Below are 142185 nucleotides of genomic sequence, written 5' to 3'. Positions count from 1 at the left end.
TTTGCGCACTCATAAACAAGAACATTTTCATGTATAATATCCCATATTCATACGTACATTCAAAAACGTTAATATTTCTATTTTTACATTTTAATGGAGCTCGTGTCTCCTTTCATTTGAACAACAAACCACAGTTTTGTTTAAATGCATCACGTAGCAGCTGGTAAAATTAGGCAGAATTGGCCCAAAACTGCTGCTGAAAGGGTCCAAATCCTGCAGACACACGAGGGGAAAGAGTGGTGGGAGACATGACCTACATTATTGCACCTGTATGTAATGAACCTGTGATTCTGTTGCCTTTGAAATGGTTTCTTCAAAGATGTGGATCATGTCTGCGACAATTTAATTTCTAACTTACACATGTGGCAACAATCCTGGCTTTTATACAGAAATATAACCAGAATACAACCACGTGAAACACGTCAGGAGCTCATCAGCTCAGACTGATTGCAACATGTTGGCAATCTGTTTGGAAATTAGTCGGCAATTGTTTATCTAAAAGTCACTGCCAGCAGTCAGAGTTCACTGATTGTTTGGAGACAGGTTGCCTCCCACCAGACGGCCTGTGCAATCGCCTTTCAATCGAACGTGGTTGCCTATTGGTTACGTTTATTGCTCAACTTTTGGATGACCAGTTGGTCACTGCAACTGCTTCCAATCAGCAAATAAATTCAGTCCATCCACCGGGCAACTATTGATATTTCCCAGATGGAAAAAGGTTGCTGATGTTGTCATTCATCAGCAAGAATATTTTACAGTTCTGTCATTAAAGTATCAGAAGATCTGAAGGTCTTATGCTGAATGCTGCTTAACAGTTAAACAAAAGGAAATTAATGAGAATATTCCTTTAATTTGTCCGCCTGACGCATGAAAACCAGATTTATTTCATCCTGTGATGTTCATCAGATATTTTAAAGACTTAACGGTCCATATAAAATCAAATCCAGGTCGGTTTGAGGGTTTTGGCAGCATGAATTATCCAAATGATGTCTTCAGCAGGATACGCAGTCAACCTTCTTCCTCCTCCCCCTTCCTCTTCCTCCTGAACCTCTTTGTCTCAGTCAATATAAACTGAGAGCTGAGACATGTGGCAGCTCAGGGACTCTCCTTCATTAATAATGAAAAGACTCCAAACCCAGCTCCATCATCTCAAACTCAGCAAACCAGATTAAAACCACAGCACACAATCATTTTCAAACAGTTGTCGTTTTATTTAATACTCTTCATCATTTTAGCAATCTTTTATTTATTTATTCATCTTTTAATATCTCAGTAGGCCTATAATCTGTAAAGTCTGGGATAGATTATCTATAATAGAGTTTTTATTTTCTTAAAATCCTTTTTCATATACATTTTCTCTTCTTAGATGATTTTCGTAAGATTTTTTTTAAACTCTTTTTGCAACATCCCCATAAACAAACAAAGAGACAAACCAACAAACAAACAAACAGAAGTACACATCTTTTCATCAGAAGGCAGTGGAAACATTGTCGGTGCCTCGGCAAAGAAATAAACTCCCTCCTCAAATTCATTTACTGTATTTATGTAGTTCATGATGCTACTATACTGTTGGGACTCTGCTTTTAATCTAACATACAGACCTAAAATATATCACCGCTAAGGTCATCTAGTATGGATCACTGGTATGAAAAGGGGGGATGTGCTTAATGGCAACAGTCATATCACTCTTCAGCCACGGTTTGATTTTTTTAATCATCATTTTTTCGTGATTTCTTTTTTTTTTTCAGCTACACTGGCCATGAAGTCGCGTCTTCGTATTGCTCTCAGCTTCTCCTCGCAGTAACCGTTTAGCTCTCAAAGTCATTCATTTCTAACACGTGGTTGTGCTGATATGAAAGATGGCGGATGTCACCCACCAACAGGAACTAAAGTTAATTTCAATGTGTTGCTACTTTCACATCCAAAACAAGTTTCCATCAGTCGGAGTCCTTGGTCTCGTGGGATTTCAGGAAATGAGCACGTCGTAACAACTTTCTCAAGCTATAAACCAGAAAGGTTTTGGCTACAGTGATTTAAGACATTCATCATCATCTCTGTGAGGAAATGTTCTACCTGAAGGGTAATTCATGAAGGAGAAGCTAAAGCTAAACAGTGTTTGGTTTAGCTGCAAATACAAACTGTTAGCTAACCTGATGTAATATGTTTTAGTCACTAACCCATGGCAATCCAATTTACTTGCTAACACAAATACTATCTGCTTTAGCCTCCAACCTGCTAGCTACTCTAATCTCTTTAAATGTCATGTCTTAGCTGAACTACTGCCATACTGCTAAGTTATTACACGTTGATCGACTTTGGGCATAGCCTGCTTCACTGAGTCATGCTAGATTTGGAGGTGTGGACACAATATGGTTACAGCTAGCTTATATTCTCAAACAGAATTTTGGAGTTTTTAATTAAACGGTAGCTCTCTGATCATCGCAGGAAGCACAGTTGATATAAATAAATAAAGTCTGTCTCCAAATACAACCTGGGAAAACAAATGTAAGACATAAGCTATGCATGTCTCTTACATATGACGTACATTTCTGCTGTTATAATATAATTACTTAGTTTAACTGGGCATATCCTAAATCATGTCATTCTTCTAACTGTTAACTGCGGTAAAGTACCTTTACATGATTACAAACAAGTTAGCAAACATTAGCGAGAATAAAGCCCGTTTAATCTAGTGGGGCCAAAACAGTGAGTTAGATTCAGTTTAGGAAATTTCTTTAGTTGTGGGAATCCAAATAGTCCCTTCAAGCTAGCTTACCGCTTGCTAATGTTAGCTAAAGCTGGCTTGTTAGCTAACCAACATAGTAAAGTACTCTAGCGGTCACATCAAAACTCGTAGGGTTGATCTGGATTACAAAGTTTGTTAGCTTATCATGTGTTCATTATTTTATACGTTTACGTTACGAAAACTTTAAACAGAGGTGCCAAGTTACAGCTAGCTGGCTAACATTAGCTTGCTTCTTGACTATTGTTTTCTGACCATGGACAGATTTTAAGTGGTTGCACAATAAATTCCACCATATAAATAAACAAATGCTTAAATAATGGCAATTAATCTTTTATTTCTTTTTTAAAAAGCTAAAATTAAAACATCTAGTATGTTGCATAGTAACTACCTGGCACTATGTGCTGGTGCCCAGGAGGGCTTATTACTTTGAATTTAAGCTTTTTGAGTGCTTTATGCACTTGTAAATAAAAGAGTTTAAAATTAATGCTGTCCATAATATTTATAATGCAATGCTTGGTTAAAAGTCAGCTGTATGTCCTTATTATTCACAATATATAGTCACCTGTCATCAGCTGTTGCTTAAATGTAACTGTGCCATTTTCACTTTTTGTTGTTCTTTGTTGTGATTGTTTCTTAAGGGCTTTTAATTTGAAACTCTTACAGGAAGTGTTGAGTTTATATTACCACCAAAAAGCAGTAACAAAATGAACAATTCTAATAATACAGAAATGAAACATCGAGATAATACAAGTGTCCTTCCAACAGAAGCAAAAACTAACTTGAACCTGACAACGTCTTATAAAACATTTAATGTTTTTGTGCCCATTTCCTGAAATGTTTTGAGAGTCTCTGAACTGATATCATGCACGTTAACAACAGTATAAACTGTTCTTTAAGGGCAAGCAGGCTTGATACTCCACCACATCTCTGCACCTCAGAGTTTGGTCAAGAAAAACAAGCCTATGGTCACACCAGAAACGTGGCATGGCAGCAACCCGGCCAGCTCCACAACCAAATACAACACTATGAATGTAAGAATACTGTTGATTGAGAGCCATGCTGTAGGGGTCAAAGGTCAGTAGTGTCATTGCAGTTTTTCTGCCTGTAAAATGTGTAATTTTGGTAAGCTGTCTTTGCTGCCAGTTATTACGACTGCATTTAGCGCTGGTGTGACCGTGGCCTGAAAACAACAAACAGCCAATACGAGTACAAATATTACACGAAGCATTCAGTCCATCAAATATACCACAGAGTCTACTTGGCGTAATAAAAAAAGAAAAAGGAGAATCTGTCCGTGGTGAAAATGAGGCGTCAGGTCTGAATCGGCTCGAGGCCTTGGCTCGTCTTATTGATTTTGTGGCCTCGCGTTACACATGAATATGTACCATGGGCTACATGGGGACTCTAATATATAGCCTGATACAGTGTCAGCGCCCTGCAGTCACACAGCGCTGTCTAGGCCGAGCCTACTAAACATCAATAATTCATGGTTGACTTTAATACTGTGTAATTCCACGGTTGTAAGCGGACGGGAATCCATCAGATTTTCATCATTGTCATCGTTTCAAAGGCGTGTTGAATATTTCATGTTATCGGCCTCTGGGTCGCGTCTGCGTGTGATTGGATGAACGCTCCGGGAGGACGGCGGCCTGCAGATGTCCCAGGAAGGCGACCTGGGCCGCCGTACGGTGACCTAGCAGTAAAAATCCATTCGGGGAGTATTTTCTTGTGATGAGTTCAAACTTTGAAGTATTTTGGAAGAGCAGCTATCACTCTTGTCCTATTTTCTTTTTTCAGTTGGATTTTTCCTTTTTTTTTCTTTTTTTACTTCTTTTCGCTTTGTGCTTCCATGTTTTTCCTCATTTCTGTTAAAACGCCAGCCAAGTCAGTATGGTGGGCAGTGTGGTTAGGACCAAGGCGAGGCCCCTGGCGTTGGCAGATCTGGGGGCTCCGTTGCCGCCGCCACAGAGTTCAAACAAACTCCCGCGGAAATTCAGGTTTCGGGACTCCTTTTTCAGTTTATCCCAGAGGTCCGTCGCTCCCTCCTGGCAGTCCGCCAGCGCCGTCGTGGCACAGGAGTGGAAGTTATCCCAGTAACTGGCAGGAGAAAACACAGCAAGCATTAACGCCACAAGCTTTTGACTGCAGTGGGAGGCTGGTTTTTAAACTGACTGCATCAGCTACACTGAGGAGCAGAGCCAAGAGTGGAAACCATCCCAGAATCTGGCAGCACTGAACTCACAGAGAGGAAAAAGCTTATGAAGATCCAGCCGGTGAACTTCATCTAGTTTTTATATTCCAGTAAAACAAAGCTGGAGCTCGAGAGCTGCAGCCTGCGCCCATTACAGCGCCGCCGTCTCCATCATTACCCAGCAAAACACTTCAATATTGAAGGCAAAACACTGGCTGCCTTTAGCGGCTTCCACACAGGAGCACGCCTACAATAGAAGCTGCTTTACTGATTCTAATGTTTTTACTCCACATACAACTAAAGCTTTGTTTCTTCCAACTGGTCGCAATTTATTTTTTGTTTTTAATGTTCCCAAATCTGCAGCCGCATATTTTTATTCTCCACGAATCCATAATTATCTGTTTGAAAGAGGCGTGGCCACAGCGACATGGGTGGAAACTGCCTGCACACCGCGTCCTCACAGAGTCAGCTGGTCATGCCTCCTGCAAACTAAATTCAAATTCAGGAACTACATGTTTACTTAAAGTGTTAAAGTCCTGCTTGAGTTTGTAGGTTTTCTGCTCCTGCTGCACAAACACACGTGTTCCACACGTGATGCTGTTAGACTGGGCGCCTCCTCGTCCACCTGTAGCAACGATACTGAGTAATACTGATAATGATGCAGTAAACATTGAGACACGTTCAGCATCAAAAGCTGAAAAAGTCCTTTTTATTGTATGTATCTGTTTCTGGATCCAGTCCAAAGAAATCTTTTTAAGATTATAAAGACTTGCATCTCATCCTGAAACCTTATCATGTAAGTTTAGAAGCTGTTTTTAAATGATAAGAATTTATGATCACACATGTTGTGATCCAGCTGAAGGCCCCACTGTGGGAATCTACAGGCCTTTATTTCATGTTATGAGTGTAGAACTTTTACAGTCTAACACTTGGAGACTACAGTCATGCATTAAAGCTTCACAGAATAAAATGTGTGGAGGGCGTCGCAGGTAATGACTCGTCAGCTGTCTCCTTCCTTTACTACAGCCCCCCCTCTGCTCGTCTTCCCCTCTTCACTCTCTTGGTTTGATAAAATATTAATACTCATGCTTTTCCCTCCTGTGCTCACTTGGCCTGATTTCTCCTCCTCTTCCTCTCTGCTTGTTTTCTTCTTTATTTCTTTGTCCTTCTCTCTCATCTGTCCCATCAGTTTTTTTCCATCCCCCTCCAAGTTAATGTGGCGACACATGCTTCAGCACACACACACACACACACACACACACACACACACACACACACACACACACACACACAGCATATCTAATCCAATCTTCCAATCTGCTATTATTGATGTTGACCTCTTGAACTGAGCCGTGTCGATGCTACATCTCTGAGCAATTAACGCCTCTGTGTGTGTGTGTGTGTGTGTGTGTGTGTGTGTGTGTGTGTGTGTGTGTGTGTGTGTGTGTGTGTGTGTGAGGAGGCGTATTAACGCGCACCTCCTGCCACGCCTCAACACCGCTGTGATGGAGCTGTCACTGAATTAAAAAGTCATGTGTGTGCGGGGAGGGGTGGGGGCTCCTTGCTGCAGCGTGCCATCTGGTGCCCACCCGGTTTGGGTGGTGGGATGGATTAAAGGGAAGATGGTGGGTGGTGGGGGTCATCTGGGCTGCACATATGCGCACTCCCCCACTGACTACACCCGTTTCCCCCTCAGGGTTAGCGGTTAAATCACTCTTACTGGTTTCTGTGAGATCAGAGTGGCAGACTCTTCACGACGTCACAGATGGGGCTCGGCATTAGAGATAGACCAGTTCACACGGCCCCGTAAAACCAAACCACTGCAGCTAAGCTCCAGTTTGTCGGCACACGAGAGCAGATCTCTGTCCTCTGACTCATTACTGTCACATGTAGTTTTGAAAAGGACGGAAACTATAAAATCAATAACTGCAGCGAGGATCGCTCTAACAGCATTTCCTGTGTTATGTGAATGCAGTGTTTTCTCTGCGAGTCTGATCGCAGACTATGAAACGACCTCTCGTCTCATTGTGACCTCTTATGGACTCATTGCTGTTTATACACACTGATTTGACTTTTACATCAGCTTAATATTTTTCACTTTATTGATTAACGGGGTGAAATAATTTGGACCAGAGAGGTTTGTTAGACGTGGATTGATGTCCTTTAGTAGCCTAGCTTAGCACTATAATTATTGTTGCTATGTGATTGCGCATTATTGGACTTTAAATGACATATTTGAACATATTTAATTAAACAAACTCGTTTATTGGAACAAAGATCCAGAGGGAAAAAACAAATACCTTCAACCGTTGTAAAACTGCTTAGAATTTTTTACTTTTTTAAATAAATTGCATCAATGCTATAAGCCCCGCCCCCGCTGATGCGATGTTGTGTTTGTGTGTGTTTGTGTGTGTTTGTGGTAAACGTACGTGCAGATCTGGTGCAGGTTCTGCCTGTCGTCCAGGTCCTGGGGATAGTTGGCCATGTTGTCTCCCAGCTGAATGAGGCAGTCTGAGAAACCCTTGAACACCGAGTCACATTGATCAGCACTGACCAGCACCGTCTGCAACACGGAGACTGCAGGGGAGGAAGAGGAGGACGAAGAGTGGTGAGAAACAATGGAGACGTTTACATCAAAGCAAACTGTGGGAGCTTACAGCACAAAGGTTTTAGATCTGTTGCATCTTGTTCTAAACCTTAAATATCTTTTTTGTCCCAGTTTAAACCTTTTTTCAGCTTTCACAGTGAAACTCCACATTTGTACTGATTTAATTTGGTTCACGGTTAGTTTGAGACTTCGCCTGCTCATGATGGTGGACAAAAATACCTGAAAGACTTTTCTGTTCAGTCTATATGTAGTCTTAAATACACTGGGTCAACTCTGTGTACCAGAAACTAAAAACATTCACATAGAAACTGTTCTTTTATCAAAGGAACGAGTCCAGATGTTAACAGTCTCCCTCCCAGCTTCGTTCTGCAGCCGACTGAGCAGAAATCAAATCACGTATAAAACACGGAGTCATCAGCAAACGGAGCGAGCCGAACATCCTTTCAGACGAACTCGTTGGTCTTAAGCATGTTTGTCAAAGAGCAGCGTGTTTTCAAAGAGGAGATCATAGAAGACAAACAGATGAAAACATGGCCGCACAGTGCACGAGTGATCAGATCAGCTGAGAGTGAAATCTGAGAATAAAAGAGCAAAATTTCTAATATTATTTTACAGAAGTGGAATCTACAAATGTTCTCACAGGTGTATCAGGGAGCGCTAACAGACTTAAAGCTGTTATAATGTGGAGCTGGAGTCTTAGTTCAGTGCTACGATCACGCAGCTCCAGTTTGTGTTGGTTTTATTCCTTCTGCTCATTAGAAACACATCAGAGCAAACTAACATACATGACAGGGAAACGCCTCTATGAAGCTGCCAAATGTGACACGCCTCCTACACCCATGCAGTCACACACACACCCCTTTACACGACCTCTGTGACTGCGTGCGTGTGGTTCGTTAAGCAGGGGATCGGGCTGATTGATTGGTTTGGGTGCTGCTGTCCAGTTCCGCTCCATCAAACCGTGGGCTAACACGGCGTGACGTGTAGGACGAGACGCGGCTGTTAGAGGACGAGGGGGAGACTGATCACCCACGTAGGATCTACCTGTTTCCACACATGTCCACGATGAGCTAGGGTCACTACAGGATCCTCTTTATGGAGGATCAACAACAGGAAAGAACTTTTTAGTGGCCTGGTTCACTCTGCGCTCTCTCCCAGCAGTTTTCTATCATTATTTTCAGAGTAAAAGCCTTTAAAAGCCCTCTGTTCCCTTCCTGTTAGCATAATAGTGCTTCAATAATGCAGCTTTCAGAGGCAGATGACCAAAACCTGGAGATAAAAGCTTGTTTCCTGTTACCAACACGGAGAAAATGTACCAGCAGTCTGTATTTATGTTATTGCATAATTAAAATCCTTTCATTTGTTTTATATTTACAATCAGGTGGATAAGCATGTGGTTAAACAGGCGGTTTTTCAAAATAAAAGAACAATTTAACAAAGATCTTCATTTAAAGGTTTTTGGCCTTTAAATGGTTTCTGTTTAAATAACAACATTTGTGTTCCTGACGCCTCCTTGTGGTCACAAACACAAACTGCACGTCCTCCTTTTGTGAATTTTCTGTAATCTGAATAAAAGCCAGACAGCGAGCACATTTCACTCGACTAAATTTTACTTTGTGCAACCAGAGAGAAGATTTGGAGGTGCGAACTGGAAGATGCATTTCTGGAGTTTGGTCAAAGCCAGGCTCGCTGATCCTCCAGGCTTCATGCTAAGCTACACTAACTACAGCCTGACCTCAGATCTCTGCTCAACCATCGATCAAACTTTGTCTTTGTGCTCATTTCAGTCTCTGTCGGCCTTCAGTTGTCTCCAGCTGATTACTTCATAATTAGAGAGCGTGGGTGCTAGCTCGAGTGATAAGATCATAAGATCAAACGTTTTCGTTGCACTAGTCTGAAACAATAAATCCAGTGACGTGTGTCGCAGTGAAGGCGTGCTAGGACAGAAACCACACCTGCCTCTGAAAAATGAAACTCGTGATTGTTTCCATGTTTCTGCGTCTTCGTATTTCTGATTCATTAAATCTGCACAGAGCTACGTTTAACGAGCTGGGTTTGAACGCCGCACATCAGCTGATAGTGAACCTGTGATTTTATTATGTCTTTTATTCTAATCGATGTATAAATATACTCTGATGACACTGACACAGATTAGCATTAATGATGAGCCTTATTTAAATTACTGTTATTGTAACGTACTGACGGTTTGACCTGAAATATTTAAAAATCATTTTTATTTAAAAGGTTTTAAATGTTTTCAGAATAAAAATGTATTAATTTGTTTTATTCATTCATTAAACAACATTTTGTGTTTAGTTTTAAAATAACCCCAAAATATTAAGATGATCTTTTTTTAATCCAACAGATTAATTCAGCAAACTATTTGTATCCAGTGTGATTCATCTCGTCTCTGTTCATCTGGAATTTTTATTGATTTCTTTTTTTTTTATCTGGGATTTATTTCAGAATCTTTTTGAATTTTTGACTTTTTGTAATCAGCTTTAGGAGGATTTATTTTAAGGTTTTTATCTTTTTAATATTATAACATGTTTATTTATTTAATATTCCCATGTGTCCCCATAATATCTCTTCATTTCTTTTTATTTGTTTAAATTAAATGAAATTATTGTCACAGAAATCTCCATAAAATAATGTTTTCATTTAAAATAATACGAAATGTTATTTATTTATCCTCCTCGGACACATTTTCTTATAAAAATGTAATATTATACAGCTGTGTTTAATGAGTGAACAGCATTAAATCATTACTTATGACCAGCAGAGGCACCACAGACCACGTGATCCAGTAGAAAAAGCAGCCGAGCAGCTGTTTGTCAGATGAAGGAAAAAATGTTTTTTATTTTTCAACAATAAAACAAAAAGATCTTTTTTTTAAAGCTGAATTTTCTTTATTGGAGGTCGCAGATTCTGTCCCACTTCCTGTCAGGATGCAGCACGTGACAGCATTTCTTTGATGACCCTGATTCTGGTTTTTCTGCATTTTTTAGATCGAATTCCTGTTTTTTCTTTTTTGAATCTTTGATTTGAGTAAAATCTAAATCGCGTTTTTAAATTCTGCCTCATGTTTAATCTTCAGCGACTTTCTGGAAACATTTTGAACTTAACGTGATTTTTGTCACTGCGGGTTTCACGTTTCTGCTTCCTGTTGCTCCCGAAATTTAATCTGAATAAATAAATGAATGAAAGCGCACCTCCTCCCCTCCTCCCCCTCACTCTCCATTGTCTCTCTCCCGCTGTATGTTGGAGCATTACATCATCTCTAATAGGCTGCATGATATGGCTGCAACAACTAAGTGTATAAAAAAGAAAAACGCGCCCTCCCCAGTCTCGGCTTCACAAAAGCTCAAATTTGAGTTTTTTAACGTTTTTATCGGGAATTTATTTTTAATAAAGAATCAAAGAAATCCAAACGGAGCTTTGCGACAGTTTGGGGGTAAATTTGGGGCTTTTTGCAGCATTTTTCTTGCGCAAAAGTTGCGTTTTTATTTCTGGTTTGCGCCTTAAAAAACCCGCTGCGCGCGTTTGTTTTATTCTTTATATTTTCCCCGTTTTCTTTCTCTTTCTTACACATTTCAGTCGCTTCGACTCGTTTTTGTCGCGTGAAATTTCTGTTTTCTCATCTCCAAAGATGCTTTTATTTCTGATCCATTAAAAAAAGAATGCACCCCCCCCCCCCCCCCCACGCACACACATGATCTTTATTTATTTATTATTTTATTTTATTATAATTATCTGCTATTTTTTATTACTCCTGTTTGATGGAACCCGCTGTCGTGCACATTAATTAATTTCCCTCTTTTTCGTTCACGCCTCCCATCAAGCACGCGTGCACTCATTCACCCCACGTCCACACACACACACACACACACACACACACACTGTTGCCTGCAGTGTGTCATGCCAAAAGCAGCGTGCTGTAGCTTCACGCTGCGGACACACCCACCTCCTTTACACACGAGGCCATTTTCGTGCGTAAAAATGCGCCAAAAACGGAAATTTTACCCCTAAAAATCCACAAAATCTCCACAGTTTCGATTCTGATCTTTACTCTGAATTTGATGCCCACGTGTGAGTTTCACAAACAGCCAAACACGTGAACATGAGCCGTGTTTTCGATGTGCATGTCATAAATTTATTGTTCAACTGATTTTGAGGATTGTGCTGCAGCGGCGCGCCAAACCTCGGACCAATCAGACTGCAGCATTTCGGAGACGCCGAAAGATTCACGGCGGAAACATGAAAACGGGACGAAGATCAGATTCTCTGTGAGTGAAAGAAGAAGGAGGAGGAGACGTTTCCCTGCAGGGAAAAATCACCTGCGTGGAATCATTCCACGCATTTTGGCCTCGCTCGGTTCTGATGGTCACCGCTGTGCGTGAAGGACGTGAAAGCGCGCGCGTGGATTTTCTCTTGATTCCTCATCTTCCTTCACCTCCTGCTCGGAGCTCTGACTAACATCAGCACCGAGGACTCTGCGTCCTGAATAATTCAGCATCCCTCTGCACACACACACACACACACACACACACACACGCACACACACACACACACACACTGAGCCATCCTCCACAGCGTCGTTATGCAACAGCAGAAAAACAGAAATCATCTCCGCGTCTCTGCTCGTGGAAATTTTTAATTTCCTTCCTTCCAGTTATTAGACGGATCCCGCGGAAACACCTGATTTATTTTTACGTGAAAGCTGAAATCAAACGTGCTGTTCCTGCGTGCACGAGCCCGGCTGCCCACAAGAAACGTATCGGCTCATTTTATTGTATTATATTATATTTTATTCAATTTAATTTATTTTTATTTCATTTCATTTTTTGCAGCTGCAGGGGTTAAACGCGGGCTCGTGCCGTCTCCATCCTCCGGGTTTCACGCGCACTGCGGATCCGCTCCGACATTTCTGTGATTTTTTTTTTCAGGCCTTTTTCTCTTTTGTGAAGCTTCAACACTCGAAACTAAAAATCACGAAGGGCCGTAAAAATCAGAGCGAAATAAAACAAAACGTGTTTTTATTTTTCTCACATTTTGAATTAAAAATGATTCAAATCAAATAAAAACGCGTCCAGCGTGGGACACCGAGGAGGGGAGGGGGAGGAGGCGGAGGGAGGGGGGCATTCCCCTTGTTAGCGCACACATGCACGCACACGCGCACGCGCCGAATGTGAAGTGGAGCCCACCGCCGCTCACATGTCTGCGCGGCTTCATCGGGACAAGAAAAGTCCGGACAGCAGCACCGACACGATTCAGAAAAAACACTCCATCTGCCCCACGGACGGCCTCGGCTCTGCGCAGACTCAGAACAACTCAAAGGAGCAGAACATTTCACCCGAAACTCGCGTTTTTCTTTTATTTCTGCAGGCGATGAAATAAAAATGAGAAGTGACTGAAAAGCGGCGACAGAGACACTTTAAAGGTCACAAAAGAAGAAGAAAAATTCTTTCATGATAACAAACGTGAAACAAGCTCCTCATCATCTGCAAACACGTCTAAAAGCGCAGCTTTCATCCTGGAATTTGGTGCAATTACAGAGAAAAACCCGCAAAGCGTGACTTTCTGCGCTCACCTATGTGCAGAGCCAGGAAGAGCGCGAGGCATCTGGAGGACCAGGTAACTCCCATCCTCTGCGTCCGCCTCTCGGCATGAGAGCAGAGACTCGCAAAGTTGGAGAGCAGCTGCGGAGGAGCCGCACATTCCCCGCAAAACAGCCGCAAACAGCTACATCCAGCAGAGTCCTCCGCCTGCTCCCCCGCTTCTTCTCCTCCTCTTTTCTCTTCTTCTTCTTCTGCTCTTTTAGTGTGAAGCTGCTCCCTCCGCGCGGCTCTCCGTCCTCTGTGCGCGCGGCGCTTCCTGCTCGTTTTTACGCGTCCGGAGAGAAAAAAGAAAAGAGAGAGAGAAAGCCCCTCCTCCTCTCCTCCTCCTCTCCTCCCTCATTAATATTATTTATCCTTCTTTTATGATTCTGTGACAAGATTTTTTTTATGCCTTTGAAACGTCTGAAAGGCCTTTTTCCTCCCAATAAAGCGAAAATTATTCACGGGCTCTTTATCCACCGAGATGAACAAGAGCTAAATAAACCATTTTTAATATTTCAGAATAAAAATAAAAATAAATTGTACAGCTTCCCAAAGGCCTTGCACTGTCATGCGCACTGGGTTTAAACCTGAGCAGACTTTAAGCTTCAGCATTAATTCACATAAACACATTAAAACATTTAAATATCGAAATAGGTCCAGTTTATAGCACAAAAATGCTGCATTTAAAAATCATAATATTAAAAAAATAAAAATATAAAATACCTACACCGGCCTTTATAGGAAAATAGTTCCCCTACTGTGTTTGGGTTATTATGGGACATGCGCTCTGATTGGCTGGACACGCCCCCTTCTCTTATTAATAAACTGGATTTATTTTTATTTCTTTAGTTGGACCTTTTGTGTTTGAAGTTAAGCTCCTCCCCTCAAACGCCTGAGGCCGAATCTTCACAGGTGTGTTTCTGTTCAGTTTCCTCCTGGTGGTCATTTCTGGTACTGCACTGAGAATTATTTAATTTGTTATGAAAATAATGTGAATTCTTCTATTAACTATTAATTAATTATTAATTAACTTTTATTTTATTTTATATTTATATTATTTTATTATTATTAAACATATATTTAAAGGCCTCAGATAAGAATTTACACTCCAGGTCAAAGTGTGAGCGTCAAAGAGGCCAAAAGGAGCTGAAGTCGTTCACACTGATATCACACATTCATTCATTCTGCCGTCACTTTGATGTTGCAGACGATGAGAATAACACAGCATCATACTCAACATCATAACATTACTGTTGATCACTGATGTTGGGTGGGCCGGTCATATTTACGGAGGGGGCGGGGCATCTTTACAAACGTAATATCTGACCAAAAAAAATACACAACGACCAAAAACAGAGACATGATCACAAAGACACAAAACAATAACAACAGACACAAAATAACAACAAATAGAACAACAGAACATCACCACACGCAGAAACCAGCATCACAAAGACACAAACGATGATTAAACAAACAGCCACAAAATAAAAACTGACGGCCATAAAAGGACCACAAAATCACAGGAAAAGCACCAAAAACAGCCAGAAAACAGCAAACAAATATAAAACTGCACAAAAAAAACACAAATAACCAAAAAGAGCCAAAAAGCATCATCGAGGATCAAAAGACGAACGATCACGAAACAGCCGCCAAAAGGCCCGAACAGAGGCCGGCGTCCTGAGCGTGGAGCCCTCAGGGGGCGGTCTCAGGAAGCTCAGGTGAACACGTTCGGTCCCACATCACATGTGACCGACCTGCCGACTGGCTCCGCCCACATCCACATGACACTGAGCAGTTGCAGACGAGCAGTTTTGCTTCTCTTCCTGATCTTTTGGCTCTTTTGCATCTTTTTACTGCATTTCTGGCTGTTTTGTGCCTGTTTTCCACCATTCTGGCTGTTTTTTGGTGTTTTTGGCATGTTCTTGTTTTTTTGTAGGATTAAGTTTCTTTGTGTCATTTTGTGCCTCTTTGTGTTCTTGGTGTCTCTTTCTGTCTCTTGTTGGTCATTTCCTGCACTTATTTCAGTCTCTTCATCCTCTTCTTGCTCAGTTTGTGTCTCTTTGTGACAGTTTAAGCTGTGAGTCTCTTGTTTGTTGGTCTTTGTTGTTTCTGCTTGTTTTTCTTTTGGATCTATTTGGTCACTTGTGGCTATTCTTTCCTCTTTAGAGTCGGAGTCATTTTTACGATCATTGTTTTTCTGTTTAAAGCTTTCTCATTGGGGTCTTCAGCTCATGACAGACCTGATCACTGGTCCTCCATAAACACTGATGATCGCTGTCTTATGTCTACGAGGAAGCTGTAAACAGCCTGTTTCAGGCAGAGGATGAACTGACAGGCTGGACCAGATAAAGAAGGATTATTCTGAGCTGCGACTCAAGCAAAGCTGAGTCCAGGAATGAAACTGATGGATACCAGCAGTAGACGTCCCCTGGCTGACTGTGTGTGTGTGTGTGTGTGTGTGTGTGTGTGTGTGTGTGTGTGTGTGTGTGTGTGTGTGTGTGTGTGTGTGTGTGTGTGAATGAAACACACATGGTGGGGATCATATCTCCTCCTCCTGCTGACGTCAGCTGGATGTGAAACCAACTTCGTTGCTGCATTTTAACACAGATGTTTCCCCGAGGCTCTGCAGCACACACACACACACACACACACACACACACACACACACACACACACACACACACACACACACACACACACATCAATTTTTTAAATCAATGTGATCTCCTTTGAGGGATGTCAAATTTGTGTGTGTGTGTGTTTGACCTTGTTCCTTGACTTTGACTTTGACCTTCAAATGCTGCCGTCCAATCAGCAGCGGGCACAGAGCTGGACTCTGCTTCCTCACCTCCTGCCCCACTTCTGACTCTGTAAGAGTCATCAGCGCCCCCTGCTGGTGACCACAGGAAACCGCATCATGCCTCCCAGAACGAACACGTAGTGTTGATTCTTCTTCTTCTCTCTGAACCAGCAGGGGGAGGGGCCTCACCTCCACAGGTAAGCATGATGAGATGTGTTTCAGGTGTTCTGCTGTCTGCGTGTGCTCAGCAGGTGAATCTGGCCCTGTAAGAAAAGGCTGTGGCATCATCGTCATCACCCCCTCTGCCTCCGTTTGTTTTCTCAGTGAGCTGCGCCATCTGCTGGCAGAAACACATAACTGCAAGTCAGAGTTCCAATAAAACGATGCTTTCAGGTGGGCTCGCATATTTATTCAGCTTCGTGATGTAACCCCGCAGAGGAGGTTTTGTCTCTGGCTGGAACTGAACCAGCAACCTTTGTGCTCTTTAAGTAAGTGAAGCCGCTCCCCAGTTCAAAGTAACCAACTCACATGTTCTTCATGTATTTCTGCTTTTATATTTGATGTTTTTTCCTTTTCTTTCACATTTCTTACTTTATATCACACGTTTCTGTTTTTATTTGACACGTTTTAACTTTTCATGTTTTTATCCTGCTGCACAGTCTTTCTTTTTTTTAAATCCTCTCATTTCCTTTTCCTGGACTCTTATGTAACAAGTTTATTCCACATGTGTACAAATACTTCAATATTTTAAATATTGAAGTATTTGTACTTTAATTTATTTTAAATATAAATATTTAAAATAACTTCTTCTATTTGAAATTATTATAAAATATGTATTTATTACTGACGCTGAGGCCTGCGTCGTTCATCACGTCTGCATGTAAAGAGCAGCTTGTTTAGACAGTGAGACACAAAGTGAGAAACCTGACGAGTCATCTCTGACTGCAGCAGATCAGTGATGGTTCCTACTTTTGTTTCATAGTTTTGTTTTTGGCTTTCAGGCCACATATTTGTCACTGCGTCGCTCGTCCAGAGTTACTGTCACCTTTTCATTAATCAGCATTTTTTATTTTACTGTCTCATATTTTTTAGAGCTTATTTCCTGTAATGTTTCAATATTTTTATGTAATAATTTTAATAATAATTTTATCCTTTTTGTCCTTTTTTTCTGCCTGCTGATCTGCCTGATGTCAGCAGCCATAAACTGATTAAAGGTTCACCTGAAGAGTTCAGCTCTAAGTTTTTCACGCTGTTTGTTATTAAGTGGTGCGAGTTCTTCTTCTTTTGTCTGCATCATGTTTGCTTACAGCTGTGAGGTGACCTTTGACCCTTGACGGCCTGCTGCTCGTTAACGGTTTTCTCGGTCATTCTGAGATCCTGTTTCTGATTTTTACTCCTCTAAAGTTAAAATGTTGAAGTCACCCATTAAAATGATGGAATATTAAAAACGACAAATCTGATTGTTAATCTCAAAAACTTGATTGGTTGGTTCTTTGTTAGTTTATTAGTTAGTTTTGTGTTTGTTTGATTGGTTGTCTGGTCCTTTTTATAATATTCAAATCTGTATAATAATCATTTGCCAAATCTTGTAACTTTTACAACCTTTTCTAAATTTTACTTTTGTCTGTTTGTTTTCTCACACACACACACACACACACACACACACACACACACACACACACACACACATATATATATATATACTAAAGCTAGGTATCTGTGGAAGTTTCTGTGGTGAACATCTGCTGACTGGTGAGTTTCAGCTTGTATCTGTTGACTTTATTGATAATGTAGTCGACATGTCAGAGGAGCTGTGTGACCTCCTGCTCTCACTTCCTCTTTTCCTCCTTCTTCCTCTCTTTCAGACACCAGTCGACCTCAAACAGCTCCTCTAAACAGCATTTATCTTCTTGACAGTTCATTGTCGTCTTCTGTCCTTGTTTTTATCTGCCTTTGTTCTGCTTTCTGCCTGTTTGTCCTTCTGTTTGTCTCTTTTTTCCCTCAGATTTCAGATCTGCTGACAGACAATAAAACCCTGAGCTAGTCGTGATGACTCAGACGGAGGTGAGAGACGGTGACTGTCCTCTGGGAGACAAACGGGCCTCCAATCAAAAATCATGTGTCATCATTTCATCTGGTGACTGATTACACATCACATAAAACGATTATATCTGTAAAGTAATAAATAAAATACTTCAGGTTTATCTGGTGGCCGTAGTTTGTGAGCTACAAGCTACATGACAACAATAAAATGCACTTTTGTTTGCAGTGTATTTGATCCTTTGATGTCCAGTTTTTAATGTTCTTGATTTTTTTGTCTCTTCATCAAAGAATATTTCTTTATTTCTGTTCTTTTCATCCTGTTTCATAGCTTTGTGTCAAACATTTCTGCACCTATTACCTCATAATATTTACAACATTACAAGTTCTGCCGACCCTAAAATATCACAACTGGACTTAGTTTGGAAAGCTTTTTTCTCAGATCAGTGTCACGTTTACGTCTTAAAGTAAATTCGTTCTGGTCCATATAACCAGCACATCATGTCCAGCTTATTGAAGATCATGTTATCGTCCCATTTTCCAGCAAATCTGCAGGAACTTAGTGATGCTGTCACATCAGTGTGGACCAAAACAAAATCTCTGCTCAGCAACTTTGTGAATCTCAGAGACAACAAACTAAACCAGAGAAGGAGCAGAGGGTCCGAGCCGGTGCTAGCAGGGTGTAGCTGGTGGAGCGAGTGAGGACGATGCCACCACGCTGCTCCACCTACATGCTGTGACATCTTCCACAGCATGTCCTGGTTCTGCAGGAGGTTTCTTCCTGTTAAAAGGGAGTTTTTCCTTCCCACTGTGGCCAAAGTGCTCACAGAGGGTCATATGATTGTTGGGTTTTTCTCTGTGTGTTATTGTACGACCTACTGTACAATATGTTGTTGTTATTTGGTGCTGTATAAACAAAAAGCTTGGTCACATTCGACGGCGGCCTGCTGTAAGGTTTCATCCTGTATCATAACATAAAGATTTTCCTGATTTTCATCGGCCTCCACAAAATCTGAGCTTCTGTGTTTATGAACATCTGCAGACATCCGAACTGAATCTGCCTGACAGGTTTTAAAAATGATGTTTTTGGGAGCTTATTTTATTTTAAACAGGAGGTTTAAACTCAGAGTTAATCATATCTGAGCTTTTCTGCTTATTCTAGTGTCAGGCACCAAACAGGAAGTGGCTGATTAGACCAATCAGGAGCAGCGTGTCATGTCAGGGCGACCTGATCAGAGTCAGAGGAAACAGATTTATGGAAGCTGCATGACTTTCTGTTTTTAACATTAGAGCATAAATGTCTGCAGCACGGTGGGAACGGCTGCAACATGAGTGCAGAGCAGGGTTTGTTGGTTAAGGTGCTGAAACCAGCTGATGGCTGGTCAGCAGTGTTCAGCAGCATCACACTGACTGTTGCACATTACACACAACAAATTTTAAAACAGGCGGATTTTTTAAAACAAACATTTAAAACAGCAAGAAATAAAGACACAAACTCAAAGCCGGCACAGTTCACGTCTGAGCCACACAGCGACCAACAAAAGTCACCAATGTGAACATAAACCTCTGTCCTCATGGTGCAGTGTATTACATTATGTTGAGGGTCACTCCCTGCAGACAGTAACTCGCTACATTACGTTTGTCACATAATTAACAGTTAACAGTATAAACCTGAGGCACACGCGATCTTTGTGTTAGTGTTTGTACAACTACACAGAGAAAAGATGAAAACCTGCCCGAAGAGACTTTAAAGCGAGTCTACTTCAGAAATGGAGGCTGCTCGTCACTGCGTTTGAAGCTCAGTCTGGGCTAGCTTTGCCTTAGCATGCTAGCCCAGACTGTAGCCCAGGGGCCGACGTGAAAGTGCAGATGACCGAAGAACCTCCAGAACCCAAGTACTGACATCATTGTACCTGTACTATGGTCACTGCAGCAGATCTTACTTTCACATAAATACAGCCTCAGATTATTGCACCGTGTGTTTATCATTTAACAAACACTGCAGCCTGTGAAAACCATCCTTACTGCTTCAACAGGAATGAAGTATCACCCAAGTGCTGGTGTTCGAATGCACTTGATCATCATCAGTGTGAGCATCTCAGTAAAAGCAGATGTTTTCACAGTGTGTATGTGTGGAGCTTTCAGGTCTGTCATCCTAACCTGAGAAAGATCTTTTATTTGGAAAACATTAAAGACGGCGTCAGTCCTCCCAGGAGCGAACATCAGACTGTGGAACGCTCAGAGAAGCCCCAAACAACCCAAACGGTCCCAGTCAGCATGTTAAAGGTTAAAGTTCATGACAGCACAATTAGAAGCTTCTTCTCTCTAACAAGAACATGGCAGCATGGCTTAGGTTTGCAAAGCTGCATCTGAACGAAATAAGAACAACGTCCTTCAAACGAGACCAAACGCGGCACAAACACCTCAAACAGCTTCAGCACGCTGGAGGGAGGATGATCTGAGCGCACACCAGCTCGTCTGTGTCCCACAGCTGAAGCTCGGACCAGTCAGCAGCACGAAGGTCCGAGCGCAGCAGCACGAACGCTGCAAACCTCAACGAGGTGAAGCAACGCCGTGAAGACTCGACCAGAAAACAAAGAAAAAATTGAACTAGAATTTTATTGATTTCATATACTTTAACCATAGGATTCAATCACGTTAGCAGTTTTGTTTCTGTTGGGTTTAAGATGGTTAATTCAGTTTGTGCTGCAACTAAAATCTGAGAATTTCTAATGGAAGTTTTGAATGGAGCCAGAGGTCAGCGTGACCTCCGCCCACTGTGGGTGCTACGACATGATCGGGTGGGTCAAGGCCACCTACTGGGTCATGAGCTGTTCAGTGCGAGTCCTCAGAAGTGACGGGAAACCCAGTGTGTGTGAGTGAAAAGAGGAAGTGTGTGTGGCTATAAAGTGGTGCTGAAGTCGACTCGATCAGCACCTGATCAGAGACGCAGCAGGACGAGCTCCTCTTCATCAGAGTGGTGAGTGAAGCTCGAGCAGAGGTTGTACCTGCTCCCGCTGCACTGACTTATTTACTTACAGTGTAAATAATAATTATTCATATTTTACATTGGAAATCATTCTTACATTATATTGTTATTATTAGTTTTTCTATTTACATTGTAAATAATTGTTGTCTTTCATTTTAAGTAACAGAAAGATACATAAGAATATATTAAACAATACGATGCTATAAACTCCGTGTTTATTTCTTTCCTGGACTTTTGCTCTCTTTTTCTTTGACCAATCACCCCAGTGTAACCTTTGACCTTTGACAACCATGACTGGTCCAACCGCTGAAACCCAGAAGGGGCGCTACGCCAAGCCGGTAGCCTCACAACAAAATTAACAGTTCATTTTGAATTTAACCGAAAACGAGTGATTGCCTGACTTTTTTTCCTCCAGCTGCCGACCTCCAACCTGTCATATTCAGATGTTGTTCCAGAATTTGAACCTTTTGAAGGCGTTGCTGAATCTGAGGTCACGCCCAGAGCGTTTGCACCTGGTGGAGGTGAGACCCGCTTGCGTCACCTGTCTCTGGGGACCGTTTACAGCGCACCTGCTCATTTCCAGCCCTGTTGTTTTATGTTAGCACCTCCTTTATCGTGTGGCGGGCCTTGCATTGTCTTGTTGTTGAGTACTCTGCAACACTCTGAAGCGAGGAGCTGTCATGGCTGCCAGTCGATGACCAGCGTCCTCTGCTTTGTCCCCGCCCCCTCAGTGTTGCTGGAGGCACTGAAAATCAACATGTGTCAGGACATCAACAAGCCGAAGCACTACACCACCGACTACTACATGCAGAACCTGGTGGTGCGCCGTGGTCAGGAGTTCGTCATGCAGGTGACCTTCAACCGCCCGCTGGCTCCGGAGGACGACTTCCACATTGAGTTTACGATTGGTGAGTTTGAACTCTGGGCTTCGATACTCTTCATGTGCCGTAGAGCTTTTAAGGCCTCAAACTTCGTCTGTCCAGTGCTCTCAGATGTTTTTAAGGACACGCTGCACACCACGCTGAGATATGCAATGTTTTCACTGGAAGTCACCTCGTTGGTGCAAAAATACTATTTAACATCAAACTCTGTTATCGTTGGTATTTTTCATAGAGTAAAATAACGAAATTGAAACAAATGTTTGCAAGAGGCTACTGATGCAGTTTAAAATTCCCTTAATTTTTAAACATTTGGTGTCTTTTTACGCTTGCATGATTCGTATGCTTGTTGTGAGAGCCCCCTGCCATATTTCAGAGAATCCTCAAAGACCAGTGTGGCTTTGGTTTTGGTATTGTTGGGATTATAGTTTGCCTTAAACTGTATGATGGCAGCTTATCCGTCCTTTTCCAGTTTGGTGAACAGTGAACTGTTTAAGGTTTCCTCCCCACCTGCTCTACCTACCTGAGCATTAACAGCGATCAGGAACTTGTAACCCGGACACCTGCAGATCAGTCCAATCGAGGGATTTTGTTCACACACAGTTTTTAGTATCTCAGGTCATTTTTTCTCATTTTGTTCCTCTGCCTGGTCTGAGTGTTGCTAATTAACATTTTCCTCTAAACTGACACATGTGTGTGTGTGTCGGGGGGGGGGGGGGGGTGCTCCCTCATTAAGCAATTAGCTGATGAAGAGACGCTCGTTAACAGTCGCCCACTGAGCAATCAGACGGCCGTCAGTTCATTAAGCAGCTTCACATTCGTTTGGCTGCTTAATTAGTACACAGCTCTCCCCACGGCCCGGCCATTAGGAAACACTCCATGTTAAACACACAACTGCAGAGCTGACAGATGTTCACACACATCTGGCCTCAAATACACGAACTGAAGTCTTTAAAATATAAAAATGTAACCTGTTTGACCAGGATTTTATGTATTTTTATGTGTTTATTTTTATTGATGTAAGGTAGAAATAACCAACTCCTAAAAATGTGTTTTTAATAATGGATTGCATTTATATAGTGCTTTTCGGGACGCCTCAAAGCGCTTTACAATGCCACTATTCATTCACTCTCACATTCACACACTGGTGGAGGCAGCTACGGTTGTAGCCACAGCTGCCCTGGGGCAGACTGACAGAAGCCAGGCTGCCATATCGCGCCATCGGCCCCTCTGGCCAACACCAGTAGGCGGTAGGTGAAGTGTCTTGCCCAAGGACACAACGACCGAGACTGTCTGAGCCGGGACTCGAACCGGCAACCTTCCGATTACAAGACGAACTCCCAACTCTTGAGCCACGATCGCCCCAACGTTGTAACATAAAAACATCCCATTGCATTTTTCTTATTACAATGAGAAATGATGCCACGCCTCTCTTTGGAAATGATTTTTTCACCTGGATAAATAAAGAATTAAAAAATAACTCTTCCATCAGGCTCCGATCCTTCGCCCAATAAGGGCTCCCTGGTGATGGTGACCTTCGGTAACCGTGGCAGCAGTTCGTGGTCAGGCCGGATTCTGCAATCTCAGGGTACATCTGTGATGTTCGGCATCACACCAGATGCCGCCGCCATTGTGGGGAAGTTTCAGGTGTACGTGGCCATCTCCACTGGCATGGGCATGCAGCGCTCAAAGAGGGACCCCACCACTGACCTGTACCTGCTCTTCAACGCCTGGTGTCCAGGTACCATTTCCTCTGCGCTTACTGCCCCCTGCTGGTAGAGTAAAAGTAAAATCATGATCAGAATCAGTGCAGCTTCATCTGCACCTCAGTCTGCCAAAGATAAATGACATACATTTTTCATTGCATAATTTTTCATACATCTCATAGTTACACAAAAGTGACCCTTTATAATAATATCAAAGGTGTGAAATATCTGTCATAGCTCTTCCAGAGTTTGTCAGACGTCCATCATACCTCTGACAAATGTGTCAACGTTTTCAACCAATTGATTCACCTCATCAGACAAAAACATATCTCAGATCCCACTGTTCGCACTGATGACCTTGTTTACATTTATAATTTATCGTCAAGCCTGTCACGATGATCACTGATCCATTATTTGAGAAAGCAAACTCTCCCTCTGCTTTAAAATGCCCTTTAGTTAAACCACAAATATACTGATTACAGACAAATATCCAACCTCCCGTAATATTTGTACAAATGTAGTGGTTTCTTAAAGAAAGATGGAAACAGTGGTAAGTACAGTCTGGTTATAGAACATTTTAGAGACTGAATGAGGCCTTCAATACGACAGATCATAAAATCCACATTCACCAGCAGGAACAGTGGGTTGTTGATCATCTGTGGAGATTGGGGATCAGTGAGGTTTCTGTGGAGTTCCACAAAGCAGGCGTCTTGATCTGGTACATTTCTTCTTATCCATGCCGCTGCTCAGAAACCTTATAAGACAGCTCAGCATTTGTTACCATAGTTATGCAGATGACACACCGTTGTATTTTTCTGTGGATCTAGATGATAATGAACTCTAGGTCTCTGTGTTTGACTGACATTTACAAATGGATATCACGATGCCTTTGTAGCCAAATGAAAGTTCTTACAGCAAAGCGTTTCTGTTTGCAGACGATCACGTGTTTCTTCCTAATGAAGCAGAAAGACAGGAGTACGTCCTGAATGATGAAGGGGTGATCTACCAGGGTTCATCTAGCTCTGTGGTAGACCGTCCATGGACATTTGGGCAGGTAAGTACAAATACTTGATCACATAAAAACAATAAAGTAATTTATTGATTAATTTATCAGCTTATAATTAATTAAAATGCACTCTTTGCAGTTTGAGCGCGGCATTTTGGACGCCTGTATCTTCGTCCTGGATGCGTCTCAGATGCCAATCTACGACCGGGGCAACGTTGTCAAGCTGGTCAGGGTGGGATCTGCCATGGTGAGAATACAGAGCCTGAGTACTGATTAACTGTGTCACCACAGTCATAGCAATGGGAAAACGACCTCAAGTTAGCTATTTGCACTTTTTCAAAGATCAAAATGCAGTTTCACCCTATCTTCTAGATTTAAGGTGCACTTACAGGACAAATAAGTCAATGTTTGACCAAACACTAAAAGAAATAGGGTGAAATATTCAATCTAATGTCTTGATTTTAAGACTTTGTCGTTGCCTTGATGCAAGCAGGTTCTGGGTTTCAACGGGGTTTTGTTTTCCCCTTGCCTGGTGGGTTTTCTCTGGGTCCCCTGCTCCAGTCTCATACCAGTACATTAAGCTCTTAAACTGCACAAGGTCAAGAAGAACAAATGGGTTTAGGCAGGTCAGGTGGGATTTTCACCACATGCTAAACAAGCATATTGTTACCTTTCAAATCAGGTCGGTTCCTTTTGTTTTGGCCCAACATAAACAGAACTGAACCTAAAGAAGTCACTGGTGAACGTGATAGATTGTACAAGACCGGCTGCTGTAGGGTACAACCGCTCAATGAAAGGTGCAGCAGCAGGACCTTGTGGGGTACCACACCAGAGATGAGAGGTTGAATTCCTTAAAAAAGAGAAGTCAGTTATTTTTTGCTGACCTTTGACCTGCCCGCTCCTGCAGATGAACTCTCAGGATGATAACGGTGTGATGGTTGGGAACTGGAGCAATGACTATTCCATGGGCAAACCCCCGACGTCTTGGACTGGCAGCACCAAAATCCTGCTGCAGTACGCCAACACCGGAGTCCCGGTCTGTTTCGCTCAGTGCTGGGTGTACGCTGGAGTCTTCAACACCTGTAAGCATGTGCTCTGTTTACTTCATCCCGCCTCACCTCCTCAGAATCAGCTGACTTTTAACTGCAGTAACTTCAGCATAAAATGTTACCTTCATTCTGTGAGTACTTTCAGACTTACAGGCCCTCAAACTACATAGGGTTAGGAACATATTGGGTACTTTTTACTTACTTTTCCAGTAATTTTATAAGCTTCATAACTTCATAGGTTCAGGAGCTTTCAAACGTTACATTTCAGGGCTGAAAAACACATTTAAATACTATTAAAAAATGCAAGCAAATCAATTTTACAATTGCTCCAAGAAAACGATTTTTAAAAGAAAGACAATAAACATTAGAGGAACACTCAGTAATTTTTTAATGTAATTTAATAAGAAAATGATTCTTAGAGGAAGCTAAATATGCATTCTTATGAACTGATAAGCAATATTTTAAAAATATATAGGAACAAGTTACTCCATCATATTTAAATAGAGGAGCCGAGGAGAACATCTCCCTTCTGACTTTACATATATATAGTGTGCCAAAGGCAGAGGAGAGGTGAAGTTGTTCACATCATCTGAGAGTCCCGTTTATCAAAGAAGCAAAATTGCAAATGACGAGAACAACGCCACCGACATCGCAATGAAATTTCATTCATTTCTTCGACTGAAGTCAGGGCTCTAAAAACAAAAACATGCATAAACATGCTCATTTATTCCTGATATTATCACAATTATCACAAAATTGAACATGTGACCCTCCCGTCTCCAGATAGCTGACAAGTGCCGGCTAAACAACTACAGCTAGCTATAAGCTAAAATTATGCTAGCTAGCGTTAGGCTCAAGCATCCTAACAATCACACTTTCCTTCGATAAACAGTTTGATAACATTAACAGTTTTTATGAGAGTTTATTCACTAAGTATTGGAGTCCAACAAATTTGCATCCACTTCAAACGAAGTTTAATTAAAGTTTGACTAACAGGAGCTAACAGAGGCTAACAGAGGCTAACAGTGCCAAAAATGGTGGCGCTTACCAACAACTCACCTCACTATTCTTGTCATCTGTCAGTGAGATTCAGTGACTGAGGTTAATACTGGACCTACAGCCTTCCACAGATTGGGAAAAACTCCAGGGCGGATCCAGTTCAAACAATAGTAGAAACACTCTGGGGAACAGTCTAATTGTGATGTTTTTGGTTGCTCCTGGCTGACTAAAACATGTTTGTCCTATAGCAGCAACTGTTGCTTGGATTACACACTTCTTTTGTGAGGAGTAAGAAAACCAAACTCAGCGTACCGATATGCAGCAGTGAAAATTTTTACACGCTCTACCTTTTAAATGTTTTCATCATATGAGATGGGCAGCTGTTTGCCCATCTCAGAAAAGTTATTTGGAAGGTTTTCTTTAAACCTAAATATTGACAGAAGGCTCCTCCTCTTGCTATGATTCCTCCCCGAAATTTCACCTGGATCTCTCCTGTACTTGAAGTTGTGAGGAATCAGAAATGTTGGACAAAAGTAAGAATTTCAACCAACCCCTGTGTGTAACTCAGAAAATATTCATAGAATGAAGGTTAAACTGTATGGCTTTATTAAAAAATTACAAAAGTATTGGTACGAAAAAGAAAAAAAAACATCTGTTGATATGAGGGGTCGGTCTGCAACTTTTTCACATTCACATTTAATATCCCTGCTGTTTAGCCATCCATCAAAAAGATCTAAAACAATGACAACAGCAACAAAAACTCTCAGAGAGACCCAACATGACTACAGTGACCACATAACACCTTCATAAAAAGACTCAAACTAAGTGAACTGTCATGCATGTGTAATTACACATGCTGATGATGATTTATTTTCATAAGTGTTTGGCTCATTACATTTTAGAGTTTACTTGTACTGATCTACTGTACAAAGATATTGATTATGCAACCATTTTATTAGTCTGCACCACAGATCAAATTAGGCTGTGGCTCATTCAAGGCACTGATTGAAATTCTGCAGGAACAAAAACCTGAATAAACAATGTAGCTTTTATATATTTCACATCCTTGCAGTCCTCAGATGCCTTGGCATCCCAGCAAGGGTCATCACCAACTACAATTCAGCTCATGACAACACGGGCAACCTGAAGACTGACCTCATCTTCAATGCTGATGGCACCCCAGACAGACGCAACACCAGGGACTCCATCTGGTACTGTATCATAATTACAATGTTCCTGTGAGCTTGGTTTGGGAAAGACTTCAGTGCTGGACACCTTTTCCCATGTGTTTGAACTCGAGACCAGCGTTGGGAGTGCACTAGCTACACTGCCTCTCTCTGCAGGAACTACCACTGCTGGAACGAGGTGATGATTAAGCGTCCTGATTTGCCGCCCGGGCTGGAAGGATGGCAGGTGGTTGACTCCACGCCTCAGGAGACCAGTGACGGTGAGACAAACAGATGAGCGCACAGATTAAGAAACAACAGTTAAACAGAGAGCTAACAGGTCTGTGCTTGTTCGTAGGCTTTTTCCGCTGTGGTCCAGCACCGGTCATTGCCATTAAGGAGGGTCACGTGTGTTACCCGTTTGACTGCGGCTTTGTGTTCGCTGAGGTTAGCGAAGCATAAAAACCAATGGGACAATATCTGATCAGCACAGAGTTTCACAATATCTTGAAATCGTTTCCTCCAGGTGAACAGTGACGTGGTCTTCCTGAAGAGAGATAAGTACGGGAATCTGACTCCCTTCAGAGTGGACAAGACGTACGTTGGAGAGAAAATTTTAACCAAAGCTGTGGGCTCACAACAACAGAACAACATCACAAACACCTACAAGTACCCTGAAGGTAACAATCACAGGGCATCAAACCCAACAAGCAAACACAATTATAAATAAACTTTTCAGTTTATTAATAAACTGAATCAGCTTTGATGTTTGTGCTTTTTTATTACAGGAAGTGCAGAAGATGAGGCGACCATGGCCCGGGCGGAGGGGTTCGGCTGTGAGAGGGATCACAGTGATGTGCCTGAGGATGACCTGTCTGTCACCCTCATCGTGGAGCCGGTAACACACCTGTCTGCTACCTTCACATTCAAATTGTGCACTTGTAGAGCACAGTTCACTTTATTAGGAACACCCCGCTAATATTGGGTGGGACCCTGTTTGCCCTCAGAGCCTCTAATTATTCATGCAAGGTGCTGGAAAGGTGGCCCATCACACAGTTGCAGCACGTCTGATACATCCCAAAATTGCTCCGTTACACATCTGTTTACTGTGGAGACCATTTAAGTACGATGACAGTGCATGCCACGTGAACGAGGAGCCTTTCTACCAAGGAAGGATCTCCACATTCTGCTTTACTTTGTCTTGTTTAGTCTTAAATAAATCCTTTCAGCCTGAGCCAAAATTGAGGCATTTAAAAGCATAGAAGTCCTGAGGAGACCCAGAACGCATGTGGCTCACTTGGCTCTCTCTTCATCTGCAGTGTGTTATAGGTCAGGATGTGCAGCTGGTAGCGACCTTCAAGAACCAGGGTAAAGTCCTCAGAAACGTGACGGCTCACCTGGACTGTGACATCATCTTCTACACTGGAGTTGTGGCCAGTCACTTCAAAGACATCACCTTCGATGTGACTGTGCTGCCCTACCAGAGTGAGCTCCACCAGAATCTTGTTGTTTTAAAGTCTGAAGATTTGGTGATGAAGGTTTTAGCATTTCTCTCTGTTTTACAGGTTATAGTGTGCCGTTTAAGATCCCAGCTTATGAGTACCAGACCCAGCTGAGCTCTCAGACCTGCCTGCGCTTCATTGTGAGCGGACAGTCTGATAACCTGCATGTGCTTGACTTAAAGGTGCTGGAGCTGCAGACCCCGGACCTCAAAGTGACGGTAAGGCTCACAAAGGCCTAATACATGGCGAGGTTTCTTTCATCAGCCAATTATTTAGAACTGTTAAATATCTCCAACAAAGCGACCAGAAAGTTGGCTTTAAAAGGGGGAGGAGCTAAAAGGATGTACTGAAGGGCTGCAGCGAGGCCCGTGATAAGACAAAGAAGCATTATTTTGAACTGTGATGCATGTAAAGCTGCTCTAGTAGAGTCCAGGAATGAGAATGTGGATCTGGAAATTAGCAGAAGGGGTCCGCTTATATTTGTATGTTTTTCTGTGACAGACTGTGCTGGACACACTTTGTACAGTGACTGTAACTTTGGACTCTTCCTCTAGTTGAACGGGGAGCCTCTGCTGAACCAGGAGATGGGTGTCAAAGTTGAGTTCACCAACAACTTCGGCTTTCCTCTGCGTGGCGTCAATCTATCCCTCGAGGGAGCTGGGCTCATAGGTCCAAAGTCTAAATACTACAGGTAAACACGCCTCGGATGCTGTGTGCACTGACGGCGGGATGTTCTGTGTGTTGAACACTTTACTCTGTGTGATTTTCAGAGAGATTCCTCCTCAGGCTACCATCACCTGGCAGGAGACATTCATCCCTTGGCTGCCTGGACTGCGTCGGATCACGGCGTTGATGGACTGCCAGGAAGTCCGTCAGGTAACCAGCACAACCTGACCTGTAGATTCTCGCCATTAAAACCAGAACGGCTCCAGTTTCCTCCACCCGCCCTCTTACTTCCTTGAAATTGTTAAGTGTGGTTACAGGTTGGTGTCCTCAGAATATCCTCTCAGAGCCTCCAGAGGGCGCCGAGACGCAGTGTTTTATTTTGGTTCAACACATAAAAGACTGATTTGGACCATCAAACACAAGCACTCTGCTACTGCGTGCTGATTGGTCGGATAAGCACTTGAGACGACAGATGTTAGTTAAACCATGCCACTGGGATTTTATTTACCATTTTTTATTTAGCAATTAATCTTATTAGGCATCTGAACGCAGTTTATTTGTTTTTTATTTAAAATATTATCAACAAACTATAATTATAAGCAGGATTCAAACAGCTACAGTAAAACTACAGACTACAAACTTATAAACAGCCGCTCAAAGTAAAACAATGCAAAAAACTCAATCTTAGATGTTAGAATCATAGTGAACTCATATTATTTAGCATTTTGTTAGGTTTTGATTATATTTAAGATAAGATAAGATAGAACTTTATTAATCCCTCGGGTGGGTTCCTCTGGGACATTCGGTTTCCAAAAAAGCACAGCACCGACAGAAGTTACAGTTACAGAATGTTATATATACACACACACACACACACACACATAAATACAGAGACAATATAAATAAAATATACGAAGGGGATAAATAGAATAAATAGGAATAAAAATAAAAATACAAGTGAATTGCACATTTCAAGTATTGAGTCTATTTCATTATTTTTTGGATATCCTGCCTCGTGGTGTTTGATATCATGGAAGTGTGAAAGTTTGTAACGACTGTTTTCATGACGAGCTGATCTGTTTGTCTTTACTCAGGTGTCTGGATTTGTTGAGGTCAACATCCCTTACCCTGCAAAGTAATCACCATTTCCACCAATCAGCACCACTTCTGGATGAGTGGGCGGAGCCAAGAAAGAGCACAAGTTACCGCTTTAATGATCGCGTTTACAAATCAGTTTTGAAGTACAAATGTAACTTTTTTTAATTCCACAGATTTCACAGAGGTTTATGCAACTTTTTAAGATCAGAGTTTTTCCACTTCTCTGATATTGAAGCAGCTTTATTTCTTACCATCTATAACTCCGCCTCCTCTGGATGGCTAGAATAAACTACACTTTATGAAAATAACATAACAAATAAGAATCGGAGTTTTCAGTCGCACTTCATTTGGCATATTTGAGAACAGATTTTACAAATCAATGAAACGTAAAATATCTAAAAATATTTTAGATTCAGAAAATATCCATTAAAAGAGATTTATTACATAAAACCTACAAAATGGAGTTCAATATGAGCTTCATGGTTAAACGAGATGTTTGGACCTCATTTCATTACCTTCATAATGTGTTTGAAGTTTGTGTCATTTTCTGTCAGTGGACATTTAAACTTCATCAGAAAAATCCCCGAGTTTGTAAAATTAGTCGCCGATTGTTCACAAATGATTTTCTGTCTTGTTATGAACTTTTTGAACAAACAAAACAAGTTTGAAGCTTCAATAATATTTAAAGGAAGAATAAGGTTTTGAGCTTTATCATTAATGACACAAATGAAAAACCAAACTCACTGCAGTGCCCAGTCACCACTAAAATGATCGTTTTCAGGTGATGAATTTCTCCCAAACTTTGACAAACTGAGCTGGACCTGCACTCTGACACAGGGAAACTCTGTAACCTCGTCTGTTTTTTTACCCTCCTGATTGAAAACCAGTGATTTGACTCTTTGCTTTGTGCTTTGAATGCCTTTTAACAATGCGGATGCTGAATACTAACAATAAAAGCGCATTCAAACCCATTCAAGTTGTCCATTAAGATCTTTGTTCACTGGAAATAAACTGAAATGAGACCACAGGAAAGGAACCGCTCGTTTAACTTTAGCAGCTTTTTCTGGTTTCATGACTTCGCTCACGTGTGTGTCCTCTCACACAGCAAACACTTAATCATTGTCATATCTGTGCTGTGAAAATATAATCCAGTTTCTTTACAGACTCTGCTGTTTATTCTTAGCAAAAGCAGCAAGTTTTAGGTAGAAGATGTTAGATAAAGATCTGCGTGGCCTCTGAGAAACCATCGTCAGGTCATGTCTCCAGATAAACATTAAACACTTAACACAGACAGGAAATCTGCCCTTTGGACAAACACTGGCCTCATTATAGCTGCTGCTCTTGTTTGTTATGTAACTACAGGTGTGTAGTACAGCAGACACACCACTAGAAGGAGCTGTTGGCTCTTCGTTTGGCCCCCTGGTCCACAAACCAGCACATGCCGTTCACCTGTATCATTCAGTGGCCTCTTTCTGTAAGAAAAAAAGGAAACAATATTTCTTCATCCTTGCATCCGTGTTGTTGTTATAAGGACGTTTTCTAGCAGCTGCTTTGAGCTTTGTTATACTGACAAAATGAGAAGTGGGTCGATGGCGTGTTATTGATCTGCGTGGGTTTATAAAGAACTTCTGCTGAACTTCCAGAAACCCGCTGCAAATGAAGACGTCCACTGCTGCTGTGTCAGCTCACATCAGCCTCATCAGTGATAAGACATACAGACTGTCCCTGTGATGTTCTGCTGTATTTTCTGTATGTCATGTGTGTAACAGCTCAGAGAGCAGTGTATACGCTGCATATCAGCATGATGATAACAAAGCTCACGTGAAGTGTCAGCAAAATACTGACAGTGCAAATCATCCCTGTGTCCTGTGCAGAAGTGCTTAAACCTGCATTTGCCACCAGATGGCAAAAGCTGTGGTTATAGAAGCACTTCTGACCTGGAAGAAGCCTACATCTTCACCTCTGTGAACGGTTTCCTGCTCAGTGTGTGCACTCACTAACTCATTTTGGGTCACACTAAATAAAAACTTAAATCTAGTTTATACATTTTGGGTATGCCACGTGTCAAAAAGAGGATTACCTGTGGTATAAACCACCAGGTATCGTCGCAGCAGTTATGTCCTTCTTTCCTAACCTCTGTGGGTCTTACAGCTAGCTGGGGATGATATAGGCACCTTCGCTGGTGTGATTAGGCAAAGGATCAATACGGGGTCCACGACCCTCGTAGGGACACTCCCAGTAGAGCTTAAAAGTGTGGGACTCTCCACCAATCGCTCTTAAAACTAAAGAGAAGCTTCTTGGATGAGAGGCGAAACGTCTTCAAGAAAAGTAAAGAAATCCAGACACGTTTCTTTCCAAACTTCTGAGACAGCCATCAGTTGCTAAAGAAAAGAACTGTGTCCCAAATGGTTGGCAGTGGTCCCTGAAGCATGCAGAAAAGCTTTGGTTGGTACCAGATTAACAAAGCTGCCTGTAGTTTTTCATGTTTGTCTGCAAATACTCGCTAACTTTTAGCTGAGCAGTATTAGAAGTGGAAAACGTGTGAAACAAAGGGAAAATAAAGGAGGTTTGCCTTCAAATTAAAATCGGAATCATTTTGGATGCAGCCCTCAGGCATAACTTTCACTTCCCTTACTGTCAGAGGGTGACGGGACAGTGTTTGTAGAAAGGTCTGGCAATTCCATTCAAGCAGGGACTGCAGCAGTAGGCTAGCTACTAAAGTAAAAACAAGGAAGTTTTTGTCAGCCACTCGAGGAATACTCTTCTTTTCCCAGTGCAACCAGCAGTAGTCTGATTGTTTCACACCAGTCTTCAGGCCTGTGTGGAGGTTATCAGGTGATCCTACTTTGACACCATGATTTTCACGTATCCAAAATTGTGAATGCGTTAACATCTGGCGATTAGTGGCAGTGTGTCTGAAAACACTTCAATACAATTAGTTTTGTATCATTACCTTATTTACTAATGGATAAATCAATATATTTGGACATTAAATTAAAGTTAGCGTCCTTAAAATCACCACGGCTGGTGAGGAAATTATGCTAGCCAACTAGCATTTTGAATAGCAATTAAAGTAGCAACCAAAATACAGTTAACCAGGTAGCTGTAAATTAGCTATGCTGCATGAATCTGTTACTCGTTTAATTTCGTTCTGCTTGGTGCACTTCATAAAACGAACCTTTACCTTTGGCTAATTTTAGCTAAAGGCAACTTTAGTTGGTGAAACATTACTTGGCATCTAACATAACAGCTAGCTGGCTAACAGATGGGCTTTGTGAAACAAATGTAACCTTCTTCTGACAAACATTACCTAATGTTAGCCTAGTTACAAATTGCTTGACACCAAACGTAGCAGCTAGACAGTAAATTTTAGCTTGCTTGCTAAGTTAATGTTCTAATGTCATATAAACATGACTGTGTGTATATAGAGTTTCACTCTGCGGCCACATAACAGAAATCACTAATCAAGATGAAGATGGTGGCACGGTGGTTAGCACTGTTGCCGCACAGCAAGAAGGTCCTGAGTTCAATTCCACCACCAGGCCGGGGTCTTTCTGTGTGGAGTTTGCATGTTCTCCCCGTGTTTGCGTGGGTTCCCTCCGGGTACTCCGGCTTCCTCCCACCGTCCAAAGACATGCAGCTTGTGGGGATAGGTTAATTGGATAATCCAAATTGCCACTAGGTGTGAATGAATGTGAGTGTGAATGGTTGTCTGTCCCTGTGTGTTGGCCCTGCGACAGACTGGCGACCTGTCCAGGGTGTACCCCGCCCCTCGCCCTATGACAGCTGGGATAGGCTCCAGTGCCCCCCGCGACCCTGAAAAGGATAAGTGGAAGTGGATGGATGGATGGAAGATGAAGACATGTTCATGGCTATAAGAAGTTTGCAGAAAATCTTTATCAGCTATAAATGAATTGTGTAACCATGATGTGTGTGTGTGAGAAGACTTTTCATCACTAGTTAAGTTCAAGACATCATTTAAGTTTAGAGAGCTACAAATGAATGCGTGTGTCCTCTGATTATTGATCTGAGATGGTTTTTTAATCTAACATGACGACATGCGATATGCTGTATCTCATGTAGTGATATAAACACAAGTGAGTTCTGGTGTTTGTGGAGGACCTGAAAATCTTTACACATCACACAATACTCCTGAAAACGTTTGTTTGTTTGTTTTAGCTTCAGTGCTAGTGATGAATGTAGGCCATTGTACTTTTAAGTCATGTAAACACAGGTCGTGACACACCCTACCCCCAACTCTGACAGCAACAGGTGAGCAGTCGTCATAGTAACTGTATCTAAAGTATCAGCATCACAAAACTGGTTGGTCCAGATCAGGCTGACACACAAACACACACGTTGGTTCATCTATACTTTAGAGGACTTGACACTGTCACAGTTACATTTCCCAACCTGAAGCCAAAACTGACTTTGAAATTTAACCCTTTAGCTTCTCTCTAGTGTTCTTCTCTCTTTTACCGAATTTCCCGGAGGAACCCACCCGAGGGATTAATAAAGTTTTATCTAATCTCTCTAATCTAGTGTGCAGGCCAGTGTAAAGTTTTTACACTGTCGTACAATGAATGATTTTATCTAAAATGAGAGGTTAAAGGAGACTGAAGAAAGTATTATTAATACAGAAGAACCAAGTATTATAGTCCCTCTTGTGCCCACGCAAGGCTTCAAAAGCGAATCAATCTGTATAGACTCTCCTGTTTAAATGTCTACATTTAATGCAGAAATGATCATATTTACACCCTTTAATAGTCATTTATGCTAACTAAGTAATCACCTCATGCTAACTATCACTGCAAGCTATCACCTCATGCTAAACTGAATTTCCCAGAGGAACCCAAGTTTCATCTAATCTAATCTCTAATCTATCACTGCAAACTATCACCTCATGCTAACTAACTTAGCATGAGGTGTTGTCCAGGTTTCAAACGTGCATGCTGACATTGCTGAAAATGCCAGGCTAATGCTAACACAAAATGGTGTTTGAGCAGTCAGTTGGTGTTTACAGCTAGTTTTCCCATTCACAGCAACAGTTAGTACAGACTTTAACTTTCCTTTCATGGTCTAGTAAGTTTAACATTAAAAGTGCTTCCAGTGTTGGTCCACTAAGTAATTCTCTGGGATGGTTGGCTTTGTCCATCCCAGTTTTGGTGTAATTAATCTGTTTCCCTGCAGTTCTTAGCACCTATCTATGTTGCTAACCAAGCTAGTTGTCATTAGCTGTGGTGCTCTTGCTTCTCTAACTGTAAAGTACAAAACAGTGATGGCTAATTGCTAAACTTGAAGTTTAAAATGGATTTGTTGAGCTAACAGTAGCCACCAATGTTCCCTCTAAGCTGCGCAATTGCGCACTATTGGCATGGTCTCTGCGCAGAGAAAATCTGCGTTGCGCACACAAAAAAAATTCTAACCTGAATTGAGATTAAAGTAAATATGTGCCGACACCGCTGTTTTAGCGAGCAAAGCAGCGTGGCCGATGTGGAGTGAAGCCACGTTAATGACAACGTGTACAACCATTGGAGATGTGAGCAGGACAGACGGAAGAATTAATGGAAATAGTGTGGACTTTATATCAGTTTTTAAATTGTGTTGATCGGCCACGTAAAACCAGAGTTATGATAAAAAAATATGCAATATTTGGTTTTCTTCCTGAATACTGTCGTTGTTTATATTTACTGCGGGAAGAAACGGTAAAAACTGTGTTTTATAAGGAAAACGCTCGAAAGCCTGTGAGCAGAGACGAAGCCAAAACACTCCCCACCCTTTCCCATTGGTCGAAAATGTACCATGTCAACCAATCAAAACATGGCATTTAGTTGTTAAGTAACGGATTTTGGAGTTCAAGTTATTTTTACTTCCAATAGTGTTAACATACTACACAGGTCATGAACAAGATTTTTTTAAAGATTTTCATTGTAAGTGGGCTAAAGCAGCTCATTAAACTTAGTCTAACAGAAATGTAAATGCTGTAATTTGATTATTTTAATAAACATGTAACTTGGATGATTCAACGCTGGCGTGACCACAGTGCACACGTCTAATGTCGCTCACAGTGTCCAAGGGTTCGCTCAGGGAGTTTGTGTGTTCGCTCAGACACATGAAACATTAGAGGTAACATTGGTAGCCACATCCTTGTTTTACATACTGTTGCTAGCTTAGATCCAAATGTGATCACTTCAGGATTAAATAATCATCATGGTGAAATCAGCCTCTCAGGCTTACATAGACTGATTGCACAGAGGCCCAAACAGGCCACAGTGGTGAGTTAAGAGTTATAGAGCAACAGCAGCTTGTAATCCTGGGTTTGCAGCTTTTAAGGTGCTAATAGCTACATTTGCATGACACAGACTGTAGATTGGGTCATTGAGCCGCTTGTTTCACATGTAAACAAACTGTTGGTGCCGGCATCCTGCAGAAAACTCAGGTAACATGAGAGCTCAGGACAAAAGCAGAATCAATGGGTGAATATTTATATGTATTTCCATATTTATAAAGTATATTTGGGTGTGTTTTGTGTTTGTGTGGGTGGCTGCTGTGCTTTCACAGGTGATGTGATGCTTTTAAGAGAAATGAGTTTGTCAGTCTGCCGGAGATGCACGCAGTAGACTCTCTGCGGCAGAGCAGGGCAGGCCTCGAGCTGCAAGGCAAACAACTGTTACCTACAAATCATCCGTCACTATTGGAAACCGGTTTTTCACCCCCTCCTCCCTCCTCGCTCCCTGCTTTCTCCCCTCCACACCTCCTCCCTCTCTCCCTCTCCGACTGCAGACCACATGTCTGAGCTTCATGTTGTTGGAGTTTCTTTGCGTCTGCAGTCGTTTCTCTGCTGCGAAGTGAGCGTGTGCGACATGTGTTTGTTGCGCAGCCGGTTGGGAAACAGTGTGAGACGGAGCAGCATGTGCTTGTCATCCCCCCACACTGCCAACAGGTGTTGGCTTCATGTGACTGCCAGCCTGCCTGTCCGGACAACGCTCCAATGAAGAAAGAGGAGGAGGAGGAGGAAGAGGAGTGTGTAAAGTTTCATCAACAACAACTGTGTCAGCTCGCAGTGGCTGTGCAGCTCAGATCTCCTCTCTCCGGCTGCTCGGTCGAGCAGGGATGCCTCTCCTCCTCCTCCTCTCGCGCTCCGCTGGATGAATGGATGAATCCAGCCTTTTGTTGGCGATGGTTCGTTCCTTGGCAACAGCTCCATGGTTACAGTCCAATAAATAACATCACAGTCCTCGTCTGCGTCCCTGCATTTCAGGCCGGGATGCAGAAGCAGAGTTCAACTTTGTTCTTCTTTTATTTTCATCCTACAAAAAACAGTTAAAGAACAAAAGTGATTCAATGTTTCTCTTATTTGATGAAACCTGAGGGGAAATTTAACTCATTCAGAAGCTTTGATATTTTTACAAAGTTGGCAGCAAATCTGGACAAACATGATGCAAATTAAAGCAGAGATGAAGACAGCGAGCCGAAGCACCGTAGGATCCTGACCGGGTTCATCAGCAGCTACGCAGTTAAAGTTTAACTTCCAGGGGAACAAAAGCTCTTTACAATCAATTTTTGGCCCAAAATGTTTTCACTGGTGGTTCTTCACATACCGTTTTTATTCAATAGACAGTGTGCTTAAAGTTAAAATGACAACTACAAGATAATGTTGGTCTTCCACTGAAGGGAAGCAATGGTTCCCCTGTTCAGTATCCCACTTTAACATGTTAGCTTACAAACATCTGTTAATCAGCACTAAATGCATAACAACAGAGGCAGTCGGCGGTTCAGGTTCTTCTGTTAATACAGTTTGTTAAATGTCTGATATTAATGTTAAATGTAGTCAAATTAGCTTTAAATAAAAGCTTTGTTTTTGCTAGCGTAATCAAAGTGTGGCTCCTTTGGGTGGGTCCAGTTTCATCTGGTTCAGTATCTGCTTGTGCTAAAAAAAAAAAACCCACTAAACTATCTCGTAACTATCACATGAATAATGGCTGCATCTATCTAACCAGGCTAGCTTAATGTGCTGTATCTTTAACATGTGCAGAGATACAACTCTCAAACACAAAATTAAATAAAATCATTTAACAGCTAGCCCATGTTAACTTCCTTTACAAGATAAACTGCCCCAGCTGTATCAGTTAGCATGCTCACTTGGTATTTGACTTTAGCATGTTAGCTAGCAAACGTTTAATCAACAATACTAAAAACAGTAGAAAGGAGACATTGACTGACTGATAAATAAAAACAAGGTGACTCTGAGGCTCACCCAGCTGTTTTTTCACTTGACAAAGTTGCATCCCGACTATCAAATGATCGCACCCTGCTAACTAAGCTAGCTAGTTGTTGCTTACATTAGCTTAGTCTGCTGAATCTGTTTTTGTTCATCTACCGATAATAAAAACTTCTGTGTTTAGAAATAACCCTGCGATCACACTTTAAACTAAGTGAAAATACAATTATGAAAAAACCAGTTTGTCTGCCAGTAAATCTGGTAAAATGGCCCCAGGTGTAATTATTATCCTGCTAACAATCTCTCTCTCTTTGATAATCAGGCCCAGGGCTAAACACTCAGAAAGTTGAAGGCATGTGGGAAGCTCATTTTAAACCAAAATGATAAAGTTTATTATGGAAATCTGTGCATAGTTCAATGTGTGTGTGTGTGTGTGTGTGTGTGTGTGTGTGTGTGTGTGTGTGTGTGTGTGTGCATGAGAGGAATGGGTTTGTGTATGTCAGCAGATTAATTTGAATTGAAAAGTGCCCAGTTGAGGTGAAAAGCAGTGATTGGATTAGTGATGTAATGTCATTATCTGCTTTCAAGGCTCTGTGTGTGTGTGGGGGGGGGGCATACAGCTGTACACACAGTCACATCACATGGACTCGACTTCCTCTCTGTCCTGATAAGGTAAACTTGTCATTTGTCTTCAGGGAGTAATGTGAGTGAACGTGTCCTGTGAAGTGATGCGAGTGCTGTGAGCCCTTAATGAAATGAAGCAGAGGCTCCTGCTGCTCCTGTGCTTGTTTCAGCTGTCAACACAGCACTGACCTCTTTCTGCTTCTCTATCAGACACATCGCACTCGAGCACCGTCAGTCACATAACAACAGAACCACATGCAGGATTACATGAGGCACTGACGGTGGTGCATGTACCGGTGGCAGCTCCTGCTCAGGAGGTAGAGCAGGTCACCTGCTAACTGGAAGGTCAGTAGTTCGATCCCCTGACGTATCCTTAGGCGAAATACTGAATCCCGAGTTGCCCCCATTCTGTGAGTGTGTGAAGGACCCTTGCAGTAAGAGAGCTCAGTCTGCTTTGAAAGTCTTGGTTGCAGCAGAAAACCAAGCTTTTCAAGTTTGGCGACCACTCGCTGAGCAGTTTGCAGACACGTGGATGTGTGTCTCCCTACAGTCAGACATTTCTTCCACCTTTAAGATGATCTAAACAGCTGATTTCATTAAAAACCATACAGCTGCCATTCCTCTGTCTCAGTGACGGATGAAAACGTGTTGATTTCCTCGTGTTTCCTCTTCACACGAGTAAAGCTGATGCACTTCCTGCGCATTCCCTCTGAACAAACTAGCACTTGTTGATAATTGTGTGCAGAGATGAGGCTGTGCTCTCTCTTTGTGTCTGTGTGATAAATAGAAAACAGCAGCAGCAGTGGACCGAACTCGGACTAAATTTAAACCCTCATGGTTAAATTTAGTGCGAGCAGCTCGACTTCTTGCTCGCTCTCTCGCTGCATTCCTGCCAGCCCTCCATCTCTAGATACAGACAGACCCCTCCTCCTCCTCCTCCCATCATCCCCTGCAGGAGAGAGGAGCACACAGCCATCTCTCCTCCCATCACACCCCTCCTCCTTTTTCTCCCCTGCAGCCGAGCAAGAAGAGCCTCTCTGACGGTATCGGGCTAGTTCAGCCTGCTACCGATGATGATGACAGACAAGACTTTGGGTGTTTCCCTACTCTCGTTTCTGGGTGAATCACTTTATCAGGAATAAGTGATTCATGTGAAAATGTGAGTTCAAAAAGAAGTTCGAGGACTTTTTCCTGTGTGCACTCTCCTGTGGACGAGCGAGTGGACCTGGAGCCCAGAAGGGGGAAGGGTGGGCAGCTCTGTGCAGTGAGGAGAAAAACTCCTGCTGAAAGGAAAAGCCATGCTCGTTTCCTCTGGGAATCTGGTTCAGGTGATGAATCAGCATCTGCTGAGGTCCAGGAGATTCTGTCCAACTTAAACCTGTTGGTGTTGATGTTTGAGAGGAGGCTCTAAAACTGCCCCCTGATGTCCTGAGAGGGAAACTAAATGAGCCCAGCCTACCAGCAAAACCAGAAATATCAAAAAGCTTTTCAATTTCTACTTTTCTCTGATGACCTTTATTCTAACGCAGCATTTATGGGGTTTTCTTTTAAAACAAAAGAAGGTTCTTGGATCCATTCTTAGTGTTCGGTCTTCTATTAATTACTGTAAATAAAAAAATGGGACAAGCTGGATGTTAGCAAAATAAGAGCTAGCCCCATAGCACAGGTAAACTCTTGTTTGCTTTCCTTAGAAAATGATACTCATTACACTTATTGTCCTGCTGCCCCACCTCCAGTGCCATCATGTCACAACAGTTTAAGGGCCACTGCTTTAATCCATCAGCCCCACCCAACATACCCCAGAGGAGGTACATTGTTTTCTGAGGTCCTTAACAGTGGAGTGATTTGCACAAGGGTCAGTGCCGCCTTGAAAATGCGGAGCAAGTTTCTGTAGTGGAGAGTTTCAGCCTCGTAAAGTTCAGGCTCTGTGATGGTTTGACTCTGAGTGTCGGAGATCGCTCGTGTTTTATGACCTTTAGCTTGCCATGAAGCGCGATGCTCCACACATTGTATGTATCGAACATAATGTCAACCACTGATTTTGGAGGCTACGTTTTGAAGCCTCAGAGTTTGTGACGGTGCCATAGACGGTGTAAATCGTGGACATAACCAATGTGGAAGTGCCTAAAAACCCGCATTCTGTCAGAGAGCCTCCAGATAGCCATAGCTGTAGTTTCAAGAAGCTTTCCAGTCCTTTACAAGTTTATGGAAATACACTGTTTTTTTGCTGAGCCACTCACTTTGTGTTATATTGAATAAATCACTAAGCCTGTTTCATAAATCTAAATCATACCATGTTTTCAAATGGATGATTGTCTTTTTCCACGAAACTGCAAGCTCATTGGCTGATGAATTGTCAATCATAAGTCATTAACCTAATCTTCCTCATCACATCTGGAATTTTCCTACCAAGATGGCTCAAGCCTTCAAAATGGGACTTTATGAAGTCAGTGGGTGACACTATAACTATTTTTATATTTTACAATGGCTCTAGTTGGTATATTGTTTTCTTGGAGCCGGAATGAGCATATTTGGAAAAATAATGGACTGTGAGTCATTAGCTAATGCTAGCTAGCTTTGTTAGCTAGCTTTAGCCATAAAGTGCATGTTTATATTACGCTGACACAGATACCCGCAAATAACATTTCCATTCATGTGCATTACTTTTATTAGGAAGCAAAGAAGCTATGGTTCATTAGCTACATTTGTTAAGTTATATTACATAAATCTCTCACTAATGGTCCATTAGCTCGAAAATCTCAAGCTAACCTACTAGCCGCATCAGCCCCAGTAGTTTGGATTAATTAAGGTAAGATATGTTGCCATAAGATAAGTTTTATTTATTCCATCTTCAAAAAATAAGTTTGTTTACATGGTTAGATTTAAAGCTAAAGACTACAAAAATCCTTATGGCATGTAGCTCATAAGGTAGAACGCATATAACAGAACTATCGTAATAGTCAAAGTAAACACAAATTTAAAGAATTTGGTTTCAGGTGTATAGTTTTGCTGTTCTGCATAGCTTGTTATTGGTCCATGTTAGCAGACAAGCTAGTGTTAGCTAGCAGTAATAAGAAACTTTGGCCCTTTTTCAGCATTTGTATAAAACTAGCTTTATTCTGGCTAATGTTAGCATATCTGTTACACCGGACAGCTTGCTAACCCATGTAGCAGCTAGCAAGCTTAAGTTAAGTTAAGTTTGAGTCCTCACGAAACAGTAAGCTTCTAGGATTAAAAAGTGCTACTATGATATTCTCTACAGGGATTTTGATTATGAGCCATGAAGTTGTAACTATCCAAAGTAGATTCAAGATGAGCTACGACACTCTGAACTTCACATCTGTATGAAATTGAGCTTATTTGAACAAAACATGTTTTACTGTGAAAAACAAGTACTCTACCCATAATCCTAAATCACTCTTGCCATGAAAACTTTTAAACCCCTGAACTTCTGTTTGCTTTGTGACCGTGAAACTTTAGAAGCAGCCCAGGCAATGATTACAGCCAAGAATAAAGCACCGTGCTATAATGATAGCTAGCAGTGCTATCACTAGCTGTGTCCCCAAACGTAGGCCACATCCTTCGGAGGACCCGGACTTCGTGGTCTAGGTGGGCCGGGTCCTTCGAAGACCTAGAAAGCTGGAAGTAAACGGCTGTGAAATGTGACGGTCTAGCCTTCAGATTAGCGTCACCGCTGTCTTAGTAGAGTTTAATAAACTCAGCCGTCTGCTCCTTGCTATCTAAATTATAACAGGACCTGCCGTAAACTCTCGACCGTCTCACACTTCTGTTTAATCAGTTTTCTATTTGACATTTATTCAGCTGTGTGAAAGCCCCGGAGGAACCCACCCGATGGATTAATAAAGTTTTATTTAATCTAATCTAATCTAATAACTTTGATCTCAGCCAAATCGATTTACTCTGGAACAAATAAAACACCGAAAAAAGCCAAACAATTACATTTTTAAGTTATCCGAGTGACCTATATATCATGTTTAACCTGAGTAACAAAAGACAGCGGGGGTCTGAAAACGATGAAGCCGGGAGTCCGCTGCTCTCGCTGGCTCGAGTGACCATTGAACCCCCCGGCTAGCTATTGAGCGGGTGGGTAACAGACGTCTCCGAAAACGTCGAAGCACTTTTGCAAATATGTGATGTCTTGATAAACTGAGCAGATATTTGAAGTTTACACAGCTACTTTCTCGCCTGAAAATATGTTAAAAGTTTATTTTGTGACCCAGAAAGATTAATAAGAGTAATAATAAAAATAAGCATCTGCCGCCATTGTTGGAAACCAGAATTGGCTGGGCCGCGCTATGAATTCTGGGATATGGTGGGCCACGAAGGACACACCCGACCCATCCTTTGAATTCGGGGAAATGAAGGACGCATTTGAAGGAATCGACGAATTGGGACAGCCTTCGTCACCTGGCTGTGACGTAATCAGCCTTCAAATGCGGCCTCCGAAGGATGCAGCCGACGTTTTGGGACACAGCTAATATGACACATTACTGAAGTTACATGACATTTTTTCAGTAACAGTAATGTAACATGTAACTGTACTACATTCAGGTCTCCTCATTTTCTTAAATCACCATGGTGATGGCTTTAAAGTATCTTTGGGCTGGTTTACATCTTTTTTCTTTATGTTGTGAGTGTTGTGTTGACAGTTACACGTCTTATGTGTGTCCTCATTAGGACAGGGGTCTGTGTGAGCGAGCCTCAGGTTTATAAGGTAGCTGTAGCAATGCATTTCAGGCCATGTTACAGAGTCACACCAAAGTAACGAGTAGTGGAAAGGGTTACTTTCTCCAGGAAGTCATTAAGTAACATTATGCACTACTTTTAAAAAGTAATATGTCAGCCCAATACTGGTAACTAGCCTACAAACAACATACACAACAAATAATGAAGAGGATTAAAAGTGCCAAGGTGAACGTGAGAGTTGCACTGCATTGTGGGGGGAGTAGTTCATGTACACAGACTTGTAACTTTGCCTCTTTTTGTTACTCTTTTTTGATCCAAATCTAATTTTTTGTGTTCATGATTCACCTTGTGGCTAGTTGGCTTCATTTTAGGGTTACACTTCGGATGTCAGGACTTTTTTGAAGGATTTCACTTCCAGAGCCTCCCTGTTGAGCTCTGTACCCTCAGCGTTTATTCCTGTTTTGGGCTGCCTGATGCTTATTTCGCTCCAGGTTATTCGTGTGTGAGGATGTAGTGGGGTCTCGAGGCACTTGGGAGCTCACATAAACGTCACATGCTTTAGATTTTCATGGAAAGTTGACACACAGCATCCACAGAGAAATCAGATTTAAGTTTACAATCCTTAAAAAATAGAAAAAAGAAGCATTGAACTCATAATCAGTACGACTCAGTAGATTGGAGTTCTTTGAAATGAACTTTAATGTGAAGTGAAAATGTTTTAGTTTGTAATTTCACATAATCCTGTCCAGGTTTGTCCAAACTAAAACATGTACATGTTAAACTTTACCCAATGGTGAAAATAAAACATGGGATTATTTGAGCTTGAGCTAATCACCCACTATCGCGGGTCACATGACTGCTGCTGCATGGCCCTGGATGGAGCACAGAGGTACCTGCACGTGATTTAGTACGACTTTGACGTCTTTATGTGAACTTTTGAGTTTCTCCCCCACGCGCTTTTCTTCGCTTCATCCCCGAAAACAAAGTGACTACTTCAGCAAGACCTCCCTGGAAACGGTAGCACAGTCTTCCACAGCCACCTCCCCAGCTTCTGGCTGACCCTATGCATCCTCCCTCTTTGAAATCGCGTGCAGAGCTCTCGCGATAGATGAAGCAGCTGCGCGTGTAGCGTGTGTGGGTTTAAGTGGACGGTTTCTTATCTTTTTAGCCCCCGAAACTCCGCGCAAACGATAAAGGAGCGGCGTGAAAGCGGGTTTCTTTGAGAGAATCTGAAGCGAGGCAGGAAACGCAGGGACTTTCTGACTGTGAGAGGACACGCTGGGTGAAAATGTCAATACTTTGGGAACGAAAGTTGCCTAAAAGTGAATATTTTTGCGCATTAAAGCAGAAATCTGCGGCGCACGCGAGTTAAATTGCGCGCCGCGAGGCCTCTGCGGACTTTTGAAGTTTATATTTTTGGTTTCGGAGCTCTCAGGTGGGATCGTTTCCTGCTCCATCACGGCTGGAATAAGTAATCCAGTAACGGCTGTCCGTGTGTCTGTGCGTACTGACTGAGATGCTTGGTGGCCACGTCCCCTTGGAAACTGGAGACAACACGTGATGAGCTTTACTTATCAGGTTTAGCGAGAGAGTGTGCGCGAGAGCTACCGAGAGAGGGAGGAAGAGGAGGAGGGAGCTGGGAGTTAAAGGAGTTTAAAGTATAAAACATCTCCAGAGCGACATTTTCCTCAACACCAGTCGACTTTTTTCTTTCCTCCTCGGGAGGGAAGAGAGGAAGACAAGCAGCAGCAGCACGGGAGGAGGAGGAGGAGGTGGAGGAGGGGAGGGGAGAAAAGGAGGAGGAGGAGAAGCTAGCCGGAGTAAAGTTTGTCCAAGTTTGCTCATCCATTCGGAATACGCCATTTTGAGTTCTCTCCTCTGCGGAGCAACTTTGCTGCCTCTCGCACCCTTTCTTTTTTTTCATCACCTTCATCATCCCCGATCACCGCCGTTCATCTACCATCATCATCATCAGCCCCCCCATCCATCACCACCACCACCATCATCCTCGCCACGATGTCTCGGCGCAAGCAGCCCAACCCCAACAAAGTGAAGCGTAAGTGTCCTTTTCGTCTCCATCGCTGAGTTTTGGTGCTGTGCGAGTGTCTGCGCAGGCTCCCCGCGCTGTTTGCGCCTCTCGGGGAGAACTTTGCGCCTGTTTGTGCTGCCAGGGGTGAAGTTTGAGCGGAGATGTGGAGACGGTAAGGGTGGCGTTACTACTTTTCTCTCCTCTCTGGGCTGCTTCCTAGTTTGATGCGCATCCAAGCGGTGGAATTCAGCCGTGTGTGTGTCTCTTCCTCATTCAGCAACTTGTTGTTTTTCGACTTTTGGTGCAACTTTATCGCCCCGTGTGCACGTTTAGGGCAGTTATTCGGCGGTTTTTGCCTCGCGGGGAGGGTGTTAGGAGGTGGGGGGGAGGTCAAAGTCTGCAGCTCGCAGCCGGAGTCGAGCATCCATATCTCGGATGCACTTTGGTCGAAGCCTCGGGGCTAGTGGCCATGTGTAAAACTAAGCGCTCAAGCGAACGGCAACCGACGGAGTACTTCCTCAGAGAGACTTCTTCAAAGTAAAACAACCTGTTGCACACGGAGAACCGTAGGGGTTACCTCGCGTTTTGTGTTAGAAAGCGCTCTGGCCTGAAAGCGATTCAGACTTCATCTTTGAGGCGAATAGTTTTAACTGAGTTTGCTGATGCTTCTCTTTGTAAATGATGGTTTTCTCACCGTGCCGTGTGGCTCTACGTGCTCTTTACGTGCTTGTGGAGGTCTGATAGGTGCAAATACATCTAAAGCAGGTTAAATGGTAAAGTTGTTCATTTTATTGTGAAAATCCCATCACATTGCTTCTATATTTAACTCTTTTATGTGCGAAAGAAGTCACAAAAGCCTCCTTTATTTAGTATAATGTACACACATCCGCAAACGTGTGGATGTGGGTTTAAATCTGTAGGCTCAATAAAAGAAAATATAGCTTTTATTTTGGTGGCTCGACTTCCGCTAATGGCAGCGAGCTCGACGCCAGCGCGATGACCTTGCCCAGACATATTTAGGCAGAAAGGGACCCCCGTTCATTCACGAACCGGCCCAACACGGCGGCGAGGCGGCCGAACCCGCCGTCCCGCTCCGCCTGCGCCAGTTTTTGCGGTAGTTGGGCGACTTTTCGCCGCGTTCCCGACACTTTTCCACAGTCTGTGGTTACGCGCAGCAGCAGCATCGACGTGACGCCTGTTGCATCCACCTTCTCCTCCTCCTCCTCCCCCGTCCTCGAGCTCCGTCTTTTCTGTCTTTCGACATCGTCCTCGGTTCTAACTTCCATTTTAAACGGTAACCACCGGGCGCCCCCCCCCCCCCGGTTTCAACCGCCCCCAGCCCCAAACCGTCGACTTGGAGAACTTTTTCGCGGCGCTGTTAGCCGTTAGCCTCGTCGTCGTGTTTTTTTTTCCTTTTTTCCGCGTTGGTACACGACGGAGGATGCTGGCCGGGCTGTTAAATAACTCCCATAACGCGGTTTACTGTGTCAAAGAGGCGCTGTTATCGGTGTCCGGGTCAATGATTGATGGCCGCGGAGTTCGAGGAGGGAGAGGAGATGGACCGATGGCGTTTTTCTCGGTCTCAGGCTGGATTGGTTAGATAATGGTTGCTAGGGATTTTCTCTCTCTCTCCATGTTGGCCCAGTGTCTCTCTACCTCTGCACCTCCCTGCTGAGGAACTTTAACCTCACTGTAAGAGCAGTCTGTCATTGTTTAAAGCACGGAGGCCATCGCGGCTCTCAGATACAACACACTTTTATACACAATAAATGGACTTTTACTCTAATTACATTAAGTACAGCGACTCTGTGGTGACTTTATGGCGTTAACTGTAACTTTTACTCCCTTTAAATAGTTTTGGCTTGTATGTTTTGGAGCACAGTCCAACAGTAGTTATTTGTGTCCACAGTTCATTAAAAGTTGAATAAAGTCGCTTTAAAGTGGGTTTATATTCATGTGAGTGGGCTTGTTTTTGGTACTTTAGTTTCTGGAGAATAAATCCTTTTAATTTTCCTTCTGTTTAACGTTTTCTCCAATTACACTGAACAAAATGGACCCATTTTATGGTTCAGTGTTGGGTGTAAATTGTTAAGTTATAGAAGAAAAAGTTGATTTGAGCTCATTTTGTTGTCGTTTGTGTGTATCTGCTAGTGTTTAGCTCAGCCTATGACTGCTGTCGGCACAGTGTGGCTAAGATGGCTAACTTTCAGTGCTTTTTACAAAGTTTCGTAAGAATACAAAACGTGCTTTTACTCTAATTACTTAAACAGTACAGACTTTTTGGCAATGTGTCGTAACTTGTGAGTGATTAATAAGAAATACGTCCTCCTTTAGTTCAGCATCCTCAGGGGAATTTGGGTGGTGTCCCACTTTACTTGAACCTATTTATTGACTTTTGTTAGTATGTTTTGGCTTTAACATAATCCCATCATCGGTAATTAAGGCCATGATTCACTTAAAGTGGGTTTATGGGTGCTCCTGTGGGGTTTTCTGTAAGTTTAGCTATTTTTTTCTTCCATAGTCTTTCTCAGCTGCAGTTTTTTTTTTTTTTTAAACAAATCCATCTTAAGTTGAGGAACAGCGAGTCTTTGGTGACCTTATCACTTCCCGGAGGACTTTCAAGCTAACTTTTAGTCCCCCCTCCCTTCATGTGGTCTGGATTGACCGGTAGCTTGTTTGGCTAATGTTAGTGATCTCCACGCGGGTATCACTGCTTCATTTTGTCACTTTTCTTCAAACATTTTGCTGTCTAACGCACTCCTGTAACGTCTGTTTGTTGCTGCAGCTCAGCTCCGCTTACACAGACACACTTTAAAGTGGATTTATGGGTTTCATTAGTGACTTTGGCTTCTTTCAATGGCAGTTAGCGATGCTCTGTTTCCATATTTGTCAAGCAGTAACTATTACTGAGTTTTGGCAAGATGATTGTGACTTTACTTCTATAATTACAATCTTTAGTGCTCTGGTAGCTCTCTAAAAGGAAATTATGGTGATTTTGTAACACTTTTACCCACAATCAGTTTGTTTTTTTTCAACTTTTTTGCAGAAAGTTAAATTTCTCTTTGTTTTATCTATAGAAATGCATTTGTTCCCCACAGGCTCACACTTCCACAGAGTGTTTGTGGAGTTTTTAAACCCTGTGATGTTCCTGAAATGCTCTTAAACTGTGTTCGATCTGCTGAAGAGTGGAGATTTGGAGCATTATTTTCTGCAGTTTCTCACTGTAGCTTCATTTAAAGTTTTTGTTTTAATTGCTTTTGACTCTTTCATGGAAACATCTGTCAGCCCCGCGCTGCAGGAAGAATCATATTTGTGCGACTCAGACGTGTGTGTTGTACATTTATTGTGTTTTATGGCAGCTTTTGCCCCTGTGGGGTCACTTTAGTGCATCTGTTGGGTTTCTTGCACACATATGTATAATGCATTTGTAGGTGTCAGCAGAGGCTGTTTGGATCTGTGATCGATGCACGAGTTCAAACAGACTTTGACCTAGTTTATGGACATCTTTTATGGTGGATCGTCGGTGCTGAGCTGACGGCAGCTTCGTGGTAGATCATGTGTAACGAGTGGAAGGTTTCCTGCAACGAAGAGCCAAATATTCCCGCTGCGTTTGGTCCTCCTCTCCTCCTCTGCTGTGAGGAGGAGGAAGGATCCGGATGAGCAGTTAGCATTCCATTACGAAATTCAACACTGAGGCCGAGCTGGGCCTCGGCGACAGGCGCTGATCTCTCTCTGTTTCTCTCACGGACTGGCTCTTCTTGCTGAGGGGGAAATGTTACCTCCCAGCTTCACGGAGCAGCGGCAGCAGCAGAGGCGGCGGTGTTTTTCAGATGGAGATGTAACGCTGGGAGGGAGGCGGGGAGGGTCAGTCAAACATGAAAGCGGGAGCTGCGGTGCTGAAAACTTTCCTCTGTGGGTCTGATTCCTGCAGCTGCCCGATGGATCCATCATCTGTTGTTGTGCTGCTGATGTTCGACTGAGTGGCTGAGAGTTCAGCGCTTTACAAATTCTGAGCGCGAGCGGGGACATCAAAGAAGCGCATCTTCTGCTGGTTCGTGTTACTGCGTGCTGTTCACGATGGTCGCCGTGTCACCTGTAGAAATACCTACGCACGCTCATCCTGACGTCATGGCCTGGTCTGTCCCGCCTCAGCCTGTTACCTTGAAGGGTCGCCGGTCTGGTGCTCCAGGCGGGGCAGAAAACCAGCGGCCATGTTGAACAGACGCCCAGGCTTCACGAGGCCGATGATGTCACTCTGTCCTGGGTTAACAGCTCGGTTTCTTTGGCTTTTACTCGGGTGTCTGAGACGACCATATTAGGGACATCCTCTCTCTGTGACATCATCAGCTCCAAGAGGGGAAAAAGTGTCTGCAGCCTGAGTGTAGCTTTAACATGGTTCATGTGGCAGCGCGAGCAGATGTTTGTTTGGTAACGTTGGATCCTGTTATTGGGGCAGAGCGTCCAACAGGCTGAGGTCATCACAGCAGCCCGGCGGCTGCTCCTTCTTTGTGTCCTCGCAACAACAGTAAAAAAGTCACAAATCTTGGTGTTTATTATCTACACAACAATCTCACACGTCTGTATCACAGCAATAATAAATCCACCCTGAGGCTCTTCACTGCACACTCCTCATCCTCCTTTTCTTCTTCTGTGGCAAACGTTTAAAATGCTGACAAGTGATGATGTAGTCGATGATGTATCCCACTCGCACGCACACGCATGCACGCACACGCGCACACACACGCGCACACACACGCACGCACACACACACACACACACACGCACACGCGCACACACACGCACACACACACACGCACACACGCGCACACACACACACACACAAAGAGTTTCTTGTGTTGGTGTGTGACGGTATGCTCCATTGTGAGTGGTTATTGCTACACACACACACTCAGCCTGTGTTCATGTAAAGACATGATGCAGCATGAAGGAGGAGGAGTGAAACCAACTGACTGTGACTCCTCTTTATCTCCTCCTCATCACCTCCCTGTGCTCTGATCTGCAGTTTCACCTCCTCTGGAAGCTCTGTCTGATAAATGACACGAGCAGCAGCATCTCTGAACCCTCGTCAGGATTTATTATTGCAGCAGCTCAGTCACAGCTCAGTCACAGCTCGGTGTGGCTGTGAGCAAACCTCTTTATTCACTTTATAATTATAGAAAGTTTATAATTAAAGCTCAAATCTTTAATTGTTTATTTTGAATAATAAATGTTTGTGTGTTTATCCTGATTGTGTTAAATTGAACTCAAACACAATAATGTCGTTCACTACAAAATACACGTGATTCAGTTTATTTATTTATTTTAGTGAATAAAAATGTTTTTAGATTTAATTTTTAGAAATCTATTAAATAAAAGTGACACAGTGTTTATTACACGTTTGACATTTATTTCAAGAATATGTGTGATGAAGTTTTACATGGAAAAAGGTTTCAAACGTCCTCTGTGCTGCCATCATAAGTGTGTGTGTGTGTGTGTCTGTGTGTGTGTGTGTGTGAGAGAGCTAATGGGGAGTTTCAGAGGGACTTTTGTGTTCACAGGGACAAAAGTGAAGCAGCTAATTAATAGCTGTCGTCCTCCCTCTGAGACGCCATTATCCCCACACACACACACACACAGTCTATTGATTTCCTGTGTTTCTGTCTCGTGATAATTGCGTGGATTTGTCACAATGTTTCCAACTTGTTGATGCTGCGTCTCAGCCAATCAGAGCGCAACTGCTAGATGAGTGAATGCAGCACCTCCACACGCAGCGGGGGGAGGAGGGGGAGGATGTTACTACACCTCTTTTCTTTCCCTCTCCTCGGTGTCTCCGCCTCTATTTATGGACTCGCCTTTTTTAGATAAGATTATGTTTCCTGACCTGCAGCAGCAGGAGGAGGAGGAGGAGGAGCAGTGAGTTTGGGGTCAAAGTTCACTCTGAAACTGGACCTGCTATCTGCTCCTGTTCTACACCTTTACGGTCTCTTTGATTAGTTTAACAGCGAGTCATCAGTTAGTCACATCATCGCCGTTTGAACCAATCAGCCGGTAACGTTTGCTTCTCGGCTCGTTTCCTTTGTTCCCTTTGATTCGTCAGCGAGCCGCTCCGATCGATTGATTGGTTGATCAGCTGACTGACGCAGTTAGTCCCTGTACAGGAAAAGTAGAGGATATCTTCAAGGTTTCATCACCTCGAAACTGCAGCTTTAAACGCCTTCAGTTATCAATCAGCTGCTGATGACCTGATCGATCACTTGTCCCGAGAATACTCAGGAAAACTGCATCTGCAGACTTTTTCTTGGTTATTTGAAACTGATGAAGACGTTGAATCAGTTTAGTCAGAGATTCATCCAGTAAAACTTCTGAGGACCAGACGAAGTCCAGTTTATGTGACTCAGAAAACACTCAGCTGTCGGTGCTTCGCTTTGTTGAGCCTGTGACAACCTGCAGCAGCAGGACGTTTCTGCATGGAGTTGGTGGAAAGTCTGTCAGCAGATGACAGTGAAAGGACTCGTTTCTGTGCGTGAAGCTGATCGTGCTAAAGTTTTAGATCCCACCTCCAAAGATGCTCAGTTTGTCCACATTAAACAGGAAGTGTGGTCAGTCGCAGTGACGACTCTGAGCTTCCTGTGGGCTCTCTCTGAGTCTTCATCGGGGTGACATCAGAGTGGGGGAGGTTTGTGACTGTTTGTATGCAGACAGAGAGGTGTGGAGGGGAGGGAAGGGTGGGGGAGGCAGACTCTTACACCTCTGGGTGGACCAAATGGCTCACCTCCCCCTGCTCCTTCACCCAAACCTGAAACGCCCTCTAAAGTGACCGGCTTCACTGTTAAAATCTTTTTATTTTGATAGGTTCACACTTCCTGTCTTTATGAGTTCAAAGTTGTAAGCTTGGCTGATAAAACCGAGCCGCAGCAGACGGTGAAGACTACACGTGGAGGAAGAGGCGAGGCTGTTTAAAAGTGTTAATGTCTTCTCTTCTTTTCTGCTTTCGAATGAAAAAGGAACAAAAACCTGCTTTTCAGCAGTTTGTTGTTCACAGCACAGAGAGAAGCCGCCTCACGTTTTATTTGATTTCCTTTCTTAATCCGGACGAGAACGATGACATCAGCAGCTGCAGTCCAACAGCCCGAGTCCACCCGAGGGTCTGTGGGCAGCTGATGGTGACATTTACACAGAAGAAACTTTAATGATGTTCACGTGAATACAAACACACCCGTCTGAGCGCCCGAGAACACAAACCAAACCCTTCACGAGAACACAGCCGACGTAGGACATGATGCAAAAAGTCAGATCTGGGTGTCCCTGTAACGTGGCGGTACTTTGGCGTTCCCGTCTCATTGGTGATTTTGCATCAGCTCTATTCCTCTGGCGTCTCACTTCCTGTGTTTGTGTTTATATACGTTGCAGTTCTAGTTGTCTGGAGTGGTTTGGTTTTGCCGTCGTCATAAAATGTGACGTAGATCTCTGCGGGTCACCCAGACTCCGTAAGGAGGTGACGGAGATCTTTGATGCATTAATACCAGCAGATTAAATTGACACCGCTCCCCCACCCCGGCGGGCCTGCGCTCGTTGGCTTTTGGAGGTTTGATTCCTGGGAATGCGGCGCAGGACCAGTTCAATATGCCAGCCTTTTGTTGAAGCTGGCTGCTTTAAAGGCAAAGCTCTTTCATTAGCTTGACCTGAGCCGTCGGCGGGGAGCTTCATGCCTCTGACACATGCTCGGGTCTGAAGGCTCCACTGTCTGATTTCCACCCAGGTCAGGTCGTGGTTCACCCGGGCCACTTTTTACCTGCACTTAACTATGACACATATAAATAATAAATCCACCTCGTGTCATTTATGTGTTACACCTGCTTACCTGCTGCTTTCATACAGCCTTGTTTAAGGTGAACCTGCCAGAGGAGGAGTCATTCATACGCCCGCATCTCGGTTTGGTTTTTCCACAATAATGCAGAATGTCATGAAGAAACCATAAAGAACGCTGACTTGAGTTTGAATCTATTTGAATCTATTTATTTAAAAGGGACAGTGCAGTTAAACATAGTTCAAGTGCAAGACATGAGACTGATGTGCCGCACAGGTTTAGAGCTGCTGCTAATTTTCAACAATTGTCCCTTGTTGGGCTCACAATCTAAATAAATCCATATTACAATAAAACTTTTTCATGAAACCAAATTACATCAAATACAATTACAATTGATAGACAAAATTAAAATCATCAGATAAAATGACTACAACTTTGGTTTCCCTTTAACCTTCAGTGTAAAGGATCTAATGTCTGTGATCAGTTTGATATCGGTTGGAAGTGTGTTGAACGTCCTTCCTTTGGAGTTCGCCACATTTTACCGAGACAAAGGAAACTACACAGCAGGGAACCTTCTGCCTCTAAAACAAGACTTCATGTAAAAAATCATCATAGCTGATGAAGAAGCGCCGTCATTGGACGACAAACTGATGAGCTGCTCTGTGAGGCCTGAACACTGAGACGAGGAGAGGATGGGTGTCATTCGAGATGTGGGATGAATAGCACTAAAGTAGGACACACACACACACACACATGGGAGGAGGCCATCAAATGACACACTAAACTGGGTTTAAATTTAGGTGAGCTGCAGCTACCCTACACACACACATATTTGTACACCTGTCTTTGTGGGGACGTGCAGTTAATGCCTTTGTAATCCAGGACCCCTATTTTAATGTGTTTTTAAACATGGATCTGATTGTAAGATAAAGTCAGGACATCTCGTCTGAACCCTCAAACAGCCTCTGAAGGTGTGTCTCCGCTCACCATGGCCCACTCACACAGACCACCGTCTTTATATAGCGGTGAACGCACTAAAGTTAGCCTGAGTCAATATTACAGTGGTCTGTGTTTAGCTGCTCTGCTGTCAGATGCTTCACAAGACTGATTGTTGTTCACATCAGTGTTTAAGTAAAGTCTGTTTGGCTCATTTAGAGACATTTACAGTAAACCATCATTTGTGATCAAGTTTTCAAAGTACACAACGTTCCTGCTCTGAGAGTTTACTCAGTGTTGTTTAATGAGTGAAAAGTCAGAGGGAAAGTTTCAAGTATTGATTAATTTCCTACACAAAGAGGTTAAAGGTAGTAAAAGAAATCTGTGAATGTTTGAAAGTTTTAACAGGACCCAACAAAGGAGCAGAAAGCATCATTGTCGTGTTGGACTTTCTCTCCTGATCTAAGACTTCACATCTAGTGAAAACGTGGAAACGTGTTAGTTTGTTGTAGTAAACTTTAGTTCCACGTTTTTAGGAGAGCCTGACTTTCTGCCGGGCGTCAGCAGAGGAGCAGGCCTGAGGATATAAACGTTGAATCAGCAGAAACTGGTGTTTGTTTCAGCCGCTGCGTTTCTCTCTTACTCGACCTTGACCTGATGAGCTGTTGCAGAGGTGCGTTTGCGTAACTCTGCTTGTTTGGTGTTCCTAACCCCCCTCAAACTGTTGTTTTTAGTCACCTGTGCAGGTTTTTAACTCTCCCGGTGAAGCCGTTTTCTTTAAGCCGACCTTTCTGCGAGCAGATGTGTGAATAGTTGTCATAAAAGGAGTCGGACTGTGCAGCATGAAGCAGTTTTCCCTGCAGCAGCATCCTCTCTGCTCGTGCTGAAGGACTTTTCCCTCCTCGACTATCATCTGTGTGTTTTTGGTGAAAGTTTCCTGGAAGCTCAGCAGAAGATGAACAACATCTCTGACGTTACGTAACGCTGCCTCTCTGATAATAAAGGCTTCACCGACTCGCACACACAGAAAGAGGGGAGCTATTGTTTCTCCACTTCCTCCCTCTCCTCCTCTGCTCTCCTGATGAGAGGCTGCTCCACTTCCTGTTAACCCCTTCTCTTCTCGTCTTTCTCCTCTTCCTCTTCGAGGGATGTTTGCTGTGGGTTAGCATCTAAAAACTTTTAACTGGCGTCATCTTGCTCTAATGCAAAACTGCATTCAGAAAACGTTGTTTTTAGGTTGCAGGTTAGCTTCTCTGCTGGTGTTGTTGGTATTAAAGGGAATTAGGATTGTTTGTTCTATGAACCAAGTTAATTATTGACAATAATTATCAGATGCTCTCCTGATCTGAGCTGGTAATTAGTGTAAAAGTCACAGATGTGTAGAGATTGTATAAATGCTTTTGCCACGAGCGTCTAACAGCTAAAAACCCAGTTAGCCTGGCGTGGTGTGAGGCATGTCGATGTCCTGAGCATTCACTCTGTAGTTCTGCTAATTCAGGCAGTTTTTTGCCATTAAAAGTATCCAGATTACACTTCAGCAGCTCCTGTTTGAAGACATCCTTAAACTGTTATTTGTATCAGGCTAGTTTTGCATGTTTGGCTCTGTAAATATGAACATTTGGGGCTTTTTGTAGTTTTTAATTAAATATCGATATTCTATGGTTCTAACTGCTTGTTAAACTCGGATGTATAACCCAGTGTAAAGGCTGTTTAGCTAACTGTTCCCTATTAAAGACAGCTGAATTAGCCGTTAGCAGCTCCTGCTAGACTCGTGGATGTTGTAATTATTGCGCTTCTTCAGTTATAATTGGCACTTTTCTTCCTTACTAAGCAGCTTCATGGACGTTTACGTTCATGGACGTGAGGACGGCGTGTCCTCAGACAGCGCTCGCCCGTCTCTGTGTGCTTCACGTGTGCGCGCAGAAACTTTGGTGCTTCAAACCGCGAGTGGCCCGTCAGTCTTTGAGGCATAAAATCATAAAAGTGCAGATAAGCTGCTCCAAGCATCCTCCTCCTCCTCCTCCTCCACCTCGCGCCTTTCATCTGCTCGGCCCCCACCCTCCTCTAAACGTCCTCCTCGCCCTCCTCCCTCCATCCGCCGTGACATTCTTTCACAGTCGAGGCGCTCGGACTTTGTACTCGCAGTAAATACGGCTTTATTTGCTGTGAACAGGGTGAAGGTGTGTGTGTGTGTGTGTGTGTGTGTGTGTGTGTGTGTGTGTGTGTGTGTGTATCAGCCATCACACACGCGCTGCAGTGGTAGTTAGCTTCACAAGCTGCTTATCAGCAAGACGCTCTCACCACACCCACACACACACACACACACTCAGAACTGCTGGCATCCCATACAACAGGTCTGTCCTCCACCCCTCCTCCAGCCATCTATCCATCCATCAGCTCCTCTTCACTGTGAGGCAGCTCCACCCTGCAGCGCGTTCAGCAGAGCATCCAAACACATTTTTCTTCACAAACATGAGCTCGATAAAACAATCTGAGAAAACAGGAAGGACTCGCTCCTCTTCAAAATAAAACTCAGAGAAAGTCATTGGACATCTTTAAAGCAGACGGTCTTGTATCAGAGGCCGTCCTGTTTTACCTCTTATATTTAAGTGTCAGGTAACAGACGGGAACAGTAAAAAGGGAAAGCCTTCACAAATACCATGAAACTGAAACTGGTGAATGTAAAGGCTGAAAATCAAAGTCATTTTCTATAGAGGAAGTCATGTGATGTAGTGGAAAGCAAGCGTCTGTTGTTGCTGTCAGAGTTTGAGGAAATTGTTTGACATTTCTTTGGGTGTAAAAATGTCTCGTTGCTGAAGATGACGTGTTTCAGTCCCGAAAACAAGAGTTTCATGAATAAAGTTTATATTGAAGGAAGAAAAGGTTCCTTTAATCGTGTGACTTCTTCGTTGGTGTAAAGTTGTGAAGATAAAGGTGACCTGCAGTCCTAGAAACGAGCATTTTCTAAACTGAGTTTTGTGCTGGAAACCTCTCTGGGCTTGAATCTCAGCATCTGTTGGTGTAAAAGTTAAAGACAGGAAACCGTTAAACTGTTAAAAAACGAGCGTTTTCGTAGGAGACTTTTGTGTTAGCGAGAGGTAACTTTGTGTCTTAATACTGTCAAACATGAGCCTTGTTTTTCTAACTTTGTGTGGCTGTAAGTCCTTACAGTGGTAAACATTCAGCAAAGCTGTTATTTGTTGCTGTGAGGCTGTCGTGGTGGCGACGATTTGCAGCTTTAAAGCTCTCTAAGTGTCCCACGTATCTAAAAATGAGCATTTTCTGAGTAGAGTCTGGCAGTGGAGGCAGAGTTGATGCTGTGAAAGTTAAAGGCAGAGCAGCGAGTTTAATGTTTGACCTTGTTGTTGGTGCGAGCGGCGATGATCTCTGAGCTCGCCGTCTCATGGAGGAAAGAGTTAACTGATGCAGCCTGCAGAGTCTTCCCCCTCTCTCTCTGTGCTCTGACTGCTGCTCGCTCGCCCCCCCGCTCACCTTTTCTTGCTGACTAAACAGTTTTGTCAGCTGGCTGCTGCTGAGGATTGGGGAGGAGGGGGAGGAGGGGGAGGAGGAAGAGCGCGAGCATGCAAATAACCGTGGCGGTTAAATCAACAAAGGTAGATTGAGTTTTAACCGCAATCACTACCCCGGTCACTTCAGGAAAGAGTGTGTGTGTGTGTGTGTGTGTGTGTGTGTGTGTGTGTGTGTGAGAGAGAAATGCTCGTTTAGCTGGCACTGTGGGGACCGGTGTTAGATTTAGACTGAGTGAGGTCCTGAAGGTCGGGTTCAGGGTGGTGGCTCGTGTTCAAGTAAGGAGCTAAGGAAAGACGTCCATCCTTTGTTTACACTCTTCTTTCTTTACTCCTATTCCTCCTTATTTCCTGTCCTTGCTGCCTAGTACAGTTATCATACCCCGTTTCTTTGTTGCATCCCCGTCTTCCCTCCTTGTTTGTCTCCTCCTTTTCTCTCCTTGTTATTTCCTTGATTCTTCTTCTTTTTATTGGCCTTTCTCTCCTTAGTTTGCCTCCTTATCTCCTTGTTTCTGTCCCCTTTCTGTTGGCCCTCCAAGTTTTTTTCTCATAGTTTCATTTCCTCCTTTTTGGGCCCTTCTGTGTTTCCTCTGTGGCTCAGTCTTGTCTCCTCGTTTTCTTTTCCATCTTTCGTTCTTGTTCTCGTTCTGTCTTTTTGGCCTCTTTGCATCCTTGTCCACGTCTCCTTGTGTTGTTCTCTCTGTGTTTGTCTCCTTTTTTCATGCACCCTCACCTTGTTTCCTCTCTTGGTTTCCTTACTTTGTTTCTGGCTTCTTCTCCTTGGTTCCTTTGTTTCCTCATTTCCTACCCTCTTTCCTTTTTCTTTCCTGTTTCTTGCATCCTCTTCTACTTTTGACCCCTCCCCCTTTCTGCCTTTCTCTCCTTGTTTCCTTAGTTTGATCCTTTTCTGTCCCCTTGCATCCTCAGGTCAGTTGTCCTGTGCTTGGCCCTCCTGCAGATGTTGTCAGGTGAAGCAGCGGTTTACACAGTGTGTGTGTGTGTGTGTGTGTGTGTGTGCGCGCGCGCGTTGTTGTTGTTGTTCCGGTGAATGGAGCCTTCACAGCCGTCCTCCATAATCCCGGTAATCTGACTGTTAGCTGTAATCTGACTCACACATGCACACACACACACAGGCTCCGCCCTGCTGTGAACAGGTACCGCTGTTTGTTCTGCAAACACAGGACACGCCTCGTTGCCATGGCAACTGCAGCACCGACATGCCCCCAGACTTTTTTCTTTTCTGGACTCGAGCAGGTGACGTCCACGTTTACCTGCACGTGCGATCGAGGAGGAGGGTTAGAGAGGTCCTTGCCTCCTCCTCCACTTTGTCTTGTTTCCTCTCCTTGCATCCTTCCCTGAGCTCTGCTGCCGTCGTCTTTAACGCCACCGTCACAGATGATAAAGTTTGGTTCAACCAGCGCCTGATTTAATTTCATTTAACTGTTACTGAAGCCTGATGATGTCATCATTACAGACTGTACATAAAAGACAGACTGAGTGATGAGTGAGCCTGCGAGTTTTGCTATGTTTCCATGGTTACCAGTTTTGGGGCAGTTACACATCTAAAAAAAAATAAATGAACTGAATGTTGAAAAACAGATCATCCATCCACAGCCACAGGGGGCGGAGCCTGTCCCAGCTGGGTCTCAGGTCAAATGTCCGAGTCGACACAGGCGGTTTTTCAGGTTTCTGCCTGTTGTTAGAAAAACAAGGAGCAGTTTTCATCATCGAGTCATCGTTTCCATCAGTTTTCACATTAAAATAGAGGAGAGACTTCATCCAGATCACTCCTCCTCCTCCCAGGGCTCGCAAAATCGCTAGCCCGGCGTCCCAGGGCTAGCGATATCTCCGATCAGGCGACCAAAATCTATCTCAGCCCCGCCCGTCGGGCTATCGACCGGAGATATCGCTAGCTAGACGTCGGGCTAGCGAGCCCTGCCTCCGCTGCTATTCTTCATCTTGCTTCTCCTTATTTCTGTGCTTTTATTTTGAAGTGACAATATTTACAGTTACTGATCTCACTCACACACACACACACACACACACACACACACACACACACACACACACGTTGGTGTTGATGAAGTAATTTGGAGGACAGGGTGTGTGTGTGTGTGTGTGTGTGTGTGTGTGTGTGTGTGTGTGCTCTCAGGTGTGACTTGGGGGTTGTGGCAGTAGGTGTGCCCACCCGACTCCATTCAGCTTTCAGAGCAGAATAACAATAAACCCTCCCATGGGAAAGTGCTGGTGTCACACGCACACACACACAGCTTTGTGTGTGTTGCCCCTCAGGCAGACACACAAAAGGCCTCTGAGTCTTTTCATGCAGCTGAAACCTGGTCTTCATCAGCACCACGCCCTGCACACACACACGCACACACACACACACACACACACACACACACACACACACACGATGACGTTTTTTCTTCTTTGTCGTTCGGCTGTTTCTCATCCTTGTTTCCTCTCCTGTCTCCTTTTTCCTGCTCTCTCATCACCTCAGGTCTCTCCTTTGTCTCCTTGTCTAACCTCCTTTTTTCTCCTCCTGGTTTAATGAACGACTTTCTTCTTCTTTTCTTTTTGCATCCGTCTCTCCGTCGCTGCCTTCTTCTCATTCTTCACCTCTGACTTCTTTGTGTTCTTCTTTTTTATTTTTGAAATCTTCAGTCTTCTTCCTGCTGCCTTCTTCATCCTGTTTCTTCATCTTTAGCTCTTCACATTTTTCGGCCTATCCCCCCTCCTCGTTCTTCTCCTCCCCCTGCGGCTTCTCTTCCTCATTCCTTTGCTTCGCCGCCTTCGTCTCTTCCTTCTGCTTCATTCCTCTTTGTTGGAGCCTGGATGCTCACCAGTTTCCTCACCAAGAAGAACAACCTAAACGTGCAGAAAGTCTGAAAGACATAAAATGAATCTTCTCCAAATGAGCAAAAGCTGAACGTGTTCAGTGAGTAGTTGTAGAGTGGAGGTGAGGATGAGTGTGAAATGTTTCATCTGTCGACAGGTTTTATTGTGAAAACCTTGAGCTCGATCGACTCGTCCGTTCTGTTTGTAACGCAGAATAAAAGCTGCAGTTGCTCGCATGATTTGACGTGAAAACACACGCACACACTCTGCAGGCTGGTGTGTGTGTCGCCTTGAGGCCTCGCTGCATGCTCAAACAAGCTAAAGCCAGTTTGAGCTCTGAACTTATTGAGCAGAGGCTCGTCCTGTATTTCAGGTGATGAAAGAGCTGTGAGGGTTTGCACACAGGGAGATGTGGAGGAGGAGGAGCGACTCCTGCAGGAGTCCTCTGTCAGGTCACTGATAGGTTTTACATCCTTCCCAGCATCCGCAGACACCTGAGCGCCGCCGAGGCTCCTCCTCATCCCTGTCGGCCTGCAGGAAGCAAACTCCAGGTAACGTTTAGATCCCAGGTGTGCAGCTGGTCAGAATCGTAGACCGGGACAACGACCCAAACGCCTTTGTTACTCGTGTTAAAGTCACAGAAAACAAAGAAACGGCGTTTTCACCCGTCTGTCTGCTCGTCTGCGTGCAGCAGAGCGTCTTCCTTCCCGTCTGTCTGCTCCCATTGTTCTCTTTTCTTTCTTTGAACGACGCCACTCCTGCCTGACGGCGAGCCTTTCACTCCACCTTCGCCTCTGTAAACACATTTCAGGCCCCTTCCAGGACAGGACGGCCTATCAGGAGCGAACAGGCCCCTTTATCCCCTTTATCCTGAGTGGGTGTGGACACATTTAAATTAGGACGAATAAACAGACTTCAGGTAGCGTCCCGTCAGGGCCGCAAAGGACAGAACACAGAACAAGCAGTTTAGATGGACGACAGCACCAACAGTCGTGCTCTCAGAGACCACAGGACACACTGAGACAGTGTTGCAAAGAAAACTGAAATGACCCGAAGGGGCCAACAAACCAACTGAATCATCAGTGAGCCATAAATTACAAAAAGAATGTCAAACGACTGAAAACAGACCAAACAGGAGAAAAACTGCTTTTAAAATGTGAAATAACTTCAGATGAAGACGTGAGATCCAAAACTGCCACGAAGCAGCAAACGCCCGGTGAGACTGCAGAGAGCTCTGACATGGAACCGTGAAGCAGCCACAGAACAGCAGTTTGGTTTTTGGGACGGCGAGTCGTCTGCAGAGGATTTACATCACAATGCAACGATACACGTGCGCCCGAGGCGGCGAGCTCCGAGAAGGACGACGGGCACGACAAAGAGTAACCGGCCACGAAGAGGTGTGGAACGGGTCAGGACAGTCAGAGTAATCAGAGTATTCGGTCCACTTAGAGAAAGATTTGAGGGCCGGTGATTTTGTTGGGCTCGGGCTGAAACCTGCTCACTTTTCTGTCATCAGCTGAACATCTGGACTGGCATCCGTAAACCAACCAGCTCGTCTCTGCAGGGAGAGCAGCACACGACCCTCTGCTGTGTTATGGATGTGGCCAGCTGTGTGTGTGTGTGTGTGTGTGTGTGTGTGTGTGTGTGTGTGTGTGTGTGTGTGCGCCTCCTCCCACTCCAACACACACCAGTGTCTGTCAGCCTGCAAATATGTGGGCTGTGTGTGTGGGTGCATTTTTGTGTTGTTCACACGCAGACGTAACACTTCCAGTTGTGTGAGCAGGCGGCGTGTGTGTGTGCACGCCAGCTGCTGTGTGTGCGCGCGCGTGTGTGTGTGCAATGAATGTGTTGCTTGTTGAGCAGAGAGACAACTGCTGGATGTTGGAGGAGTCGTCTCTGTGAGGACGGAGAGACTGAGGAGGACTGAAGTGATGGAAAGACGGGAGAAGGAGAGACTGAGAGGAGACGCTCGGCGGCTCAGAGGGAGAATAAAGTGCAGTTAAAGTTTAGAGGGTGTGAGGAAGGACGCGTTAATGTGTGTCAGGACGGGTTAGATCAGTTTGGCTGAACATTAAGACTGAGAGCCGGGAGCAAAGTTCAGCTGAAGGACTCGTGTTCTCCAGCCTGTTAAGTAAATGAGACCAAGACGCTCGGCAACAACCAGGAGACGCAAAAAGACGGAAAATAAGGAGCAGACGGACTCCAGGGGACTCCAGGGGACTCCAGGGTGCAGCAAAAAAAAAGATGGAGAATTTTGTCAAACGAGTGAGGCAAAGCAACAAAAACACCAGAAATGTTTAAATCGACACCACAAATGAACAAAACGACACAAAACTAGGTGGAAAAAAATGATTACATTTAAAAAAAGTAACAAGTTTTCATACAAAACAACAAAAATGCAAAAACTAAATGTTTCAAATCACCTGAACAAAGCATCCTATCACAGCTCCACCTGAACCAGACGCCGCTGTGCCTAATAAACTGGACACTGAGCTGTGTGTCGGCATGACACGCTAACATCTGCTCGCCGCCGTCGCGCTGAAGACACTAACGGCGCAAATGTTTGGCTGAAAGTGCACAGAGCTGGCAGGTTAGCATCTGCTAACACACGTAGCTCGACCAGGTTAGCATCTGTTAGTGTGAATGAATGGAGCTCTCACAGCAGAGGCCGCTGGCTGTCTCCAACACCTGTTTAAGTGTAAGTGTGTGTGTGTGTGTGTGTGTGTGTGTGTGTGTGTGTGTGTGTGTGTGTGTGTGTGTGAGAGACAGCTGCTCAACACGCAACCCCCCCACACACACACACACCATGTCTGTAATTACAGAAGAAAGATGGAGGACAGTCCGGGAGGGTCCAGTCTTTGTGTTCAGGTTAGACAGGATGAAGCATCAGTGGCAGTCTGGTGTTTGTAGTTTAATCATCAGTCTAAATGACTACAATCGGACCAAACAAGTTCTAAAATTATAAATGAAACAAAACATGGAAAAAGAGATCAAACCCATAAAAACGTGACAAAAACAATGAAAGCAAAATGCTAAAGTGACAACGGGGACGATGAACATGCAGAAGGGTTTAAAAATACAAGAGAGGGCAACAAAATCACACAAGATTGGAAATAAAACAAAAACCATACGATGCAAAACACTACAAACCAAAAAGCACAAATCTAAGATGCAAATGAAGAAACTTCTGGGCCGTAAACCTACAACGATCAGCCGTGAAACAGGGAAAGAAGAAGAGCACCAAAGACGAGCGTTTGAAACGAGGCGTGTTTTATTGTGTTGGTATTTGTGTGGGAGGCCGGGCGGCAGCGCATTTACAGCCCGTCTCCTCGCGCACAATCGCAGCCGGCTGAGAAAGATGCTCCGTGCGTTCTCTCATACTCCTCATCAGCAGTCAGCTGATGCCTTCTCTCGCTCGGATACAGGAAGTAATACTGCAGCGTCACGACGGGCAGACGCCGGCGCGCGCTGCGGTTGGAGCGCTGCTTCCATCACGCTCTCAGTCAGAGCGTTGAAGCTCAGAGTTAACCAGTAACCGCGTGCACTGACTCATCCGAGGAGATAAGGATGCAGGGAGGGAGAGAGGAGGGTGGAGGTTGAGGCGGCAGCGGGAGCCTATCCGTCGTCAGGTTACGCGGAGGGTGGCGGGCCACCAGCCAATCAGGGCGCAGCAAAGTTTACAGCGTCCGTGCGGGATGAGCAGCGGCTCGTCTGGTCTGACTGGATTCTCTGTCTCAGGCGCTCGCTTCTTTCTCGGGTTCTTCTTCTTCTTTTCTCACTTCCTGTTTTCTCCTCCACACCCTGTGGATCCTCTCTCTCTCTCTCGACCCGCTCCATCCCCGCCACACGAGCGCAGGTTGTGAAATAGTTCAACGAAACGCCCCGTTTCTTCGTTCAGAGGCCCGAGTGACACCCGAGGACATCGTCCCAAAGCAGCAGACCGAACAGCAGCAGACCGAACGTGTTTCCAGCAGAGTAAACACGAGCGAACCTCCGGCGTTCAACGATAACAGCAAAGACGTGACACAGGATGCCGAACGGATACGTTAAAGGCTGAAAACGACACAACTGAGACATAAACCGCTAAAAACAAAAGATGACACAAAACAAACTCCAAGAGATAAATGTGAGGACAGACACATGAGGTCAGAAAGGTTTACGGGGACGCAGGAGCAGAGACGTGTCTCAGCAGAAGCTGCCTGACAATAGTCACGTTTCTACGTTAGCTTCACATTTATTCAGTTTTTAGCTCGTTGAAACAGGAAGTGCCAACAGCAAATTCTGCTTAATTTTCCAAAACGTGCACAAAGGCTGACGGTGACTCTCGTCTAACTGCACTCTCACTCTTATCTAATCCTCCTTTTCTCGAGAACTCGTACAGGTTTCTGCCTCTCAGGTGTTTCCCCTCCTCTCTCGCCTCCCTCTGCACTTGTCCATGCCTGTCACCCGTCAGCAGAGCGGCATTCTTCAGCGCACGCATTCCTCGTCCCGCTCGGCGAGTTATTTTTACCATCAGAGTGTATTACAGGGCCCCGCTCTGCCGCTGGCCTGCTCGCACACAGTTAAAAGCATCATCACCAGGCTCCTCCTCGGGTGTTTGTGCGTTTGTCACGGCTCACATTCTGTTCCCAGTCAACCCAGTTACTCTGCGACGCGCTCTAACCAGAACACGCCGGTGCCGTGGCCTGATTGATCAGCTTTAACTTGATTATTTTCAATGCAGACTTGCTGAGTAATTGGAGGCAGTTTGCTACTTTTAGGAAAATCACATGATGCTGTTTGCAGACCCTGGATTGGTTAAGTTCTGCTAAAACATAAAACTGGAAGATGGATGGATGACTGTTGACGAATCAAAATCCAAGCAGTGCAAAGGCTTAATGCTAACCTGAAAATGAAGCTAATTTCACAATTTATATTTAGACTTTATTAAAAGAATCAGCGTCATCAACATGGCAATCTCCGAAGTTTACATGCTAGCTGTTAATGCTAACATAAAAAATGCTACTGTGGTGCACTGTATCCCTTGGTAGTACCTACGGCCATTTATCATCCACAGCGTTTTTTAATATTAGGCCATTTTCACTGTGTTGAATAGAATATAGCCAAACCTCCCAACCCTTTTTTTTTTTTTCTTTTTTTTTTCTTTAGAATTGCCGTCTCCGTTTATTCGATTAGCTTAAGGTGGCTAAGCTAAAAACCGACATCCACATGAGTACCAAAAGCCATAAATCGCCCCATTGAAACCCATTATAAACGCTATTTTTCACTGCACAATTATTACCATTAACGTAGTGGCGATGGCTTAAGTTTCGTTTTTGTTCTGTAGTCAGGACCTTAGAATTGTAATTTTTTTATTTGGCCACCGGGTGGCGCCCTTGCTTCACATTTGACCCCTGCTGGAAAACAGCGGGCTTCTTGGACAGACCTGCGGGAAATGAAGCCTCATTTCCGGCGTGCAGCAGCGGCTTCGCCCGCTGATCGGGCGGGACCATTTTCGGCCCCTAGGAACGTATGAGGGTGCTTTTTTTTTTTTTTTAGTCAACAGGAAATGACGTATTTGTTGTCACGTGGTATCGGATGTGTGTGCTGCAAAAATGAGTCCCCGGTGATCGTGCCCCGGTAATCGTCGCGACTTACCCCGGCAAGAATGCACTTATTTCGGCCTAGAGGAGAAGCATTTGCCGCCTGGAGACCATTTTCTGGTCCTGAAAAAAAAAAAAAAAAGGCGATCGAAATGACTGTTGGTGCCAATCTTTAGTCCATCTAAAGGCCTAATTATAATAACAATTGAATATTACCTCAAATGTTTTTTTTGGAAAATATTCAAGTTTTATGTTTTTTGGGGCAAAAAAAGCAGTGCGCTCATGTGACGAAACCGGGATATGAAGGGTTAAAATCCGCGAAATGTAATTAAAACTTGACATGAATATTTCAAGGAGAAGTAGGTCTAAAAGATTGGCTAATTTAAAGTGGAATAAAATATTATTTTATAAATTTTTTATAGCACTTTTTTGGGCGTGGTCGATTGGGACCGATAGTGTGTGCATTTTATGAAATGCGCTCCTGCAAAAAAAATAAAAGGCGATCGAAATGACTGTTGGTATCAATCTTTGGTCCACCCAAAGGCCTAATTAAAAGTACAATAAAATATAACTTTCAAATGTATTTTATGGAAAATATTTAATTTTTTCATTTTTTTCGCCAAAAACGGCCGTGCGCTCATGTGACAAAACCGGGATATAAAGGGTTAAAATCCGCGAAATATAATTAAAACTTGACATGAATATTTCAAGGAGAAGTAGGTCTAAAAGACTGGCTAATTTAAAGTGGAATAAAATATTAATGTATAATCTTTTTATAGCACTTTTTATGGCGTGGTCGATTTTTGGCTCTAGGACCTCATAAGGGGTACGTTTTTTAGGTACTACCAAGGGGTATTTATATATTGCGAAAAGATCATATTTCCTCTTTTAGCGTGATGTAAAAGCTACGTGTCACTTCATTTTACGCTAATGACTAATTTTTACGTAAAGGTAAAAAGCAAATTTAAACATGCTAGCATGAGGTTCATGTGAAGTATCTCTGACACTGAGTACGAGATGCTAATGCTACTCTGTAGTCCTGTGCCTGTTTGGCTTTATAAAAATACTATCATTAATGTTGTTAATTCGTTACATCACCTTTGTTTAACATAACTGCATCATCTGTTGCACTTTAACATGTTAGCACAGTAGCATGTAGTTTATTTATATCATGTATTTTATTTCAAAGATATTTTTTAAATTATTGTTATTATTAGTAATCATTAAAACAAAGATGTCACTTTGAGTTTGTCTATAAAACCACATTAACCTTTAGTTTATTAATCTTACTTATGATGCTAACAAGATAAAAACAGAAACTTTGGCTAGCATGGGTTAAAGTTAAATCATGTATAATCTAAGATCTCTTTAACCCCTGGAGGATCTTAGAAAAATGCATACGCTATCGGACCTAGAGCCACAAATCGACCACGCCCAAAAAGTGCTATAAAAAATTTATATATTAATATTTTATTCCACTTTAAATTAGCCAATCTTTTAAAACTACTTCTCCCTGAACTATCCATGTAAAGTTTTAATTATATTTCGGGGGTTTTAACCCTTTTAATCGCAGTTTAATTACATGTGCGCACCGTTTTTTTTAGCCCCCCGAAACAAAACGAAATATTTAAAAAAAACAAACATTTGAAGTAATATTTGATTGTTATTATAATTAGGCCTTTAGATGGACTAAAGATTGGCACCAACCTTCATTTCGATCGCCTTTTTTTTTTTTTTTCCGGACCAGAAAATGGTCTCCAGGCGGCAAATGCTCCTCCTCTAGGCCGGAATCGGTGCATGCTCCCGGGTTGACTCGCGACGATGACCCCTTTTTCCAACACACACATCCGGTACCACGTCACAACAAATACGTCATTTCCTGTTGATTAAAAAAAAAAATCCAACCTCAAACGGTCCTGGGGCCGAAAATTGTCCCGCCCGATCAGCGGGCGAAGCCGCTGCAGCACGCCGGAAATGACGCTTCATTCCCCGCAGGTCTCTTTAAGCAGCCCGCTGTTTTCCAGCCCCGGGTCAAATGTGGAGCAAGGGCGCCACCCGGTGGACAAATAAAAAAATTACAACTCTAAGGCCAGTACTGCAAGCGGAAGCGGAAGCATTACCGATCACGATCGATTTGACCGTAATTTTTTTGCCGTGAAAAATAGCGTTTATAATGGGTTTCAATGGGGCACAAATCGACCACTAGGTCCGATAGCGTAAGTTTATCGATAGCTTAGCCACTGAAGCTAATTTCCGGAAGTCATACTGAAATTTTAACAGTAAATGTGACCAAACTTTTTTTTGCAGACTTTCGCTATATTCCATTCAACACTGTGCAAATGGCAGGTAATCAAAATTTGAAAATAGCCACAAATCGACCCAAGACCCTCCAGGGGTTAACTTAGCTTCCAGTGCACGTCACTACATTACAGTTTTATAGTTCAATGATGAAAACTGTCTGCTGTTAGCATGTAGCATGATGCTAGCATGTACAGTTAATGTGGGTGTTAATGAATCATTAGGAGCTTGTGTTTTGTTTTAAAAGGATACAAAGGCAAGTTTCAAAGTATGAAAGAGTTGTCTTAGAAGATTAGCTTCTGCCTTGATGCTAGCATCTCGCTCACATCAGGGCCTGTGTATCGTTTCATAGTCGTTATGTGCTTTATATTTATTAACCTAAAGTTTTGACCCTGCTGGTATTAACAGTGCTGGCAGCTCTGGTTTCCAGTTTTAAGCCGCGCGGAGCCGTTTAGTGCTGCAAAGCTAGAAACAATGCAGCAGGCTGTGTCTGCAGCAGAACAAAGCTAAAGTGAGTTAGTGGGGCTAGCTCATTAGCTGCTGGCTTAGCGGGGGCTTTGTGTGGTGGTGGGGGAACACGGTGATAAATCCTAGTTTAGGTGGGAGCCGTGGCACCTCCCTGTATCAGCTTACACCTCCTTTATCTGCAACAATACTCAGCCCATTAACACTGACGACAGGCCCTCAGCAGCAGATAGAAAACCTGTTTGTGAAGCTCACGATGGCTTGATTTTAAAGTGAGCAGCTAGAGAAATGCTCGTTTTCTTTAATCCTTTCTGTCTGTTGCTTCTGTGTTGTGGAAGAAAAAATAGACATGCACACAAAAATGGGCCCGGGGTCGGACTTCCTACACGTGCAGCTCTCTCCGATTAACGTGAGATGACTTTTGCAGGATGCAGGATGTGCTAAAGGTGAATTCGGCTTTATTTTTCAAAGCCTTCACACAGGACAGCCTGTGAATAATCACATTTTTCACCTTTCCTTGGTTTCAAAACCATTCTTGGCTCGTTGCTGGCTCAGGAAGTCATCTGTTACAGACTTATTTTTCTAAAACTGAATAAATCCACACTCAGAATATCTCTGTTGTTCATTTTTTCGTGGTTTCAAGGTGATTCTTGGCTCACAGCACTGATGCTTTAACATTAACAAATATTTTTGGACATCTTGTACTGATATTTAGTTCTACATGTATTTAGCTCTCTGCATCCTCGCCTTCCTCGTCTTCCTGTAAACGCAGACTTCTCTCTGTCGGTGATGCGGGTGCAGACGTTTTCTATCCTCCCTCATCCTCCTCACCTCCAGTCTCAGCTGCCTCCTAATTGGTCTTACCAACCCTGTTAAGCTCTTAATCTCTCTCTCTCTGTCTCCTGCCCCCTTCCATCATCCCTCCATCCATAAATACGTCCCTGAGCTGTGCAGCCTGTTGCATCCCTCTTATCCCTCCATCTTTCCTCCTTTCCAGCATATCTTTTGTCTTTTTTTTGTCTCGCCCTCCCTTACCGTAGCCTCGCTTCGCCCTGTCTGACAGATTAGCGTCTTTGGGCGGCTCAGTTAAGCCTCTGTTTCCTTTGGGTTTCTTCTTCTGCACTTTTTTATTTCTGAAGCTGTAAATAAAAAATAAAATGTCCTGACAAACGTCACTGCTGCGGGCAGATATCAGCAGATAGCAGGTATCTTTCTGTTACCCATAATGCACCGGGCCACTCTGGGCCTTGATGGCGCCTCCACAGTTCAGTTTGTGTTTTGTGTTATCTGGCAGCCGTGATTGTATCAGCACATAATGCAGCACACTGACCTCTGTACTCGCTTTTTATTTGTAATGCTGGACCTGAAGGTGTGTGTGTGTGTGCGTGTGCGTGCATGTGTGTGCGTGCGTGCATGTGCGTGCGTGTGCGTGCGTGTGTGTGTGTCAGAGGCGGTGCAATGACGAGTGTGACTCAGACTCTGAGCCCGCTCACCTCTGCGTCCCTGCAGCTCTGTGTGTTGTTTCTGCATCGTTTACTTTGTTTATGTGGACGCGAGCGTTTACAGTCTCGAAACAGTAAAACATGGCGCGTGTCCGTGGAAACGCTCGCTGTGGGCGGATACATTTTCACTGTTTAAATTGTTTGGGTGAAATCAGGGGGCTGTTTCTTCTTCCACAGGGGGCGCTCTCGAGCTCGGCCAGAATGTATATTCCACGATGTAAACCGCAGCAGTATGATCGAGGGAATAGATGTAGTTCTGTTTCTATTGTAGTGAAATCTGTGATTATCGTCACGGCAACAGGAGCCGTGTACGCTCAGTACAAAAGCCTAATAAAATGTGAGCATGCTAAGTGAGCACTCTGCTGTATTCCAGTATTTACGGTAAAACGTTAAACAGTGAAAACCTGATAAATGAAAACACTAATTACAGTAATGACACAGCCCACTGTGGGTGTGGATAAAGGCCTTCCTCAGGGTGGACACTTCAAATAAAACCAGTGTTTCTACAAACTGCAGCTTGTGAGCTGCTGCAGACGTAGTTTTACAGCTTTAAACAGAAAACGATCCAATGATAATAGAAGTGAATGCAGTTTAGCTGCACTGGTGAAAAGGGGAATATTTGTGTTATTGTGGAAACACATCGAGTCCACACGTTCACGCTGGTGCATCCAAACTTGGTGTTGGTTTTTTACAAGTTTGTCTGCCTGTTGTTGTTTCTGTATTTGTGTGTAAACGTGTGTTTGTGTTACTGATGGTCTCTCTGTGCTCTCCTCCCTGCAGTGTGAGCAGTGGTTGCAGACACACACACAACAAACCCCGCCCCCTCCCGCCCCGAGACAGATTCGAGCGAGCGTTGCTTTACGAAAAAGACGGGTAAATATGCTCCTCCCTCCTTTCTCATCTTCATCCCACCGCCACCTTCACCTCCTTCCTCCTGCTCCTCCTCATTGTTTCGCCATCTTTCATCCACCTGAAGTTAAACGCTCACCTGTAAACGCTTCCAGGCTCCGCCTCTTTGGTAGCTCTGGGAATGAACGTTTCTTCCTGTTTCTCGTGGCACAGTCCGCCATCTTTGTTTCAGTGGCTTCTGCTTCAGCTTGCATGGCGTTTGGCCGTCTCTGTCCCTGTCAGCGCTTTGCGTTTTCGCACTCAGACCTGATTCCAGATGTGTTTGCTCCTGGAAATGTTTCAGCGAGTTTTCCGGCTTTCCGAGGAGACGGAAGGTTGGACGTTTTCATAAACGCCTCTTCAGTCTTCTCTCTGTGTCCAGCCTGGTTTCACCACTTTATTATGAACCTACGAGCTCCTGAAGCTCCTTTAATGTCTGTGACAGTGATGATAACCAGGCTTTACAAACAAACATTAGAACCACAAATAAAACTCAATAAATAAACATCAAAGGAAACAAACTGAGTTGAAATTACATAATAAGATACTGTCAGTGTGATTGGTGTTTGGGCAGATAGCCCCGCCCTCCCTGAGCCTGGTTCTGCTGGAGGTTTTTTCCTCCCCACTGTCACACAGTGCTGCTCGTACGGGGTCATCACCTGGTTGTTGTTGTTGTTGTGAAGTGGCACAGAGAAAGTTTTAATTGAAGCATCAGTCAGAAAAGAATAAAAACATGGAAATGAAAGCGATTCGAGTACTTTAAAAACTATTATATTAAATAAATATATATAATTAAGCATGTCAGTTACATCTATGTTGTTTTGTTCTTTTAAAACATGTATGAAGGACATTAATTTACTTCAAGTCTAAAAGGGAATAAAAACAGAACATGGAAACAGTTTCTATGTTCTGATAATAAATTCTTACTAAAATGTGTTTTTATTTAATTAATGATGTTGTATTAATACACAAACATTTATTTTCCAATAACTATGAAAGTATTATTAGTACTTAAGAAAATAATCTTTTTTAACTAACATTTAAAGTTTAATTACCATAATATTACAGTTATTCTTTTTTAAAATTAAATCTTTGACAGCTTTCAAAGGTTTTGAAGCGTGACGATAATAATGACACAAAGTAAAACACTAAATATCACATTAGAAACAAATAAAAAAAATTTTTTTTTAAATTTGTTAAAGATCTTTATAGTGAAACATCAGAGGGTGAAGTGTTTGGTAGGAGGGGAAAGATGGGGCAGCGCACACACACACACACTGGAGGATGGATGTGTTGAGGAATCTGCTTCCTGATTGGCTGAGAGCTGCAGACATTTTCCACTGTGAGCGTGCTCGGTGGTTGGCTGAGACGCTCCCCTCCCCCGCTCTGCCTGCCGGCCGCGGTATGCTGTACAGTGGAGCCGACACACCGTCGATGCTATCTCAACACTTTATCACGCCGGGTCTAAACTCCACACACACACACACGCACACACACACACACACACACACACACACACACACACACACACACACACAGAGGAAGCAGTCAATGTGTAACCGAGCTGGAGGGCAGCGAGCAGGCAGAGAGGGGAGATGAGCAGAGGAAGAGGAGTTAGAAACAGTTTGTAAAAGGCCGACGGAGGAGGAGGTGGAGACTGATGGAGAACGTCTCTGAAAGGCTGTGGACATGCTGTCAGTGTTTAGGGATGTTTGACATGTTTTTAAATATAAACATGGTGTCCTGGGATGGCACCCCCTCTACTGATATCTGATTGGCCACCTCTGGTGCCACCCCAGATTTGCGCTGCCATGTCAGTGCAAGCATGGGCGTATATACGGGGGGGTCAGGGGGTCCACGTCACCTTTTTCTTCTCGAGACATCACTGCAGGTCCAACTATAAAACTGTAATGTAGTGACGTGCACTGGAAGCTGCTGTGTTTGTTACAGCTACAAACTCATCAGAATGATAAAAGATAATCGGATTTAAAGACGTAAATATTAGTGTTCAGTCAAGTTTCAGTGTGGCAGCTACTTTGTTACAGCGCAGGTTTAAAATCATTTTCACCAGACGTCACTCTGCTTTGCTTTCAAACTCAGCTCTGGGTCCCCCCCCCCCCTTAGAAATCGGGGCGTGTGCCACCCCATCTAAAAACTCTTATATGCGCCCCTGCTTCCATGACTCCTTTGAAATCCTCCCGTGATACAACCGTTCGCTGTGTGGCGATTACAAAAGGGGCCGCTCACATAAAGTGGGGCTGCATGTGGTGCCTGGGTGTAAAGAATAAGACCTCTGTGCTTTTGGGTTCAAGTCAACTCTTCAACAAACACGGCTTTTGTGCTTCGTTGAGGTGGGAAAGTTGCTGCCTTGACATTAAAAACTGGCGCCTGTTTATTTTGATGCTTTTAAATGTTGATATTAGCAGTAAGCAGCATGGAGGCGCTCGCTGATGTCCAATTTAGAACTTTTTTGCCAATTTTCTGGAAATTCTGTGAACACTTGAGCAATATTTTGAAATCAGTGTTTTTTGGGCTGAAGTTGTGTAGATCTGATGAAGCGTGGCTGTGCTCAGATCAAATAAACATCTGTCTACATCTGCACTGAAAGTCGGTCATGTTTTTAGAAAGAAGGCAACGCACGACATGCTTTTGTCCATGCAGCTCAGAGAAAGTCATCTCTGCCTTGGGATATTCAGCTTTTAGTTTCACAAGTGTGCGTTAACAAGTTTGGGCAGAGTTCTGCAGCGAGGAAACAGGAACGTCGGGATCGGCGGAGCGGTGGAGGATGGGTGATGGCAGCTGAGTGTTAGATGGAGGCTCGGGAGGGGAGGGGGGTCATCAAGAGCGAGCGAGAATGCCCATCAATCTCTCTCTTTGCGAGCGCACATGGGGAAGCAGCAAAACGCTCTCTTGTGACTCCCGTGAGTGTGAACTTCCTGTTGTGGTCAACCAGCGCAGAAACAGAAAGAGATAAAGAGGCTCTGACTTTCTTTCAGTTTCTCCTACGAGTTTGGTGAATTCCCATGAATAGCACTTCTCTCCATCACTGTCACAAGGTTGGAAATCATCCCAGGATTTCCTGTCGGGAACCTGCCCAGTAGATTATGCATTAGATCATAAGGTTGTGAGTTTAGAAAAAAGGACATTTACAGCATTACAGAGGCAGCCCTGACCGCTCCACGCTGCAGCCAGCGCCGTATTTCATCACAGCGTTGGTATTCTTAGATAATCAGCGCTAACGCTGCCGAGCATCCGGTGCTAATGTGCGCTGAAAATGAAGCAAACGCAGATGCACCAATGGCTGCAGTTCCTCTAATGTCCACTTGGGGCTAATTCAAGCGAACATTTTCAGCCTTTGTGGATCTTGCTTGCTATAAAAGGCGCAGCACAAGATATTTATTTTTAACTGTTAATCGTGCAAATATACAACACTGCAGTTCCAGAATAAGAATGTGTTGCTAGAAATAAGCGAAGTCGCTTCCGTTTAGATAAACAGTGTTGCAGTGCTGTTCTGAATGAGGCCAAGAGGGTGATGGATGAATAGATGGAGGGAGAGTGACAGTTTAGGGAGGTGTAATAAATAGCCAACATATGGTGACTGGTTCCTGTCCTCCCCCTCTCTCACTTCTCTATCTGCCCATGCATCCCTCCATCCCTCTGCTCACATCTCTCCTGCTAAACACAGACTGTTAGCTGACACCGACTCACAGATACAAAAACACAGTGGTATAAATACAAATGGAAAAGGTTAGAAAAAGGAGGAAGAGGAGAGAGCTGACCATGGCACAGTCTGCTTTCCTCTTGCCTTTGTGTCCATTAATTGATGCTAGATAAGGTTTCTAATGTTTGCTAACAGCAGTTTACAGTTGGGCCGTTTTGATTTACCTAGTGAATTCAGGAAAATGAACACAGACGAGGCTGCTCACACCAGCAGCTAACTCACTAGTACTGTTAGGCATATACAAACTACAAAAAGTACAAGTAAATGAATTCATATGTTGGTGGGGATTACTGTCTGAGATTAATAATTGCAGCTGCTAGGCTAATCCCATGAAACATAGCTAGTGTGAGAGAGGGAGATTATCTATGACTTAGACTTCATAAACTTGTGACAGGTATTTATCATAAAAGAAAGAAGCTGGTGAAGTAGCCTCTTATCATGCTAGATGATAACTTTAGTGCCAGAGCCTCTAAGGCAGGGGTGGGCAATCCCAGTCCTCGAGGGCCGGTGTCCTGCAGGTTTTAGATCTCACCTGGGTCAACACACCTGAATCACATGATGAGTTCGTTACGAGGCCTCTGGAGAACTTCAGGACATGTTGAGGGGCTAATTTAGCCATTTAAATCAGCTGTGTTGGTTCGAGGACACATCTAAAACCTGCAGGACACCGGCCCTCGTGGACTGAGATCGCACACCCCTGCTCTAAGGCATGCTAGCCAACATTAGCTGTTAACACAAGGTAAAAACTGGATTATATCAGAAGGTTAAAACATAAAGTTCATGCAGACTTATCTGTAGTAAAATTATAAAACTTGCATGTTTCTGCTTCCTAGTTTTCAAAGTGAATAAAGAAACAAGGACAGAGAGGATGCTCTTAATCCTCGTTTACATCCTTTACCTCTCTACCCCACACATCCATCCTGTGCTGTGTCCACCCTCTCTCTTTAATTACCGTCTGTCACTGGGTTACATCTTCACACAGTTGGTGCACAGCAGGAGGTTCATGACGTGAAATCACTGACGTTAGACTTAACTAATTCTGCTGGTTAAATACCTAAAATAGGGACAGAAATTAATATTACTCCATTGGTAAAAACTTTATGACATTCTTGCTTTCACAACAAATTTGAAAAGCACAGAAATGAACTGAAAGGGCTGTACCCTATCAGGGGTGCACTGCGTAGGTGTCATGTGACTGCACCTTTGAAGTTAAAAGAGTTGAAAGTGTGCCACTGCCACAGCGTCCTCCTAAGGTCAAAAGAGGGTGATGGTCCTTACAATGACAGATGTACGAGTACACACCCACACACACGTACAGATACATTCATGCTCAGTGGCTCCAGCACGGTGACCTTTTTCTGCTTTTGCATGGATGTGGAAGAATGTCAGGATGTCAGAGCTGTGTGTGTGTGTGTGTGTGTGTGTGTGTGTGACAGAGTGAGTCAGGAGGGAGTGTTAGTGTGTGAGAATGATGGCTGGGAACAGATGTAGTAACATCAGCCATCTCTCTCACACACACACACACACACACACACACACACACACACACACACACACACACACAGTGCTCAGACTTCGTGCTGCGTTCAGGGACCGTTCCTTTTAAACTGGTTTAAACATCGTCGTAGATGTTTGTAAAACTTTGGCGCAGACTCCTTTTTATTTACTATTTTTCTTTGCGACACGTGTTGCATTGACACTTGCACGTGTTGGCGCCGTCTCTCGGTTTGCAGCGTTCTGAGCAGCCGGGTTAGGACGGTTGATTTTGGGAGGGTTATCTTTCTCCATCCTTTTTTCCCAGCTTCCTCTGGCCTCTCCTCTCACAGCCATCTGTTGCCGTTCGTTTCTGCGGGCTGTAAAAAGTGCTGGCCGAGCACTCTGGCAGCCAATCACAGCGTCCGATTGCGTGTGTGTGTGCGCGCGTGCACCTGCCGTGGCCATGTAAGAGCGTGTCATGCAGGAGCGGTGATACACTCAGAGGTCAGTGGAAACACGGCGCGCTCGCTGCCAGCTGTCAGCGCTCTCTCGCCGCGTTCCACTCGTCCTTTCTCTTTTCTTCTCCTTTTCTTCTTCTTTGGTTTTGCTTCATGTGCTGTTTTCATTTGCAGAGACGTGAAATCTGTGCAGTAAAGTCATCGCGCTCACGTTGTCAGATCTGTGTTAACGACCACATAAAGATGGTTGTTTTTTAAACTCCTTGTTAAGGTCGTCGTTAGATACCAGAGTAGTTGTTTTCCATTTGTTCCCACTCTGTTTTTTTACGAGGACAGGATAAAATGTGGAGAAGCTGCTGCGTTTAAAGCCTGTGAATGTTTGTGGAAATAACGGCGCTGCCCTGCAGGTACATTACAATAACGGTTTAATGCTGTGGTGCAACTCGCTGTGCCAAAATCAGGAAGAGCGCCGCTGACGAGGATGTGATGTCAGCGTGACTCAACTGCTGGCCACAAACATGGCCACCGCGGGAGGGTAACCCTGAAGTGGCGCGACTCTGCGACGCGCCAACTAGTGTCGGGCTGATGGAGGCGTTTGACTGCAGCCATTGGCTTTTTCATCATTTTTAGGAGTCGCTGCTTCTTTCACTTCCTTCTTTTTTGAACTAGGAATGTCCAACACACACACACACACACACACACACACACACACACACACACACGCGCAGCCTCTTTCTGAGCTGCAGGAGGAAGTGGCCGGCTCTGGAGCGCTTCTTCCTCTGAGGGCAGACAGGAAACTGTAATTAGCTTTTGTCTTCTCCTCTCTGCAAAAAGCAGAAGTGCCCCTTCTCTCCTCCTCCTCCTCCGTCCCTCCATCTCTCCCTCATATGTCGCTCTGGCTGGTAGAAACAGGTGTGAGGGCTGCAAAGCCACGTTTGGCCCCCTCTGGTCCAGTGGGCGCTCGGCCAGAGCTGCTTTTGTTTGCTCATAGATGGAGCGTCTTCCTCTGCCGTCTCTCTTTGTGAAGCCTGTAAGTGTCAAAGTAAATCAGAAACTCAGGAACACAGCAGTGCTTAAAACCGTACATTTAACTGAATCCTTTCTCCAGACTGCTTCTTTTTAAAAGATCTTTCTCAGGTTTGCTGTGCATGCACTTGTGCAGCACTTGTGCAGCACTCGCAGGGTTTGTGAAAGCTTTTCTTCAGTGAAACCAGAAACTCCAGCTGGATGTGTCAGCGCTGCTGAGCTCCCGTGCTATTCTAATCTCAGTCAGCCTTCACACACCACTCAAAATCCTCATGTCCCCAACTGACAGAGGAGTTTGTAACAATCAGCCGAGCCTTTGTTTACTGTGCTGCGGCGCTCGGGTCTGCACGCGCTCGCTGATGCATCGCAGCTTTAAACGCACACGTCTTTAAATGGACTTTGGTGGGACGGGTTACAGGATGGTTACTCTCTAATAGTGTGTGTTTGTATTGCAGCAGTCATGGAGAACTCCACAGAGGAGCGGCAGGAAGGGGGAGGAGCCAACACTGAGCTGACGGAGGAGGAGGAGAAAACGCACAAAACCCTCAAAGGTGCGCGCCAAACCCCGGTGAACATTTAATGGTTTTAGCTAACAGAGTAATAACAGTCAGCGATGCTGCTCTTCAGGAGCGATCAACGGAGTGATGGAAGGAGCAAAGGAGGTGGCGAGCGGAGGAGCGAAACTACAGAACGGAGACAAAGGTGGAGGAACCGTGGGAGGTGGAGGAGAAGACCTCTCCTCCATTAATGCCATGATGTCAGCAGTGATGTCAGCAACAGGGACCATTAACGGCGGAGACGGTGGGAGTGGAGCCCCTTCAGCCTCCTCCTCCGCCGGCCCCTCCCCCAGGTGATTACAGACAGTTTTCAGACTTGATTAAAAACTTTGAAAAGTTAAAAGTTTAGATGATGAGCTGAAGTCGATGTTTAGCTTCAAACCTGAATTCATTTCTGCACGTGTGAGTCAAACGGTGTCCACAGAGCTACATCTCCAGATTAACATCTGTGGGTGGAGGACGAAATGCTGCCAGACACGTCTGCAGGACAAGTCAACGGCATTGAATAAGATTTGGCCAAACGCAGCTGTTAAAGTTTCCTTCAGCATCGCTGCAATCCTGAGAGATTCGTCACAAACAGGAAGTGCTGATAGACAGCTCGGCTGCTTTCAACGGGACAAAATGTAAAGAAATTAACAGGATTTAAATGACAGCTCACAGAACAACAGGAGGTCATTTCAGCTGTAAGTGTAATTACTCGCATACGCTCCGGGCGGGATTAAAATCACTGAAGCACAGCAGGAAACATGACAACAGCCCCACCTCCTCTGGAGGAATAAACCCCATCAGGATGGAAACCAAACAGAACGAAGCCGCTTGCTTATTAAACAGATTCTGCACATAATTCACCAAATTCTTTCCTCTGGGACTCATTTTGTAAAGCAGGAACAAACCAAACACCTTCTTCAAAAGGAAGCTGTTGAGTCTGTTTTGTTTCTCTTGAAACTTTTTATTTATGTGTGAAATGTTTTGTCTTCTTCTCCGTTTGAAGCCCTTCACCGAGCAAGTCCCTCACGGCAGCCATGCGAGCCCCTCCCGGTCGCAACGCACGACGCAACCAGGTACGCGACACCTCGACCGCGCCGCTTTGGCCCGGCCTCCGCCTTTGCTGCCCACAGCAGGACGTGCAGCTTCTCCTCTTCCCTCCTTTTCATGTTTTTCTGCCTCGTCACTGTGGTTTGTTTCTCCTCTCCCATCACGCTCGCTGGCATTCCACGCCGCGTCAGAACTTCCTGTGGTTCAGCAGGAAAAGGAAAGCGCTGCCTCTGAGTGGAGGGTGTGTGTGTGTGTGTGTGTGTGTGTGTGTGTGTGTGTGTGTGTGTGTGTGTGTGTGTGTGTGTGTGTGCGCGCGCAGTAATTTGTAGAGATTGTTTTCTCAACGTTTCCTCCCAGAATGATGAGCAGACGAGGCCTGACTGTGAGGACATTTAGCCGTCTGCCTCGGGTCTTCACAATTTGATGCACCTTCAAAGAGGTCATCAAGGCCTTTTGTTTTAGGGCCGTCTGTCTGTGAATGAATCCCGATAACATGAGTCCCCCTAAATCATTATATTAGCACGGGTCCCCACGATGATAGAAAGACAGATTTGTGTGTGTGCAGCTCTGCAGCCGCTCGGTTGGTGTTGCAGCTGGATGTGAGGCATCGGCTGACATTAGGTCATCGGGTCAAACTTGGGCCACTTCAGCCCACATCTGGACACAGCTGTCAAGCCACAAACATGCTCCACGGGGTGAAGCCTGGTCCAGCCGGCGCCGTCATGTGACCCACGCGCTGTAATGTTTTGACTGTGGTGATCACTGTGATTTGGTTATTTCAGCCTGGTTTTTGTGGTAGCATGTTTTAAATATAACAGAAGAAGAAGAAACCAGTCAGGTGTGAGTCTAAGTGCTGCGCGGGTCATGTGACAGTTTGTAGCTTCATGATTGGATGACCTTTGATCTTTGTTTTCCTTTCCTTCAGGACACCAAAGACGACAGCTCATCTTATTGTTGTCCACTGTGTGACAAGAACTGTCAAACGCAGCACCAGCTGACCATGCACATTAGACAGGTAAACACACCCCGCTGTGACGTGATGCTAAAGAAATAACTGAAGATGTTCAGGAGAAACCTTCTGTGTGTCAAAGCTGCTGCCGCTTGATTTATGAGCAGGGTATAGATTAGAATTTTATTTTGAAAGGGCAGCCTCTGTTATGAACATATTTCAAAGCATTATTTTACTCAATAGCATTATGCTTTTCAAACAGGTAACTTTTGGGGCTTTTATCTTGAAAATTCAACATATTACAAAGCATTCTTTTCCTTAAAGTCAGGCTGATGTGTCCAAGCCCAAATAAGTAAAATCCAAATAATAACTTTTCAGAATAAAGTATGTCTGCTTCCCGTGTATTCCTAGATGTGTATTTTATTTTGAAAGGATAGCATGTTTAAGATCTTTGATGGCCTCGCCAATATCCTGCCAACAGTCTGTTACCAGATTACTGCAGGATTTTACTTCTACTTAAATCCAACACATGTCTAGTGACATTAGAAAATCAGGCTACTATACAGCCAGGAGGCTCTTATTTTGAAGGTGAGTTCAGCAGACGCAAAACAGCAGCTGCTATATAAATAAATGGTCACACGGTATCTACATGTGCGTTTTATTATTATTTTATTCTTTAGGACTTTAGTTTTTTACTGGGGTACCACTATTGTGTGATGAGACTCTTATTTTGAAGGGGCGCGTCCACACTGTCAAACATTATACACGTCTGCTCTGTGACCGCTCATAAAAACGAGGTAACTCTGAGCGTGCCTTACGTCCCGCAGCACAACGCCGACGCCGGAGCGACGGATCACTCCTGCAGCATCTGCGGGAAATGCCTGAGCTCGGCCTCGTCGCTCGACAGACACATGCTGGTCCACAGCGGCGAGCGGCCCTACAAATGCAACGTCTGCGGCCAGACCTTCACCACCAACGGCAACATGCACAGGTGATCAGAGCGCACACACACACACGTCCTGCTACCTGCCAGCCAATCGGAGACGAGCACCTCATTCGAGTTAACATGCAGAGGCAAACATCTGGATTACATCGACCTCATATATGCCCACATTTTAAGAGTTTAAAAAATCTATGTCAGTGTCACTGCTTAACACACACACACACACACACACACACACACACCATACAAACTCTGGGGGAGGAAGTTGGAGTTTAACATGATCACCAGCCAACCGTCATGGGAGAACACCACCAAACTCCTAGTGTGTGTGTGTGTGTGTGGGGGGGAGAGGGGGCGGGGGTTACACAGGAAGTTGGAAGATGACTTTTAACAACCCAACCCCAATATAAACACACACACACACACACACACACACACACACACACACACACACACACACACACACACACGCAGGCTACAGTTAGGTTGTTTGGTCTGATGGTGAAGGCTGGACATCACTGATAAATAAATGACTGGGCGTAGGTCTGTGTGTGTGTGTGTGTGTGTGTGTGTGTGTGTTCGTTAGCCAGAGTCTGCATCAGAACAAACACCAAACCAGACGTTACAAGAGGAAGTGTAAAAGTGCAGATGCTAATATTTATAAGGTCGATGTGCATTTTATTTTGAAATGGAGTATTTCAGATACTTTTTTATTTTTTAATAATAATCGTCATTCGCACATTTTCCAAAGCATCCTTCCTGTTCTTCAGGCTTATATTTGTTGATTTATTTTTAGCTAGCCTCTAGCTGAGGCTATTTTTACCTGATTGGGCTTTTATTTTGAAACTTTACAAGAAAGAGAGAAGTCAGGGATGGCACGCTGCATTGAACATGTATTAGCTGATTTGTAATAATAATTTGTAATAACAATAACTAGACATGTTTTACATGGGAACACTGTTACTGCGTTTTATTTTGAAAAGCTGCGCCTTTAAAGCAGCCTAGTAAGTTTTTGTAAGTTTTTACAGACTTTACTTTGAAAAGAATCAACTTTTGTTCCATGTGAGCCGCGTTGTTTGGACTTTGAAGAGTAATTGGAGCTCTGCGCTGAGCCGTTAGCCGAGGCTCTGCGGTGCGTGCTGGAGGATTGTTGTTCAGCCTGTTGCTTTGAGCCTGACAGATGTCGGCCTGTCTCTGCGTCCTCGCTCTCAGCGATGGTATGAGGAGCTGTGGGCAGGAAGGAATGACTGTAGGCCGACAGAAGCTCTCAGATCTGCTGGGTGTCGCAGCCGTTTTTCCCTGTGTCATCATGTCTGCTTCAGTTTTGCTGGCTCTGCCTGTGCTCGCGTTGTTTTTGAGCTGCTCTGAGTTTTAAAGCAGCAGAAATGTCTTTAAGCGCCTGAGCTGAGGCGGAGGAGCGCGTGTCTGCAGACAGGCAGCAGTTGGATGAAAGAGCTTTGTTGTAGCATAAAGCTGCAGTCATGTGTGAGTGTTTACGGGCGCAGACTTTGTTCTTGTTTGAGTGTTTTTGTTTTGAACTAATGCGATGAGAGGAATCAGCTGTCGCTCCAGTTTCTCCATCACCGCTCACACTCGATGTTTCCTGAAGTCTAACAGAAGACAAAAACACGTGCTCCCTTCAGGCACGCGGGGTTTTCTATGACTCACAAAATCCACCTTTACGGAAACTCGACGGGCCGGTTTGTCGAGTCTCCGAGCCCGGGAAAGCGAGCACAAAGAGCAGCGCGGAGAGACGGATGAGGCGCTGATTTACAATGCAAACTGAGCGGAGGAGGAGGAGGAGCGGAGCATCCTCTCAGAGATTTTCCTGCTTCACACGAGCAGAGAGGAGGAAACAGAGTCCATTTTGTCTCTGAAGCTGCTTCACTCCAGTTTGTAGGGAGACGACCTGAGGAGGAGGAGTTTGCTCTCTTCCTATTTACTTTCCTGTTTCCTCCTTCCTCGTTTTCAGGTTTCCTCTGTTTCTGTTTTCTTTCTTGTTTTTGCTCTTTTTTTTCCTTGTTTCATTTCCTTATCTCCTTTTCTGTTTCCTAGCTTTTCTCCTTGATTCCTTGTTATCACCTCTTCTTCCCTTCCTTGTTTGCTCCCGTTGCTCCTCCCCCGGTGCTTCTTTCATTACTTGTTTCCTCTCCTTCTCTCCTTGTTCTGTTTCTGGTGTGTGTGTTGATATGTGGACTTCAGCAGCTGTTTGCAACACACACACACACACACACACACACACACACACACACACACTGGGTGATAAGGATTGTGTGTCAGCTGACTGGGCAGGTTTCCTGCGCTCTGATTGGCCGGCTGCAGGGCCACAGTGCGGTTTGAGCAGACTTTGCTCTCTGGTTGGCCGCCTCCTCTCTCCTCTCCTCTGATAGGTTAATGAGCAGCTTCCTGTCAGCTGCTCTCAGATCTGCTGACTGAGTGTGAGGACCTCTTATGGGCGTCCAGCTCGCTGCCTGACACCTATTTATAGATGCGGGCTCCTCAGCCCCACACCTGCCTGTGTGTCCTAAACACTCATTACCTCACAGCACCTCCTCGTCTCCTCCTGATGTCACCTCCTTTCGTCTCCTTTCCTTCCTAAAGATTTTTTCTGCTGTTTCTTCCTTTTTTTTCTGCTTTATTTTCTTTTCCTTATTTCCTCTCATCTGTCCTTACTTCCTTTCCTGCTCACATTTCCTTTCCTCTCCTCCTTACCTCTTCACTGCTGTATCTTGTGACCTTGATGACCTTTACAAACGCACGCACACTTTCACGCACTGTCTCGCTGGCTGCTGTAGCTCCGCCCCCTCCTGTATCCCCACACACTCCCAGACCACTGACTGGTATCAGCTCTCGTCAGGCTTTCCCAGAATTCCCGGCGTTCCTCGTTAAATTAACGATGACTCCGCAGGTCTTTTGATGGCATGCAGGTAAACGCCACCTACCTTCGTTTCTTGTTTCAGACACATGAAGATTCACGAGAAGGACCCAGCCAGCGGCCTGCTCCCCATCAGCCCCCCCTCTCCCACCAAACGCCGCCGTCCATCCGTGAAGAGGAGGCAGGGCCTCGAGGAGGAGAACGGAGAGGAGCCGCCCCACAAGAAGGTAAAAACACCAACGGGAGCGTCGGCCATCAGGAAGGGGTGGGGTTTGTTCGGTTAAGGGAGATAACAAGTTGTTGTGTGTCGAGGTGGCGGAGGACGCGACGGCAGACGAGGCAGTGGTGGGCCGCGGCTCGGAGGAGGAGCTTCTGCCCTGTCCCATTTGCTTCAAAACCTGCAGCTCCAGACTGGATCTGGACGCGCACATGGACACCCACCCTGACACCGCCCTCAGGTACCGCCTTAACCCCTCCATCTTTCTTCTTCACCTTTCCTCTGCTCATTTCCTCTCCTTCCCCTCTCTTCCTACTTCCTTTTCTTGTCTCCTCTTTTAAAATGGTTTTGCCCTTCTGGCTTCTCTCCTTGATTCCTCCCCTTTTGTCCTATCCTCATTTCCTTTCATCGAGTACATTTACTTGGTTACTTTTTAACTTTACTCTCAGACACTCTGTACTTATCCGACCTTTCAAATTAAGAGTTTGTTCATGAATCTGGACGATGGTCGGCTGGGAGAGGGGACGAGGGAGGCAGAGAAACACTGGGGAAAAGAGAGAGAGAAGTGAAAAAGGAGGATGTACCAGGAACATCTGTCACTATGGCAACACAACAGCGACAAAGTTTAACATGGAGGAAAAGAAGAAAGAGAAAATTAGGAATCAATGTAAAGAAATAAAGCAAGGTGAAGGACACGAGGAGACAAGAAAGAGATGAAAAAAGGATGAAAAGCAAAGTAAAGAAGAAGAAACATCCAAGAGTGGCACTAAAAGACAGGGAAGGACGCAGTGAAGGAAGGAAGGAAAGCTGATGAGGAACTATGGGAAAAGGCAGAACTGAAGTAGGAAATGGGGAAAACTATAAAATACTAATAAAGTTCAAAAGAGGAAGAAAGAACAGGACGTAAGGATGGACAGACAGATAGGTAGGAAAGGAGACAAGGAAAAGAGAAGGAAGGATACAAAGAAATATAAAAGCAGGACATGAAGAGAAGAAAAAGAAGAATAAAGGAAGGAAAGGAAAGAAAGGAGCAGAGAAGGAAAGGAGGATGGATATGAGACAGAAAGAAAGGTTAAAGGAAGGATGGAGAGCTGTAAGGAAACAAGAAAGGAAGCACAGAATGTTTGTGATGAGGGAGAGGAGGAGGCGAGCGGGCAGCGCTGAGCTTGTTATGGAGGAAGGAGAATATTTAGCTGTAAATCCTCCCTAATCAGCCGGTAAGAGGATCGAGTACCCTGCAGGGATGGAGGAGGATGGAGCGTAATTCACCTCACCCAGGATGATGGGTGGATGTTCGGTCACATTAAAACCAGACGAAGACAAAAAGGTGGTGTTTAGGTGTTGAAGTGCGTGAGGGAATGTGAAACCTCCGAGACGACGAGCAGCCGTCACATCACCGCCTCGGCTGCAGGTCGGTGATTACAGACTGTGTCTGTGACAAAGGCGTGGCCTCCTGCATCATGTTCAGGAGTAACAACACGGTTTGTCTGTATTAGTTTAACATCAGTTTGTAGCTGCAGTAGTGCCGCCGCCCACTTGGGGGTCTGCACCCCTCGATTTGGGAGTCACTGCTGTCAGGTCGAACGCTCAGGCCGCTCTCAGCCTCGTCTCAGGCATGCTCACACAGCACGCGAGCAGTGGCAGCTGCCCCTCAGCAGGCTTCCTCAAGCTGACCAATCAGATGAAAGTGAGCTTGTAGAGGCACAAGCGCAGACACAGGAGGCACCGTGTTGCTCCAGCTTCCTGTTTCAGGCCATGGTTTTGGTCTCTTTGTTCGATCGATCGATGAAGAAACGACTAACCATCTAAAGTTTCTAAAAAAGGACGTTTGTCACAACACGAAGCGAGACGCAGTCTGTAGTTCGTAAACATGATTCGTGCTTGTTGAACGCCGTCACCTCAGCACTGCAATGTTTTCATGTAATAAAAACATAAAGACCTCTAAAGACTTTTTACGTGATTACTTTGAAGGGTCAGGAAACACTGGAGTTGTTTTGCTTAAAACTAAAACGATGACAGTCAGCAGCACAGTGATCGATGTTTCACCAGTGGGCTGATTGTTACACAGACGCTCGGATGGATGAGGGCGGAGGTGCAGGTCTGACTGATGGAGTTCAACAAGTGCTGCTCCACATATGGTGCAGACCCCCACCATCCTCTGACAGCGTAACTGAGGGGATTACACACACACACACACACACACACACACACACACACACACACACACACACGATGTGATAAGAGTGTGTGACTGCGGCAGACACTGGGCAGCTGTCCTCTCAGCGCTTAACGAGAGCCGGACCAACACCGGGTTATCACACACACACACACACACACACACACACACACACACTTGTCTTCCTGCACGTGTGTGTCTTTAACCCGCTGAATAACCAGCGGTGTGATTTCCACGTATCAAGCTGTGTCTGTAGTCCTCCGTGAAAAGGTGACGGACGAGCACGAATCAGCTCAAAGATCACATCCTCTCTGCTGGCTTCAAAGTTTCACACAAACTTTAGCACGAGCTTCGTGAGTGAGCGCCTTCAAACTGGAAAAACAAGAGTCAGGAAGGCACGAAATGATGTCATCACCTCCTCTTTGTCAGCCTGCTGGTCCCCACAAACAAAAAGGAGAGATGTCGCCTCCTGGTGGCGGGAGTTCAGAGGTTTTTCAAAATGCAAAAATGAAGGACAATGAAAACATTTTTTCCTTCTTCTGGGCAAACATCGAGGACTTCTCCTCTCCATCTTCTTAAAACAAACAAACTCACTATTTAAACCCTCCGAGCGGATGACTAACAGGATATTTCCAGTCGTTAGTCAATCTGATGATTGTTTGAAGTTCACAGAGAAAAACCAGATTCCTGCTAACATGTGTGGGAGGAGCTTTCTTGTTTTTCAGTGACCAAATATTTTGGATTATTTGACGTTTTTTCTGATTCAAGTCTGTCTTGAATTATTGCCTCACATTCAGGCAGCATTTTCTTCTGTGTTTGTGTTTGCAGGTGTGATCTCTGCTGCCTTTCTTTCCGAACCCACCGTGGTTTGCTGCGTCACAATGCGGGGGTTCATAAGCTCCTCCCCCAGGACCCCAGCGGCCGCCCTTTCATCCAGAGCAACCCCTCTATCCCCACCGGCTTCAATGACTTGGCCTTCATTGACTTCTCCTGCAAGAAGTTTCCTCACATTGCACAGGTGTTCATCCGTCACCGTGTTCCCGTGGATCGCTTCCTGGATCGAAATGTCGGGATTCAGAGTTTTAACGCCGTTTTTCTTCCCGTCCAGGTCTGGTGTGAGACGAATCTCAGACGATGCATCAGTAAGTTCCACCGGTTCGTCTGTGAGTCCTGCGACAAGGCGTTCCCCCTTCGCTCAGCCCTGGACCTCCATAAAACCAACTCTCACCCCGACAAACGCGCCACCACCAGCGCGGAGGATACCGCAGAGAAGGCGAAGGAGGAAGGAGAAGGTTCTGCAGAGAACGAGGTTGAGAACGACCAGCAGGACGCAGACCAAGAAGCCCTGCCTGCAGAGCAGTCCAACTTCCTGGAAGGGCTGGGTCTTCAGCACGTTTCTAAGGTATGTTTGGAAGTAAAAACATGGCACACACGTGGACCTTTCAAATTAAAAGCACAAACTGAAATAAGCATACTTCAGTGCCAAAGAACAAAATGCAGACAGATCAGGATTGGTGACAGGATGTGATGGGATTTAGAACAGGAGTCCAAATGCTGGCGGTGGCTTGAATAGAGCTCTGGATGAGGTGGGTCCCACAAAAGAGTCTTAAAGGGAGAAAAACAGAGAGCAGAACCACGCCAAGCAGAGGCTGATGGGAGAAGAGGATTGGACGAGAGAGATGATGTCAGCGTTGAGATTAATAGCGTGGGAAAGCAGGGCCATGACTTCCTGGCTGAACTTGTGCGTCAACTTTACGAATGTTAACCCAACTAGTACAAATGTTTTTACAAAGAAGTTTTTGTTTTTTTGTTCTGCGGTCTTTAAAAGACTGATTTTTAAAACAGTGTGCGTGTGATCTTTTAACCCAGCACGTTTCCTCTCTGTGTCCCTCAGGTGAACGCTGGTCCCACAGATGACGAGATCCATCAGGCCCACCTGGACAGCATCAAGGTGATACACGTGGAGCCTCCGTCCTCCAGCCTCCCCCAGGAGCCGGCTTCAGGCTACCTGTCTGGAGGTCTGGGATTGACTCTGGGGCTCAGCGTGAGCGGTCTGACGGCCCTCAGCATCCCCCTGCTGGAGGCCCCGGGTTCGGCCTTGCAGGGCCTCTCCCAGAGAGACGCCTTCAGCCTGCTGTCCCTGCAGCCCTTCCCCACCGGCTTCCTCCTGCAACCCGACGGGACCGCAACCGCAGCCAGCGCCGCTTCGTCAGGCGTCAAGCCCGGAGAGGCAGGCGGTACTGGGATTATGGAGCTGGCAGATATCCAGCAGATCCTGAAAGTGGCGACTACCACACCAAATCAGATAGGACTCCCACCTCTGGCCAAAGCTCCAGGATTCAGCGGTGCTAACGGTGGGTGCTGGCTGGAGCCGGTTTATTACTCAAGCCTCTGAAAGTAGATTTATCCCGACGCTCACCGACTGTTTCTCCTCCTGCAGGTCAAGTTCAGGGTCAGAAGGCGATGCCGCCACTGAAACCCAAACCTCCCATCAGCCCTCGCTCCAGCCTCACAACGACGACTCCTCCGCCGCTGCAGAGCTCCCAGCAGGCCTCACTGGGCTGCATCAGCCCCAGCCTGCCACCTCCCACGCCTTCGCTCTTCAAAACGCCCTCCTCGTCCTCAGCCGGGAACGGCGGGCAGATGGACGCGGAGTGCATGAATGAGGCCCACACCCCCCTGTCTGACTCGCCGCCTGCTGCTACTACAGCTGTACACGAGGAGGTGGGACTTAGCGGAAGAAAGCCAGGAACCAAAGGCGGCAACAACTCGGGCTCGTTCCCGTGCCGTTTCTGCGACCAGGTGTTCGCTTTTTCCGGCGTGCTGCAGGCACACATGCGCTTCCACCTCGGCATCCTGCCCCACCAGTGCAACATCTGCGACTATGTAGCTCCTGATAAAGCCACGCTCATCCGTCACCTGCGCACGCACAGCGGAGAGCGCCCCTACGTCTGCCGCGTCTGCCATTATCCGTTCACTGTCAAGGCCAACTGCGAGCGCCACCTCAGGAAGAAGCACGCCAAGACCTCGAGGAAGGACATCGAGAAAAACATCAAGTACGTCACCTCGACAACCACGGCGAACATCGCAGCCGCCATCACCACTACAGGCACCACCTCCACCCAGGACGCAGAGACGGGCTGCACCGGAGCCGAGACCTTGTGCCGGTTCTGCGGCGAGGACCTGAAAACGTACCGGGCGCTGCAGATCCACCTGCGCACGCACAACGGCTGCCAGAGGAAACCGTTCGAGTGCCGACGTTGCGGCGCTGCCTTCCTAGCCAAACGCAACTGCATCCACCACCTGCTGAAGCAGCACCCTGAGGTGCAAGAGCGCGAGATCGAGGAGCACATCGCCACCCTGCTGCCCGCCACCGCCCTCGCCACTGCCCACACCACACCGTTGGCGCTGAACGGCATCAGCCAGCCTCCGATCCCGGTCGTGAAGGTGGAGGAACTGGCGAACGTCACGTATCCTGCAGAACTGGACCAGCCGCTCGACTTCTCCGCCAAGGGCCGCGGCGCTGGCGCTGGCAGCCAGACGGGGTCACCTGGGGTCAAACTGGAGAGCGTCGCCCCCCCCTTCGACTGCGCCGACCTGGACCAGCCTATCGACCTGTCCATCCCCAGCAAGAGACAGCGAAGGGAGGCGGCGAGCGGCGGCGAGTTGAGGGAGATAAAGACGGAGCAGAGCGGCAGCAGCATCGTCGAGCAGCAGCAGCAGCAGGCTTTGTCCAAGGACGAGAAGATGGCGAGCGGCCCCTCCCCGCTTCACCCCCACCCCCAGCTCGGCTGCTACCAGCTGCCCCCGGGCTCCACTTCCTCCCCCACCTCTCTCCCCAATGCGGCGCGAGCCCAGCGCCTCAAACCACTGCTCCCCAAACCCGCCACCTCTTCACCCTCCGGCACCCTCAAAGAGCTGCCGCCGCTGGCCTCCATCGCTCAGATCATCAGCTCTGTGTCCGCCGCCCCAGACCTGCTGAAGCGCGACGCTGCCGGCGTCGCTTCCTCTCAGGCCGATTCCGCCACAGACGCCCCCGCAGCCTCGGCCGGCCTGGAGGGACAGAGCGACGACGCCTCCGACGGACCCTCCAGGTTTGTGGGCGCCATTTCAAATAACTTTATTCACATTGCTGCTATGTTCAGCGCTCCCGCTGACTCCACCTTCTCTCCAACAGGAGGAGGCCCAGGAAGAAGGCAGCTGGCCTCGGCCTGAAGGAGAAGGCCGTCGGCGGCATCGACCTGGAGTCGAGCGGCGAGTTTGCCAGCGTGGAAAAGATGCTCGCCAACACAGACGCCAACAAGTTCAGCAACTACCTGCAGACAGGCGCTGCTGACCTGGCAGGAAAGAGAGGTGGGGGCAGGAAACTGTGTCCAGGAAACTCCTGCAACCAAAACTTACAGTCAAAAAAATAAAAACTACAAATGAACCCAAATAAAAATATTTAAATGTTCATTTGTTTTAGTCATCGATAATAAACGTATCTGTTAGCAGGTTGAATTTTTCCCTTGATTTAATTCAAACTCTTTCTGTGAGCAGATGGTGACAAAGCAACAGGAGGGGAGGAGAAGGAGGGCGGAGCTAAGGAGGAGGCGAAGCCGGCGGCAGTGAATCAGCCCAAAGGAAAGAAGAACGCTTACTCCAACTCTGTCCAGAAGCTGACCTGCCCCTTCTGCCCCCGAGTGTTCCCGTGGGCGAGCTCGCTGCAGAGACACATGCTGACACACACTGGTAATGACCACGACACACACACACGAAACTGGTGTTGAACTGGTGCCTGACTCCATGGAAACCTGGTTCTCGTTTGGTCTTCACCCAGGTCAGAAGCCATTCCCGTGTCCGCGCTGCGACGCCTTCTTCTCCACCAAATCCAACTGTGAGCGCCACCTGCTGAGGAAGCACGGCGTGACCCACAGGACGCTGCGACGCAACGGCGCCCTCGTGAAGAAAGGCGGCGACGAAGGCTCGCATGAGAGCGCCGGTCAGAGAACAACCAGTTTTTATCACCGTTACATCCACAGACGCGTCTCCCGCGGCAACCAACACAAGATGAGTTCAGAGCACTGATTGTTGACTGTCTCCCACAGAGAGCCAATCAGAGACGGAGCAGATGGCACCAGAAGCACAAAACCTCAGCAATACCGCTTCATCTACAGACTCAGGCCCCGCCCCCACCTCTGATAGCACCACCCACTGTGAAGGCAACCATGAAAGCCCCACCCACAAACCAAGCCAAGGTAACATTTTAATAACGAGTCGTGAAGGAAAGATTTGGTGTCATGTGGCAGGAAGTGGAGCTGAAGTAATCCAGGGCTTCACCTTAGTGCCAGAGTCAAACTGCAGAACTGCCCTGTTCCTGGAGTCTGCTGATGTCTGAAGATGTTAGGCACCCTTTAAATCATCGCCTGAAGCTGTTTTTGTGCTGCAGGTTTCAGCCCGACTCCCGGACCTGCCGAGCAGCAGGAGACGGAAACCACACAGCAGCCGGACCAGCAGGGGGCGCAGGAGACCCGAGCAGCACAGGGCAAACAGCCTCCAAACAGCAGCAAGGTAACATAGCTGTGGGAACAGGTCTTTAAAAAGCCCAGCACTGAGATACAAACAGTATTTCTCTGTAAAGCAAAATTATGGAGTAAAATATACGTAAACTGCAGATTACACACACATTCGGCTCACAGGATGTAAGATCGACGCTATATTTAATTTTGTTTTTGTGGTCATTCAAACCTTCAACCGTCCACCAGAGGGTGCTGCAGCACCTTCAGCAGCCTGTTCTTTTCAAAAAAGGTCAATAAAAAAAAAAAAAAGACGCCTCACATGTCATGTGATGATGTCATAAATGTTAAAACCCTCCTCCAGGTGGAGAGCACCGACGATGACGACTGCCACAGCAACAAGAGTCTGGACCTGAACTTTGGCAAGAAGCTCATCGACTTCAAACTCAACACGTCATCTTCAGGCTCCGCCCAGGAGGAGCAGTCCTCTCAGCCCTCCTGCTCCTCCTCCTCTTCATCTTCATCTTCATCTTCATGTGGACCCGCTACCTCCACTCCCCAAGTAGCGCCCGAGAGCCCAGAAGAGGAGAAGGACACGCCCGCTTCCTCCTCGTCTTCCTCGTCCTACAGCCTCGCTGCAAAACAGCAGCCGGACTACAAACATGTCTGCCGAGTGTGCAAGAAGAGTTTCCGCTACGCCACCACGCTCGCTCGCCACGAGAGGGCACACCTCTCAGAGGATACGCCGACTCCACCTCTACCAACAGCGGAGGAAGCCACTCCGGCAAAGGAGGAGGAGGAAGAGGCGGCGCCGGAGAGCAAACCCGGCGATGAGGAGAAGGAGACAGAGATGGAGACAGAGGAAGGAGCAAAGGGAGGCGACAGTGAAGGAGGCGACAGTGGCGAGTCGGAGGAAGAGGAGAAGGAGAAGGAGGAGAGGAGCGACGAAGAGGCATCAGAACCAAAGAGCCTGGAGGGCGGCGAGTCATCCGGAGGACGCGTGGACAAGAGGAAGAAGATCTGCAACGTGTGCTCCAAGAGGTTCTGGTCTCTGCAGGACCTGACCCGGCACATGAGGTCACACACAGGTACGACACACCTGAGGTCACACACCTGAGGTCACACACAGGTACGACACACCTGAGGTCACACACCTGAGGTCACACACAGGTACAACACACCTGAGGTCACACGCAGGTACGACACACCTGAGGTCACACACAGGTACGACACACCTGAGGTCACACACCTGAGGTCACACACAGGTACGACACACCTGAGGTCACACACAGGTACGACACACCTGAGGTCACACGCAGGTACGACACACCTGAGGTCACACGCAGGTACGACACACCTGAGGTCACACGCAGGTACAACACACCTGAGGTCACACACAGGTACGACACACCTGAGGTCACACACCTGAGGTCACACACAGGTACGACACACCTGAGGTCACACACCTGAGGTCACACACAGGTACGACACACCTGAGGTCACACACCTGATGTCACACACAGGTACGACACACCTGAGGTCACACGCAGGTACAACACACCTGAGGTCACACGCAGGTACAACACACCTGAGGTCACACACCTGAGGTCACACGCAGGTACGACACACCTGAGGTCACACGCAGGTACGACACACCTGAGGTCACACGCAGGTACGACACACCTGAGGTCACACACAGGTACAACACACCTGAGGTCACACACCTGAGGTCACACACAGGTACGACACACCTGAGGTCACACACCTGAGGTCACACACAGGTACGACACACCTGAGGTCACACGCAGGTACGACACACCTGAGGTCACACGCAGGTACGACACACCTGAGGTCACACACCTGAGGTCACACACAGGTACGACACACCTGAGGTCACACACAGGTACGACACACCTGAGGTCACACAGGTCACCTGTGGCTGTGAATGTTGTGGTCTTTTTGTGGTTATACATTTATGACTGTCTTTGTTGTTGTTACCTGTACTGTCTTCCTCGCTCTGACTCCTCGCTCGTCCTGCCTCCAGGTGAGCGTCCTTATCAGTGTCAGACCTGTGAGAGGACCTTCACCCTGAAGCACAGCCTGGTCCGGCACCAAAGGATCCACCTGAAAACCCGCGGTGCTGACGGCTCCTCTGGCGCCAACGACGACGCCGGCAGCGAGGACGGTGACTCCTGCACCCCGACCCCGACCTCCACCTGCCCGCCCTCAGAGAACGAGAGTGAGTGCGGGAGCGCCGCAGCCGGGATGAAGGAGCTGGAGGAGGAGGACGTGATAGACGAGGGGGAGGAACAGAGCCCTTCGAAACCAACAGAGTCCGGTGGGGACTCGGATCCTGTGACCGCCGTCGACTCGACTCCCAGCCGCCAAGCTACTGACACAAAGACAACTACTAGCGCCGAATTGACATCTGACCCAAACGCCTCCAAAGACCCCTCTCACTCCTCCACCAACTGCCCGCCAGGGGAAGCGGCAGCAGCCACCCCCACCCAGGGCTTTATCCAGGGGCTGCTGGAGATCCACGCCAAGCCCCCTCTGGAACACATCCTGCCCAACGGAGAGCCTCCTCTGGTGGGCGTGGAGTGAGGGCGAACCCCTAACCACAACACCGCAGTGCCATACGGTCGGAGAGACGCTACACCTTTGATGACGATGCAAAAACCAGCCCTGAAACCCTTTTTGATAGAGAGACGAAATCCTCGTTTTCTTGAAGTGCCTTACTACTAGTCCTAAAAGATGTTTTTGCTATATCTTTATCTGCATTATTACGGAGAATGGATCTAATTTTTATAGCTTTTTATGATGACAATGATTTACATAAGATTTTTTTGTGCGGGGGAATCTATATTTCAGCAATAAAAAGAATAAAGTTACGATTTATTATTGTTCTAGATTTTTCTTAGAGAAATGATCAACTTTGGAGACGCCAAGAGACAGACAGAGACTGAGACATGGCATCTGCCATTCTTCTTCGGTATTTAAATTAAGAGCTGGACGTCGCGACACACGTGTCTGAACAATATGCTTTCACAACGTTTCGGATTTCCTAAATTAGAAATTCACCAACCGCTTGTCCGGTTTGACCAGTCGATATTTTTGATATGTTTTGGATAAAACTGAAGAGCGAGGCGACAGCTGCACGGCTGCCGAAGCGGCCCAGATTCACCACAAAGACCACCACCGTCAACTGGCGGCCGCCTGCCACCGTGTGACCGAGGTAGCTTTTTTTCTGTTTTGTTTTTGTAACTGGAAAACGCCTCGCCGTTGTTCCGACTCTTGGCCGGCTCGGCAAAACACAAGAAAACATTCACGAACTTCTCAAAGTCGCATTTCTGTGTGAAGAGGAACTCTTGAAAGGGCAGAAAATAGTGTTTGTGTTCTCCGTGTTTCTTCTTCCTGTTTTGTTTTTTTTAAACCCATCACACTATTGATCCCTGAAGCCACCCTGTGAGTCGGCCTGTGTGTGTGCTCATAATTTCTCACTCATAATCATTCTCAGTTGATTCCATGTGTGTACAGAGAGTTAAACATGAGGCACGTGATGCTCGAGTATTTTCTGTTTTTCTGCATGTGTGCGATTACCAGTGACATTTAGGTGTAGGGATGGGAATTCATTTTCGTGGATTTTTTTTATATATATGTAACTGAACAAATCAAAAGGTTTTGTGTTTGTGTATGGGTGTGAGTGTGAGTGTGCGCGACTCCCACCTGTCTCTCATTGTCACCCCCTAGTATTCTTATAGGGTTTATTACAGGGCCTCCAGCGTGCTAATGTGTAACGCCGCTAATACCTGACTTAGGTTCAGTTTACCTCAACTTCTGCTTTTTAACTGCAACCATTAAAGCAACCGACGAGCAGCTCTGTAGGCAACCCTTTAAATCCTATGTCTTCCTAAGCTGGGCTAATGCTCTGCAGGCCAGGTTTCTACTGTGGGCCAAATCAAAGCAAGCCAGGGCTAACTCATTAGTGTAGCTTCAAACACGGCATGAACACTAACCCAAATAGAAGCTAATTTAGTAGAACATAGAAATGGCAAGGAATTTGTTAATACCACGGTTAAAAACCGGTATGATGCTAGCTAGCGGTATTTTACCTACATTGGCATCAGCTTTTCTTCGGGAGCAATTAGACATTAGAAAATGTTAGAGTTAGTTTGGAAAAACTGACCAGAGCAGGCAAGATGATAAAAACCCTAAGATATCAAAATAGTAAAAAGGTAGTATTAGATGGCAATAACTGACTATAACAAAGCTAGCAACGGATTAACTTGGTTAAATAACTTGGTATGGTTAGTTGGCCCTTCTTATCTCTAATATAAGCTTAGGTTTTCTTATTGGGTTCCAACATATCGCCCACAGGCTAAAAATGCTACAGGCTAGCTAGAATTAACCAGCCTGCCCAGACTTGTGTTTACTCTGTTAATGTTTTGGTTTGGTTAGTTAGCTCTAGCTAGCTCTGATTACAAGGTTGGGTTTTGCTAATTGGATCCTGGGACATCACCTACCTACTGGGTAAAAACATATCTTAACTAATATTAACTGACCGGATTAGATAAGACCAAACATGACTAAGCTAGTTAGCAGGATTTCTAGCTAAGTGTCAGCCTAGCTAGTCCTCTTACAGTATTATCCGTGTTTCTTGAGTTGGCCCTGGACTTGTTTAGCACGGCTTGTCCCATTTTACCCCCACCTTTTCTTCTGAAAGTACATGAGGACTTGTACCTCTTTTGTGTTCATCTGTGCTGATACAAAGAGAACAACTGAAAACGTTCAGTTTCTATTTGACATGTACTTTGCTTGTGTTTTGGAAACTATGTAGTGAGAGTTGGTTAGGGCTGGGCGATGAGGCTAAGAATCTGAGCACAATTTAAAAAACAAATAAATAAATATCAGTTGATAGTTGTTATTGTGAAAGCTTGTTCCTGCAATTCGGGGGGAAATGTATTTGTTTTCCATAGGTCGACGTTTCAAGTTATGTATCTTGAAATTTCAAGATCCTGAAAAGTAACTTGAAAGTTAAACTTACCAACTCAAAATTTCATGTCTTGATATCTCTGCTTTTACTGAGTAGTAACCTTAAAAATCAAGATACTCAATAGTACTATTCAATTTTTGAAATATCTAAACTGAACTGTTAAAATTTTGACACACCTTTTACCTGGCGATTACTTTTGTTTTATTATTTTATTATTATTATTTTTTCCTGAAGGAAACAAGCTTCCATACATAGTTACTTTAATATAAATCAGTGCATTATTTATTTGAAGTTTAAAGGCCCGGTGCTTGAAAATGTTGACGTTTGCTGCTGGATAAGTCGTATGGAATTGAGGGTCTGCGTCTACTAACAACACTAGTTTGGGACTGTAATTACTTTCTGCTATTTGAAGAAAAAATAATGCCTGATGTTAGCTGATCTGTTCATTCTCCAGATTATAAATTGCCAAATGTCATTTCCAAACTACTGAAGCAGAGTTACCTTTCTGAGGATATCTTTGCCCTTCCAGCATTCGCAAAACCATTATTGAGCTTTTGTTAAATTTTTATTGAGTTCATACTGTGATAACCTCTGTTGCTGTTTTATCGCCCAGCCCTAAGGTGGATTTGTGGTTAAGAATTTGGCATTATAGACAATCAGTTCATTTTCAAAATGATCCCTTTAGCTGTACGTTGAAAGAGGAGCTAAATGAAGGGGTGAGAGGGATGGGCGGATGGGTCGGTTGGAGTGGGGGTGAAATCACGACACTATTTTGTGTTCCCGAACTGTATTACCCGCTGCACAAACACACACAAATAAAAGGGCTAACGTCACCCCTGGACCAGCCTATCCAAACGAACCCATAACATCAGGGCTATTGATCCTGATAGCATGTATATGTTTTCTTTTTCATGTAAAGATTGATAATACTTAATAATCTTGTACAGATTCTTTTTTCTTTTTTTTTTTTTTTAAAATATCAAGCAACCTCATAAGCAAATCAAACCTCAGCGGCTCATAACGGAACTGTAGGCCAGCAGCAGTCAGCCATTTACTCGAGATATATTGAACAACCACAACTGAGCTGACTTGTAGCTGCCGTTAAGTGGCACTAACAACTTCCAAAACTACTACTACTATTAATACTATTAGTAATATTAGCATGGACTGTCGTAACACAATCAAGAGAGAAAGGGAGTCAGTTTCCTCCATTCTGTAATGTTTATATTTTTGTCAATACATCAAATCATTTGGGCCTCACAAACGTTTAATGAAATTTAGAAAGCTAAAGTACGATAAAAATGTAGAATTTCCCTTTTTGAGCTGTTAATGAATAAAAATTAAATATTAGTTTCTTTCAAAGCAGAGCGAGTCCCAATACAGCATTCATTCCTCCGTTATTTTCAGCAGCTAACATCTCATCTAAAGCTGTGAAAACTACAACTAAAATTTATACATTTGCATTTAGATCATTTTGATTTGGAAAATATGAAGATGATCAAAAGCGTTTGTTTGGCTTTTCCTCCTGTTTTAGTGCCTTAGCAGTTATGTTGTTGCTCAAAATTGAAAAAAATTATTAAAGCTTGTAGGCTAGTGGCTAACAATAATCCATCATGCTAGCTAGCTTACTAGCTTGTTTATTTTTAGCTTAGTCAGCATCGATTGATTAACGCATTTGAATCATGTTTAATAAATTTAAAAAACAAACAAACTATGGAGCAGATTATGGAAGAAACTAGCTAAAAGTTAGCTAAAATGCTAACACCCGGTCTTTTTTTTTTTTTTTTTTTAAATAAAGATAGCGTCGTCTAAATAGTTTGTCAGCGGCTTAAAATTTTCCATAATTGAAGCATTTCCTCAGAGTTTAATAGAATGTATCAGCATTTCCATAGATTTACTTCAGTAATGTTTTTTAAATGAATTTGTTCCTAAGATAGATTGGTGATTTTTTTTTTTTTTTTTTTTGCAACTTTGCCACTCTAGTCAAAGCGAGTAAAGTTAACCATGATGTTAATCACAGTTGAATTAATAAGTTTCGTGGCCGGGAGGAAATCCTCCCTTTCTCTCTGAACTGTTTCCTGTTTTGTTAGCTCCCTCTGTGCTCCCTCTGGATTACGTGTGTGTGCGCACGGCCATATGAATACTGGACTTCCATTCGAATGCACGTGGACTGTTTTTAAATGTATTTATTTGGAGCCCAGGCGAGTGTGTGTGTGTGTGTGTGTGTGTGTGTGTGTTTAGTTTCTACAATGACTTGAGAAGAAGCCATGTATTAAGAGTATCACATTTATGCTGCAGAACTGTTTTGAGAAACTGATGGTTTGTGTCGTGGACTAACCGGCTCACCATAGGTGCAGCGGGCCGGGGTGCGAATCGGACTAGCAATAAGAATCCCTCTGAATCCAAAAAGCTTTATGTAGATCTCCTGTATATGAGTTGAGAACAGATTGTTTGGGTCTATTGGTTTTATTGTGTTGTTAGTTTTTGTTTCTTATTTTTTTCTCTATGATATATAAATGCGTATAAAACTGTGAAAATCCATTGTGTTCAGTTAAAGGGTGACTTTTAGGTTAGGTTTTTGTTTTTTTGCATGTTAATCTAATTTGTTCAATTATGGATGATTTCTCTTTTCTCATCACTTCTTGTGCTACACACACACACACACACACACACACACACATATATGAAATTATATATAACCTCGCTCTCAGGGTCTTTCACGAATCCATATTCAAAATGCTTCATGTTCTTATTTCCTGAGTTGCAACTTGTCCTGATTACGTTGTCTCTCTTTTTTTTTTTCTTTTTAATGAGTCAGAACTGTCAATCACTACATTTAGCACTTGACTGTGAACTCGTCAAAAACAAATGTGTGGTTGGACTAAAAGACAGACTCCCCCCCCCCTCCTTCCACACACAGATATTTGGTTGAAGTCCTCCTCTGGTTCGGTTTCGCCCTCCTGTGTAATGTTGCGTCCCGGTCAGAGGTCAAAGGGAACGTCAGAGAGGAGATTTCTAAACACACTCGCACAAATGCTGGACCTCAATCAGAAAGCATTAAGACACAATCGTCTGGAAAAACGTTGATTTCTTTTCCTCTGTGGTGGTTTCCCTCGTCTGTCCTCTCAAACATGACAGTGTTTCACAAAGTCAAGAGATGTAAACCTGTTCTGTATTCAACCCAATAAGAGAAAGCAATAAAGAATATATCAAGGAAAGGTGTGTGAATCAAAGACCGTCCACGGCTTTTTTGTCACAAGTGTTTAAATGACAGTTTTAGGAGGCAAATGTTATGTAAAAAAAAAAACAAATTCCAGTCTAGTTATTGTAGAAAACATCTGATCTTATTCAGTTCATATTTACACTACATTGCATTGTGTTCTTTAACGCTGTAGTGTAGTATTTTTGTGGGATAGGAGGGTTTCTATCAGATTCCTAAAGTTTTATTTGTCGTCTGATAGACATACTTCAGTGTTGAGTAAAAGTACAGCAGAGGACGTAGAGTTGGTACTCTTTTCTGCATCTTGAAGGACCAGAGTCCCTGTAGAAGCACGTTTTGCCATGAATCTATGGATATATCTGGGTGATGACACTGAAGTGTCAATCTGAATGATTAGAGATCAATAACTTTAACATCTGAATCTGGCATGTACAGAATCATCGACCAAATCTGACGAAACAAACTTTTAAAGTTTCCTTGCACATGCAGCCACACCTTAGGCGAAAGTCTCGGCCCACGCCACATTTCTTTGCCTGGGAAATGGAAGGAGCCGTTTACTGAAGCATCTGCAAACATACGTGAAGCCACAGCATATGAGACAAAAACGGAGTAGAGAGACTTCTCAAGAAGTCCGCAGCCTGAACTCTGAGGCAGCTTTCTTTCAGGAGCAGCTCTCCAGCCTTAAAGGACATTCAAAGCTTTTCTTTAGCTTTCAGCCGTCTGTCGATGGCGCCACACTGCTTCAGTCACGCTGAGGTTTGGGCTCTGGGGGGCTGATGATGGACTGCAGTGCAAAAGAAAAAAACTGAACTGACGATCAGACTCTTTCCAGATGTTACTGCACGCGACAGTCTGATGGTGCTTTGTTCATAATGCCATCAGATTTTAACGAGATGTCCAGACTAAACCCAAACTCTCCTTCATACACGTCGATGGTTGGAGCCAAACATTTGAAATTTTCGCCTATCAGTTAAAAATGTTCTGGTACAAGAACTGAAAATGGAAACCGGGACGCTGTGTGATCCTCGTGCTGACAGGTGTAGCTCAGAGCAGCTCTGCTGGTTGGAGGTTCGACTCCAGGCTGCAGTCATGAACCCAAAGCTGCTGAACGTTAGAGAAAAGTCCTTCAGTGGCTGAGGTGTGTGTGAGGACATGGATGGAACTGACAACGGATTTTCAGTTAAACCTTTATTAGCTGCACACAGACATGTTGGATTTCATGACATTAAAACCTGTTCATGCACAATAATTCATCTTTATCTTACAGAATATACACCTCACATTCACCCCACAAACACACAGCGGTGCAGGCTCTGGCCCCTCCCACAACAGCTGATATCAGAGCGATATCAGGATCACCTGTGCAGGTAAACCCGACCGCATGAAGGTGTTAGAGCCGCAGAGGAGGAAGATTTTAGCAAAAGCAATCATCATAAATTAACACATCCTGTTAACATTTAAGGTGGAGCAGCAGGGATCGGGCCACAGTAACACCACCTTTTCTTAACCCTGGGGGCGGCATGCTAGGATGCTCTGTGGCGTCACACTCTCACGGTTTCCTGCAGCAGGACACTCGTGTGCACGTGAACGTACGCGATGATTTGCGTCCCATCGAGTCGTCTCCTCGCCACGGAGACCGGGCTCACACGGTGGAGGGCTTCATCAACGCCTGCTCCCCAAACAGCTGCTTGAAGTGAGCCACGTGCTCCTCGCAGTGCTCACCTGGGTTGAAGGCGGGGCTTCCCCTGAGTCGCTGGTTTCTCTGCTGGAACGACCTAAACACCGTGTAGAACAGCATCTGGTCTCCGGTCTGCTGCGCCGCGTCCAGGAACTTCCGCGCAGACGCGTTGTCGTGGCCACCTGCGCCGGGAGAAACACGTCAGGGCGAGTTTGCGTTAAACACATTCGTGTGTGTGAGGAAGGAAACGCCTCAGGATCAACGCACCGACGCTGCGGATGAATCTGAGCGCGCCCAGAACCTGCTGCTTCGACAGCAGAACCTCGATGATCTCGTCGTTGGCCGTGGACAGACGCTGTGAACGCAAACAGGAAGTTTACAGCGATGAACCAATGAAATGACCACGTGAAGGTTTTTAAGCTTGTTTGGTACCTTCAGCATGTCCAGGGACAGCTGGTGTGCGGGTGGGTACGTGCTCTCCAGAGACAGCAGCAAACACGCCTGAGAGGACACAATTCAACAATGAGACACTGAAACGATGGACGTAACCAGCACGTCGAGGAAGACGAGCTCTACTCGGGCTCAACGGGAGATGAGGGGCGTCGACAGACCCGCAGACTCGGCGTCTCAGGATGAGCTCCTGGTTTGAACTCACCAGAGGTTTGGAGTCGCTGAGGACGTGGTACTGCAGGAACTGGTGCAGCATGTAGAACAGGTTGTGTTGCACCAGCGTCTTGATCACCAGCTCGTACAGGTAATGCTGGAAAAAACCATTACAGGTGTTACCAGGACCAGTAACAATCCCAGCCTGCTCGCGTGGCTCTGCTGAGTTACCTGGACGGTGATCTGGAACTGGTTCAGAGAGCGGATGTACTCCATCAGCACGGCGATGATGAACTTGTGGGAGACGCCCTGCGGGCACAGAGCAGGAAGTTCATCACATCACCTGGCTTGAAAACGTTTGGGTGGAAACTCACAGGAGCCCGTGCGGCGTACCTTCCTCTCCGTGAACGAGGACAGGACGTGCGTGTACATGTCCGACTGGTCGATGACGGCCTGAGTTCTGACCGGACGCTTCTGGGCGGCGCTTCCTCGGCTCGGTCCGGACTCCATCGCCTGCAAACGGGGAAAAAAAAAAAAAACCCTGTTAGAAATCAGATCAGGTGACTTTAGGGAGCAGGAAGCTCCGTGGGTGCCTCACCTGAGTGTAGCTCTGCTCCGCCTCCAGGTAATCTTTGTACACCTGGTTGAGTTTGTCAAACACGGTCGCCACAACAGGAAGACTTCCCTTCTCGCCGACCTCCAGAACTGCAACACAGACAGAAGAGTGGGACTTTGGCTCGTGGCACAGCTCGCCGTTCAGAGGAAATAACAGCATGAATGTGCGAACTACAGGTCGAGCTGCTGCCTCAGATTGTGCCTGGTGTTACTGGTTTCACTGGTTTCTACATCCCCTCAGTCCTGGCTCACAGCTTATTTTATGTTTTACGGAGCATCAAAGCAGAAACGTCGACCCAGAGGAGCAGCTGGATCCTCAGGTGAGTCGCTCTGGTTTTCTTCATAACCAGAGCGCCGTCTCATCATCAGCTTCGATTTCTGATCAGAGTAAAGACGAGCGGCGGTTAGATACGCACTCTGCGAGCAGACCGACAGGATGACCATCTTGCACTCTCTGCGCCGTAACAGGAAGTCCATCAGTTTGCCTTTGTCCTGCAGCAGGTTGACTGTGGGCGGCAGCTTCACCTGCAGGTACCACAGGTAACCTGAAACAGCAGAAATGATGCTGTGGATGGTGGAACAATCATTTTTAGTCCGTTCACAGAATTGTTGTTTGACTTATGTGCGAGAAAATGAAACGTCTCTGACGTCGGGCTCAGATAAAACAGGATTTCCATCAGGGCTGCTCTACTGCAGGAGACGCCTGGACTGAACTTCAACCCCACCATGGATTCACCCTGAACGTAGCATTAAGTGTATTTTCTCCATTGTGCGTTTGCGTTTGCTCACCTTCGCTGGCGCTGATGATGATGTCTGGCTGGAAGACGCTCCAGGAGGAGGAGTCTGGAGTGACGCTGAGGAAAAGAAATGCCTGAGACTGGCAGCGAATCAAACATTTACTGTGAGGAAAGGATACAGAGCTGACACGGCACCGGAGGCTGCGAAGGAACGGCCGCCGGCCCTGCGGGGAAGACGAGAGGACGGTGAAGAAGAAGCACAGCTTCACAGCAGAGCGTCACCTTCACGACTAACTAAGCAGCATCGTCGATAAACAGCAGAGGTCTGCAGTCGGTGCCAACCTCACGCTTTCGATGCTTTGCTCCTCTCAGCTTCACTTCTGTTTCACAGCTACTTAAAGGCGCAGGTTCGATTCTGTGCTCTTCTCACGGGTGCCTGTAACTCCTCTGCTGTTAATCACATATTTCCTGTTCAACTAACTCATTTCATCTATTCAAAGCTGAACGTTTGCAGTTCGATCACATCTTGATTCATTGGTAGCTTTCGTGCGTACCTGACAGCGGGATCCTGTAGGGGTGGATGGACCTGGCGGGCAGGACGGGCTGGTGGATGTTCAGGGCACAGTCGGGCTCCTTCAGCTTGATGTCGAAGATCAGCGAGGTCTGAATGACAGAGCATGAAGCCGGTTTAACAAAAACACCTGAGATCATCAGCTCCACCGTGCCCGGCGCCTCAGAGGAAGGACGGGGCTCTAACCTGCGAGCTCTGGTGATGAACCACCACCAGGTTGTCGACGATGTTCAGAGCGAACTTGCCCGTCGTGTTCAGCTTCAGCACGTGACTCTTCTTACAGGAACCTTCCCTGAGCCACACAGAGGGAACACGAGAGCCTGGATTTAAAGCGTCAGCGCGTTTTAAAGCTCCAGTCCAGCAATCAGCAGACGCTGCGGAGCGTTTACCTGGACAGGTGGTACAGCACCACCTCTGCACTGGGACTGTTGGCCGTCCTCGAGTGATGCTTCAGGTACATCACGTACAGCTGACCATAGCTGCAAACACATAGTTAAGTCATTGTTGTTGTTTTTTTAAGTGCAGCACAAACAAAAGAAAATAACCCAGCCTGTGAATTACATGGTTGCCATGGCGATGTCTCTCTCCGACAGGCTGAGTTTGGCAGGTTTGGGGACAACCGGCAGCTCGATCTCAAACTTGGACATCTTGGACATGGTCCCGTTCTGGAACAGCAAAACAAAGTTTCCTCACATCAGCTGACCTCGACTGCAGGTGAAGCCACGCCCACTCTAGAAATGATCCATTCAGGATGCACAATGAAGCGATGTGGATGTGCTGCTGCACAGAAACGGCCTCTAAACCGACCAATGAACGCACGCACACTGAAATCAAAATGACGAGCTTTGTGTTGCTATAGCGACGTGAGTATCCGCCTCACCCTGAAGGCGAAGGGCTGCAGGATGTTCCCCTGCACGGTGGTGGACAGCAGGATGACGGCGGTCTCGGGGCAGTACTGGTACCAGTTCACGTTGATGCTCTGACTCTTCAGCAGCTTCAGGCTGCGCTTGTCTGGAAACACCTGAGCACACAGGAGGTCATGACATCACAGCTGAACAGGTAAAGCTCAGGTGAGCCTGAGGCACACACAGACACTTTTCACGTTTATCGTCTTAAATGACGAGAACCAAAGTGCCAGGCATCAAACTGATGTCACTTCCTGTTTGTCCTTGTAGAACGCACACATGGAGATGAGACGTTTCAACAGGTCAAACACTGAACTGTTCCTTTGAACTCTCCAATCAGAGGACATTGTATGAAGATTTGAGTCACATGACCACGCAGAGCCGAACACTCAGCACAGCTCTCTGTGGGCGAGCTGTTCGGGTTACCTGGTAAAACTCGATTCCCTGGTCGGTTATGAAGACGACCTCGTTCCAGTTGGTCCAACAGAAACCTAAAATGCTGGCGTTCTTCGTCTGCGGAGCGACACAAACATCATGAGCCCAGTTCGTCCGTCAGCAGACGGCCTGCAAACAGCAGGAACTGCAGCGTACCTTACACTCCTGACTGAACTCTGTGTGCGGGTAGTCGGGGATGAAGTTGATGAAATCCTGCCAACACAAAAACAGCGTTCGCCCGGATCAGAAACATTCAAAACAGAAACGTCACATTTGAAACCATCGCTAACCAAGCATGCGTGACCTGCATGACCAGAAGGAAAAAAATAACAAACATTTACAATAAAAACTGAACTTCCAACAAAAAATTCAACATTTACAAATAAAAAGGTTTGTATCATAAATTCTCCACTAGAGGCAGAGGCACAGTTTTATCAAATAAGTGTGCAGGATTTTAGAAACGAGACCACAATGAGGCGAAATAAGGCAGGAGCCCCGCCGCTCCTCTGCGCCTATTAAGACCATGTCTGAGTGTCCCTGAACTCACCACAGACTTGGAGGTTCTCTGCACAGCCAGGATCTTGTTACCGATGGAAAACTTGATGCATTTTACTTCTCCTTTATCGTCCATCCTGACGAGTCAAACACACAGTTTACATAAGCATTCCCGTTTTACTGATCTAAACACTGCCAGTGAACGCATCGCTCCAGTTTCGGCCTCTCCAGTCACTCTGACCTCTGACCTGAAGGCTTTAAAGACCCAGCAGCAGCATGAAGCCGAGAGTTTCAGTATCTGGGACAAGTTATTCAACTTTCAGAGCGTCGTCAGGCATTGGGGAGATAACCTAAACCCACTTTAGATGGAACTTGCACACATAAAGGAGGGGGGGGTCACAGGGAAGCGTGGGTTTGAGTTGAAGAACACCTTCCAAAGCATACCCAGCTGTGTGCAACGCCTTCATTAGCATCTCCAGGCCCGGCTTCAACCACCAAGAATAACCCAGAGCTGTGAAGGTTTACCCTCATGTGGCGACAGGTACAAATAAAGATTAAAAACACGGACGTGCTTTATCTTTAAATCCACGAACCTGAAGGCGACGCTGCTCTTGTCATCAGGACCTTTAACCACCACCCCGGTGGCTCCACCTGAACGCACTGCGAACACCTGGAGAAAGAAAACAGATGTCGGACAGCTGCACACAGGTGTGTTTAATATAACACGCAAACACCAGAGCGGTGTAAGTCTGAGCAACTTTTACTGACACAAGAGATGAAAATGTCCTCTATCACTCAAATATGGCGAAGAAGAGGCCACACCTGTAAAAACGAACCAAACAAAATGAAGCATGTTTGGGAGAATTTCACGTCAGCTGATCGTGGTTCAGATTAATCGCAGTTTAATAGCAGCTGACAGTGAGTGAAGTCCTCCGGGTTACTTCTTATTTTTCATAGTCAGAGCTTAATTTAAGCCAGTTAACATCCTAAATAAAATAATCAATTATTAAATATGTTTTAAATAAACTCCACTGTCACATTTTACCGGAAATGTTCCAGTTTTTGAACTTATTCATTTAAATCCGCCGGCAGAAGTTTTGCTAGCTGTTAGCTGTTAGCCGTTAGCTCACCTGCTTGTTGGCCTCGTCGAAGAAGACGTTGTTGACGCTCGAGGCATGTTCGAACTGCACGGGGTTCTCGCTCAGCTCCAGGTAATGCTCCTCGGCCATCCTTCGCACCTGGCCGCCGCTTTATTTCGCAGGTTTCCGCTCGGTTCTGCCTCCAGACTCCGGCCTCTGATCGCGGAAGAAGAGCGAAGCAACCGGCCAGAGACACGACTTCCACTGCAGCCTTCACAATAAAAGCAGGAGTTTTATTGTTAGATGTTCATATCCTCTGAGGCTCTGTATAAAACGGAGGTGGCTTCCAGCAGTGGCGTTGTTGTGGGAGTTGAGCTACTGCCTCTTGCAGGTCACTGCACAGTCAACAATACTGGTGCTTATTATTTTTAGTGTATCACTTTATATGTTAGGAGATATTTTTATTCTCCTTCATCTTTTTTCAGTTGCTCCCTGTAAGAGTGACCACAGCAGATCATCAGCCTCCGTGTCACTCTTTCCCTAGAATCAACCCTCTGTGCGTCCTCTTTCTCTACATCAGTGAACCTCTTCCTGTTTTCCTCCTGCCTGACAGCTTCATCTTCATCATCCGATGTCCAAGTTTTGGGCAAATCAAACAAGCGGATCATAAAGAAGGAAATTACTTTCCCCCAGCTCGCACAGGGGTGCTCAGCAATCGGGTGCGAGAGACAAGATCAGAAATGTCTGAGGCCGTTTTTCACAAAGTTAAAGTTGTTCAGTGTCTTCTGCACGAGTGAGGGGAGAGCGGAGCAGCATCTGTGAAGCAGATTTACCAACCTGACCTCATCTCTTACCAACAGCTGTGGGCACCAGCAGAAGCAATCTTCTTCCAAAGAGTGCGTGGACTCCGCCTGAGAGACAGGAAACGGTACTCCACATTACAAGGTGCAAACCAAGGTGGTTCAGCATGTGACCAGGACGCCTCCTCCTGGATGTGGATGGGTGCCTGAAGATGGATGCAGCTGACATGGAACACCAGCAGGAATATTTGACCATCTCCCAAACAAGATCCTGCGTTTGGAGCAGGAATCATAATAATCAGATAAAAAAGGAAAGCACCCGTTGAACACCTGTTTACGAGAGATGTGATCAGCTTATCAGCCCGTTTATGTTTCGTCACACTTTTAATGTTCACTACAGGACTAGTCCTGCTTTAGGACAGTTAACGTGGATGTTCTTGATTTATTAGCATCCCTCCAAAGTAAGGTCAAACTGGAGGGCAAAAAACATTTTATTCTGAAGGCCATCAGTTTACACAGGAAGTCCCCCTCACACAAAGTCATGTGACAGATCATGTGCTGGTTAGTGTTTACTTCCCTTGGAGCTCCTGAGTTCTCACAGATAAGGATTATGTTCTTACAAAATAAAAGCCAACAAGAAGAATTTTCCATGTTTGTGTTTTATTCTGAATTTGCACCATGAGACCAACATCCTGTTGAAAACCCGACATTACTGTTGAAGCTAGCAGCAGACAGCAGGGCTTCCTGCAGGCACACCTGCTCTCCTCCACTGTAAACATCTGAAATCAGCAGACCTGTTCATAACGTTTCATTCTCACTCTTGAACTTCCTGCTTTGACCCAACCCTCCATGCCTCCTGAACACAGGAAAACAGGAGCTTTAATGTTTTTACTAGAAGAAAAATTTATTCATTTGATTTTACAACAGTGAGGTTTCAGCTGATTTCTACTTCTTTCTAAAGTTTTTGAGGGTAAATCTGTTTTCCTGCAGCGTGATGGTAATAAGAGCGCCTCGGTGACGCAGCAGCTCGTTTCCCCCTGAAGTCGGGTTTTAATCTACGAAGCGTTTACAAAAACACACACTGCGAGCAGCGTGGGACAATCTTAGCAGGAAGACCCGAGCCTCAGGAAACCGCCTCTGATCGTCTGACGCTCTGACTTTAACGTCCAATGCGGTTAAACGTTAACCCCGCCCCCTCACTCTTCCCGTTTACAGGAAGCAGCGAGTAGGGTGGTGGGTTGGAGGTGCCGAGGCGTCGTCCTCGTCCTCCGTTCATCTCTTTTTCGGATTTGTCTAAAAACACGGCGGGATCATGAAGAATCTGCGAGCTGTGCGGGCGTTAGTCATCGGCGTCGGGCTCTAAAGGGGGGCCGCCGTCCTCCGAGGTCACCGGGAAGGTTTTCTTGCCTCGTTTCTGGATGTGGTCTTCGTTCCTCTTCTCCAGCGCCACGATCTGTCGAGCAGAGAGACGCCGCGTGACTCCAGCTGCTTCTTAACCACACAGTGTTGAACTTTTTCTCTAATTTAACGACCCCACGAGAATTTAACCGGCACCAAAACATCAGACAACCCTGATAACTGAGGATCATCAACCTGCAACATCTGCGTTACCTCTGCCATGAACTCGGCCTCGTCCTCGGCGCCCACGGGGATGTTCAGGCCGGTCACGGCGTTGAAAAGGTCATAGGTGCTCATGGCCTCGCTCACGCCTCTCTTCTGGAAGAACTGGAGCGACAAACGATTTAAATAAAAACGAGTGAAATCGTGAGTCAGGTTTAAATTTCCTGATCCAGCAGAGAGGAGACGGGCTTACCGTGGAAACGTTCCTGCAGTCTCTGAAGAGGAACTCCAGACCGTGGGGGTGGGTGGGCTCCACGGACTGACTCACGTCAATCAGCCACACCTGCAATGAGAGCGAGGGTGACTGATGACATCACAGAGGGTAAGAGGGGGAGGAGGACAGGTAAAAGCAGGGCAGCTTAACTCCCTCCCGATTCTGCCCCCTCTCCCCTCTCTCCTCCACGGTCTCACTGAACTCTGTCACACACACACACACACACACACACACACACACACACACACACACACTCTCTGACTCACTCACTGGCCTGCACCAGTTACCAGTCACTTTGTGGAGCATTGGACTGCCATTACCTCATAAGACTTTGTTGTTACACTATCTCTTACCGTACATTACCAAATCTCCATTTGCACTATTTGCACTACTCTGCCTGGTTTACACTCAATGTCACTTACCCATTATATTGTATATTGTATAGCTTTCTTGTTATATGTAAAATTGTATTTATTAAAATTTTTACTTTTTAATTATTTTACTTGCATTTTTAATCACTTTTATATTTAAATATATTTAAATGTTCATTTGCTATTTATCTAGGGATTGAAGAGTAACGCAATTTCTATTCTCTGTATGTCCTGTACATGTGGCAGAATCGACAAATAAAGTTGACTTTGACTTTGAGCTGTACCTTCCCTTCGTGCCACAGCATGTTGTATTCGCTGAGGTCGGCGTGGACCAGGTTGCACTCCTGATACAGCTGCTGCATCACCTGCACGGGAAGACGGCGAGAAGCCGCTGTCAGACGTCTTCTTCTCAGACTCAAAATGAAACTGAATTTAATCCTGACAGAGACGTCTGCAGGAGAAAGGAATGAAAACAAAGAAGCGGACTTCCTGTGGGCGTACGTACGTGGAGGACTTGGTAGTAGGCGTTCTTCAGGTCCTCTGAGTTCAGCATGGCGTCTTTGAGTTTGGGGGCGGGGACGTGGTCTTTGCCGATGAACGACATCACCAGGATGTGTTTCTTCAGCAGGACCACCTCCGGGCACGGGATCTCGGCCTTCTTCATCCTGAAAGCACACAGCCGGGGTTTAGGTCACGGAGCGGCTCCCGCCGCCCCCCCGTGGACTCCACTCACCTGCCCAGGTTGTGCATCTCCTTCTCGGCCCACAGACGGATGATCTTGCGTGGGTTCAGTTTGCTGAAGCGGTCCTTGAAGCGGTAGTCGTCTTTGATGTAGCGGTCTCTGTTCTTGAACTCGTTCAGCGTCGTTTTAAACACCTTCAGCACCACCTCGTCTGGGACGGGCTGCTCCTCCAGGCTGACACACACGGACACACGCACACGCACGGACACACGCACACGGACACACGCACACACACGGACACACGCACACGGACACACGCACACACACGGACACACGCACACACACGGACACACGCACGGACACACACGGACACACACACACGGACACACGCGCACACACGCACGGACACACACGCACACACGCACGGACACACGCACGGACACGCACGGATACACACGCACACACGCACGGACACACGCACGGACACACACGCACACACGCACGGACACACACGCACACACGCACGGACACACACGCACACACACGGACACACACGCACGGACACACACGGATACACACACACGCACGGACACACGCACGGACGGACACACACGGACACACGCACGGACACACGCGCGGACACACACACACACACACGGACACACACACACACGCAGACACACGCACGGACACACGCGCGGACACACGCACACACACACGCACACACGCACGGACACACACGCACACACGGACACACACGCACACACACACAGTAAATCAAACACCACCTGTGGGCAGGTGTGCGTTTCCCGTCTCAAAGCATTTGTAACCTCGCGGCTGATTTTCCCGCTCACCTCCCTCCGTCGGCGTGGAACACCACAGACTCCTTCCCGGTGCTGATGCAGCCGTTGATGTTTTCCAGCACGCCGGCGTTCACCATCTTGTACATCAGCAGGCGAGTGCGAGGGTCCACGGCTTGCTCCTGAGGAGAGAGGAGGAGGAGTCAGAGAGCTTCAGCATCCTGCAGCGGGCGGAGGGCGTTTCCATACGTACGGCGGTGGAGTGCTCCTTCTTCTCGTGCAGCCTGGCGCTGCGTCTCTGCTCGCTGTAGCAGTGCCACTTCAGGGAGTTAAACACCTGATTGGACAGCTTCAGGTCCATCCCCAGGCCGTCACCGACGTGGACCTCCGGGGCAAACTGGACGAGGGAGAACGGCACGCAATGAAAACGGCGGTGCGGCTGATACCTGCTGTGTTAGAGACGCACACACTCTGTTCTCCACCTGCTCCACCCGGAGCTGCCCAGCAGCTACAGCGTCCCACTTCAACCTGCCGTGCTGCTGAGGCCAAAACGAAGCTTTGAAAGCCGAGCAGGCTTCATCTGAGCGACACGAGAACTCTTTTTGTTTTCAGACAACGATCTACAAATCAGATATTTAAGCAAAGCGAGCTCGGCCATCTTACGTTGTCCATGCGTGCCGTGTTCTTGCGGCCGCAGGTCACTTCGTCATGTTTGGTGGTGATGTTCTTCCCCTTCCCCGTGAAGCCTTTCCTCGGTGTGGTCTGAGGTTTGTCTGAGACGACACACACACACACACACACACACACAGAAAAGGATGATGGTGAAGTTGAGACAGAGTGTAAAGAAGCTCAGCAACTGACGCGTCAGGCCGCCGTTTGGCGCTCTGACGTGTTGCTGTGATTTTGTCCTCCCCTGCAGGCGTCCTACCGGCTCTGTAGGGGTCGTGTCTCGTGTCCTGCCAGTCGACCTCGTCCCCGGAGCTGTCGCTGTCGTCGTACGGATGAACCATGCGGTAGTTCTCGAAGGAGATGGACACTAAAACAGAAACGTGTCACACTTTGAATTAAACTTTATTAACCGCCGTTCACAGACACGCCGACCGTGGCGCCTTCAGAACTTCAACTGCTTCACATAACCCGAAGCTTTCTGAATCACCTTTGCTGTCCCCGTTGAACTTCTTCTCCTCGCGCCGCAGCTGGTCGTCGAACTCGCGGTCGAACTGCATCTGCAGCATCTGGGCGAGCATCAGGTCGCTGGTGGTGTCGGGGGCTTCGTCGGGCAGCAGCTCGGCTGCAGGACTGAGAGACAGACGCGTTACCACCTGAGAACCTTTTAAAGCTCTTGATTTACTGACGACAGGAACGTTTGACGTTAACAGGACGGAAACTTTTAACCCTCAGAAGCTTCAACGGGAACTCTTACTCAGAGAGCGCCGGGAAGACGGCATTCTCCTCGTCCAGCTGCTTCGCCAGCTGTTCGCTCATCACCTCAGCGAGAGAGCAGGCTGGAGCCGCCGGGGCCGCCGAACCCCACGGGCTCTGACAGTGACAAGGAATAGACACATGAAATGACTGAAGGACCTCCAGAGAACGCCCCACATGAGTAATCAGAGTACTTGGATCATGTTACTGACATTACGATTACCTCAGGTTTCTTTGATCTTCACAATAACAAACAAACTGTTTTATACTAATTCACTGTTTATATTCACACACATTCTTTAATGTTCCACAGATTTAAATGGATATTTATTGTTTTTACTTCTGTTTTACACATTTTATTATTTTATGTGTTTATGGTGAGCTTTTATCTTTTGCATCATATACATATATTATTTTATATCACACTCCCTTTTTGTGAAGCGTGTGCAGTCCAACACGGGACTGTATGACATCATTTCTCTCCTGATACCAACAGTTTCTGGATTGTTTTCTGGAATCTTTGTTATTGATTATTTGGTCAAAAAATAGTCCAAAAATCCCCCAAAATGTCCTGATTTACTCTACGGACGTCCCCCAAACTCAGGATATCTTAATGACAAAAACTATCTGACAAATTATCAGAAAGAAAAACAGAAGATAAGAAAAATCTGTCATCATAAAAACTTTTTCTTGATTATCAGCTAATAAAATTCAAATACTGGTGCAGTCAGAGCTTATTTTAGCCAATGAGCTGAAGTTTAAACTGGTGGAAACGGAGTCGAGATTTTAGTGTTTTTTAAATGTTGGTTTTTCACAGATGGATGTTTCTTATCTCCTCGAGTCCGCCTTCAGTCGAGCCTCGGTGCTGCATGAACAGGTGAGTCAGGAGCTACAGGTGGGCCTGAGTCACCAGGCACAGAAGAACATGTTCAGACATGTCTGAAGCACAGCTGGTTATTATTTACAGTCTGGGGCAGGAGTGTTAAATATAAGGCCCGGAGTCCACAAATGGCCCGGCAGAGGCTCCACTCTGGTCCACCGGACTTTGGAAATTATGGAGGACTTTTAACTGGATTCCCTGAAGTTTCACCGTTTTCCTCACTGACTCAGACCCCCTCACGAGCCACTACAGCACAGTAATTATGTTATAGACCGATAACTACACTTCCTGTTTACTGACAGTAAAACAAACACTGTTTTCTGATTACAGGACAGTCTGCGCCTCCGCAGCTCCCTCTGTAGCGTCACTTCTGTTATAGTTCAAGCCCACAGGCAGCTGATTTCTCTGTGACGAAGGAAAACTGATGTTACAGCTGAAACTCTCCCGGACTCGATGTGAAGCTAAATCTTTGGCTCACGAAACGTTTCCGGGATAAACAGGTGGAATCTAGAGGTGTGTCATCACAGAGGCTGTCTTGGCCCGGTCCAGTCCGGGTCAAACCGGCCAGCCTGTGGTCTGAGCTGAAGCATCGGTGAGCTCATCTCCTGCTTTAACCACCAGCTGACAGGCTGTTATCTAAAATAACACACAGCTCGGTGCTAACCCGGTGCCTCCCGGGTTATCTGCAACCAGAGCCTTTAAAGGAAACAGCCGCCATGGTAGCACTGGGAGCGGCTAACAGCAGCCGCGGCCGCTCCCCGAAGTCTAACCGATAACCGCGGCAGGAGAGCCGGGCAGAGGAGGGACCTACCTTCGGTGTCTGCGCTGTGACTCCTGATTGATCCATGATGATGATGATGATTATAGATCGATTCTCTCCGCGTGGGGTGAATGATGGCTAGCTGCTGAGCTAACGTTAGCTTTGAAACTTCCAGAAAGTAAGGTGAATAAAAACCTCCACGCGCTGTGACACCTGAGCCAAACTGTGCTGGACACTTCCGGAACCGCGACAGAAATAATTTACGAGCCGGAAACAGAAGATTTTTTAATAAACCAACGGCTGTAAGGAGGCAGAAGAGGCCGCACAGAGGAGCTTCACAGAACAGTTGACCCTTAGCACGACAGGAAGAACGTCACTGTTCAACTAAGACACTACTGCCCGCCTTCACAATAAAAGCCCTCCCACTTTTAAATTAATACGTTTCCAGAACTAAAATCTTCTGAAATCCAAATGTCTGCATCTTTAATCTCAATGTTTAGTTGTTTTCTTCCACTCCATTGATTTAAAATCGCCTGGAGGTCAAAAAGTCACAAAATCTGAAAAAAAATACGCATGAGCATCAATTTATTTAAAAAGTAACACAAATCAAGCTTCTTTCCAGTGATGTATCATTTTCTACTTTTAATATGTTATTTTCTTTTTCATTTATTATATGAAAATAAAATAAAAGACAAATAAATGATTTAGCCTCAATAGCCAGAAATGTAACCACCGTTTACCATCAGCTAGCAGATATCACATCCAACCCAGTAATCTTGTCCCAGGCAAACTGGGTAAACTGGTGCCCGGACGTGTGCCCGGAGCAGACCCGGGACACCCTGGACAGATTCCATCTCTCAGCTGGGCTGGAAACGCATCAGCGCCCCCTGAATGAACCGCGTATTAAAAAGAAATCAGTAAAAAGACGATTAAAGATGAAACTTTTTAGAATATAATAAAACATGTTAACAATCAAGCAGCTAAATCAGTTACAAAGATTATTAATATTTATATTGAAAATGATATATTAGCACGTGTGTGGTGTGAAAGGTGAAATTTTCGATGTGAAATAAAATTTAAAAAAATGACGTATTTGAAAGCTTCATCATCTCTGCGCGTTCCGCATGCGCGTTCAGACTGTGCGGCTGCGCGCACGACCTACAATCTGTCAGCACAGGTTGACTCGCGAACGCGCTTCGCTGTCACAGGTGTGTAAAGTCACGCGGTGTTTACATTAACCAAACCGGAAGCCGCCCAAGTGGGACTTAAAAATAAAAGCAAAAAATGAAACAATCAGAAAATTGGATAAAATAATCGTTTTTATTTGTTGCAGGAAGGTCAAGGTCAAGGTCAAGGTAACTTTATTTATACCCAAAGGCAAGGTAAATTTGCTTTACAGAAAAATGACAGCATTTGGCATCCCTTTAAAAACACACATACCTAGTAAATATATAAAACTCACTGTGGCACATATATAGTAGTTTTGATATTTCGAATCAAAAACAGTTCTTATTTAATTCAGTGACAGCAACGGGGACAAAGCTATTTTTATAACGCTTTGTCCTGCATCTCGGAAATAGAAACCTCCGTCCTGAGGGAAGAAGCTGAAATTCACCCCTTAGAGGATGGGAACCATTTTTAAGGATTGATAAAGCCATCCTCTGTACCTGCTCAGAGTACAGGGAGGCTAAACAAGACTGTGGCTCACCTATCAGACGGCTGGACCATCTCACTATCTGATTCAGAGAGTTTTTCTCTGTGACAGAGGTCTGACTGAACCATGCCACCAAACAAAAGGATAAAACAGACTCAATAAAAGAACGAGAAAACAAAGTTAACATTTTTTGGTCAATGTGGAAATGAACAAGTTTCCTAAGGCAATAAAGGTGCTGGTGACACTTTTTACAAACTGATTTGCAATTTTGATCAAAGTTCAGTTTTTCATTGATTATGGTCCCAAGATATTTATATGATTGTACTTGCTCTATTTTCTGACCTTTAATTAAAGTGACTCCGTGCCCATTTTGTTGTTTCCTAAAATCAACAACCATGTCTTTTGTTTTAGATATGTTCAGCTGGAGATAAGACTCCTCCCACCACTGAACAAAGTCATCAATGACTGGGCCGTGGTTAGTTTCACCCTCTTTCAGTAAGCTGACAATAACAGAGTCATCTGCATATTTAATAATGACCCTGTTTTCATGTCTGCCCTGACACATGTTTGTATAGAGAGTGAATAATAAGGGCGATAGGACGCACCCTCGAGGAGAACCTGTGGAGGAGAACACTGGGTCAGACAGAACCCCATTTATTCTCACTCTTTGTGACCTGTCAGTTAGAAAATCTAAAATCCAGCCCACCAGGTTCTCCCTGATTTCAAACTGTTCTAAAAGTCTGTTAATTAAAATATGGGGCTGTGTTGTATTAAAAGCCAAAGAAAAGTCAATGAAAAGAAGTCTTGCAAAAGTCCCTTTACTCTCTACATGTTTAAGAATCAGATTTAGTCAAAAGTGCGTCCTCCACTCCTCTGTTGGGCCTGTATGCAAACTGCATTGGATCCAGCTGACCTTCAGTCTCTTCATAATCACATTTCTGATGATTTTTTCAAAGACTTTCATGACAACTGAGGTGAGGGCAACAGGCCTGAAGTCATTTAGAATTTTTGGACGACTAGATTTAGGGACAGGAACCACGACTGCTTCTTTGCAAAGAGAGGGCACATGTTGTGTTTGCAAGGATTTGTTAAAAATAACCTCAAATATAGGACTGAGTTCATCAGCACAAGATTTAATTAGGCGGCCACTAATATTATCAGGACCTGGCTCTTGTTCACACTGACTGTATGAAAGGCCTTTTTAACATCGCTGAGTTCAATGATAAAGTGCTGAGTATCTCTCAGTTTCTGTTTCAGTTCAGAAATATCCTCGCTGAAATCAGAAGAACTAAAACGAGCATAAAACATGTTTAAGGCATTTGCAAAATCTCTGTCTGAATTAAAACCATCTAAAATGACCTGACTGCTGCTCTGGGGATTTTGAAACCCTGCTATGGTTTTCATACAAGTCCAGGCAGACCCCAAATTTTTTGCAGCAAATTTGCTTTCAAGAAGGTTTTTGTCTGTTTTGCTTTCAAAATCTCGATTTTCATTTCCTTGGTGGCTGTCTGAAAATCGGTAACAGCCCCCTCTTTAAAGGCCTGTCTCTTTTTCCTTAAACAGGATTTGACACTTTTAGTGACCCATGGCTTATTGTTAGCGTAGACTTTAACGCGCTTACGGGGTATAATCATGTCTTTACAAAATACTGCATAAGAGCTAGTAACGTCCACCAAAGCGTCGAGATCATCTCCACAAGACTGAATAAAACCTTCCCAATCTGTACACTTAAAACATTCCTGCAAGGTAAGCACAGATTCTTCTGACCATATGTCAACATCCTTAGTCTTTGTCTTCTCTCGTTTTAAGACAGTTTTATAGATGGGCAGAAGATGCACACAGTTATGGTCAGAAGATCCCAGAGGAGGAAGCGGGAGCGATTTATAAGCATTCTTCACCGATCCGTAACAAAGGTCCAACATTTTATCCCGTCTGGTAGGACAGGATACATATTGATACAGATTGCCCAAAGTTGATTTAAGGGAGACATGGTTAAAGTCCCCCATTATAAAGTTTGGTGCATCAGGAGAGAGCGCCTGCAGCTTCTGTACTACGTCTGAAATGATGCTGCAAGTGGAGGCGGGGTGAGCCTTCGGGTGAATGTAAACTACGGTAATAAAAAGTTGTGGAAACTCACGGGGGAGATAAAAAGGGCGCAGTGACACGGATAGAAGTTCAACATCTGGTGTACAAATACACTCTCTAACAGTCACAGCGCTACAATAAAGATAATTGATTGATTGAATCTTTATTTTGAACACGTTGAAAAAGTACAACAACATAGAATTAAGAAGACACAAACAAACAAAGCAAAACAAAAGGAAAACGAGCAAAAACAACTACGAATAACTTTCATGTTCAAAAAGCAGCAGGAAGAAGCACGAGCTTATTTAATCCCACCCCCTGTCCACTGTCTAGTAATCAACAGACTGCAGAAATACCTCCTTACAATCACATTATATGTTACGTGTATTTTTTTTAAATGTATTAATTATATGTGTATCTGTCTTTCTATCTATCCATACATACGTATATACACATACACACATATACACATTTTCAGTAACCCCAGTAACCTCAAAGGATACACAACCTACAGATATATACACCCACACCAACATACCCGTGCACCCGCACACACATGAAAATATTGGACAAGATCTCCGCCTCCTCCCTGTACGCTGCTAAAACCACATCCTTAAACCGCTGTTTAAACTGCGCCGTGCTCGGACTTTGCTTCATATCTTTACTTAGTCTGTTGCACAGCTTCACTCCACACACAGAGATGCAGAAACTTTTTAAAGTTGTACGGATACGAGGATGTTAAATTTAATTCCCCCTCAAATTGTGTCCCCGTTCCCTTTTAGAAAACAGTTTTAGAATATTGTCAGGAAGCAGGTCGTTTATTGCTTTATATATAATGTGTGCAGTGAGAAAATGAACCAGATCTGTGAATGTTAGAATTGTTGATTTTAAGAATAGTGGATTTGTATGATCTCTGTCAGCAGTTTGATGGATTATCCTTACGGCCCTTCTTTGTAATATAAAGACTGATGATAGCGAACAAGTAAACCTCTGCACAGTAATGCAAACACGGTGCAATCAGGGAACAATAATGTGGAGTGTTTGTGGTCCAGAATGTGTTTTACTCAAGATTGAGACACTTCTTGAAATTTTGTTATGTATATGATTTATATGAGACTTCCAGTTTAATTTATCATCTATAATCACACCAAGAAACTTATGTTCAAGAACTCTTTCAATTTCCACACCATCTACATGAATCTGCACTTGTGCATTTCTAAGGGAATTCCCAAATAAGACTATTTTAGTTTTACTGAGATTTAGAGATATTTTGTTCCTGTTAAACCATTTTTTAAAATTTTGTACATTTCTGAAGTAACTGTATCCAGCAGCTGCTTTAGATCCCCCCAGAACAAAAACTATTTGTGTTGCCTGCAAATAATACTCATTTTGATATATCAGATGCCTGTAATATAGTTGTTTAGAGCAGCACTGAAGCCCTCATGTGAGTAATTCCACCTTTGAAGAATTTGAAGCTCTGATGCCAGTATGGGGCTTAAACCCACGATGCGCTAACCAGCTGAGCTAATTGGCCAAACAAAACCAATCAGAGAAAAAAAGAAGGTTCAAGCCGTTTAGCTGGTGTCATCAGCAACAACATGCTAAGCTAAGCTGACTGCCCAAAGCACGGGTCCTCTTCAGCTAATTCCTCTGGAACCGGAAAATAGCACAAACTGCAGTTCCTGTGATGTCCACCAGAGGCTGCAGCAATGAGCCGAACACCAAAGACTCACATGTCAAATGTGACACTGAGGAGTCAGTCAGTCCACATGATGCACACAATGGCCAGTTTGGCCTAACCTAATATTCTGACGTTGAGAGTTAGGGGGCGGGGCCAGATTAGAGGGTTCACAGATGAAGGTCATCAGCGCAGGTTTGAAACGCTTCACTTCAGGGTCAGTGAGTTTTATTTTGAAAGTGCTGACCGGAAGCGGTGCTGTTCATGACTGAGGAGTGACAGTGTGGGAGCATCCTGACGTCTTCTGTCGGAGCACAAAGTGGAAACGCACCTCCTCCTACTCCTCTTCCTCCTCATGATGCACGAGCACGCGCTTCATCCTCTCAGAGCCGTTTGATTTCATGTCGGTTTGTTTCCGGTTGGGCTCTAACGGAGATCTCTTTTGTCCGATGGCCTCCTCCTCCTCCTCCGTCCTCAGCATCAGCACCACCGCCGGAGGGCCGTCGGGCCAGTCAGGACGGCCGGGATTGAACCAGCAGCAGCTCTGCCGGAAGCTCTGTGAGTAATTCCCTTTAAAATGCGGGTGAGCGCGTCCTCTGGGATGTTTCAGGTTTCCACCTGCAGCCCGAGCACGCGGAGGGTCACTTTGAGCCTGAGCACGAGCCTCAAACATCAGGAAACTGCTGCAGATGTGCCAGATGTTCCAGTAGCCTCTGGCAGCTCCTGCCTTCACGCTAGGACCACAGACTGCGCGCCTGACGCGATTAATGCCGCGGCAGATGGAGACAGCTGGGTGGAGAGGGGGGTGGAGGGTCTACGGGCCAGAGCACAGGGTCGTCTGCAGGCAGCAACCCCCTCCGTGAAATTAGAAATAAAGACAGAGGAGCACCGAAAAGAACAGGGCGCAAAATAGGAAACAGTGAGAAAAGAAGAAAATTAAGACGATAAAAAAAAATACAGAAAACCAAACTGTAATAAAAATAATAATAAAAATAATTTTTACAAAAATGTGGAGACATTTGGAGACAAAGAAACTGCATGAAATAAAAATCTAAAAAATATGTCGAGATAAAGACGCTACAATAAAAATAAGAATTAAAAAAATAAAATAAATAAAATAAAAACTTGTAATAAATACATAAAAACTGCACTTAAAGGAACTGAGTCCGAGGTAATAATAATAATAATAATATTAAAGCATGAAATTCAAAATAGAAGCTAAATACACCAAAAGAATCAAGAAAATAAAAAAAAATTAAAATCAGAAACATATTTTGTAAAAATATTAAAAAATCATCGAGACAAAGAATTATCAGATAATAATAATAAATGCTGCAGTAGAGACAAACGAGCCCATAAAATACTGAATGAAAGCTGAAAAATTACATCTTTCCAATAAAATGCTGAATTTCTCTGATATAAAACTCTTGATTGTTTCAGTTTTTTAAAGGCTCGTCTGCAGTGAACAAACAGGAAGTTCATGTTTGATGTGTAATTTAAAAAAGGAGCTTTCCTTCGGCAGCGACGGCGCATCATGGCGGCGCATCATGGCGGCGTCTTTGCCTGACGAGTTAGCTTAAGCTCTTCCACATCCTGCATGGATTCCCTCCTTACAGGGGACCGGGTTGGACCCTTTGGTGGCCCGGTTACGGCCCCTGGGCCGTATTTTTATTTCTGCAATAAGAAACGTAGCTGATATTTTTACTGATTATAGAACAGCAGGAGCAGCTGTGCATGTCCACTTTCACATATCTGTAGCTCTGACCAGCAAACATGCCCGTGCAGGCCCACAGTGGGTGGGGATGGGTGAACTGTGGGGGTGTGTGGGCTGGTCAAACACTTATCTGTGGGTAAGCCCACTGCAGCCCACAGTAAACCCACATTTATCCGGTAAGACCTGAAACTTGAGCCATGATCTCACAGAGCAGGCAGTGAAGGGTGTTTCCTCGTTGACTTCTGTAGCACCGCAAGTCTCTCTGCATCCAGGAGTCGCCCTCTGCTGGCCACCAGAAGAAATGCAGCTTTCAGCTTTGGCCTGACTTTTTATCTCTGTGCATCCATGTGTTTGGTACCATTTTCACTATGTCTGAGCTCTAGTTTAGACACACTGAAGCCTCCACCGCCTGTGTGTAGGAGGTGGTGGAGGAACAAGCCCTCGTTGTGTGCAGAACTCTGATCTTCAGTGACTTCACTCGTTGATGATTTCATGTCCTCTCCATCTGTCCCCTCTCCCAGGCTGAGGAGGCCCGACTGACCCGTTCATCTTTACCGAGTGCAGAACAGCAGGACCTTTCGTCGCAAGTGGCTTCGCCATGACAGAGCAGAGATTCAGCGACATGACCGGATGAAACCTGAAAGAGCCACGATGGAGAGCAGGAGGAGGCGGGATGTCGACAGGAAGGAGAATTAGGACGGGAACAGCAGCAAAATCCAAAAGCTGGTGTTTTCTTTTTCTGCCCAAAGGTTAGAGGACTTTCTGGACTTTGAGCACGTTCAGCTTCCCGAGAGCCGACGATGTAAAAGAAGACAGCGGTGATGATTGTCCCTCTATAAGCTGCAGCAGCAGATTGTGCAACATACACATGATTGTCTCACAGGAAAGGATCAAAGAGTTCCTCGTCCTTTAGCTGAAATCTGACATCACGCGTCACAAACGCACAGCAAATACGATTGTGTTACTGATACAAAGGGCAACTAACCGTCCTGCAGGTGTTACTCTTTAAAACTGGACTGGAGGAAGTGCTCGGACACCGTGTCAGAGGGAGGCAAACCGTTTTGGGCATCGGGAGTAGATCCAGAGGGAGACCCCATGATGTCTCACCTACACGCCGGCCTGAGCTCGGAGACGACGGAGAAAGCTCGACTGGAGCTGAACGAGAACCCGGACACCCTGCACCAGGACATCCAGCAGGTACACGGCTGCACCACACAGCTGAGTCAGATCAGGCAGGTCTGCAGAGTCAGACGAAGCTCAGGTGATGCTGTATCTGCAAATCACTTCCACCACACTCCTCCATCAGTCACACGGGCGTAGAGACCAGCTGGTGACCCCCAGCAGCCACTGGTTGCTAGGGAAGAGTTTTCCCCAACCAGCTCCAAGTAGATGCACGAGGTTTCTCTGTTCTCGCTGCACGCAAAACCTCCTGATTGCTTTGGTTGCACTTTATGACGTGTCAACAACACTCGGTGGTTGGGAGGCAAAACTAAACTCTGCTGATAGCTTCTTCTTCGGTGGTGTGGGGTCACTGCTGACAGTAGACAGTACAGATGTTTCTCGTCAGGCTAAACCTGTGACGGGAGAATCTGCACCGTCACCTCTTCACACATCAGCTGCTATTACTCACGTAAAACTAGCTGATGGATGGAAACAGACATTGCACTTCATTTTCTTTCAGTTTTCCTTCACAGATAAATTATTATTTTTTATCAAGAGATTCTACAAACTTGTGTACATTGTATGCATCTTACTTTCTCAAACATTTCTTTCCCAATCATTTTTACCTTTTCTTGTTAAACAAAAGACAAATTCAAATACAAAAAACATCATAACAACACACGAACAGAAAATTGAGAAGAAAAAAATGAAGAAAAAATATTTAAAAAATAAATTAAATAAATTAAAATAAAAAAAATGTAATTACAAAAAACAAAAATTAAAATTAAACAATAAAAAAAAAAAAAAATTTTTTTTTTTTTTTTTGCCTGTCCCGTTTGGCTCTTTTGCATCAGAATTGTTGTCTAAAGGCAAAGAAAGATGCCCAACGGATTTACTTTACCAAACTGACCATCCCAGCCTTGCCGTAATGGTCCATTTGATTCACCTTTTATTGTTTATTTTATTTTCACTTACTGAATACGGGACAGACTTGACTGGGGGAAAGAAGGGGAGAAAGAAAGAGGGAAAGAGAAACAGCTGAGAAGAGGGACGGGGGAGAAGGGCAAAAGACAAAAACCAACAGAATAAGCAGAAAAAAAAAGAAAAGAAAAAGAAAATGCATATATCAATCACCTGGATCACCTGCTGAGAAAGAAAAAAGAAAAACAAGCAGAAGAGAACAAGAGTAATAGAATAAACAACATCACAATGATATATGGGAATATGACAGTAAATACTAAATATTAAACATTATTGTGCAGCACATAAGATCAACAGCACACAGTGTGCTTTGAGGTAGGAGCCAAAAAGGGTGTAGTTTGTGGGTGTGATCACCCGTGTGCACACCTGTGAGCATGGACGCGCTTGTTTTTTGTTTTTTTAAAAGGTTCCTTCATGTAATAATCTGCAAGAGGGTGTGGGGGGGCCACAGCCCCGTCCTCCAGGGCATGAAGCAGGTATGGAGGAGATCAAAACTCCAGACATCCAGAGGCCCCCAGAACACAAGAGACCAAGGAAGACCAACAGAGGGGCAGCTGCGCCACTGTCCCAGAAAGAGCTGAGGAGAGTCCCAGATGAGGGCTCACTCAGCAGCCGCGGAGCAGAAGCCAGGGGGAGTTGCAGTGACGCGCCCGTGAGCTCCGCCGGCAGCCAGCCGTGCCTGAGTGACCGAGCCCCAGGCCGAGAGGCCGGGGGCACCCCACCTCCGAAGTGGCCCGAGCGAGCCCCAGGCCCCAGGCCCCGATAAGCAGCCGCCAAGGAGTGAGCCGGTGTGTACCTGGACGCCCACCCCCGGACACAAAGAACCACCAACGCACCGACACCTGAGGGAGTCCGCCACTGGCAGGGGAAGTGGTGGTAGGGGGAGATAGGCCTCCAAACCTTGGAGGGCCTGAGATGTCCCCAGAGAGGTGGCGTCTGATACCCAACCTGACATATAGACACAGACATACAGGCACACACAGATACAAACATCCATTCCCACCCTCATGCTCTCATATGCACTTACTCCACACTCAGCCAACGTGGAGACAGACATAAAGAGACGCTGTACACACGATCACACTCCCCAAGCGTACTCTACGAACCGGGTCTAGGTGCCCTTGCCCCTGGAGGGGGTAACTGCACCCAGACCCAGGTGGTGTTACCCTTTTCCCTGCGGTGGGGGGAGGCAGACCGCCCCGACTCCGCAGCAGCAGGGAGGCCCCACACTCCAGACCGCAGTCGGACGGCCAACTCCTCCTCCTAGCCCCCCCGCTCCAGCAGGTCGCAGAGAACGGGGGTGAGAGAAGACTCCAAACCTCCCTCCACCCGCTCATTGTAGTGTTGATGCATGTGTGTTCTAAGGTGCATTTAAAACCCAGGAGGGCATGGAGCTACCTGCCAGAGAGCAGCAGGTAAGCGCATAGTCCCTCCTGCTAGCCCTCAATGTCTACGTGTATTTAAAATTGAGAGGTGGGCAACGACGCCAGGGGTGGGGTGTACACCCTGATGGTACTTTGGACTCCGTGTATCGTGCCCACCCCCAAGATCCTATATGTATGTGTAATGAGAGTGTGAGTAATGTGAATGTCTAAGTTGTGGGATAAAATTGAGGCAGAGGCAGCCGGAAGGGGACAGAGGGGGGGGGGGGGGGGGGGGGGGGTAGCCTCCTCTGCACCCTGGTGACATACCCCTACTCCAAGGCCCTGCATGTGTGGGTGGTTGTGGTGGAGCGGGAAGAGGGAGGCAGCTGGAGATGGGGAGGGAAGGAAGGGAGGGGCAAGTGACCCCTCCCTGGGGCCAGCTCCCCCGCTGACCCCAGTAGGCACCCCCATACTCCGCGACCCGCCAGGGAAAGGGGGCCCAGGCCCATCCAGACCGGGGCCCAGTGCAGCAGCGCCTCCCGGCCCCACAGAGCCCGGGACAGTCCACCCAACCCCACCACAGAGAAAACTGCACCCACCCCACCATCCACTCATCTTCCAGACTACATAAGACAATAAACACCCAGGCTGAGATCTTCCTCCACCTCTCCTGTATCTCCCCCTCCTGCAGAGAGTTCCTGAGGAGAGGAAAGCTCCTGCAAGGTGTGACAATCTCCCCCACCAGTTGAAGAGCCCCCCAGGTGGCTCGATGCACCGGCGGCACCCTGCTCCAGGGGTGGGCCCCCATGCTCCCACCCGCCCACAACCCCGGCAACACACCAACCAGGACCCAAGCCCCCGAGGCCCGGCCCGGGCCCCAGCCCAGAGACGGAGCGCCCCCAGAACCTCACGCCCATCCCGGACCCACCCAGGGGCAGCCAGGCTACCAGGTCAGTAACCCACGTCCGTCAGCACAGACCCTCCCCTAGCCCCGCTGCACGCAGCCGCGAGGAAACAGTCACCTGAGAGCCAACAGAGCCCCTAACCGGACATGACCGCTACCCCGGGTTGAGCCCCCCAAGGAAGATGCCTCCGGGGAACCCCCCGACGCCCTAAGCCTGTCCCTACCCCCACACCAATCACAACAGTGAAGGCGGGACCAAACTATGACCCCCCACCCCCACTAGGTGATGGAGCTGATCAAAGGAGCCCAGAGCAATTGATCTGATGTGGTGGCAGAGGCTGTATCAAGACTAATGTAATCTAATAGATAATTTCTATATTGGTTAGAATTAAGATTGTTTTTATTTTTCCAGTTCATGAGGACTGTTTTCTTGGCTATGCATAGGGCAGTGAAAACCATATGGGCCATATTCTTTTCTGTAGTGACATTATCTAAGCTGCCCAACAAACACACTAAGGGGGAGGTTGGAATGTTACATTTCAGACACTTCGATAAGTCTTCACATATCTCGCGCCAAAACTTCTGAACTGGTGGACAGAACCAAAGAGCGTGGATATAATTGTCCGGTGAATTGGTTTGGTAGTGTGAGCAGTTGTTGGTAGACGTAAAGCCCATCTTGAACATCCGATGACCTGTATAGTGCACTCTATGTAATATTTTGTATTGAATTAATTGCAGACTGGGATTTCTAATTAGATGAAAGGTTTTTAAGCAAATCTGAGACCAGAAGTTTAGGTCTAAGTTAACTGATAAATCCACTTCCCATTTTGCAATAGGAAGTGATATTGATTCATCTGTTTTAGAAAGCATTCTGTATATTTTGGATAGTAATTTGGGGGGTTTAAGAGTAAGAAATTGAACCACACTTGGTGGTGTTTGTAGTTCAACTTGACCCGGTTTAAATTTCTTTTTTACTATGGATTTAATTTGTTGATATTCTAAAAATCTTTTCTTGTTGATCCCATATTTTGTAACTAGTCCGTCAAATGAAATAAATTCTGTTCCTTCTAGTATATGTTCTAAATATTTGATTCCTTTATCACTCCAATCTGAAAAGTTTATCATATTATTGTTTTGTAATATGTCAGGGTTGTTCCAGATAGGTGTACGTTTGCATGGGATTAATGAAGACGCCGTCAATTTTAGAAACTCCCACCATGCTGTCAGAGAAGCGCTGATGTTGATGCTTTTAAAGCATTCATGTCGTTGGATGTTTGAGCTGATAAATGGTAGGTCTGAGATCTCTAGATTATTGCAAAGTGCTTGTTCTACATCTAGCCAAGGTTCATCTAAGAGGGTGTGTTTTAGCCATCCTGAGATAAACTGAAGCCTGTTGGCTAAGAAGTAGTGCTGAAAGTTAGGCAGTTCTAGTCCTCCTTTATCCTTGGTCTTTTGTAGTGTTTTTAAGCTTATACGTGGGGGTTTATTTTTCCAAAGGAATTTGGACATACATGAATCTAGAGATCTGAACCAATCTTGTGGCGGTTTAGTTGGGATCATTGAGAATAAGTAATTTATTTTTGGTAAGACCATCATTTTTATAGCGGCAACCCTTCCCATGAGTGATATGGGTAGACATTTCCACCTAGCCAGATCATCTTCTACCTTCTTTAAAAGTGGGATATGGTTTAATTTAGTTAGATCTGCAAGCTTGGGAGAAACATTAATACCTAAATATTTTATATTTCCCGATTGCAGTGGTGTAGAAGAGGAATTATGGAAGGAGCAATTAATCGGTAGGACTGTAGATTTTGGCCAGTTAATTGAGTAATCTGATATTCTTGCAAAAGAGTTTATCAATTCAATCACCACAGAGATATTGGTTTGTGAATTTTGGAGAAAGAGTAACACATCATCTGCATAAAGACTGATTTTATGTTCCACGTTCTTGCATTTTATGCCCTTAATTACTGAATTCTGTCTAATTGCTGCTGCTAGTGGTTCAATAAAAATTACAAACAGTGAAGGGGAGAGTGGGCATCCCTGCCTGGTGCCCCTCAAGAGACAGAAGCTGGAGGATGTCTGGTCATTTGTTCTGACACAAGCTGTTGGGGAATTATATAATATTTTTAACCAGTTTATGAAAGAGGATCCAAAACCAAATTTGTGTAAAGTTGCAAATAGAAATTTCCAGTTAACTCTGTCAAACGCTTTTTCTGCGTCTAAAGAGAATATTGTAGTTTCTAGGTTTTTACTGTATGAATAGTCTATCAAATTAACTAATCTACGTGTATTTGTTGATGAGTGCCTACCTTTTATGATAATAAATAAATAATAAATAAATAAATAAATAAATAAATAAAAATAAAAGAAGGGGGGGGGCTTAAATCCTGTGCCTTAAAAAAGAGTAAATTTCAAATTCTTTTCAATCTAGTCGCAGGTGGGTAAACTGCATCGTTCTAACTACTAGAGAAAAGATCTGAGATATTCCACAAACAGTGTCCACTTGTGGATGCATTTTGCAGAACTACCCGTCACTGTGAGTGAGATCGTCTCCGCCCTCGAGGATGTCTGGACACCATTAAGGCATTTTGATGCAGATGGAGGCGATTTCCAAAGAAGTCAAATACAGCCAAGCCAAGATCTCAGTTTGCTGGGGAGTCATATTAAGAGGGTCTGTGGAACTCCAAATATGGCAGTCAGAGGGTCTTCTTGGATCTGAATTCCAAAAACCCTGAAAGTACGGAAAAGAAATCACAATGTGTTCAAACTTGGACAGAAGAAAAACACACGGCTTAGGTTGCAGGAGGAGGTGTGACATCTGTCCATCGGTCTATAACTGAAGAAAACTTTAGATAAACGTTTATTACCTTAAACTGCATAAGCTGTAGCACACGGTGTACTTGAACGCGTGATGAGATTCACTTTATCCCACCACGATTCAAACAGTTCAACATCTAATTTTGTTCTGATTTTACCTGATGAATCAGATTAGAGGAAATTCAAATGTTTCTAAGCTCAAGACGTTTTATGAGGACTTAAAAAACGTCAAATTTATGACTGAAGTTTGACACTTTGTGACCAAAAACAAGTCAAAGGATGAATGAAGCATGACGACGATGAATGAATATAATTCACTGACATAAACAAACGTCCTTTAAGTCATGTGATCAGTGTCTCTGCTGCCTTTTATGGATGCGTAACGAGTCTGTTTTATTAAACCCGTCTTTTGTGATGTTTGTCTGACTTCCTGTCTAAAGGTTCGGGACATGATCGTGACGAGGCCAGACATCGGTTTCCTGCGGACGGACGACGACTTCATCCTTCGCTTCCTCCGAGCCAGAAAGTTCGACCAGATGGAAACCTTCAGGCTGCTGGCCCAGTACTTCCAGTTCAGACAGCAGAACCTCGACATGTTCCAGAGCTTCAAGGTCCGATTCTGTGTTTTCAACAACAAGCCATCAACTGTCTTTTTCAGGAGTCGTGTCTGCTGTGTTGTCCCTGACCGGGGGAAACTGTAACCCCTGCAGAGGAATCGGTGTCCTTTGGTTTGGATGCGTTGGTGCTGTTCAGGGAAATATTCCGTGTTGCATCCTTCCCACATCTCTGACGGTCACTCCTCATGTCCACAGAGAAATATTCACACGCTGATGAGCTGAGAGAGGCGTTCTTGGTCTTATTCCTGCAGTTGAAACAGTTTGTGACACCAGGAAGTCTGCAGCAGCTGCTCCTAACTCCTAACTGTAAAAAAGAATAAGGGAGCCGATTCCCAGCATGTGGGGGCTGCTTTGGTCTGTGATGTGTACGATGGGAATGTTGCTGAAGTGAAACACCGACGCTTGGCTGCTCTAACACGTGTGCGCGTTTGTTGTCAGGTGGATGACCCGGGCATTAAGCGAGCGCTGACGGACGGATTCCCGGGCGTGCTGGAGACTCCGGATCAGCACGGCCGGAAAATCCTCATCCTGTTTGCTTCCAACTGGGACCAGAGCAGGTGAAACACACACACACACACACACACACACACACACACACACACACACACACACACACACACACACACACATTGATAAATATATTCTTTTCAAACACATTTGGAAAAACACCAGCGACCTGTAGAGAAGCTTTTGCCAGCTTCCAAGAGAGCAATTGAAGCAACCACCAATGAGAGAGCAGCATGCTGTTGACATGTGACTTGGTAGCGAGTAGCCGTCAGGTACAAAGTGACGGACAGCGCCGTTCCAGCACTGCATTAAATATTCATTACATCGATTTGTATAAATCACCTGATTGTTGAATGTTGGGCTTTACCTTCGGTGCAGCGTGAAGTGCTCTGCAGTATGAGGTAAAGATCCGACCGTGCTCAGCACGCCGGCGCTGAAACTGAATCGAAATGAAACACAGCTTCACGCTGACCGTCAAACCTGACAGAAGCTGATGTCAAAGTTTTGTTTCGAAGGTGCAAACGCGATGAAAAAAGCTCACGTCTGCAGCCTCTCTCTGCAGGTAGACCGTTTTGGTTTTCAAAATAAAAGCAGTGACTTCAGACTGTAAATCTTTGCTTCAAAGCGAGGCCCAGACTCGCCGTGATGTACGTGCGCACCCACACGCGCTCAGCCGTCACCGCATTGATCCAAAACACAAAGAGGCGAATCATGAGTCACTGCTCCGACTAAAATAGAGCTCGGAGCTGTGGTTAAAGGGCCGTCACGCTCTCCGCAGCCATCGATCAGCTGCTGATTAACACCCACGCCTCCCTCTGACAGGAACTCCTTCACTGACATCCTGCGGGCCATCCTGCTCTCTCTGGAGGTCCTGATAGAAAACCCGGAGCTCCAGATCAATGGCTTCATCCTCATCATCGACTGGAGCAACTTCTCCTTCAAACAGGCGTCCAAGCTCACGCCCAACATCCTCAAACTGGCCATAGAAGGCCTCCAGGTAGCCCCGCCCCCCATCCTCTTCTCTGTCTGCGAGGTTCAAATTGAAGACGATGTGAAACGACCTGCTCTGCTCTCCTTTCCTCAGGACAGTTTCCCGGCTCGCTTCGGAGGAATCCATTTTGTGAATCAGCCCTGGTATATTCACGCCATGTACACCATCATCAAGCCGTTCCTCAAAGACAAGACCAGGAAGAGGGTGAGCTGGAGTTCCTGCGCCTGTTATTCTGGCACTAATGTCAGACGTTACGAGGTTAACCTTCTCGCTCACTGTCCTCAGATCTTCCTCCACGGCAACAACCTGAACTCGCTCCACCAGCTCATCCATCCCGAGTGTTTGCCGTCCGAGTTTGGTGGGACGCTGCCGCCGTACGATATGGGCATCTGGGCGCGAACGCTGCTGGGACCCGACTACAATGACGAGACCGAGTACACGCTCACCTACGACGCCCTGCACGTCAGGGAGAACTGTGGAGGAGGAGGAGACAAGGACATGATGAAGAGGTGAGGATGAGCGAAGGGGCCGATGCAGGAAGTTAAATATTTGATTTCTTTCTTGAAACATTTACAAAACCTGAACTCACAACAGGAAAACACAAATCTGACCACAATACTAAACAAGGCTGACTCACTACACAACACAAAGAAACACAATCTAAGATGTGACGCGTCACAACATGAAGTAAAACTCACAGAAACTAGAAACTGTTACAGTTCAAAGTAGGTCTGATACATTTATTCTGATATTCTCGTGAAATGTTTCTTAGCTCGGTGTTTTTAAACAGATAAACCTGTAGAAAGGTGCGCGCCCCGCCCCCAAACCCTCGCCATCGATGGGTCACCGGGTCGATCCTGAGAAGTTACGGATGACACGGCCTCATTTTAAATCTAAAAAGCTTCTGCAGCTCACCCAAGGCTTAAACCTGCTGCCATCTTAACGAGCTGCTCCATCCACAGAGTGTAAATACACAGCGCTGTGAAGCTAACTGCCCCCAACACTAATAACTGGGTGCTCCGCTGAATCCGATATAGTGTTTTTTAATCAACAAAACTGTTTTTTAAATATCTTGCTGCATTTTGTATAAGTTCATACTCAAGTTTAAAACAACAACTACACTAAAGCTATTCTGTTATACCTGTATGCAAAAAAAATGTTTCATAGTTCAGCAATACTGATCAATCTAATAAACTTAAACCTGCACCATCCTCCCTATTCTGGTATTTTAAAGAGTACTTAGCGTAAATATTAAGCAACCTAACTAATAGGGTTCCAACTCCCAGCAGCAACAAAAATAAATAAATAAAAAATAGGGAACCACCCCTCACGCTCCACCTCATGATGCTTAATCGACGTAATCAACCTTAATTTGATGCAGTGTGAAAAAAAAATGCACAGAAATCAATAATTTTTCAAGAAATATTAAATAGATTCAACATCTTTCTTCAACAGAACTGCAGACTGCACAGATGGTACCTTCCCAAAGGAAAAAGTACTATAGCTTACTAGGGTATATATATTAGACTTAATAGTTACTATATACAGTAATTGACTTCTATTCATTTTACATCAAATTAAAACTTTGGGTGTCAGATAATTATTTATTAAAAGCGAGACATTTTAAATGAGAATAAGAAAGAAAAGTATGTCTTTGTGCCCCCTTTTCCCTGTTAATGCCCTATCGGCCCCCCTGGCTAAACTTTGCTAGATCCGCCCCTGCACAGTTACCAGCGTCAGCTAGAAAAAGATCCTGGTGTAGAAAGTAACATTAAATAAATTCTAACAACAGCTGATCAAGCTTAAACGTGCTGCTGTTGTTCAGCCGCTGGTTTCCTCTTTCTGGTGCAAAGTGGGCCAAAAACAAACAAGACAGACGATCAGCTGATCGTTAAGCAGTTTCATGATTGAAGTAGCAGCAGGAGAGGCAGTCGCTCCATATATCGCTTGTTAAGCTTAACGCAGGAATGCTTTACAAACATTCAGAGATGGACTTACACACTTGCTTTACTTCTCTCGGGATAACTTTGTCGGAGATGAAATGCCGGGTTGCTAGCGAAGCTCCACATGCTATCCAGACCACCGACAGGTCCCGCATGCCACAGCCGCTCTATCACGTGATGCATACTGCTCCGACGTGCTAACGTTCTGAGGTGAGTTACGGCGTGTTGCAAGTTTTGTGAGGTGCTTTCGTGATATTTAATGGATCGGATTACATTTTTTATTTTTCTCCGATATCCGATCCAGTAATTTAGGTCAGTATCGGACCGATACCGATACGTAATATCGGATCGGTCCATCTCTAATATACACACACACACACACATATATATATATATACATATATATATATATACATATATATATACATACATATATATATATATATATATATATATATATATATATATATATATATATATATATATATATATATATATATACACAGTCTGTATTCTGTTAGCTTGCTGAATCAGTGGGATGTCCATCTTTCATATACAGTCTGTGTGCTGGTCATCTCATGGGAGGAGTTTGTGTTTCAGGTCTCAGTCGGCGGTGGAACCAGGAACTCTGCGACAGACGGACAGAGAGACCAGCACACCGCTACTGGCCCTGGACTGAACACGCGCACACACACACACACACACACACACACACACACACACACACACACAGTCTGACCTGTCTCTGAGCCGTCTGAGCCGTCTAATGCCTCTCAGCTGAGCCTCTCTCCAGCCAGCAGTATCTGTCCTGATGTTCACAACAACAAACAGCAGCAATACAAACACACAAATCAAACGTGTGTGTGTTTGTGTCATCGCCTGTTGTGCACCAGCGGCGTTTATCTCATGACTTCAGATACGCGACAGGATGAAGTTTCTGTGAACAGAGTCAGAAACAAACAAAAAGGGCCAAATGTGACAGAGTTGAAACTTTATGTAAAACCTCACAAAGACGTTGCTATGGAGAAACAGTTACAATCAAATTTAGATTTGAGAGGGTTGCACCAACAAGGTTCATTTAAACAGAGACAACATTCAGTCACAACATTAAATCCTTCTGTTATTTAGTTTTCTCACAAAGAAAACTACTGTTCCCATTTTGCTTCCAGGGATAAAAACAGGAAGTACAAGGTTGCCATGGAATCAGTCCAATAGCTGAATTCAGTATTAGCAGTTACTGTTCGCAGTGTGTGCATAAATGTGCAGGTAGCTGTTGCTGGGTTACTGCGATACCGAAGGAAACTTAAAATCGTGCTTATTTTCAAGGAAGTTCTGCAGACAGTTATTTTCAGATTGTTTTGGTCGTTTATCCAAAAAGCCAAACATCGTCGTAGCGATATGTGAGTCACTGCTGCTTCACGTCTGTGTTTCATCGAGTCATAACTCGAAAAGCTTTTTATGAGCAATAATGCACATTTGTGCAAGTTAATTAAATTAGCAGCGTTATATCTGGATCTTTTCTGGGATTTCATCAAATAAAAGCAAATGTACTTTATAATTCACATGTCAGTTTTTCTATCACTGAACAGATCTGCGACGTGTCTGAGTAACAGTGGAGATAAAAACGAAAATATGAGACATTTTTAAATGTTTTAGATCACATTAAAGATTTATTATCGCTAAAAATCTACATAGGGTTATTATATTTAGCACATAAGATATTTTTGTAGTGTAGCTATTAAATGTATTGCTAAGCTTACACCCACCCATTTGTTACTGCTGCAGTATACAGCTGATAGTAAATTAAACAACTCGAAATCTTTAATAATATCAAGAATAAAATAGTGTTTTAATTACATAATAATTGAACATCTTGGGTTTATTGTTGACATCACTGCACGTCTGAATCTTTAAGAAAAAGCCTCTGTGGCTTCTCAGCAGCTAAACAGATAAACGCTTCCCTCTGGAGGTGGTGGAGACCAAAAACGGGGCAAAAAGACACCCAGTACTAAATTGATGGCGTGGAGACAGATACCAGTTCAGATGTCTGAAATGCAGAGCATGCTCTGCTGCCCCCCAGTGGGGCTGCAGTAAAAGCTGCTTTAAAGAAACATTTTGAATAAATTTAAAGGCGAGTCTGTGTTTAAAGGAAATCCTTTTTGGTGAAACCCAACCTTCAAACCTCTGAATGTGAAAATAAACTTTTAGTTTTTATGATCTTTACCTAAATATGAATGAAAACTGTTTAATTTGAGCCAAATCTTTCTGCAGCTTTGGGAAAATCTCCGTAGGAAAGAAAGTAAGTGCAGGCGGGAACGTTCCCGCGGCTCAGCCAGCGAGGCTGGCGTGAAGGAGACTTCCCTTTGGTAGAATAGTTTCACCTATTTCCACTTTGCACAGGCATTTCAAAATAAAAGCTCTGGATCACATGCATGGAATGATTTTGCTGTGGAGAAACCACAGGATGCCAAACTCTCACCTTTAACCTCTCCTGCAGTGAAGGAAAACATTGTTTGTTGTTTTTTAATCTAATGTATTTGAAGATTGTATATTATTATTAATATTATTGTTATTAGTATTATTGCACTGCAAAAAAGTGACACACCGGGCTAAAATGTTATCCTGAGATTTTTGAAGTCGATTCACTTCCTGCAGCAGAGAAGATTCAGGTTTCAGTTTAACATGCAGGTCGATGATTTTTCTCTGGACATACCGTCGAGTATTTGTAAAAAACACAACGGTGACTTTGTCAGATTTTTTTGCAGTGTGTACGATTCGTCATCAGGGCTACACCCGATCTCCACTCGACTCCAACGTAATGTATTTCCTTTCAATGAATGTAAAGAAGTAAACATTTACACCAAAACTGCTCAGTGTGCTTTATTTTGACAGTGTGTCTTTTATTTTGAAGGGTCGACTGAATTATTTTTGGCTGTAAACCCGACTTTTTTCCTTCTTTAGTCATAATAAGGTATGTGCCGTTTGTACGCCTGGCTAACGGGGCTGGAGAGCACAGGCTTCACAGCCTCCAGGTTTCAGTCTTTTCAGGATTAAAATAATCCCGTGACGGACGAGCTGGAGCACAGCACGAGGAACCAGAGCCAGCACACCTTCAAACACTTTCGCCGCCGCCGTAAGATCAGCTGAAGAACAAAGGAATGGAAGAAAGTCAGACAAACAAACAGAATCAGAGACTTGTTCATGTTTTTATTGTTTTTATTTTTAATACAAATATAAATCCTCTTCTGTGACACCCCGCGTGACCGTGTTATTGTGCAAAAGTGATGAAAGAGTGAAATTAAAAACCCGCCTGGATGGAAAATAAAATGCATCGTGGTCGAGCTAAAGTTAAGGCTTCTTGTTTCACGCTGTTACTGAGCTGCTTTGAATCCACTCGACGGACGTTTTAGTGTTTTACGTTGAGCACACACACACACACACACACACACACACACACACACACACACACACACACACACACACAAACACACTCTTTTAGTTTCGTGTCTTTCTTCAGAGCAGAACGATCTGTAATGCCGCGGCGATCTGGTCCGTTCCGGTTTAATCGAGTACCGTATGAGTTCAGTTTGATGGCAGTCAGTAGTATGACCCCGAACAACGATGCGTCCATCCTTCAGGCTGATGTTTGGTCCTTCGACCGTCTTTAGTAGTTTATCCACACGCGAGCAAACAGACACCTCAGCCCGGCTCACACAGACTGTCAGTGTTTGCAGCTGTTTGAACCACAGAAGAAGAAGAAACCCCGCCTCCATCCTCTCCTGCAATTCGCCCTCCCGCCACCGCCTGCCGGTTCTGGCCGGTCTAAATCGGGCTCAGAGTCTGGCGCTGGTGCTGCGTTAGCTCCGGGTGCCACACGTCCACGATGAAGATGAGGCGGTAACTGTCGGCTTCCTGCCAAACCTCGTGCTCAAAGGAGTCGTCGAAGATGAGGACTTTACCTTCCTCCCACTCCCTGCGGACAAGGACGCAAAAGAAGGGTTTACAAGAGTTTCCTCAGCAAAACAGAAGGAAATGAGGCAAGGTGATGAGGAAATAAGAGAAAGAGGTGAAACTAGGAGATGAAATGAGGACATAAGGAAATGACAAGAAGCACAGGAAGGGGAGAAGGTTACAAGAAAAGGAAACAAAGAGGAAATAAAGAAAGAGACAAGTGGGGAGACACAGGGCAGAAGGAAGGAAGCAAGGGAGGACTCCACAAGGAGAAGAGACATGCAGAGAAGAACCAAACACAAAAGGTAAGGAAAGGAAAAGAGAAGGAAACAAAGAGAGGAAAGTAAAGATGACGAGACAAGAAAAGGAAACATAAAAGGTTGAATTGAGGGGAGAACAAGAGAAACAGCAAGGATAGGAAACATGGAAAAGAGACAAGGTTAGAGAGGACAAAGAAGGAATTAGGTGACAAATCAAGGAGAGGAAAGAAGAAAAGGAGGCAAAACGAGGAGAGTAGGAAGACATGATGAAGGAAAAAAGGAAATGAAGAGAGCCGGAGAAGAGGTTGATGATGGAGGAGGAGGAGGACGGGAGCGATGGAGGCGGGCGGCGCACCGCGTCTCGTTGGTGCAGCGGATCTTGCAGCCACGTTTGGGGATGACGAGGCCGAGGTGCATCCTCAGCCGGCAGTTGGTCGGCCCGGTGTGCGGCCACACATGAGTGCCGGGCTGCATCACCGAGAACTTAATCTGCACGGAGACAGGAAGAGCGGATCAAACACGGCGAGTGGCCTCAGACCGTGAAACGCTGCGAGAAATCACATTCATGGCACATCTGCACAGCTGTTCCTTCAGGATTAACCTTCACAGCTTAGAGTGAAGACACTCTCCTCATCCTCAGAGCACACGCTGCAGAGGACACGCCCCTTCCTTCGTCTTCACACCAAAAGCTTTTTATTCTACGGCGAGCCAACAGCGTCAAAATTCATCTCATTGGTTTTTCCCTGGCGTCTGCTGCTCTCTATCGCCCCCTGCTGTTTGTAAATGTCATCCTAAGCCCTGCCTGACCTTTATTAACAGGGCTGCACATAAGTGGTCTGCAGGTGTGCATTCGCAGTCAAAATAAAAGACGCACCAGATAAGAAGTAGCAGCGCGTGTTTGCGTGCATATAAAACAGTGTTTTTTTCCGCTGCTGTGGGATTCTCACGGCACATTCTGCACCACATCCCTGTGCGTTCATCACTTGTTTGAAGCCAGCTCACCTATTCTGACAGCGAATGCGCACCTGCGCACCGCTTATGTGCCGTGTTTATTAAACCTACGAGAGGAACACAAACTGCACTTCTACTAATGACCACTTGGGGCTCCCACAGTGAGTCTGCCTGTTAAAATCCCAAACTTCACCGCAGAAATAACCGTGTTTACAGCCTGTACCTGTCCTCGCTTGCAGCCCGTCGCTTCAGGGAACCTCTCCAGCAGTGCGCAGGTTTTCGGGACACCCTGACAGGCGTTTCCAACTTTTCTCCCTGAACGTGAACACAAAGGAGAAAAGACATTGTTGATAAACACAGTAACACAGCTGTTAGTCACATCTAAAAACTGTAAAAAACACAAACGCCCTGATACCTCCCACAGACAGAAAAAGGGGACAGTAACACCTGTAATAAGAGGCAGGACAACACCTGATGGACTATAAAATATCTCCCGTGCACCTTGTTGCCAGAGCGTGTACTGGCCCCAGTCTCCTTTCTCCCTCAGGTTTTCCTCCTCGGGTACAAAGTGTCTGGTGCTTTGGTCCAACACAGCCAGAGCCTCCTCCCTGATGGTCTTCCAGTTCCTCTCCAACACCTGAACGCGGCACACAGAAAATGGCCGACGTTTAAAACCTCGAAATCGCACACGTGAATGTTCTGGCAGCCCGGCAGCGCACCTTCACCAGGTCCGTGTATCCGGTCTCTTTGGCCGTCCACCAGGGCTGCGCCTTCAGGCCGTTCACGTTGTAGAGCGATCGCTGCCACAGCGACGCAAAGTGGCCCCGTTTGTGACCCAGCTCGTACCAGTCGTACGCCTGCAGACACAGACGCGTTCAGGACAACACCACAATAAACGGTTAGAGCGTGGTGCTAATAACGCCAAGGTCACGGTTCAAGCCTCATACTGGCCATGATGTGTAACTTTAAGCCTCACATAGCTTGTTAGCTCCTTCACTGGGTCTCGATTTAAAGAAAAGCTTTTTTAAAACATGCATCTCATTGTTCAGACGCTGATTAAATACAGGAACATGTGGAGAACCCTGGCTGCAGACTCAAACCCAGACCGAGTCTTCATCTGGGCCACGTTAGCTCAGCTACGTCACCGACAACTGTGTTGGCCCAGAAACAGACACCATGTTTTCACTGTGTGCTGCACCCTGAACAACGAGAGCAGTAACATCACTATGGGCCAACAGAGTGTGATACTAATAACACGAAGGCCTCGGGTTGCTGTGTTCACAAAGTTGGGTGTGAAGATGCGATCGCACACTCGTGTCGTTAACACAGCTGCAGTGGCATCCCTGTGAGGTTTGATGTGACGTGTTGAGGTGTAACTGGCCTGTAAATGCGAGTGAAATATCTCAAAGGCAGGCGCTACTCACGCTGTTGTCTCCGACCCTCTGCAGAGCGTCTCCGAGGTGGAAATAAAAGCGCCCGTCGTCGGTTCCCGGCTCACCTGACTCCAAGCCCTCCTGGAGAGAGAGAAGGGGAAACGTGACGTTCAAATTCTGCACGATTCACATTTCTCCGTGGTTGAGGCTTAGATATCCTTTCCTTTAAAGTTTGGCTGTGTTTAGTGTGGACATCCAACTTTGAAACAGGAGATATAGATATAGAGTGGCAGAGAAAAGGACATTAAAGAAACTGATGGACATTATGAACAATGCTGGGCATCCTCTGCACACGGCCATTAACAATCAGAAGAGTCTGTTCAGTGACAGGTTGCTTCTCCCCAAGACAAGAACTAACAGACTTAAAAACTCCTTTGTCCCACACGCCATCAGACTGTTTAACTCCTCTCTGGAGGGGAGAGGGAGGGGAAACAGGAGGACAAAGGAGGGGGGACAACTAAGCTGTAGTGCCTCTGCACCTCACTGTACAATACCTTGTGCAATACTTTTGTAAATAGTCAACAGTGCAATAGACTCAATACTTGAAATGTGCAATTCACTTGTATTTTTATTTTTTATTCCTATTTATTCTATTTATCCCCTTTGTATATTTTATTTATATTTGTCTCTGTATTTATATATGTGTGTGTGTGTGTGTGTGTGTGTGTGTGTGTGTGTGTGTGTGTGTATATATATATATATAACAATTCTGTAACTGTAACTTCGGTCGTTGCTGTGCTTTTTTTGGAAGTCGAATTTCCCAGAGGAACCCACCCGAGGGATTAATAAAGTTCTATCTTATCTTATCTTATCTTATCTTATCTTATCTTATATGACAGGAAACAAGGAAAGGCAGACTGTGTGTATTTTAAAGTTTACATCCAGAGCA

At 45.2% G+C, this 142185-nt stretch overlaps 7 protein-coding genes across 11 annotated transcripts in view; 3 read left to right on the top strand and 4 right to left on the bottom strand.

Moving 5' to 3' along the window:
• Window positions 1-1360: 1360 nt before the first annotated feature.
• nrn1a (neuritin 1a) lies at window positions 1361-13398 on the bottom strand. Its single transcript, XM_085362550.1, has 3 exons — window positions 13136-13398; window positions 7367-7514; window positions 1361-4843 (listed from the first exon to the last, which is right to left on the bottom strand). The coding sequence occupies exons 1-3, from the start codon at window positions 13188-13190 to the stop codon at window positions 4615-4617; spliced, it is 432 nt and encodes a 143-aa protein (XP_085218676.1). The 5' UTR covers window positions 13191-13398; the 3' UTR covers window positions 1361-4614.
• Window positions 13399-20930: 7532 nt separating this feature from the next.
• LOC146626013 (coagulation factor XIII A chain-like) lies at window positions 20931-31151 on the top strand. Its single transcript, XM_085362549.1, has 18 exons — window positions 20931-20968; window positions 21244-21315; window positions 21393-21498; window positions 21709-21885; window positions 23348-23596; window positions 24497-24615; window positions 24707-24814; window positions 25475-25649; window positions 27688-27826; window positions 27959-28062; window positions 28140-28228; window positions 28308-28461; window positions 28570-28679; window positions 29101-29266; window positions 29347-29501; window positions 29838-29974; window positions 30054-30159; window positions 31044-31151. Exons 2-18 carry the CDS (start codon window positions 21268-21270, stop codon window positions 31086-31088), a joined length of 2187 nt encoding a protein of 728 aa, XP_085218675.1. The 5' UTR covers window positions 20931-20968; window positions 21244-21267; the 3' UTR covers window positions 31089-31151.
• Window positions 31152-46348: 15197 nt separating this feature from the next.
• Window positions 46349-98450, top strand: rreb1a (ras responsive element binding protein 1a). Of its 2 annotated transcripts, none has more exons than XM_085363131.1 (20): window positions 46349-46655; window positions 72367-72459; window positions 79614-79706; window positions 79783-80005; window positions 80704-80773; window positions 81673-81762; window positions 82524-82687; window positions 85600-85741; window positions 85827-85972; window positions 88736-88925; window positions 89016-89309; window positions 89802-90261; window positions 90348-92001; window positions 92085-92260; window positions 92447-92638; window positions 92727-92888; window positions 92995-93144; window positions 93336-93457; window positions 93767-94490; window positions 95447-98450. In XM_085363131.1, the coding sequence occupies exons 3-20, from the start codon at window positions 79616-79618 to the stop codon at window positions 96004-96006; spliced, it is 5610 nt and encodes a 1869-aa protein (XP_085219257.1). In that variant the 5' UTR covers window positions 46349-46655; window positions 72367-72459; window positions 79614-79615; the 3' UTR covers window positions 96007-98450. The 2 variants fall into 2 exon arrangements, with proteins under 2 accessions (XP_085219257.1, XP_085219256.1); XM_085363130.1 differs by having other exon boundaries at window positions 79611-79706.
• Window positions 98451-102815: 4365 nt separating this feature from the next.
• Window positions 102816-108986, bottom strand: rmc1 (regulator of MON1-CCZ1). The gene is made up of 20 exons (XM_085362548.1): window positions 108785-108986; window positions 108248-108324; window positions 107707-107791; window positions 107316-107372; window positions 107151-107237; window positions 106700-106840; window positions 106381-106484; window positions 106209-106298; window positions 106006-106111; window positions 105803-105911; window positions 105428-105472; window positions 105301-105354; window positions 104928-105056; window positions 104495-104601; window positions 104290-104409; window positions 104128-104205; window positions 103949-104053; window positions 103726-103794; window positions 103561-103648; window positions 102816-103475 (listed from the first exon to the last, which is right to left on the bottom strand). Exons 1-20 carry the CDS (start codon window positions 108881-108883, stop codon window positions 103258-103260), a joined length of 1968 nt encoding a protein of 655 aa, XP_085218674.1. The 5' UTR covers window positions 108884-108986; the 3' UTR covers window positions 102816-103257.
• Window positions 108987-110183: 1197 nt separating this feature from the next.
• riok3 (RIO kinase 3 (yeast)) lies at window positions 110184-116643 on the bottom strand. Its single transcript, XM_085362546.1, has 13 exons — window positions 116334-116643; window positions 114644-114759; window positions 114377-114519; window positions 114149-114256; window positions 113884-113993; window positions 113474-113617; window positions 113275-113402; window positions 112472-112654; window positions 112244-112403; window positions 112023-112103; window positions 111347-111436; window positions 111145-111258; window positions 110184-110986 (listed from the first exon to the last, which is right to left on the bottom strand). Exons 1-13 carry the CDS (start codon window positions 116367-116369, stop codon window positions 110873-110875), a joined length of 1527 nt encoding a protein of 508 aa, XP_085218672.1. The 5' UTR covers window positions 116370-116643; the 3' UTR covers window positions 110184-110872.
• A 7865-nt stretch (window positions 116644-124508) lies between these two features.
• Window positions 124509-135380, top strand: LOC146626009 (clavesin-1-like). The gene is made up of 7 exons (XM_085362545.1): window positions 124509-124610; window positions 131084-131254; window positions 131699-131817; window positions 132590-132764; window positions 132852-132962; window positions 133044-133267; window positions 135302-135380. The coding sequence occupies exons 1-7, from the start codon at window positions 124509-124511 to the stop codon at window positions 135378-135380; spliced, it is 981 nt and encodes a 326-aa protein (XP_085218671.1).
• Window positions 135381-137911: 2531 nt separating this feature from the next.
• Window positions 137912-142185, bottom strand: part of unm_hu7910 (un-named hu7910) — a 44024-nt gene continuing 39750 nt past the window's right edge. For all 4 annotated transcript variants that reach the window (XM_085363126.1, XM_085363128.1, XM_085363127.1 and 1 more), the window contains 6 exons: window positions 141288-141377; window positions 140583-140720; window positions 140365-140500; window positions 140087-140178; window positions 139268-139401; window positions 137912-138674 (listed from right to left, as the gene is read on the bottom strand). In XM_085363126.1, coding sequence (XP_085219252.1) covers window positions 138524-138674; window positions 139268-139401; window positions 140087-140178; window positions 140365-140500; window positions 140583-140720; window positions 141288-141377 — 741 coding nt within the window. In that variant the 3' untranslated portion in view covers window positions 137912-138523. The remainder of the gene's footprint in view (window positions 138675-139267; window positions 139402-140086; window positions 140179-140364; window positions 140501-140582; window positions 140721-141287; window positions 141378-142185) is intronic.

The sequence above is a fragment of the Diplotaxodon limnothrissa genome, linkage group LG9, assembly GCF_057381915.1.
Source record: "Diplotaxodon limnothrissa isolate DT_005_m linkage group LG9, D_limnothrissa_male_GT1.1, whole genome shotgun sequence".
Classification (NCBI taxonomy): Eukaryota; Metazoa; Chordata; class Actinopteri; order Cichliformes; family Cichlidae; genus Diplotaxodon; species Diplotaxodon limnothrissa.
This window is presented reverse-complemented; position numbering and strand designations above follow the sequence as displayed.

Coding starts and splice junctions, on each gene's coding strand:
- nrn1a (XM_085362550.1), bottom strand. CDS start 13,190: ATGGGAGTTACCTGGTCCTCCAGATGCCTCGCGCTCTTCCTGGCTCTG. Junction 7,515..13,135: donor CTTCCTGGCTCTGCACATAG/GTGAGCGCAGAA, acceptor CCTCCCCTGCAG/TCTCCGTGTTGCAGACGGTG. Junction 4,844..7,366: donor AACCTGCACCAGATCTGCAC/GTACGTTTACCA, acceptor TTCTCCTGCCAG/TTACTGGGATAACTTCCACT.
- LOC146626013 (XM_085362549.1), top strand. CDS start 21,268: ATGACTGGTCCAACCGCTGAAACCCAGAAGGGGCGCTACGCCAAGCCG. Junction 27,827..27,958: donor AACACCAGGGACTCCATCTG/GTACTGTATCAT, acceptor CTCTCTCTGCAG/GAACTACCACTGCTGGAACG. Junction 28,680..29,100: donor TCACCCTCATCGTGGAGCCG/GTAACACACCTG, acceptor CTTCATCTGCAG/TGTGTTATAGGTCAGGATGT.
- rreb1a (XM_085363131.1), top strand. CDS start 79,616: ATGGAGAACTCCACAGAGGAGCGGCAGGAAGGGGGAGGAGCCAACACT. Junction 79,707..79,782: donor AACGCACAAAACCCTCAAAG/GTGCGCGCCAAA, acceptor GCTGCTCTTCAG/GAGCGATCAACGGAGTGATG. Junction 92,639..92,726: donor ACACATGCTGACACACACTG/GTAATGACCACG, acceptor GTCTTCACCCAG/GTCAGAAGCCATTCCCGTGT.
- rmc1 (XM_085362548.1), bottom strand. CDS start 108,883: ATGGCCGAGGAGCATTACCTGGAGCTGAGCGAGAACCCCGTGCAGTTC. Junction 105,355..105,427: donor TCCGGTGCCGTGTCAGCTCT/GTATCCTTTCCT, acceptor GCGTCACTCCAG/ACTCCTCCTCCTGGAGCGTC. Junction 104,054..104,127: donor AGTTCCAGATCACCGTCCAG/GTAACTCAGCAG, acceptor GGTTTTTTCCAG/CATTACCTGTACGAGCTGGT.
- riok3 (XM_085362546.1), bottom strand. CDS start 116,369: ATGGATCAATCAGGAGTCACAGCGCAGACACCGAAG. Junction 112,655..113,274: donor TTCCACGCCGACGGAGGGAG/GTGAGCGGGAAA, acceptor CGTGTGTGTCAG/CCTGGAGGAGCAGCCCGTCC. Junction 112,104..112,243: donor CCTACTACCAAGTCCTCCAC/GTACGTACGCCC, acceptor CTTCCCGTGCAG/GTGATGCAGCAGCTGTATCA.
- LOC146626009 (XM_085362545.1), top strand. CDS start 124,509: ATGATGTCTCACCTACACGCCGGCCTGAGCTCGGAGACGACGGAGAAA. Junction 132,765..132,851: donor TGGCCATAGAAGGCCTCCAG/GTAGCCCCGCCC, acceptor TCCTTTCCTCAG/GACAGTTTCCCGGCTCGCTT. Junction 132,963..133,043: donor AAGACAAGACCAGGAAGAGG/GTGAGCTGGAGT, acceptor CACTGTCCTCAG/ATCTTCCTCCACGGCAACAA.